A 144,179-nucleotide genomic window follows, 5' to 3' on the forward strand; every position below is an offset into this window, starting at 1 on the left:
TTTCAGAATGTTGCAAGCCAAAATGCAGATCAAAGGAACTCCATATTTTGTAAAAATATGAAGGTTCCAATAGTGGCTCCTACTTTGGAATGCATGCCTCTCACGAGCATGGCAAGAATTCAGATCTTTGGTAGAAGCAAACCAAGTGCATAATCCATTGGGCTCCTTAACCACTATATGCTTCATTATGAAAATCAGATTTCAAACTTCATTGGGTGGCCTTGGGCCACCAAAAATGAAGAAACAATGTTTACCTCTATCAAATATCTTATTCTCACCTGATTGTACCATATTTTATCTGAAAACATCATTGAGAACAACCTAGTCATAAACATTACCGTTGACATTTCTTGTCATTCTATTGTAATGAATATCTTTATTGACCCACACTTAGCAATCAGGCCTATATTGAAATTTTTCATCATGATATGGCATACATGTGTTATATCCATTATATGGGACACATATTTTGAATGTTACTCTCTCCATTATTTTCCTCATTATCACATTCCATTGAGATCTCTTTCAACAGGACTAAAAATTGGTAACATTCATAGTCCATCACACAATTGGTGTCATTAGGTCTATCCACATGATCTTGCGCATAATTATGGGTTCATCATGATCATCAGGTTGCAAACTAGACAAAGAACCCTCATGTGTATCAAAGGAGAAACCATCATACATAGTTTCACTTTGTAAGAAAAGTGTATCAAACTTGCAAGAATACAAATCTGAATTTTTTGACTCAGTCATTTCATTCCATACTTCAATAGCTTGCAAGTAAATTGTACCTATATCACCAACACCTACATCATGCATAAACACATACATATTTGGTTTGAAGATGTAATCAACTTTATCTTCCCATCCTTCATCCAAATCCATATGAATGATTTCAAGGATTGGTTCAAACAAACCTAAGTACATTTCACATTGCAACATTATTGCAAAGGATTTCATCAATGGGATTGGTTTCGAATTGACCAAACAATGTCCACTTAGTATCAATAATACATATATTTGTTGACAATATGAAGGAATTGATTATGTGTTGCATTGATGTTTTGTCATTGATGTCAACATCAGTTGTTATGGTTGGTTACCGACAGACAAATTTTGGTTACCGGTAGAAGAACTAGTGTTACCGACAGAACAGACTATCAGATGGATATTTGGATCAATGGAATATATTTGGTTTGATGTTTCTGGAGTATGTTTTGGTCAGTTGGTATTGACTTGATGATCGGGTGCTATCATACACTCTAGTAAGCCTATACCGGTAAGGGTTTAAGGTTTTATCGACAAAGCTTTTACTGAGAATATTTGACAGGATGCATAAGTGGTGTTGGTGCAACTTCTAGATGGAATTCAGGATGTTGAAGGTGATCCTTGATTATGCCTCGACTGATTGGAGATATTGCTTTGGCATGGTGAACCCAAATTAGGTCTAGTACCTATCTAGGTAATGGACCGGTATCATGTTAACGTGTTCTCTACACGTTACCGGGATGATTTATGGATTGGTTATTGTTGTTTTGGTCTAAAGCCAACATGGCATATCATTGTAATATGGATGTATGTAATTATCTTATCGTAATATCTTTTAGGTGGCCGACCTAATTCGTTTAGGCCTTAGGGTTTGTATAAATTGTTGTAAGATCTCATTGTAGATCATGGTTGTGGTCGTGGAATGAAATATCATATCCGAAGGAGATTTGGTCGATCATAGGTGATCCAATTCGGTTTATGTAAGAGGTCAAAGGCGTCCAGTATTGAGCTTAACTGGGACTGTAATCAGGCATGGTAGATGATATCATTGGCAATTCATTCTTCTGGATTGTTGTCCAATTATCTTGAGGTGGTTATAACCTGTCTGTAGTCAGTGAGACTCCTTTGTAATGAGCAGTACGCTCTAGGCAATGTGTCTTCCTGCATGTGCAGGCCCCTTATTGTATCACATACTTTCTGCAGAAGTATCATCTGATTGTGGGTAGGCTTCCCACCTTGGTTTTTCCCTTTAATGGGTTTTCCACATACAAATCATGGTGTTATGTGGTATGGTTGCATTGTGTTAATTCTCTGTTTCATTCTTAAGTTTTATTGCTTACCGGTATCTGTTTCTGCTATTCCGGTATTCAATGTTTATGTGCTCTGGTTAAAGGTTATAAAGTGGTTTGATTAATATAATCTGTTGACAACTAATTCACCCCCCTCTCTTAGTTGTCCACCGGTTATTCTAACAATTGGTATCAGAGCATTGGTTCTCTTTTGCAGAAGCTTAACTGCTTGAGGTAGATCCTATGGCAACTAATACTTCAAATCCACTGACAACTATTTTTAGAAGAGAAATCCCTAAGCTTGATGGAACAAACTAAATGGAGACTCATCTTAGATGTCTTGGCAAGGATATTTGCGAGATCACTGAGAAAGGATATACACCTTATGATTCGGCATCTGGCAATCCTGCTCCTGCGGACTTGGACAAGAATATTGAAAATGATTGCAGAGCAAGAGAAGCCCTCTTGTGTGCACTCACTGATCAGCAAATCATGGGATTGACTGATAAATCACCTGCAAAGGTTATGTGAGATAAATTGCAAACTCTGAATGAAGGTGACCCTACTGTCAAAATTGCTAAACTTGATGGTTACCAGGTAAGATGTGAGAACTTGAAGATGGAAGATAATGAAAGAATTGCTACATTTATGGAAAAAGTAAATGAGATTGTCATGGGAATTCAATGTTGTGGAGGATCTCTGAGTGAAGATGAAATAGTTTCTAAAGTTTTGGCACCCCTTCCGCCGACTTACAAAATGAAGGCTACTACAATTAATGAATTGAGAACAATGGCAAAAACTTAAGTTAACAGAGACATTCTGATTGGGAAATTATCTGCTTTTGAGCTTGAAGAATTTGGACATTCTGGAGCTGCAAAATCTGAACCTTCTTTTCATGCATCATCTTCTACCGGCAAAAGTGATTGGAAAGCCCTATATGCAAAATAATTGGAAGATATGAGGAAAGATGATGAAGAATTTGAACAACTTGAAGCCTTATTTGCTAGAAGAGTACCTAAAGGACCAGCAGGAAGTAAGTATGAAGGAAAAGCACCTTTTAAATGTTTTGCATGTAATAAGATTGGTCATTTTGCATCTAGATGTCCTGAAAGGAATGCAAGATTTGAAGAAAGAATTAAGAAATCATTTAAACCTAATCAAAACAGATATAGATTCAAGAAAAACAAACTATGCTACATAGCAGATGAGGAAGGAGTAAGTGATGACTCAGAGGATGGACTAACATGAGTCTCTGCTAGTGGATTCGGAAATGGAAAGGAATGGGTGTTCTATGCTTTAAAGAAAGATAAACCATAACCAGCTATCACGAATGAAGAAAAGGCCCTAGCAGCAAAAGTTGAAGACAAGGATGAATGGGTAATTGATAGTGGATGCTCGCATCATATGACTGGAGATAAAAGAAAAAATTTGTCCCTGCAAGAATACAATGGCAGTCAAGTCAGATTTGGGGATGACAAAACATGTATGATCAAAGGTAAAAGTATTATTTCTCTGGATGGCAAGCATAATACTGATAATGTCTAAAATGTAGAAGGTTTAAAGCATAATCTTTTAAGCATTGGTCAATTGGTGGATAAGGGATTCCAACTTCAGTTCAAAGATTGAAAATGCAAAATCATTAACAAAACTGGTTTGGAGATTGCAAATGGTACTCAGACTGGAGGTAATATCTTTCACTTGAACACTGGTAATAAGACATGTTTGATTGCTCATATTGATGAGAGTTGGCTATGGCATAAGAGGTTGTGTCATGTTAATTTTGATTGTATTGTTAAGATCAGTTCAACAAAGGCAATTAGAGATATACCTAAGATTATAAAGCCTCATAATCTGGTATTTAAGGAATGTCAATTGGGAAAGCAAGTTAGAACTTATTTTAAGAGCATACATGATAAATCTAATGATGTGCTTGATTTGATTCATACTGACTTGTGTGGTCCAGTAAGGACCAGAAGCTTTCAAGGTGATAGATACTTCATGCTGATAATTGATGATTATTCTAAAATGATGTGGGTGACTTTTCTAAGCGAGAAGTCTGAAGCTTTTGAGAAATTCAAGATCTTCAAAGCAAAGGTGGAAATAGAAACTTGATTGAAAATCAAATGTCTAAGATCAAATCAAGGCGGTGAGTTCACTTCTCGTGAATTTAATAGTTATTGTGAGACAAATGGAATTAGGAGATAGTTATCTGCACCCCCTGACTCCTCGGCAGAATGGAATAGTGGAAAGGAAGAATAAAACCATTTTGGATGCAATAAGAACCATGATGATGGAAGCCAAATTGCCTCACATCTACTGGAGAGAAGTAGTGAGTACAACAGTCTACACATTCAACAGAGTTCATATCAAAGGTGAAACTGGTAAGACTCCTTATGAATTATGGTTTGGACATACACCTATTGTCAAATATTTCAAAATTTTTGGAAGTAAATGTTATATCAAAAGGGATGATTCAATTGGGAAGTTTGATCCTAGATGTGATGAAGGGATATTTCATGGATATTCAATTCTGAGCAAAGCATATAGATGTTATAACAAAAGATTGCAGAAAATTGTGGAGAGCGCAAATGTGAAAGTGGATGAGAAATACAGAGATCAATCTATATCATATGACAGAGAACCGGCAGTGGAAATGATCATAACTGAACCGACAATGCCTCAACCGGCACAAGACATTGAGACAGTTACACCAATACAATCAAAAAATTCAACTATGACTGATGATCAAAACAGTGAACCTGAAGTTCAGAAGGCACCAAGGTATGTAAGGTTAAATCATTCTGAAGATCAAATCATTGGAGATAGGAACAAGGGATTTATGACAAGAAGAATATTGATAAATGAAGAGGTATGTCTTATTTCTCAAATTGAACCGGCATCTGTTATTGAAGCTTGTAAAGATAAACATTTGTTAAAGGCTATGGAAGATGAATTAGATCAGATAGAGAAAAATAATACTTGGACTTCAGTTCCCCAACCTAAAAATAAGAATGTTATTGGAACTAAATGAGTTTTTAGAAATAAACTAAATCAGGATGGTCAAGTTGTAAGAAACAAGGCTAGACTGGTTTGTAAAGGATATTCTCAAATGGAAGGAATTGATTATGGTGATACATTTGCACCAGTAGCTAGAATTGAAGTTGTTAGACTATTTCTTGCCTATGCAACATACAAGAACTATAAGGTCTATCAAATGGATGTTAAATGTGCATTTTTGAATGGTGAACTTGAGGAAGAAGTATACATTGAGCAGCCTGATGGATTTTCACTAACAAATGACAAAGATATGGTTTGCAGGTTAAGGAAAGCATTATATGGTTTGAAACAAGCTCCTAGAGCTTGGTATGCAAGGTTGGATAAATGTCTTTTGAAGCTTGGTTTTACTAAAGGCAGTGCTGACAGTAATTTATATTACAAAATCATTGATGATGATATTCTGATTATTGAAGTATTTGTTGATGATATCATTTTTGGAGGTGAAGATAAATTGTGCATGGAATTCTCTAATAACATGAAGAATGAATTTGAAATGTCTATGATTGGTGAGATGAGATTCTTCTTAGGTTTGCAGATTACTCAAACTAACCAAGGCATTTTTATCTGTCAAACTAAGTATCTAAGGGAATTGTTGAAGAAGTTTGGTATGGATAATTCCAAACCGGTAAGTACTCCTATGGTGACAAGTGAGAAATTATCTATCAAAAACACATCTGCACCGGTAAATTCGACAAGGTATAAGTCTATGATTGGTGGCTTGTTATATCTAACTCAGACTAGACCGGATATTATGAATGCAGTAAGTATTGTTTCAAGATATCAAAGTAATCCTAAAGAAAATCATGAATGTGTGGTAAAGAGGATATTCTAGTACTTGCAAGAAACAACAAAATATGGCTTATGGTATTCTAGAGATGATAACTTCACTTTATGTGCATATACAGATTCAGATTTGGCAGGAGACAAATGACAGGAAGAACACTTCTGGTGGAGCTTTCTTTCTTGGAAAGAAATTGGTTTCATGGATCAGCAAAAAACAGTCATGCATTTCTTTATCTACTGCAGAAGTTGAATATGTTGCAGCAGCAACTAATTGCACTCAAGTCTTGTGGATGAAGCAATTGTTGAAGGATATCAAGGTAAATTGTAGTGAGTTGGTAGTTATCTATTGTGATAATTCTGCAGCTATTCGCATGTCTAAGAATCTGGTATTTCACTCTAAGACTAAGCACATTTCAATAAAATATAACTTTTTGAAGGAAAAGGTGGAAGAAAAGGAAGTCAAATTGGCTTATGTGAACACTAAAGAGCAAATTGCAGATGCATTCACTAAACCGTTGTCTAAGGAATCATTTGAATATTTGAGAGACAAGTTAGGGGTATCTACCCCTCCGGCAGAAACTTAACCGGTGGAGCAGTGCATCAATCCAGTATGCATCATCAACTTTATCATTTGCTCTGGGTTGATGTAGTGGTTCTACTACTCAAGGGGAGTAATCAACTTTGAGATTCGTAGGATTTTGATGTCTATGTCATATCTTTGGCATTGATGTCAAAGGGGGAGAGTTATATGTGAAAAATTCAGATCAGTTTTAGATTGGACTGCACTCCTCAGGGGGAATTGTTGGGCTTTTTTTAGTTTTTCAGTCTTATATCTTCTATGAGAAATGTTTGGCATTTATTGGCACTTAGATGTTTTCTTTTTCACATCTAGTGTTGCCATCAATGCCAAAGGGGGAGATTGTTGGCAATATGAAGGAATTGATTATGTGTTGCATTGATGTTTTGTCATTGATGTCAACACTAGCTATTATGGTTGGTTACCGACAGGTAGATTTTGGTTACTAGTAGAAGAACTAGTGTTACCGGAAGAAGGGACTATCATTTGGATATTTGGATCGATGGAATATGTTTGGTTTGATGTTTCTAGAGAATGTTTTGGTCAGTTGGTATTGACTTGATGATCAGATGCTATCATACACTCTAGTAAGCCTATACCGGTAATGGTTTAACGTTTTACCGACAAATCTTTTACCGAGAATGTTTGGCAGGATGCATAAGTGGTGTTGGTGCGGCTTCTAGATGAAATTCAGGATGCAGAAGGTGATCCTTGATCTTGCCTTGACTGATTGGAGACATCGCTTTGGCGTGGTGGACCCAAATTAGGTCTGGTGCCTATCTAGGTTATGGACCGGTATCATGTTAACGTGTTCTCTACACGTTACCGAGATTATTTATGGATTGGTTATTGTTGTTTTGGTCTAAAGCTGACATGGCATATCATTGTAATATGGATGTATGTAATGATCTTATTGTAATATCTTTTAGGTGGCCGACCTAATTGGTTTAGGCCTTAGGGTTTGTATAAATTGTTGTAAGAACTCATTGTAGATCATGGTCGTGGTCGTGGAATGAAATATCATATGTGAAGGAGATTTGGTCGATCATAGGTGATCGAATTAGGTTTATGTAAGAGGTCAAAGGCCTCCGGTATTGAGCTTAACCAAGACTGTAATCAATTATGATAGATGCTATCACTGGAAGATCATTCTTCTAGATTGTTGTCCATTTATCTTAAGGTGGTTATAACCTCTCTATAGTCAGTAAGACTCCTTTGTAATGAGCAGTATGCTCTAGGCAGTGTGGCTTCCTGCATGTGCAGGCCCCTTATTGTATCACATATTTTTTGCAAAAGTATCATCTGACTGTGGTAGGCTTCCCACCGTGGTTTTTTCCTTTACCGAGTTTTCCACGTACAAATCATGGTGTTATATGGTATGGTTGCATTGTGTTAATTCTTTGTTTCATTCTTAAGTTTTATTGCTTACCGATAACTGTTTCTGCTATTCCGGTATTCAATTTTTATGTGCTTCGGTTAAAGGTAATAAAGTGGTTTGATTAATATAATATGTTGATAACTAATTCACCCCCCCCCCTCCCCCCCTCTCTCAATTGTCCACTGGTTATTCTAACAATATTTTCAAATTCAAGATTGTGATTCTCTTCCATGTCATTGAAAACCAGAAACTCAATATCTATTATCTGATTTTTTCACAGTCATACATGAAAATTTATGTCTTGAAGGTCTATCACAATCACTGAAATTGTCCACTGATATTGATATTCATTCCTGGTCTACATTATGAGCACAATACACATATGAACCAACCTTAAATGAACATGCATTGTCAACAATTTCCACATCAATATCACTTCTAGATGTGGTAAATAAGTTCATCTCTAACTCGTTCAAGCTATTTTGAGAAACGAGGTCACAATCAACATATTCAACTTCATAAGAATGAGAAGTATGAAGAGTCTCCACACTGTCATAGTCATCACTGGTGAGACTATCAATAATATGTAAATGATTAGCATATTCACATGTTGCAAGTGACTCTATATTTGCCTCATATAAGCCATTGTGGATGACAAGGCAACAAGTAGTGTGATTTAGATCATCAAGTGAATGCACACAAACTGGATTAATATCATTCTAATCATTTTCACAAGGCAAGCTTTGATGCATTTTTATGTCCTCATAGGCATATACCTTTGGTGCATATGACATATCAATTGGATTTTGACTCTTGACACATTCAACCAACTCAATCCAATTAGGAACCTGAGAAAAAACAACTTCTTTCAAGCCATTAAGCCACACTTGAACCTGGTTCATATATTGCCACAAATAAATCAATGCAAACAACTTGTTTAAGTTTGAAAAATTTAGGGATCTACGTATATGTATTTTAAACCCTTGAAAACAAAGCAAAACCTGACTCTCATTTTAGTCTTCTAATGTCAAACAAGGGTTTAACATACACCATGGGGTCAATAATGCTTTCACTTTGCTGATAAAAAGCTCGGGGCTCAATATGACTTGCATTTATGAATGGTATCTTATTAGGTATAGTAGGCTTATGTTCCCTTGAGATGTCATTTTTAGGTGTATACATACTAGGTGGTTGCCCATATGCATAATTTTGGATAGGTGCATGAGGTATAGCTGTAGTCTGAAACATTTTTTTTAAATACTCAAAACTAGAACTTGGACTAGGGTTTGATCCATGTATCTAGACTTGAGATTCATCGATAGGATGGTGTAACTTTAAAAAATCTTTGAGCTTAGAATAATTTAATTTTTATGTTGATTTTTGGTGTTTTTTGCTAAAAATTTAATGTTTTAAAATATTTCAAAATTAGAATAAGAGTTTGCAACATTAAATGATAATCCATTTTGGATTCCTCAACCATTGATCTGCAGCATTTGGTATCAAATTTGGTTAGTTTCATAGGTTGGAAGAGAACATGGCACATGGAGGATGAGGTACAAGAAGAACGCGAGGAGAAGAAAATCCAACAATTATGGAGATGTTGAGAGGAATCATTGCAAGGCTAAAAGCCATAGAGATATCCCAACAAAGAGGAGCTTCTATTGAAGAGGTTATGAAGAGGAAGAGGAGACACCAGAAGTTGTAGAACTAGGACAAGAAGATGCACAAGAGGATAGATTCCTAGTCAAATCTAGGAAGTAAACCAAGGATGGATCCACCAGCTATAGTGGGAGTTTGCACCCAGTGGAGCTCATTGATTGCACTGCATATATGGATAAGTATTTTAATTAAGAGTCCATTGAAGACAAAAAGAAGATGAAATATGCTTGCACAATATTGAAGGGTCATGCATCCCTATGGTAAAAATAATTGCAGATTGATAGATAAAGAAAAGGAAATGAAAATATTAAATCATGGGACAAGATGGTAACTAGGTTGAAGACAAAATTCTTGCCCATAGACCATCACATCAATTTATATAAAAAAAAATTGAAGTAGAAAGATTTGAGTGTTATGGAATAATTCCATAGAAGAAACTATAGGTTAGGTATTCATGTTGGACATGTTGAAGACGATGAGAGGCGAGTAGGAAGGTATGTGAATGGATTGCAAATCACAATCCAAGATGAGCTGAGAATGGCCATGATAAGAATAGTAGAAGCCTACCAATATGCCCTTAAAGATGAAGAAAAGTTGGCAAGAAGACAACAATGAAACTTTAGAGGAAATGGAAAACCCTCCCAAGGTAGAGGAAAAGCCACTAATAGAAGAGGACAACCATCAAAAGAAGAGGAGACAAGCTAGTCTCAAACAAATTACAATCCCAACACAAGGGGAACAGGTGAAACTTCAAGAGGAAGAGGAGAATATGTAAGAGGAAGGGGATTTTCAAGGGTTTGTTTTAATTGTAGGGAGATGGATCATAGGGCCTTTGAGTGCCCTCAAATACAAGAGGTTGGAGAGACAATGGTAGAAAATCATTCACCACAGAAGCTGAAAGTGAAAAGGAACTAGTGTATCTAGAAAATGGGGGGATTCTTATGTTAAAGAGAGTGGTTTTAAAACCAAAAAAGGAGCAACAAGAACCAACACAAATAAGAAGTTTGTTTAAGACCATTTGCAAATCAAAAGGACACCATAATTATGGACAACGATAGCATAGATAATTTAGTATCTCAAGAGATGGTGGAGAAGCTTAAGTTAAAAAAGATGAAACACCCAAATCCATACCGAGTCTCTCAGTTGCAAAAGGGACATCAACTTTTGTTGAATGAACAATGTTTAGTGAATTTTTAGATTGAAAATTATAAGGATAAAATCTTGTGTGATGTTATGCCCATGGATGCTTGTCATGTCCTTTTTGGGGAGTGCATGGTAATATAACCGACAAGATATGCACGATGGTGAATCCAACAAATATACAATCACAAAGGAAAAGAAAAAGTATGTTATGAATCCATTAAAATAGTAGAAAAAGGGAGCAGACAACGAAACCAAGGTATGCATGATCATTAAAAAACATTTTTTTTTAAAATAAAAGAAGAAATGTGTTATTTACTTTCCACGCCACAACAAGTTGGGATAACAAATGAAGAACAAGAAATACCTAAGTCAATGAAATCTTTCAAGAATATAGTGACATTCTAATGATTGACCTCCTAGATGGATTGCCACCAATGAGGAGTGCAATCCATTGTATGGATTTGATACCTTAGAGCAAGTTTACCAAAAAAGGTAGCATATAGAATGAGCCCCTAAGAGAATGAAGAGATAAACAAACAAGTGCAGGGATTATTGGATAAAGCTTTGATAAGAGAAAGTTTAAGTCCATGCATAGTACCAACAATTTTGTCACCCAAGAAGGATGGAGAATGGCATATGTGCACACATTCTAGAGCTATCAACAAAATAACAATCAAGTATAGGTTCCCATTGCCATGTATGGATGACTTGATGAATTGCTTAAGTGGAGCAAAATACTTCACCAAAATTGACCTAAAGAGTGGATATCTCAAATAATGATTAGAGAAGGGGGTGAATGGAAGACCACATTCAAGACAAAGAAGGGGTCATATGAGTGGTTTGTTATGTCATTTGGTCTCACAAATGCTCAAAGCACATTCATGAGGTTGATGAATGAGGTTCTTAAATCATTTTTTGGTAAGTTTATAATTGTTTATTTAAATGACATGTTGACTTTTAGCAAACCAAGGGAGGAACATCTAAAATATGTGAGAGTTGTTTTACAAAGATTAAGGGAAGAGAAGTTGATGGTTAACCTTAAGAAATACATCTTTATGAAAGAGAAGCTTGTATATTTAAGATTTGTGATTTCAAAAGAAAGCTTACAGATGGATCCTAAAAAGGTTAAAGCAATCCTAGATTGGTTGTAATGTCCCTGTCCTAATTTGCCCTAGAATCACAAATGCAACAAATTAGGGTTAGGCTTATCTTACCAAGTAGAATATCTCTTTGAACAACATAATTTTTGGATTGGATTTGAATCCTGCAATAACATAGGAAATATATGTAATATATATGCATATTTAATCATTAGAGTTAAATAAGATCGCATTGCATTAAAATACTATCAATAGTATCATTATACATGAATATTAGGTTTTGGGAGGAAGAGACATGATAAGTCCGTCCGAAGCCATTTCTACACTAAAGCCAAGAGTGGATGTCTGCCAGAGTCCCCTTTGCTTGCTTAGCAACTTATACCTTCTTTACCCATCAATGTCTCTTCTTCCTAAAAACAAGTGCCATCTTGTGGAGTTGGGTGGAGATCGTGAGGGGGTTCCTTGGCTCTTGTATGTAAGTGACCTCTTGTCCTAGGAGCCATTATGGTCAACTCTAGGATATCCTACTTATGTAGCTCTCTATCACCTACCTCTTACACCTCAAGCCCTTCCTACAAGATAGAGTTTCACACAAGTGATTTACAGACATAAATATTCAATAACCTAACCTATGCCCTTGGTTAGAGATGTGAACATAAATACTTTTACTTTACCAATTGTCATCTATCATATATTATAAAAAACATTTCAAACATGGAGAACAAGTTTTGAACCTAAATAGTTCAAGTTCAAGATGATATAACCATTGGAAACATGCTAAACACTAAATGAGTAATGTGACTTCAACCTCCTCTACAATAGTTTAGTAAAAAAAAAAATTCTCAGCATTAGGTATAATTGATGCCAAAAGGCATTCTACAATAACAACAAAGGGAGGCGTGTAATACCCTGTGTTGAGTTAACAAAAACTCTTACATTTTACCTTGAATTTGACAACTATTTACATATCAAAGTATCAATATTAATTATACAAACAATATTTTCAAAATAAACACCACATAAAAATAGAGATCATCAAAATTATAAGTTTTATATAGGTGTAAAAATATGAAATAAAAATAAAAATTATTCAAAAGCTTAAATTTTAAATATAATAAATTAGATGTAAACAATCAAATTTTAAACATTATAATAAAAAATTGTAGATACAAGAAAAATTAAATGTGATTGAAAATTTTTAAAATAATAAAAAAAAAATTATTATAAATAAAATAATTCTAATGGATATCAGATAAATAAAATAATTGTAATGGATATCTCTATCCACATTTCTTTAGTATTACCTATACTAGTTTTAGTATCCACTACAAGTAATCCTAATAGACTTAAATGAGCCTTTGAAATAACACACTGCAACACACATTCTTTACTAACATCAGCTGCAAACACGCCCAAACATGAATTTACTTGTTCAACATGGATCTAGTAAGGTTAATTCAGCTAGTAAAAAATTTCTACTATCAACCACAATAATTAAATGATACGTGCACAAAAATAGTTTGAATCTCCATCTCTAAATTGTGGATCATCTAATTGAAGCTTTTACTTAGAAATTTGTGTAATATTTCCATGAATGGCAGCACCATTGCAAGCCATGATGGTAATTTTTCACAAGATCATCCCACCCACATTTCTAAATTTGAAATGAAATAAAAAAATTGTATGAGGGGTTTTAACACATAAAATAGAAGCACTACTCGGCCATGAAAGCAATGTGGTTATGTATCTGGTTATTGTTCTAAATAAATATTATTTACAACCGCAACATAGTGTTTTTAGGTAAGTTGTGTTAGCGGCTTCAAATCACATGTGAACATGCAAAATACTAATTTTGGTATCAAAAGAGAAGAGTACCGAAAGCAACTTTCCTAGCCATGCAGTGCCATGTCCATTTTTGGGTGATTGCTAATACACAATTTCAACCTTGAGCAGATGTTGCCTGATTGCCACTAGGGAACGAATTAGCCACCGCATTGTTATCCGAATTTGAAACGTCTGCATCATTTCCATGTTGTACGAACTCAGTAGGTGACATGTGCCTTCCGTGGCAGGCACACACAATTCTAACTTGATTTTTATTATACCTATACATCACACCAGAAATGGTCTTTCCGTTTGAACCTATTCCAGTCGTAGATACCCACGGCAAGTCAGGTGAATTACCAGTACCACCAAATTTCAGTCCTGGAGCTATCCCTGGCCTTAAATTCCAAACTTCTTGAGAAAGACCATCTGCCATTGGAAGATGGTTGGTGTGATCCTTAGACCAAGCAACTCCATGCTTTCCATCATCATCTACAGCCTTTGAAGATAAGGATGTCCCTCTATCTGAACATGTTCTTTCAGATTGTCTTTCATTTTTCATTAATGGATTTGCTGACTCTGGCTTTTGGTTGTCCGGGAGTGTTCTTTCACCAGTTGCTGATATTACACCTAAAGAAACCTGAGATGCCTGACTTGCAGCTATAAGAAAAAGAAAAAAAACGAGAGTTAAGAGGAATGACTTTTGACCAAGGGATATGTGGTCAAGGAAGAGGTCACTAACAAAATTTTCCTGTATATAGATTAACCAGTGAAGGAGTTCCAACATATTAAGTTGCTCCAGCCAAAATGCTTAGGAAAATGCAATCATCAAAATCAATTATGATATCTACTCTTTTGTAATAAATGTTAAATGTATGCAAAAAAAAGTACAGGTGTCTTTTGTGCAAATTGAAACTTAAAACATTGATGCCAACTAGAATCATGAAAACTAAATAAGTGCTATTCTTTTTTAAGACAGTGCAATCAAATGGCGGAGAAAAATTATTAATTTATTAGACAAGTACAGATTTTGAAATAAAAAATTAAAAACAAATAACTACATTATGCTAGTCATACGGTTGCATATCACAAAGTTTGTCAAGAAAGATCAGCAGAGATTAGAAGATGCTGGAATCCAGGTGGAGATAAGACAAAAAATATCAAATTTTAGAAACATTTGCTCATTATATTATGCTCTTACAAGAACAGTGCAAAAAGGAGATTTGTCGTCATGCACTTAGGCAACATATTGTCATATTTATGTTTTTAGCCTTTAGTCCTTAGTCTTGGTGTTATTATTCAAATAATATCTAGTCTACCTAGGATTAATGAAGGGTTAAGTCATGGAATTTGTAGGTTTCCTTATCCCTTAAGATATAATGAGGGAAAACCTAAAAAGTGTCTATCTTTCAATTTCATTTTGTTAATGCAAAACAGAGAGCCACATTTGGATTTTCACTGAATTCAGCAATTAGTGTTGATTATGGTTGGAAAAGGAAATAGACAGCTTTTGCCAATGAATTGGCAGGTAGCTTTCCGGTGCATTAACCAAAATCCTAAAAACAGCTATAGACAAGGCCATTGAAAAAGAAAATACTGACGTACCAAGGAAACCATCAGCAACAAGAATGAAAGGAAAGGGGAAAAAAGAGAAACACAAGTGAAGGGAATGAACACCATGGAATCTCTCCCCTAGGAGAGTTTGGCAGCAATTATGGTGGGCAAATGGTCCTGAAGATCACCCACTCAAAGATGCACTAATGGCCACTCAGGTAAACAATGTAATACAAGTTCCTCGTTGTCATGTTCCCGTATCAGTTGTCAACAGCTTCATCGATTTTCTTGCCTTTGGAAGCAATAGCAGTTGATATGTTAATATTTAATTAATATTAATAAGTGTTTAATCAATTATGGTATTTAATTGTGTTTAACCAATGATAATATTTAATTATTTATTTAAATGGTTGTAATGCCTCATCGGTTAAATAATTTATAACTAGCATTAATATTATTGATAAGGGGAAGAGATGCGTTTGGTCTACGGGCACAGACCTTGCTAACCGACAGACATGTCTCTACTGACCCATGCAACCCTTGGAATAGTCATAACTCATAACTATACACAGGCAGAGAGAGGGTATAAAGGACATCTTCCATCACAGAATCGAGGCATGGAAGATCCCAGAAGTTAGTAATATAGAACTGCGCTCAGTTAAGGAAATTGTATTGCATCTTAGGCAATCGAATTTGTTAACAGCAGTTTGACGGTATTGCTAGTATCATCTCTGACAGCAGACAGGTATGCTGTGTCTAATTTATTAATATCCTCTTATAATTATGTTACAATAAGTCCATTTGAGAATAAGCATATACATGGTTATAAAGTAATCAATTTCATCTGATTTTTCCATTTCATAGTTAATATATGATAGTAATAGGAAATCAGTTATATAAATTAGTTATGGCTAATTCCATTTATGTATGAATATATGTTCATAGTACAGTGAGATATTAATATATTCATAGCCCTAAGCACTTAACCAGTTCTAATTCTTCTTCCCCTAAGGAAAGGCGTGGTCTTGTTAGGGAGAGGCGGAGTAAATCCATCCCTAGAGCCCCAAGGATGAATGGATGGTGTTCCTGAAATCTGGGCTTCATTATGAAGGTGGTGTCATTGCACCCTAGGCAAGTAAATCCCCATCCAGGGTTGAGGATTAGAAAAGGGAACTAAGAATTAGGGCTTGAATATATTATGAATAAATATGATTATTTAGTTTAATTAATTAATTTAAGGCATAATAATGCAAAGTGATGTATGTTAGTCATTGGGAATTGCCAGCCTCCTAGAAGGGACATTATACTCATTTTAATTTTCAAGAATTTGAATTGTAGCTAATAAGCATGGCAGCTAACTAAATTAGAAAAGAGCAAAAATCTATCATGCAATATATGGACTCTGTAGTGACCATTAGATATACACCCCAGGATTTTCACTGCGCATTTGGGATCTGTTGTACTTGTGACCTATTTCACACATCGCCCCATCGCAGATGGGGACCCCCCTGTTTTTTATTTTTAGGGTTTTGTCCTAGCTCTGTAGTTTCATAAATCCATTTTCTCTAAGAGTTTTGAGTTAGAGTTTTGAAGTCATCCCGAGTCAAATAGAGAAATCATGCTCAGAATCATGATTGAACGTTGTCAAAGTGCTTAGAAGGTTTAAAGGACGAGGATCGCAATTGCTTGGGGTCATTTCTAACAACTTTCTATTTTTAGGAATTTCTGTTTTTTTGCTTTTTTTTAAATTTAGAAAGTTTTGTTTTTGGCACTTTGGGCACAAATCCGGGAAGCAACTTTTTTGTCTTGCTTTTTTGCTTTTTTGCTTTTTTCTGCTTTTTCGAAAGTAGGATTAGGGTTTTGTTCCTCAGGTCATTATCACTACCCATGTTGTTAGAATTGAAAATTTTGGTCTCTAAGTGTAAAAAGCAGGGTAAAAACCCCAATTAGGGTTTTGTTCCAGAAGATCACTCCTTAAGCCATATGATTAGAGTCCATGTCCTCAGAATTGAAAAATTAGGTCTCCAAGTGCAAAAAGCAAGGTGGAAACCCTAATTAGGGTTTTGTTCTAGATAATCCAGCATGGACATAGTAGGTTATAACAGTAGCATGGAAGATCAAAATTCATGTAATGAAGGTAAAATTCGCTCAAAGCAAAGACATGACTGAGGACACATGAAGTCTGCCAAGGTTAAGAAGAGATGTCAGAGGCAATGCAAAGTGGAAGCATGTCCAAGCTTTTCCTTGAACTCTGCTCATGCTACATGGAAGATGGCAGCACATTGTCAAACCCCGCCATGTCTAAGGAGTCTCTAAGTCCGCCAAGTATGAAGCAAAGATGGCAAGAACAGCCTAAACTCCGCCTTGGCAAAAGAGCTTTCAACTCCACCTTGAAGGTAAAGAGCACATGGCAAAGGAACCTCAAAAATCCGACTTAGTCAAGGGAAAGTTGGCAAACAATTGGCAAACTCCTACCTTCAGTTAAGAAACTCATGGCGAGAGTCAAGCAAACTCCTACATATGGTTAAGGTTAAGGTTAAGCCAAGCAAACATGGCTTGTCATCTTCAAGTTCGCTTAGACAAGAAGAGTGGCAAGAGGGAGGTGAAGTCCGCCTAGCAAAGGAATTAAGCAATGTCAAGACACCATCAACCTCCGCCCTCTTCTTGACATGTCAAGACACCTTCAAACCCCGCCCAAGGCACAATAAAGCATAGTCTTGATAAAGCAAAGATGGCGTGAGAATTGCCGAGTTGGCATAGACATGTTGAAATAAAGCAAGCAGCGTCCAAACACATGTTTAAGACACATCAAACTCCACCCAAGTTGGAAAGAAAGAAATAAAGCTAAAGCAAAGAGTTTGGAATGGCAAAGAGCTTTCCAAGTCCGCCAAGATTAAAGCAAGATGACTGTCTAAACACCTTCAAACTCCGCCATGAAGACATAAGGAAGGGAAAGGATATAGAAGCAAGACAAGCAAAAGAAGAAAAGCAATGTCCTAATCATCTTCAAGTCAGCCTAGGCACATGGAAACATGGCCAAAGACATATGAAGTCCACCTTGGCTTACTAACCTCCAAATTCGCCATGTGGAAAAGCAAAACAAAGTTAGCAAAAGGCATAAGAGGTAAAAGCAAAATAAAGGGATGTGTCCAATGGCATGAAGTTAGTGTGGCATAAAGCACTTGGAGTTTGTCAAGAAAAAGACGAAAAGCAAGACAAGGCAAAGCATTGTCTTAAAGCAATCAAAGTTTGCCAAAGAAGAAAGCAAGAAGTAAAGAATGGCAAAGAGCTTTCAAAGTCCATCAAGACATGGAAAAGAAAGATTAAAACACTTAACATGTCCAATATGGAATAAAGTAAAGCTAAAGAAAGTTGGCTAAAGATCTTCCAAGTCCGACCCAGACAAGGAGAAAGGTTGGTAAAACATGATCAAAGTCCGTCCTCTCTAGCAAGACATTGACAATGAAAACATGAAAAGTTCGGCTAAGGAAATTAAAATTTCCCAGGGTAGATTGTCCAAGCAACTTGAAAGTTTGATCAAATACAGGTTGGTGAAATGAATTACACCAAGATGGATAGACACTGACCAAGTTACCCTAGGCATAAATGGAATATGTAAAGATGCCTAGTCCAGACATGAAAAATCGCCCAAGACTTGGAGATTAGACATGACAATGATCAACTTGCCATGGCGAAAGACAAAAATTGGCTAAAGGAAAAATAATTTTGACAAAAAATTGCACATGAAATCAAGGGTCAATCAACGAACGGGTTGGAAAATAAACTTGACACATCAAATATTTTTAATATTTTCCAACACTTGGAATTTGGAAGAAAGATCTAGAAGATTCCTTGCTTTTTTGGAATTTTGAGAGAGAAATAAAACTTTCCATTTTGGAAAGATTTAAAACATAAAAAACACAAAAAAAATTTAAAAAAATAACAAAAGAACAAAAAAACACAAAGATGAAGCTTCTAAGTTTAAAATCCTTAAACTATATTTATTTTCAACTAGTCACTTTCAAAATTCATTATTCAGGTTGGAAATTTGGAGAACATTTGAGAAGAAGTTTTCTCTCAGATTTTGTGCAAAATTAATTTTGAACACAAGAACAAAGTGTTTTTTTCTGATTTTAAGACAAAATCATCAAAATTGAAGGTGAACTTCAGTCAAAAAGATCAATTTTGAATACCCAAAATTTGAGTTTGACTGAATTCTTCTATTATTTTGTCTTATTTCTCTCAAAATTCATCAATTTCTAGACCAAATTCTTCACTTTTAGTCTTCTTTTTCGCAGAAATCTAGCTTTATGACAAGCTGAAAATGAAATTTTCAAGTAAAAGGGTCTGAAAATCAGAATTAAAATCAGCAAGTTGTTTTGAAAATAATATTGAATTTTCATGTGTTTTGCAGGTTAATGACCACCAAAGGAGCACCTTCCAGAAAAGTACCAATAAAGTTTGCCAGTAAAGGAGTGCAGCCAGAACAAAGATCAAATCTAAATGGAAGAATATCACAGACATTGACCTTGGACATGTGGGCTTAGAAGAATTTAAAAAGAGAATGTACGGGCATGATGGATACCTACTGACACCCATTGCTCGCCGGATGATGAGAAATGGCATCGTCCGTCCAGGCAGTTGGATTTCCACCAGCTAAAGAATGTGTTGAGCTGATAGTTGAATGTGCTATACACTACAACGCACAATCAAGAGAGATCATTGCACCTGATAGAAGGGTTTTAGCTAATCTTTCAGAGTTAACCATTCAAGAGACATTTGGAATTCCAAACTACAATAAAATCAAGAGAGATCATTGCACCTGATAGTTGAATGTGCTATACACATTCAACGCACAATCAAGAGAGATCATTGCACCTGATGGAAGGGTTTTAGCTAATCTTTCAGAGTTAACCATTCAAGAGACATTTGGAATTCCAAACTAAAATAAAATCTCCTACAAGACCAAAGAAGATACCAAAAAGATTTATGATAACCAGTCTAAACTCTGTGCGGCAAATATTAACAAGTCATGGTTGGAAAAGAAAAGACCCCAAGGGAAAGTGCCAGAGAATCTGTTGCGCCCATACTTCAAAGAGTAATATGGTGATATCATCCTACTACTGAATATTGTAATGGGCGGCCCTCAACGAGCACCATTCGAGACATGGATGTACTATTTCATTGATGAAATTACCTTGGGAGTCAAGATGTTCGATTGGTGCCGCATAATCAGCAACAATCTTCATGAACAGTTGATAAATTTGGAGAAGACAGTCATTCTACATGAACTCCTACATCATCTACTCATTGGTCAGAAATTTTAGATATTCCAGACTCGTCTGCAAAGACGTAGTTGGCAATGGAGAAAATGAATTCAAGTCTTATGACTGTTATCCGCAACTGCAGCTTAAGGAGAAGACCCATTTCAAGCGAGTCGATGATGCATTCCTCATGTACATCACAAGGACATTACAAGGAGGAACTCACCTAAGGTTATCTCATGGAGCCAAAACTTTAATCAGCAAGTATGGATCATGGTTTATCCAGTTTCCAAAATTTACATACATAAGAGTTCAAGGTTTTGAAGATCGTTCTTACCGACTTCCGATCTATCCAACCAACAGGATGGTCCTACTTGAAGTTCTCAGACAACTAGAAACATATCAGAGCTTCAAAGGAATAAGGCAGAAGGCAGCTATATCCTTTCCATTCTTTATTGGAAATATGGAGGAGTCTTGTCCAATAGCACAGGCAGCTGAAAGAGGCAGGCTAGAAATGCAGTGGTATCCCTTTACATTCTACCGATCCAAAGCTAACTATGATCCTCACAACAATATTGGATTAGTGAATGGAGAAAGATTCAGACATAGAGTGGACATAGAGGATTTTTCGGCAAATGCTGCAAATGAATTTGACATCGAGAAAAGGTTATCGCCTAGACTGCCAGTAAGCTTGATCAGAATGATTGAACCTTTCCTTGTGCTGAATCAGCTGGAAGATGAAGTAGAATATACTCAACCTAGATTTGATGAGCATGCACCTCTTTCTCCTATCAAATGGTCAGAACTAGAGCATGCAAACTTGACCACCTTGATGCAGCCAGTTATGAAATATTCCATGTGGTGGGTTGATCAGTAGAGTCATAGATTAAGACGGAGAAATATAACCTTGACTTATGACCTAATGGGTGAAGCAGAGGAATGTTCTTCAAATGCAAAGGCATCTCAAAGTGTCAAGCCAATTGAAAGTGCTAAAAAGAAAGGGAAGGCAGTTGTGAATGAAGGACCTGCTCAGAAGAAACAAAGGCTAGAACCATCTCGTTCTGCCGCATCAGCAAACACAAATGACATATTGGCCATTGATGAGTCATTGGCAGAGATGGAAATTCCTTCCCCAATGTTGTTATATGGAGCCTAATCAAACTCGGAGGTTAAATTTTATCTACTTCTATCGACGTGGTTCCCCCCTATATTTTTTACGAGGGTTTGGGGGCAACGCCCCCAAGATGGGGTCAAGGGGCAACGCCCCTTGCAAGGTCCAAGGGTAGCACCCCGCGAAGCCAAAAAGACTTTTATTATTTATAAAGGCATCGGGTGTTATTTTTCTATTAGCTGACATGTTGTAACCCTAATTTTGTAACCAACATAAGTCTTGATAAAAAGGCTAAGGGTTAGGGTTTTCTGTAGAGAAATTTGTAGCATTTTGCAGCGGTATTGAGTTGCAAGGGATTGCTGGTTGTAATAGGTTCAATTTACTGAATAATAATATTGGATTCTCTGTTTGGTGGACGTAGCCGAAGTTTGGATGAACCACGTTAAAATTGTCTCCTCTGTTATTATTTCTGTGTTTTTCATTCCTTTGTTTAATCTTTATTTGCATATAATTGATATTTTCTTAATGCGATTCCTAACACCTAGTTCATGGAGAAAACGTAGAGTCAATCCATCAAGAAGATGAGCAGCCTCTATCTCCTACCGGCACAGAAGTATTGGAGTCAAACAATGAAATGGATGTTGAGGAAGGTGAATTTCAAGAAGGAATGATTTCCGCCCTTTGAGGTATCACATGTGAAGAAGGCAATCAGGAAGTGGAAGGCATTGAGCAGCCCACTGTTCTTGATTGGTTTAAGGAAAGATTCAAGAGGATGATATGGCAGATTTCTTGGCCAGATTAGAACAAGTTACCACAAAGAAGCCAACCAAAAGGTTTTCCACCATCCAAAGAGATGAAGCCGGCTGTAGGACAGTGCAAATTGTTGTGCCAAAAGTGGACAAGGCAAAGGGAGATATTGATCCTCATGAATATGCAGTCACTACAATCAGTTTAGGACCAACTACCAAGAAGCAAGAAATTGAAGACTTGGATAATTCAGTTGCTTCCATGAAGACAAGACTAGACGAGGAAGTAGAAAAGAAGGAATATAAGAAAGAAGTTGAGCGCTTAAGGGATTATATTCAACATTTGACTAAGTCGCTTGATCAAGCAAATCCAGAAGCTCCTCCACTCTTGAATTCACAGGAAACAATCAGAAATTCTGAGGAAAAAGTAGTGACGGCCAGGGAAACTAAAGAATGGATGGAAAGCACAAGGAAAGAGGCAGCCGCATTTGTGGAAAGGTTAGCATTAACATATGGACAAACCTCCTCTTTACTCTCCAGGATTGCAAGCAAGGCAGAAGCATGGGTTGATCTCAAGAATATTCAAGACAAAATTGTCTCATGCATTAGAGAATTGAAAGGAGTTTCGAAGCAAGAACTAATTGATGGAAATATAATTGAAGCGGGAGCTACATATGACTTCAACAGTTGGCACTGGACATTGGTTGCGTGCAGTGAAGTCTTGGAGAAAGTGAAGGTAGATGCTGACAGAGCTGAGGAGCAGATAAAAGAAATTTAAGACAAGGTTTACCTTGTAGCTGCAGAGGTACTTGAAAAGGAAACTATCCGAGAGAAGGATATGAAGTTAGAAAATCTAAAGACTGAGACACGAGATCTTCACAACTGGACCAGTCCTAAAGCAGAATCTAGCTAAGGCATCAAACCTCATGTCCATCAGAGATGCTTTCCAAAAACAGGAATTAGATTGGGAAATCATTTTGTTGTATGTGCAGATGATTTGGAAGGATTAGAATTCAAAGTCAGTGTACTCCCACATGTCACGATGGAAGAGGTTGATCAGATTGTGTCCAAGTTCACTGAACTTTCTGCCTCTCAACAGGAGAAGGGGGTGCAATCCTAAAAGATAGCACCTTGTGCCACTTGTCTCACATGCACTGGATATTGATTTTATTTTGGGAAACCCTAATTAGGGTTAGGTTGTCTTAATCTCGACCATTGATCTTAGATTGATCTCGAGCCATTCATTTGATTTCAGAAACTCTATATAAACTCATTCTCTCATTTCATTTTAGTGTGGAGAGATTTATGAAATTGTTGCGTAGAGCTACTTGAATAATAAAAAGTTCATTATCAATATTGTTTTGAACTCTTATTGTTATCAAGCGGTTGCATGGTTGCATATTTTCTTCAACAATTAGAATAGATTTGCTTTGAGTAATTTGCTTTGAAGTTGTTAGATGAATGAAAGATTGATAGTTTAGATTGGTGAAACTTTGCTCATACTTTCTTTGGATGGATGATTTTCATTCAATGTGTAAAGTTAGCCCAAGCTTTTGATGTGGATGCTTAACTTCGACTTTATGTAATATTGTTCAATTGTTGGTAATATTCATAAGTGTGAAAATCTTGAGCACAGCCTTAGAAGATTGCACATGCTTTGCGTAGTTGTCCTAAGTGTGGCGAAACAAAGTGTCGTTTATTGGTTTCACCCAATCTACACCGTCTCTTGAGTTCTTAGTAGTAGTTAGAATTCCTAAACTCTTATCCTTTTTATCTTTTTTTTTAAATCCAAAAACCGAAAATCCAAAAACAAAGAGCATTTATTGATAAATTCGCCTAAGTCCAACTTGTGAATGATACTAGTTGTCAAGCATAAGTCCCCCTTGTATTTCAACACACACTACCCAAGAAGCTATCCACATAAAGTCGCTCGTTCGCACATATAGACCTTGGAGTCGCCTTGTGGTCTTTCTCGCAATCTTGGCACAAGTAGTGATTTTGTTCAGGAGAGGATAGAGTATCCTTGGATATTTTATTCTAATGTTCAGTATATGATAAAACGTACATCAACAGGATCCCATACTCAAGAATTTCAGTATCAAAATGTACAGCACATGATAGTCAAAGCCAAAAAGAAGAGGCCATCCAAATACTCTATGGAGACAACCTCCCAAAATAGGAACAAACAAACATCTAGAGTAAGGGAAATAGAGGCCTTTGAAGGGATTATCTAACAAATGATCAAGAGAAATGCATCCTAGATTTTATTAAAAGCAATGGTGCTACAAGAGCTTTGGACATTGTTGTTTGGATGATTGAATACATGGTTGGGATTAACAAGGGAATAATTTATAACTGGACAAATATATTATTAGTACGAATTCAAGAGTTCTTATATTTGAAACACAAAACCTTCTTTCTATATGATAGTATGCAATTGCATTATTTTTGGATGCAAGTTTAAATAAATACCATCAATTATAATTGGCAAATTTCAACCATATACAAAGTATGATCCTTCCTAGCCATCTATCTTTACATGGAAATCTTTGGGTTTACAGGATACGACAATAAAAGGAGAGGAAACCAAGACCACTACACCAAAGAGAAAATAACATAAGCAGATCATCTTTTGAAGATGAACCCACGGAGGAAGGTGATAGCAAAGAAGATGAGGAGGTTGGAATTTTAGAATTGACTACATCTCTCTCTAGCACCACAAATATAGAACTCCCTTTAGTCATCACACCAATCGAGCTATCAAAGGAGGCATCAAAACACATAGATGAGTGGTTGACTTTACTTGGGGCTCCCACTGAGGTCAATGAATATCCTCCCTTAAGCCCTATACAGGAAATGGGACAGGAAATAGAACAAAAATATCAAATACTCCATACTATTCAGCCAGTGAAGTCTCCAACCATTGCATAAAGGAAGTCCTCAACAGGTGCAAGAGAAATCATATTTGCATGGGGGTTCACAATTGCAGGAGGAATCACAGTTGCATAAGGGTTCACAATTAAAGGAGTCTCATAGCCCAACCCATAGTACTGATGGGGAAATCACAATTCAGCTATCCAAACCAAACTCTAGGAAGCCACTTGGAGCCATCCAGTGATACATACAAGATTTAGAGCCAATGGCACACACCATGAGCGAGGTTACTAATATTGCAAGAAAGTTGGACAGCATTCACTCTCCCTTGGTTCTACAGGAGGTGCAAAGGATTCAACACTTCTTTGAGGGAAGAGAGACATGAAGAGTTCACCAAAATCTCTCTCATGGATGGCTACCATAGAGGTAACTAAAATGCAACATTAATGGAATCCTACACCAATAAACCCTTTGGTGGTTCAAATGGTAATGTGTGAGGCAATATATTCTATAGATTCTAAATTTCATTATTTGTACCTCATGCTACAAAGTGAAATAGCAACACAACACATTGCTGTAGCACGAATTGATGATTTGTGAGTAATTTCCCCCCCCAAAAAAAAGAGAAGAACTAGATGATCAAAATCTGAGGTCTCAAGCACAGCTTGCACAACAGATTCAGCTTGCAGTCTTGGAAAAGGTGGTGAGCAAGGAAAAGGAACTTGCTCAAAAATACCAAGATATTGCCGATAAGGACAAACAAATGGCTAATAAAGACAGGGAAATTGTTGAATCAATACTTGCTAACGAGAAAGTAAAAACTCAGCTCATGGAAGCTGTATAAATTGTCAAAACTTCTCAAGAAAGGGAATTCCTAGCAACTCACCATTCCATGCAAAGAACAAAGGAGGTCTACAAATTGCGCACAACAACTACTCAACACTCAACTCCTCCATCTTCAATTTCTACACAACTTAGGATGTCTTCTCACACAACCATTTTTTTCTAAGTAATGATGGTTTAGTCTACTTTTTGTCATCTAGAAGAATTTTCTTTTGGGGGGCAATATATAGATATCTAAAACATATATTAGTTATATCTCCAATTAGTCGAAAAGTAATAATAATGATTCATTGGTTGATTGAAGTAGTTTTGGATAGTTGTGGATGGATGGAATTCCTTGCCAACCATCAGCAAGTTTATACTGTTCTATAGTCAAAAAAGAGACCGTGTCATTGGAAAATCATCCCCTTCCCCATTTTTGCATAAGAGCATTGAAGCCTTGAATGAAATAAGAACAATTGTTGTATATTTTCAATTACTATGTTATCCAAAAACAATCGTGTATGTATAATTCAATTTATTATGCTTTAGTAATTACATATTCATAGAGCAAGTAAACAATGAGTCACAAAAGAAGCAACCACCAATGTTCCAAAGAGGAGAATCTATGTTGGTGTAGAGTGTGTCGATTAGAAGACCAATGTAGATCCTCACTAGGAGTGGTTGGAGAGAAATAGCTACAAATTAAGTTGGGTCATCACAAGATAGAAATGCACAACTCAAAGTGAAGGTGATGCTAGTAGAAGATTGTGCAAAGACAATGAACCTTATGTAGCAATGTGAGTTGTATCCAGATGTTGTACAAATGTTTAGATAGACTCAACAAGAGCTTGTTGCCAAGCTTGGCATTGCATAGGAAGATCCTAACATGGGATATGCAATCCTATGATTATTATGCCAAGGTGGCATTTTGCTACAAGTCAAGCTTTTGGTTGAAAACTTGGCCATAAGGGGTTGCAAGGACACAATGCTAACAACAAGGAACCCCACCAAGTCATGTGCACAAATGATTCCAACTATGATATGAAGATTCTTTTAACACTTGAAATGAATGGCTTTGTAATGCATGATGTTATTAAGAGCATAGGCATCAAAGTTTAGCATCTTGTCTAAGAAGGGTTGGATAGACATGGGCCAATTGACATTTCTACGTGTTGTATATAGCCAACAACACATGGGTTTACTCCATGAGTTAGAGATTGATATGAAGGAGGTCATCTTTTGGGTGGATTTTGGGGTAATTGTGATGGCGAAGGTTGGGCACAATCCTACATTACCTTGTCCCTTTTACTTCCGAGCAAGAGCATATATGCACTTCAAACAACACGTGATGAGCTTTGAAATGGTTGTAAGAGAGTATCTATTCCCCAAGAGAGTATGTGGAATAAGTCCACACTGAAGACATCATTGTGTGGTATAGCAAGTCAAAAACAAATTTTGGAATAAGCCTACGCATGATGACATTATTGTGTAGAATAAGCCTACGCATGATGACATTATTGTGTGGTATAGCAAGTCAAAAACAAATTCTGATATATGGTTGGAGTGGTGGCTATGGTGAAACTATGGATTTATAAGTGAAACCTATGGCACTATGTGCAATGCCTTGAAGCATCCAAGTCCCAAGCTAGAACTTTCCTAAGTAGCGTTCCCTTGAGCACACTAAACAAGTTGGGTGTGCATGTAGTCACATATCACCACTTCCCAACATGTTTCTAAAGTATCCAAGGGTTAAGCAACTTGAAGGAATTGTTTAGAAGTGGGTTCCAATTCGTTGAGTTCCTAAAATGCATTGCATGTTCAAATATTACACATTGCCCCACTTTCAAGAGGACCCTATTCCTCATAGATAATGTGCTTTAATGGAGACAACTTTCCTAGCTAAAGAGCATGTCAACTTTATTAGCTATACACTACAAGATATTCAAAGTTCAAACACACCAATGGATGGCACATCAAGTAACTATTCTTAACTAGAAGGCCTTCAAAGAGGTTTTCTATTGTAGAGTATCAAAACCTTACGCACCCTAAGAACTACTAGAGTACACAAGAGAAACCTCTACACATTCACATGTTTTCACATGTGGAGGCATATGGGAGTCACCTATAGAGAATAGTAAACCTAATATTTGGATGCACAAGCTTATGCAAACCTTAATGATCCTTGCACATCATGGTATACTGAGAAGGAGGCACACAAGGAGTTAACAACTTGGGATAAAATATGTACAAGTTTTTCAACACACATTTGGGTTTCATGAACCGATGCTTGGTCTCAATTAAGCTTTAAGCAGCCTCCACATAGCACTTATCACTACTCAATCAATTGTTTGCTACATGTTTGGTGCACACGACTTGGAGGCCAAGTCCATCAATTCTGCCAAGAGAGATGCTATAATATATATGTATAGAAAGGTGCATCATGAAAGGTTCACAAGAGGAAAGATAGGCAAAGATGGACACGCTTTATAGCATTTTTAAACTTCAAAAAGAGAATGCCAAATACAAGATTAAACTAGGGCCAACAATGTATACTTTGACAAACACTTGAAGACAATCTAGGTTAATATTGGCACAAAGGATGCACCTAAGGTGGCAAGCATAGGAGACTTATAGACAAAGAAGCAACTTGAATAGGTAATTGAAATGTTGCCTAAATATGTAGACTAATTGGGCATTTGGACATCAAGGGATTGCATCTATCACTAGAAACGATGCAAATCAGATTAAAACCTAGCTCAAAGCTAGTCATATATTTTAAATCAAAATCTACACATCAAGGTAACGGAGGAGATCAATACAATGTTTGAACTAGGAATAATCTTCCAAATAAATGAAAATGTAATGTCCCCTTTTGTAAATGCCCTAGTTTTTTGCCCAAAAACCAAAAGTTTCATTCAACTAAGAGATGTGCTATGGTTAAAAGAATAATTTTATCAATTAGATCTTGATTGAGACCCCTTAACCACGTTTGATATACGATTGAACATTCCTAACAGGGATAGAAGCATTATCTTAATCATCATTGTAGTTTACATAATGTGTATGTTGATTCCTTTTAGGCTTTCCCAATGCCTCATCCACACTATGAAGCCCATGGATGATCATACAAGGTGCCTTGAGCCTATCCCTCAAGTTCAGGGGTACGGAAGTATATCCATCATTCATCCTCCTAAATTAATTTGAATGGACCACCTGACTACTTGCTTTCCTTATCTGCTCACATCTCCCCTCCATAATGGGACGGTAGATTGGGTGAAATCTTGTAAAGGAACCTTATCATAATTAATTAATTAATTAATCATATATAAATATGAGGGACATAACATAATAAAGATTATATATACATCATGCCCATCTCTTTGTGATTAACAATGACTGCTAACTATTCTTAATGTCTCTCCAATTAGACTTGTCTTTTATATCTCATTGTCTTTTTATTCTCTATTGTTCGATTGATGATCCTTGATGCCAACTTGGATCTGCCTTATATATATAGTAACAATAGAATTATATAAATATATATTAAGAATAATATGTTAATATGTTAATTACATCCATTTCTATATGGATGACAAAATAGAAAATCGGTACGATCACGATCCATGCATCATGCATCAAATCCAAACACTCGTATAATGCACAGGGACTGAATCCTGAATATCATTTATTATTCAGATTTCTACTTGATCTCCTTTCTCTTCCCCTCCTCAAATGAACCTTCTTCCCTTTATATCTCCCAATGTGAAGTAGAGGTCACACCTCTTCATCATGTATGCCCTTTGGTAAGAGACACAACCTTTCACAATTAGCACCCTTTTGAAAGAGCACAACCCTTCATAATTTCTGCCATTTGAAAGAGCCACTTCCTTATCTACTTCCCAGTCCTTTTCTTCTTCTATTAATCTTTCCTTGATCTACATGCTCCCTTCCTTCTTCCTTTCTTTATCTCCCCTTTCAAATGAGGTTCTCTTCTCCCTTTTATATCTCATGTTTGAGGGAGTCACAACTTTTCATTTCATGTCTTTTGACCATTCATTAACTTAATTATATTTAATTGTATTCTTTTATATTTTTATTTTTTTTATTCTTTTGTATTTTAGTTTTATTATTATTATTTATTATTAAAATCTATTTCAAAGTGGGGACATTACAGTCTGCCCCACCCAAGATTGCTTGTTCTCAAGCAATCATCATGGAGTGTTCAAAATGATTTCCAATATGAGATGGCTTTGGAAACACACATGGAATAAACATGCTGGAAACATATCAGGTATGAACCCAAACACAGAGCATACACATCGATATATGCAAACACAAAAAATACACACGAATACATGTATTATTAAATTCCTTCCCATTGAATAGAATGATTCCTTGATTCATCTTTACCCTATATTATGGCAAGATCAAAACTATGATACCATTTGTAATGTCCCCTATTGGGACTTTACTTGATTTGCCCTAGAATTCCTACCTAGGGTATGGATGGTGCTCGAAAATGGAAATTTGACTTAGTTTCTTGATTTAGAAACTGCAATCAGATTAGTTATCAAAAGATAAATAGATAATCCAACAAGTTACAAATAGAACTCTATTCATCATCCAAATAATCATAAGTACATGTGGGTTTCCTTTGAGGCTTTACCAAATGACTCATCCACGCTATGAAGCCCACGCGAGATCATTCAAGGTGCCTTGAGCCTTATCCATTAAGTTCAGGGGGGATGGAAGTACATCCATCATTTGGCCTCCTAACTTAACTCAAATGGACCACCTAGCTACTTGCTTTCCTTATATGCCCACATCTCCCATCCATAACAAGACGACAGATTGGAAGAAAGCTTGTAAAGGAACCTTATCATAATTAACTATATATATAGTAGAAATAATAACATTATGAGGGACACAACATAATAAAGATTATATATACATCATGCCCAGCTCTTTGTGATTAACAAAGATTGCTAACTATTCTTAATATCTCTCCAATTAGATTTGTCTTTTATCTCTGTCTTTTTATTCTCTGTTGTTCAATTGATGATCCTTGATGCCAACCTGGATCTGCCTTGCATATATAGTAATGATAGAAATATATAAATATATATTAACAATAATATGTTAATTACATCCATTTCTATATGGATGACAAAATAGCAAATCAGTAAGATCAAGATCCATGCATTATGCATCAAACCCAAACACTAATATAATGCACAGGGCCTGTACGCTGAATATCATTTATTTGTTCAGATTTCTACTTGATCTCCTTTCTCTTTCCCTCGTAAAATGAACCTTCTTCCCTTTATATCTCCCAATGTGAGGGAGAGGTCACACCTCCTTATCATGTATGCCTTTTGGCAAGAGACACAACCTTTCACAATTAGCACCCTTTTGAAAGAGTGCAACCCTTCACAATTTCTGCCATTTGAAAGAGCCACTTCCTTATCTAACTTCCCATTCCTTTTCTTCTTCCATTAATCTTTCCTTGATCTACATGCTCCCTTCCTTCTCCCTTTCTCCATCTCCCCACTCAAACGAGGTTCTATTCTCCCTTTCATATCTCATGTTTGAGGGAGTCACAACTTTTCATTTCATGTCTTTTGACCATTCATTAACCTAAATAAAATTTAATTATATTCTTTTATATTTTTATTTTATTTTTATTTTCATTCTTTTGTATTTAAATTTTATTATTAAATTCTATTTCAAAGTGGGGACATTCCAAAGTATGAATGGGTGAGCCCCATGATCATATCTACTCAAAATGGTGGTAGAATCATGGTCTATGTTGACTACCATGCATTGAATGAGGCCAGAATAGTCGACTCATTCTCTAACTTGATCATAAAGGAAATTTTGGAAGGAGTTGTTGGCAAGGAGATCTAGACTTTCACAATCAGTTCTTTGGATACCATCAAGTGCAAATTGCAAAGGAAGTCTTTGCCACAAAATGAGGAAGCTTTAAATATAATGTTTTGCCATTTTGCATCAAGAGTGTGCCTCTTGATTTCTCACAAATAGTGAAAGTGCTTTCAAAGAGTTTATCCATGATTTCTTGCATAAGATTGTATTTCGAATGGTAATGCATCATGTTCATTCCGTGCATCTTATGTTTAAAAGGTGTCATGAGTTGAGCATTGCACTTAACCTAAAGAAATGTACTTTTATGGGTCTCTTCGGCAAGTTGCTAGGTCATATTATTTGCAAAAACAAGATAGTGGTGGATGCAACAAAGGTAGAAGTAATCTTGCAAATTATAAGTGCCAGAAATGTAATGCGAGGTGCATAGGTTTTCGGGGCATATAGGGTATTACTGAAAATTTATAAGAATTATGTGCACATTCCCATGCCATTGGAGGACATTGAGGAAAAATGAGCCTTTTTTTTGGATATCAAAACACTAACAAGCCTTTGAATCATTAAAACAATGACAAGCCATTGTTTCAATCCTACAATTGACCAAATGGAATGTCATTCTACCTGCCTATAGATGTGTCCAATATTACTAACTGTGTAGTATTCGTGCAACCTAGAGAAGGGAATATTGAGCATCCAATCTACTTTTCCAATCACTAGTAATAGAGAAGAACTACACCACAACTGAGCATGAAGCAATAGCAATAGCTTACACACTACAAAACTTCAAACAATGTTTGCTTGCCATGTCATTTGTCTATTTCAACGATCTCCAAGCTCTCATGTATTGTGTGGGTCTATAGATGGTTAATTTTGTTTCAGGAATTTGACTTCAATAAAGTAAATGCACCTAAAAGAACAAATTTATGAACCCTAAGTTAACAATGTTGTACATGATGTTGTCTTCTGGTTTAGACTGTGTGCAAGTTTTTTCTATCAATGTTTTGGATCACACAATCTAAACCAAAAGACAACATCAAGCAAATTATGAATTGTGGAGATCTTATATCATTAAAAGTTGTACATATCAAAGTTTGAAAATTCGGACTCAAACTCGACTTAGCAGCCCAAAATTTTGACTCAGGCTTGGGACTCAACACTGACTCAACAAAAAACTTGGCAAAAAAGAAACTATAGAATTACACTAAAAAAAGAGATTAGTTGACAACTTTAAATTCATTTGTGTGATTCCACTCCCAGACCCCCTCATTGTAATCAAATTTCTTATATGACAAGAGATCCCAATAACTAGTGGGGGTTTGGGAGTGGAGACCCTAATGGGTTTGAGGGGTAGCAATGATAAGTTGCACAAGGTGTTAGATGTGAGAAAAATACAACAATAGAGGGAATGCAGGGGGAAAAAAATGGATGATTGAAAAGATGAAGCAGAAATGAAAAAAAAAAATGCATTAGTAGGGCAAAATTTATGACTTTTTTTTTAATTGTTTTTCCCACTTCTTTTGGCCCGACGCCCTTTTATTCCTGCCCAAATGCTTGTTCTTGATTCTCCTTCCCTTTCTATTTCGCTGTTCAGACGTGAAATGGACAAGTTAGAGCCAAAAAATGAAAAAAAAAAAAAGTTTACTTTTTGTTGTTTAATGCACTAGACAAACTTGAGAGTCCGACCCTAGGACTCACAAGTCCAAGCCTAGGACTTGACGAGTCCTTGTACGAGCTCAGCCAAGTACTCACTAGGACTTGACTTGCAAGTCCTTGGTGAGTCAACTCGGCAAGCTCCTGGACTCACAAGTCAAGTAAGTCCTACCCAAGTACTCGTCGTGTTTTCAAACAATGGTACATATAAAGCAAACTACAACCTAGCTATTCACTTGCTTTTCTTGCATTAATCTACTTGAAATCTAATCATAAACTGAAATTTTAAAATAAATAATAACAGTGAACTCTCAACTATAAGATTTTTATGCTCAAAAAGGATTAAATGCTTGAGTTGGGAATCGAAACTAGTAAATAAAAGAGAAATAAGAAAATCCATCCCTAAGATATTTGTAGGCTTGAATTGAAAGAAGAATCGCAAAGGAGAGATCTAGAACTAAAACCCTAGAATGTTCCAACTTGCTTACATTAATTGAGACACCTTTGTTTATCATAGACACTTTTAAAGGTCACATGCATTGGCTAAGGGCACTCTTGATGGTCACTGACACTTTTGTAGGTCACCAATGCCGGCTTTGGGCACTCCTATCCATCACAAACACTTTTCAAGGCACCAACACTAGCAGAGGGCACTCCTATTGGTCACAAACACTTCTGAAAAAATGTTATTGTCTATGTTAGTCACTGTTGCTGCCCAAACATAGTATCTACATCTATTGCACAAATCTGATATTTGTATGACCTATTCACCTCTATGTTTTGACTCCTCTTCTCTCTATGCCACCTCTACAAGTGTCTAATTTCTTTCTATTCAGACTTGAAGCTATAGGGGAAGAGAGAAAATGGGTTAGATTGTATCAAAGATTGAGTGTTATTCATCAACCCCAACAAAGCCTTAGGAAAATTCTTAAATGTGTGATGCCCTAGTGTGGTGAGAGAGAGTGGTGTGTGCAGATTTGGATACTAGAGACTGAAAACTCTAGGAGATATATACCAAGCGTGGTATGCATAGATGAAATAGAAAGATCGATAGGTTATGGGAAACAAAAACTAATTTAAGGAAGGATTTGGAAAGCTTGTATTGAGATTTGTGAGAGGAGGAGAAATATGAAAGGAGATGGGAAACCTATCAAGCCATTGTGGAAGGATTTGGGATAGTGATGGATGGATAGAAAAAGGAGCAAGGAAGAATACACTAAAGAGATAGAGAATTCAACAATGAAAGGCTTGGAGGACGTGCAAGAATTACCTTCTATAAATTTATTTACCATGGCGGCTTCAAAACGTTGTTGCTTAAGGTTTAGATATCCATTGGAAAATGTATTAGGACAGACATAGGCTTAGGTTAGAAGCATCGCCTAAATTTTCGAAGTTCTTTAATTTACTTGAACACCAACATTTTTCAATCTGTAACTTTTGAGGTAAGTTGTGTGTGTGTGTGTGTGTGTGTGTGTGTGTGGAGCTAAATACATTTGATAGCATGATACTACATCATTGATCAATGCCAAAAGCCAAAATGGTAGTGATAAAGAAAAATATTAAATATTAAATGCCAATTGATAGTTCAGAATTTCAATATCATGTCATATGTCATATGCCATATAATATATCATATATGTCTAGGGTCACAATTCAAATGAAAATCATTAAAATTACAAAATTGACAATCAAAAATGATAATTGTCTTCAATCTTCATCAATCATTAAAAAGATCTAGAACAAGATAATCATTTGCTTCAGGTTCAACATCATTTGAACCACAAGTAAATGCAATGCCACTCCCACTAGGTGCATCATGTGTAAGTGTCTCATCATCATCATCTAGAGTGACTCTAGCACACTCTGGAAAAGATGCATCCAAGTTGGTACACTCAAGGGCTATGTCCCAAATGCTTCGTTGACCCTTGCAGTATTCTTGCTTATGTGATAGAAGACACAAATTGGAATGAACATAAACCCAAGTCTTCTACTTTTTCTACAGCCAACCATTTACACTTCACTAAGTTAATAAAGGAGCATGAACTCCAATTCCATTCAATGGAAAAACTTGCAACCTATTAAAATTGGAGAGAAAACCAACACAACACAAAAAAATGCAAAATAACTTAAAGAATGGTAAGTACTAAAGTATACTATACAAATGTTAAAATATAAAAAAAATTGTGATAGAATCTCGATTGCAAGAGGTTGGAGTAACAAATAATCTTGCCCATGGAGATACCACCACGTACAAGCATAAACATTGGATTGGTCTTGAAGAGCACAAATTTTATGATCTCGTCCTGAGATGAACAAGACAAAATCTTTCCTCACATTTTCCACCACTTCTAGATCTGAGAAGAGTCTTTTGAACGCCCATTTGTACCCATTAGCAACTTCACTTTCTCTGTATGGTGGAGTTCTCCTTAGCAAAGCAACTATTTGTGAGCTATAGTATTTGGGAGATAATGCATATGCAAGGAGGTGCAATGGTGTGTTCATCTTGTTCCAACTATGATCAATGATTGTTTCCACATTTCAGAAAATTGTTTCTTTGGGGTCATTCTCTTTTTGTGCTATTATGCCCTTTACTTTCCCTATCATGGAGTCCATGCCATCATAGATTTCCCCCAAACATGGTTAACTGTATCAACAAACCTGAGCATACTCATGATAGGCTCAATGAAATTCAAGACATATTCCACACGAGCCCACCAATCATCATTCAAGACCAATGATTGGCCTTCTAGGCCCTCTTTGCATTTGATTGCTTCAAAATACTCCATTGGTTGCTTCCAAATACTCCATTGGTTGCTAATAACCATGGCACCAATGCCTCTCGCACCTTCACAAGTCGTCTCAAAACAATTGTGTGTGAACAAATTGGGGTTTAGCAACCTAGGATCATGTAAAAAATAAGTCAATAACACACCAAAAAATATTATATACATATTAAACATGACATAAATAAAATTTAAAAAATAATTAATTAATTAATTAAATGGAATTTACCTTCAACAATTCCATCCTCAAGAAAAGGAAGTCTTGACAATGCCTTGTGATATATGGTGGTTTGTCACAAACATTTGAATCTCCTCACCCTCTTAGTATATATCTTTCACCCACTCTATCTGAGTGCCAATTGCTTGCATCACTAAATTAAGGGAGTGTAGGATGCATGGTGTTAAAAAAATGTGTTCATATCTTTCCTCAACCAAAGCACCCGCAGCCTTGCAATTTTTGGCATTGCCTATAATGATTTGGACAACATTTTCAAAACCCACCATCTCTATGGACTCGATGAGGATTTTAGAAATGAATTTTGCATCTTTGATTTGCCCCTCACAATCAACTACCTTCAAAAACATTGCCCCTTTAGGAGACACTATAATAAAATTTATTAGGATAGTTTTTGCAATTTTTCCATCCATCAAAAACAATAGAATCTCAAGTTTCAATCCAAGAATCCCTAATTGGTTTGAGTGATATCTGTACAAAAAAATAATATCTCTTGCCAATAAGGTGGTATGCACCTTTTTCTACCCAAGAACTATGAAACCAGAAGGTACACTATTGATCGCCACCACCATTTTCTTCCAATATGGTGATCTCACCAAGTTGAAAGGAAGACCATTGGCATAAATGCAACATGCAACTTTTTCCTCTACAATGTCTCTTGTGTCATTTTGAAATGCCTTGTCCAATGGGCCTCTTTTGAAGGAAGGAGTGGTATCTTTTACTTGGATAGAGGGTATCTCCAAAGAAGGATGTCGAGAAGCCATTATTGATTGAGAATATATAGGTAAAATCATTGATTTTTTCTTTGCTAAAGAATGAGATCTTAGTTTTTCTCTTTGGACTGCAGCATCAGCTTGTTCTTGTTCTCTAATGTATGCCATAATTTTTTCATTCGACAACCCCTTTTCATCTAGCCCTTCACATATTCTAATCCTTTTCCCGCTTATACCACAAAAGTGAAGTTTCACTCAATAATGCGAGCTCTTAAAGTTGGTTTTATACTCATCACAATTCCAAAAGAATCTTCCACATCCTAGAAGTTGTTCAAACATCGTAGTATATTTCCATAGAGGAGATACTCTATCAATTTTTAAAAAATTGTTTGCATCCACACCCACTGAAGTTGAACTAGTAGACATTCTTGCAATCTGATTTTGTTGTTATATGAAATTATAAAATTTTAAATTACAAAAATGAAAAAAATAAATGCAGGCCTACAATATGTACAAATTGACGAAAGTTCAAAATAAAGATCAAAAAACATTATAACAAATAGTGATACTTGTTTCTTTTTTTCTAATAGAAATTATAAAAAAAAAAATTGAAAAAATTTATCAAAAACTTGGAAAATTTTGTTAAAGACTAAAGAAAAGGTTTAAATTCTTGCCTTAGATGATTAAATCTCCTTTGTACAAGATATCTTTCCTCCTTTGGCACTTCCAAATTGATCAGCTTCGAAAAACTAGCTGCCCTTCAAAATGCCAAAATGAGAAATGTTTGGGCGAAATATTGCTTTTAGGGGTGCTTTAGGGTTTTGCATGCAAAAAAAAAGTTAAAAATTGTGTTTTCTAATTACTTTTAGGCGCTATTTGTGTTTGGTTACCCACAAGTATGCTTGGGTACACACCAAACGCCCCGGGTTTGTTGTGGGTACACACAACAAACTAGGGGCATCCAAGGTGCACCCTAGGCATACCTGAACTAGTATGTATCAAGTGCATGCATGAGACGCTTTAAGGGTGTACCTGGTAACCTAGGTTTTAGGGGGTTAGAACACTTATATTTAGTTGCAAATAAGTCCAATAAAAGAAAGACTCAAAAACTAGTGAATGGGTCCTGCAATTCACCTAAGCGAGTGAAGAACGCTATATTGAGTGTAAAAATGTAAGCCGAAGATAGAAAAGCAGGAATTATTGTGCTTTGAGCATAAATAAACGTGAAACAACTCACAACACATGGATTTTAGCCTGAAAATTTTCCAATGTAAAGTAAAACCAATTTAGGTAGTGGTAATGTGCCTTGCTACTCTCCTTTATCACTTTGCAAAGAGATTATTACAGGAAATGGGAAATCTTGTCTGCTACTTCTCATAATTTCTGCTACAAGAACAGAATATACAATAATTTGCAACTTCACCATCGATGACTTACTGCTCTTATACAAGCCTTATTTATAGTTTCCCAAAGCACAGTTGAGTAATTCCAGGGCCCTTAGTGAAGATCAACAGGCACTAGATGTTGAACTGATGCCTGTAAGGTTTGAATTCTAAGTTTGATGTTGGTATAGCTCTAGACACTAGCACACCTGCACGTCATCTGTGCTTGGTATAGTCTGCAGTATTGTCAAATGGTTGCTCTCTGTTCCTGTTTTCCATTTTTAATATTTTTGCCAGATTCTTTTGGATCAGGTTTTATATTCATAAGGTTTTTCAAACCCTATTATACCAAGTGTCTACACAGCAGTAGATAACTATGTTCATTTCTGAAATAACGACAGCAATAATTACTGGTATCCCTTGGCAACGAGCCTAACTGCTATTCAATAATGGCAGCTGGAAATCTTAACAGCTACTTCCTGTTCAAGGTGTATAATCCATTTATAAAATTCCAGGGAAGAATAATAAAAAATTTGCAGGTCTGACACTTAAGAAGGTAAAAAACACATTAATTTAGTGTGATATAACCAGTTATGTATCACCAAGAATATCACAACATATTAGTGAAAACTTCAGTCAAAGTCGAAGTCAACAATGTTTTTAAAAACTTCTGATATTTTCAAGAAAGAGTTAGGAAACCTTCTGAAAAAGATATATCCAGTAGGTGTTCCTCTGGTAGTATAGAGAGGGCGCTACGTTTATACACACAATTTGAGAGTTCAGATATGAATCAACAGAACTGGCATCTAAATCCAAAGCAAGAGGCTTATCCTTAATGAAAAACTATATCACATATTTATCCAATTATGGAGGATTACAAGCTGGTCAATTGTTTGACTTCTTTCCTTTAAATTTATAATCTGTCATTTTCTGGCAACAAAATTGAAAATTGCCTTTGCTGGGACACCTAGCATCAAGCAAGGATAATTTAGTTTGTCATTGTCATTGGATAAATAATGCTGTGATGAAGCCAATGGTCAATAATGATCAAACCCTTACATGCTCCTAGATGATTGCCCGTTTGCAAAAAATGAACATATGTAGAATATTTGATATAGGATTAGTACAGAGGTAGAGCTCAATTATAAGTTGAGTTCAATATAGTATACAAGCTAAAACTTAATACAAATGGCTCATTGAAGAGGTAAAGATTGAACCAAAGCTGTTTAAGCAAATTAGGACTTTTGAGAGACATTTTAAATCTGAATTTTTGCTCAAGGAAAATGCTTGTGTTTTAAATCTGCAATAATTACTGGTATCCCTTGGCAACGAGCCTAACTGCTATTCAATAATGGCAGCTGGAAATCTTAACAGCTACTTACTGCTCAAGGTGTATAATCCATTTATAAAATTCCAGGGAAGAATAATAAAAATTTTGCAGGTCTGACACTTAAGAAGGTAAAAAACACACTAATTTAGTGTGATATAACCAGTTATGTATCACCAAAAATATCGCAATATATTAGTGAAAACTTCAGTCAAAGTCGAAGTCAACAATGTTTTTAAAAACTTCTGATATTTTCAAGAAAGAGTTAGGAAACCTTCTGAAAAAGATATATCCAGTAGGTGTTCCTCTGGTAGTATAGAGAGGGCGCTACGTTTATAGAGAGTTCCCAAACTCGCCGCGAGTCAGGCGAGTTCGCCGAGTTGGCGAGTCGAGCCAAGCTCGGCGAGTTTTGTTGACTCGGGACTCGGACTCGGCGAGTTTTGACCAAAACTCGCCTGACTCGCGAGTTAGGCGAGTTATGGCAAAACTCGCCGAGTCCAGGCTCCAAGACTCGGCCACGACAGGTCAATGTTTTCACTTGTTTGACAAGTCAGTTTCTCCGCCAGGATTCATATATGGAATATAACATTTAAGTATAAGTGACATTTCCTTATGTCTTTTCTCTTTCTTATACTTTAAGTTATATTCCATATATATTGTCAGGATGTTTGAGAGTGGTTTCGGACCTCCATGAGTTATAATGCAAAATCTAGTTTTTGGAGGATCCTTCAAATTTCCAGACTTAGTCAAATTTCAGGCCATTTCAGGATCAGGATGACATTCCAGACTTTTAAGGCAAGTTCACTCTGACCTTGATGTAAGGGACAAGACCTAGGAGGACACTACGCATTCAACCAAGGTTTGATTTAGCAACTTGAAGCGTGACCAAATAGTACACAAAAACCCTAGGAATGATCTAAATAACCCCTAATCACTCAACTGACCTAACCTCCTTCACTCCACCTTGAGGAGATCCACCTGATTTGATGACCTTTGAGAAACTCAATCCCTTCAATGCAAAGGCTAATACACTAAAACGACCAACAACAAAACTAAAAGAGCTAACCCTAGAAAGGAAAAAGTGGGGGTCTTCATTTGCAATGGGGCAATGTGTGAGTACCTCACAATAGGGATGTTTCTTAAAATTTTGAAAAAAGGGGGTGAGTTGGGGACATTTCCTACTTGTCCCCACATCCCAAAAACCCCCCCATGGGGCACAAGGTTATTTTTGGCAAGGGACATGTCTCTGAGGAGCATATTTTCAAACCCTTTTGACCTCACAATTCTCTCTTCCATCCAACATATATATAGCCTAAAAACTAAGAGGTCCAAGAAAGACCAAGGTCAACTATAGTCCCAAGGTAAAACCTAAGTTCAACAAGCACACTATTTAATGCTAGCATACACAAGCACTCCTTACAGTTTCCAAGTGAAGATGTTCATGATGTCTCATGTTGGTGCTCCCAAAATTTCAATTTGGCCAAAGAAAATACTAAACAGAAGCCCCAAACAAGTAGATACTCTACCAACATGCCTTTCATGGCATAACAAGCTAGCACACATTATAATTGGGCTTTATTCAATAATGGGTGCATGAAACAAGTTTTAAATTGTTAAAAATCTCTTGATTTCGAGGGTTTTTTTATTTTGCCGAGTCATTGCCGAGTCGTTGCCGAGTCATAGCCGAGTCACGAGTCGAGTCAGCCTTGCCGAGTCCGAGCCGAGTCCGAGTCTGGGAACTTTGGAACTTTATACACACAATTTGAGAGTTCAGATATGAATCAACAGAACTGGCATCTAAATCCAAAGCAAGAGGCTTATCCTTAATGAAAAACTATATCACATATTTATCCAATTATGGAGGATTACAAGCTGGTCAATTGTTTGACTTCTTTCCTTTAAATTTATAATCTGTCATTTTCTGGCAACAAAATTGAAAATTGCCTTTGCTGGGACACCTAGCATCAAGCAAGGATGATTTAGTTTGTCATTGTCATTGGATAAATAATGCTGTGATGAAGCCAATGGTCAATAATGATCAAACCCTTACATGCTCCTAGATGATTGCCCGTTTGCAAAAAAATGAACATATGTAGAATATTTGATATAGGATTACTACAGAGGTAGAGCTCAATTATAAGTTGAGTTCAATATAGTATACAAGCTAAAACTTAATACAAATGGCTCCTTGAAGAGGTAAAGATTGAACCAAAGCTGTTTAAGCAAATTAGGACTTTTGAGAGACATTTTAAATCTGCATTTTTGCTCAAGGAAAATGCTTGTGTTTAACAATGTACAGGAAACAAGATACATACAAACCTGTGGAATCAATCACTCGGTCCTCTGGTTTAGACAAATGTTTTGGACAGAAAAAGACATTTATTTTTATGCAAGACAGGCCAGCTCTGCAACAATGCAAGCACAAATATTGTTTATTACATATTCTTATTAGAATATTAAAATAATGTTAATTTTGTTATTAATGCTCAATAGTGTATATTCTATTTTAGTAAGATCTTCTACGATCTTCTCAGCAGTTTCTTATTAGAAAATTGCTATTCTTGTAAATACTCTTGTATTATTTATGAGCGTCTTGCTCATTCTGTAAATCAATCAATTCTTTGAAATCCATTGCGTGTCTCGCACTGTTTTATGGTATCAGAGCCTTGGTTATTTTCGAAATAATTTTTCAATTAAAAATTCGTCATGAATTTTTAACAGATTTTTTTGAAAAATTTATTTGTTTATTCGAAATTGCTACTTTGGCAGTTCGTTTTGGCTGCAGCTACTAGGGTTTTCTGGCTATTTTCTGCCCTCTCCGGCGACCCGTCTCTCCTGCATTTCGCGCAACCACGCGACGCGTTTTTTTCCCACCCGCAGATTTTTTTTTCTGCCATTTTTGGACGGAAATCTGCATTTTGGGCTAGGGTTTTGACCCTCCAGATTCAGTCAAAATAAATTTCTGAGCACAGATTCGTGGTGGGTTTTTCGAGATCTCAACTGGGTCGTCGTCAGAATTTTTTGGGTGCTTTGATTTTTGTGCCTCGATTTTCGAGCTAGCAGATCCAAATTCCGACAACAGATTCTTTTTGGGTTTTTTGCAAGGATTTCTGGGTTGTCTTCAAATTTTTCTAGGTCAGCCGGAATTTTTTTCTTGAAATTCATGCCCGCCGTACTTCATTTTTTGAAGTTTGTACATGTACCTGCATCTGCCTATGTTTCTACATTGGGATTCAATTTTTTTGAATTCCGTGCCAACACCTCTTCTCAATTTTTTTGTTTTCCGTGCATTGGGAAACATGCAAGATGGCGTCATCGACCAACTTGATGTTGGAAGGCAGTCAAGTTTTGTGCACTTAGCATCTTCTTAGTACCTCATTTTTTGTGCCTCGAAAAGCATGAAAATTCAAAATGGTTTATGGGCATCAATGTTTGTTTCGGTTTTTAATATTTTTTTACCTAAAAAAAATTCTGATGGATTTTAATAATTTTTCCCTTGAAAAAATCTGTGGGTTTTAATAATTTTGTCCTAAAAAATTATCTGTGTTTTTAAATATTTTTTGTCCCTATAAAAAAAATTCATGAGGGTTTATGATTTTTTCCTCAAAAATTGTACTTTGTTGCAGTTTGTTTTTAGTCGCCCCTGGAGTTGTTGTGCGAACATCTGCACTAGTCTCTTGTTTGCAGTCTATTTTTGGGCATCTTGCTCATCTGCAATAGTTTGGAGGGTTTGCCGATTTTTTCCTCAAAATCGTGATAGTTGTTCTTGGTGTGTCTCTGGTTACAGCGTATGTTGACCATTTTCGAATATAGGCGTCTTGACCAGCTTGTTTTGGGAAAAGAGCTCAGTCCTGGTACACCTGGTGCAGATCAAGATAAGTTTGATGAACGCAATCGGGAGGCAGTTATGCTTCTCAAACTCTTCGTGACTAATGATCAGTTACCGCAGATTCCTTCCAGCAAGACAGCTTCCGACATCTAGAAGCATCTGAAGGAATTGCACGAGACATCCGACAAGAGCCGAGCATTCTTTCTGAAGAATCAGCTGTTCTCCATCATGATGGACGAACGCATGTCCTTACAAGAACACCTCACGAGGATCAAGGACATTCGAGATCAGCTCGAAGCTATTGGTCGGACTATGGAGGAAGAAGACATGGTAGTAATCACTCTGAAAAGTCTTTCGAAATCGTATGAACACTTCATTGAGACCCTCAATATTACTTCAACTAATGTTGACCTGAAGTTTTCATAATTGTGCACCAAACTTCTGCAGCAGGATCGCTGGAAACAACAGTTTGGTAGTAGTACTATGTCAACCTCCTCGGAAAATGCCTTTACAGCCAAATCCTTTCACAAGGATAAAGGCAAATTTCAGTCCTCTCAGCCTTTTCAGCCGAAAGGCTCTTCTCAGACACAGGATGATGCTAAGAAGAAGAATGTGCAGTGCAATTACTGTCACAAGTACGGCCACATGAAGAAAGATTGCCATCAGAGGCTGGCTTCTGAACAAAAGAAGCAAGGAGGGTCACACCAGAAGGCGCATGTTGCTGAACATTCCGAGCAGAAGGAGTCTGCCTTTTATGCCTTTATGGCTAAGAGGTCTTCAGATCATGCCAGGTCTTTTGCTTGGTACATCGACTCTGGTGCCTCACGTCACTTTTCTCATCAGCGTGATTGGTTTACAGACTTCTCATCTTTCAGTGGTTCCGTTGTATTCGGCGGAGGTGAGGAGTATACAGTTGTTGGCAGAGGCACTGTTCAGATACAGTCTATTGGCAGGAATCTCATCTTCCTGAATGTGTACTATGTTCCTGGTATGGAACTTAATCTGCTCTCTGTCAGTCGGATTATGAGGAATTCCCTCAGCTAGATGTGGTGTTCAGTGCTCACAAGTGTTCCATCATTGATCGAGAGACTCGTCTTACTGTTGTTGTTGGTCTAGAGGATCATGGCCTATACAGGCTTCTTGACACTAGTGATTCTCCTGAAGTGGCTCTGGCAGCTCGTGTTTCCCCTCTCAGAACTTTGTGGCATCAAAGATATGGACATCACAACATTCAGGATCTCTCTCAGCTATCTCGGGAGGGACTTGTTTCAGGGTTACCTGATATTCAGACTCAGCATCTTGGAGTATGTGGCGCCTGTCAAGCTGGCAAACAACATCGGACTTCATTCACACATGGAGAGTCTTGGCGCGCATCTAAGGTACTTCAATTACTTCATGCTGATATTTGTGGTCCTATGAATACATCTTCTGTTACTGGTTGCAAATACTTTTTGCTTATTGTAGATGATTTTAGTAGAAAGATGTGGGTGTACTTTCTTAAACACAAATCAGATGTATTTAGTATCTTTCAGAAGTTTAAGTCCTTAGTTGAAAAAGAGTCTGGATGTAGCATCGTTACTCTTAGGACAGATAACGGGGGGGAATTTTGTTCTTCTGCATTCTCCAACTTCTGTGATACCCATGGCATCAAACGCCAGTTGACTATACCCTACACTCCTCGGCAGAACAATGTTGTCGAGCGTCGCAATTGTACGATTGTTGAGATGGCTCGCTCAATGTTACAACACGGGAGTGTTCCGAATAAGTATTGGGCTGAAGCAATGTTTACTGCTATCTACCTCCTTAACCGTTCCCCTACTCAGGTTGTTAAGGGGAAGACTCCAGAAGAGGTTTGGTCTGGTCGGAAGCCTAAGATCAGCCACCTAAAGGATTTTGGCTTTGTTGCCTATGTTTGGATTCCAGATGCTAAGCGCTCCAAGTTGGATTCCAAAAGTCAGAAACTCATGATGACAGGATACAGTGATCACCATAAGGCCTACAAACTGATAGATATAGACACTGAACGTCTTATCTTCAATCGTGATGTTGTATTTGATGAAGACGGAGGATTCTTTCAGTCCCCTTTGTCTGAGCAGTGTTCTGAGGATCAGCCTCACAGTGTTCTTCTTCCATTAGGTTTGCTTGATGGGCGGGATGATGCAGAATCCATTTTCGATGATGCACTACCTGAGTTCCCTCCAGAGAATAATCCTCCTCTTGCAGCTCCTGTTACTGATCCTGAGCCTCTTCCAGCTCCTCCAAATGTTAGCACTTCTACTCTCCGGCCTAAATGGTGGGCCAAGACCATTGGTGATCTCAAGGATACTGAGCTCATTGAGGGTAGAACCTCCCGTAATAAGAGCAAACAACAGCATACAGTCAATTTTGCTCTCATGGCTAACATACACAGTGTTTTTGAGCCTCAGACATATTCAGAGGCTAAAGGTATACCTGAGTGGGAACAGGCTATGGAAGCTGAGTTCCAGAGTCTTCAGAAGAATCACACTTGGGCCCTTTCTGATCTTCCTTCAGGGAAGAAGCCCATTAGTTGCAAATGGGTGTACAAAGTAAAATACAAAGCTGATGGAACCCTAGACAAGTATAAGGCTCGTCTTGTTGCTCGTGGGTTCTCACAGAAAGAAGGCATTGACTATGAGGAGACTTTTGCTCCTATAGCCAAAATGAGTACCATACGGCTCGTTCTTGCCTTCGCAGCCCAGTTCAGTTGGAAAGTCCATCAGATGGACGTCAAGAGTGCTTTTCTGAATGGTGACTTACAGGAAGAAGTCTACATGATGCAACCCTTAGGATTCAAGGTTGTTGGTCAAGAACAGAAGGTCTGTAGACTAGTCAAAGAACTCTATGGTCTGAAACAAGCTCCTCGGGTTTGGTACATGAAAATTGATAAGTACCTGACAGATCATGGTTTTCAGTGGAGTCCATCTGATGCAAACCTGTATATCAAGCATACTAGTAATGATGTTCTGTTTGTGGTTGTCTATGTGGATGACTTAATCATTACTGGCAGTTCAGCACATTTGATCACTGAGATCAAACAGGATTTGTGCCGCACCTTTGATATGACAGATTTGGGACTTCTACATTACTGCTTAGGAGTTGAAGTCTGGCAGACTGAGAACAGTATCTTTCTCTCTCAGTCCAAGTATGCCAGAAGTCTTGTGGACAGGTTCAGAATGCAGGATTGCAAACCTGCCTCTACTCCTATGGAACTCGGGCTCAAACTTTCAGCTCAGTCATCTTCACCAGTTGTGGATGAATCTTTGTTCAGGCAACTAGTGGGCAGCCTCATCTATCTTACTGCCACTAGACCTGACATCAGTTTTGCAGTGAGCTACATTTCACACTTCATGACAGCTCTCAAGGCTGATCATTGGATAGCAGCAAAGCGTGTGCTGCGTTATGTGAGTGGCACTCCTAATTATGGACTTCTGTACACTCGGAGTTCTGATCCTACACTCAATGGTTACACAGATTCTGACTGGGCAAGTTCGGTTGATGACCGTAAATCTACATCAAGGTATGTGTTTAGTTTGGGATCTGGTGCTGTCACATGGACTAGTAAGAAGCAGCAAGTAGTGGCTCTCTCCTCGACAGAAGCAAAGTATCAGGGAGCAGTAAAGGCATCTTGTGAGGTGGTTTGGCTTCGACGAATGCTTGCGGATATGCATGTCTCCCAGGCAGATCCAACTCCCTTGTTCTGTGATAATCAGGGAGTGCTCAAACTCGCCAAGAATCCAGTCTTCCATGAAAGAAACAAGCAAGTGGAAACTCATTGTCACTATATTTGACAGCTGGTTGAAGACGGATCTATCCAGTTGCTGCATGTTCCTACCTCGGAGCAGCCAGCAGACATCTTCACCAAGCCCCTTGGTCCTGATAAATTTGTAAAATTCAAGGGGTCTATAGGTGTAGTTAATAGATTGAGTATTAAGGGAGGGTATTAGAATATTAAAATAATGTTAATTTTGTTATTAATGCTCAATAGTCTATATTCTATTTTAGTAAGATCTTCTACGATCTTCTCAGCAGTTTCTTATTAGAAACTTGCTATTCTTGTAAATACTCTTGTATTATTTATGAGCGTCTTGCTCATTCTGTAAATCAATCAATTCTTTGAAATCCATTGCGTGTCTCGCACTGTTTTAATTCTTATAGTGTGCTAGTTATTGCCATAGTCACCAAAAGAATGGAATCTATCAGAATGAGGACAGCACCCCTTTATGACTATAGAAAACATCACTAGAAACAGTAATACAATCCTTTCAATAACCGTATAAAATTATGATATTGAAATTGAAAATGCTTCCTGAAGTTGGAGACACCAACCACAGGAAAATGTTGTTTCCAAACAATGTTCTTTGTCTATTTCAACATCTCCTTTTTCAAGGACTATTGAAAATTAGAATGTCAGACTATCCAGGGTATTCTTCAGTGATATCCAATCAATGTAATGCTATACCATCAATCTTAATAAATGAACACAAACCAGGATTAAGTGAAGAGCCATAGCAATCAAATGGATAAAAACTTTGATGGTAACTATAGGAATAAGGTGAAAGAGGTTACAGGTAAAGCATTATTACTAAGAGCTTGTGGTTGTTTTGTGATAGCTGTCATGAGATTTATAGGGGTAAACACTTTTGACCCAGAGCTATGAACCGGTAAGGTCACAAACAGGGGACCTCATCTCCAATTAAACATTCAACAATAGCACCCCAACGGTGTTTGAACCCTGATGGCAAGAACAACACTACCACAACTTAACCATCACAACATGCCAATGCTGGCTATGAGATTTATATGACTTACTCGGATACTCATTGACTAATTTTTTATTGACTATTTTTTTTAATTTTTTAGGACTTTCCCCAAGATTATGTATTAAGATTCCACCCACATCTTTCTGCTGAAATTTATGCAGAACCCTTCATTGTTGCATGTGATGTCCATATTTGCAAGATAGGTTAACATGTAGCACATAACTGTATGAAAAAGAAACTACTAACATAAGACCCTGCTAGATTTAGCAGAGATATACCCAAATGCTAGACTGGAAAGAGATCTTATGAAGTAACAAATTAATTTTTCGTTTCTTTGAGACCTAGCTGCTTTCATCATATTGGCACAGTGGCACACATTCTTAGAAGTCCATTAACTGTGCTTGTCATCATATGAGTAAAATTTCACTCCATTTGTACAAAGTGTACATTCACTACACAAAAATTTCTCTCCTTTATTATTTGATAATATTTCTGCAGCATTCTCCAAGTTGTTTCCAGGAGCGTTGCCATTTCCCTTAAATAATGTAAGGTTGTGTTATCATGAACACGTTTGCAAATTATATATGTTTTTCCCCAAACATTACTCAAAGTTAAACTGCAATAGGTGAGGATCGTGAGGAAGTACTAAGTTGACTAAGAAGATCAAGAATATGGTGAAAATATTTGCATTTTTGTGTCATCCAGACAATTTGATGATCATAATATTGCAATATATTCCAATATGTCTTTTCTCAGCAGGATTCCCAATATTTTATTGAAAATATCGTTGACCACAACTTTGACTGAAATTTTCACCAATATATCACGAAATTATTGGTGATGTATAACTGGTAATATCACAATAAATTGGTGTTTTTCAATATATATAAGAGTCAGACCTGCAACTTTTCAATCATTCTCTGGAACTTTTATAAATGAGTTTTAAACCTTGAACAGGTAGCTGTTAAGATTTCCAGCTGTGATTATTGAATCTTAGTTAGGTTTCTTGCTGTAATGTGCCCTTTTGTAAATGCCCTATTTTTTGCCCTAAAATCACAAATTCAGTGGATAAGGAATGAGTTATATTTATGAATGCACAATCGCTCACTTTAAACCTTGCCTAAGATCCTGCAAACAAGTTGGTTAATCATAAATAATTATCAACATATATAACATTATTGGAGAAACTCACTTCCCTAGCTAATTATATGATATGCATGTGGATTCCTTTAAGGCTTTACCCAACAACCCATTCTCATTATGAAGCCCATTGGCATATCATACAAGGCACCTCAAGCCGTTCCATCTGTTGGATATTTTGTCATTGATGTCAAAGGATGATGATCAAGGTTGTCCAACAAATATTTGTTTGAGCTACTTGGCTGCTTGGTTGAGCTGCCTGGTTGCTTGGTTGCTAGCTTGAATTTCTTGAGCTACTTGCCTACTTGCTTGAGCTACTTGCCTGTCTGGTTGAGCTATCTGGTTGTCAGTTTGAGCTGGCCGCCTGTCTATGTCAGCTGCTTGCTTGCCTTTTGTAATGCCATGTCACCATTTTTTTTGCCTTTCTTCAGAATTTTTAAATATGGTGACTTCTTTAGAATTTCAAGGTTTTTGAAAGGTTCAGAAATCAAAACTTAGTGGTTTTATTTAAAACGATTTAATTATCCATTCTTCTCATGTTTGGTGCTATTATAAGTTTTGACAGAAGGAAAGAAAAATATGTCTATTGGACCAAATATTTGTTCTCCCCTTGATATAGTTGCATATTCCAATTGAGAATATTAAGATTGAAATGGAAGCCTTCAAAAATATATTCGTGTGAACTGAAGAAGCTTTTTGGAGCTAAATGCAGGTATTATAATATTTAATCGATTCACTATTGTCATTGTGGTGCGCATATAATACCAGCAATGGTCCTAGTGCTGATTGGAGAGAGTTGCTGAGTTAGGAGCATACAAGACTCCTTTCTAGCATTTTTTTATGTGGGGAGACTTATTTACTGCAACGGCTTTGTTCCATCTGTTGATGTCGTTTTTCATATTTTCCAAGCATGATGGAATCATTTTTTAAAGAAGACCATCGAACATGGTGGAGCCATTTTCTTGGTGATGTGTCGATGATGGTTGGTGTTGCGTATGAAAAATATCATGCATATTTTTTTCCTGCTGACAGTCCTTACATCTGGCGTGAGTATCCTCTTCCTTGTTGCTGAGGTTGAAAACAGCAGTCCGATCATTATTTGTGGTTGTTTTTTTTGGCTATCTCAATTGTAGTTAGTGTGGGAGAACTTCTGAGTAAAAGTTTTGGGTGCTGAAAGTTTGATATTCATTGGAAATACATCTTGAGCAATGTAACTGATTTTGTACGTATTTGTTTGGACAATTGGCTTTCAAATTTCAGTGGCAAGAATTCTGGTATTTGTATATTTTGATAAAAGAAGCGATGTTGCTGAAAGTCGGTCTGTGGACATCCTTGCATCATTTCTAGCGAGCATATCTTTAGGAGGTTGAGAATATATTTTTGGTCAACTATGAAGACAGAGAATATTAAATGGGTCTCTTTTACTCATTCCCTTGATCGATAATTATGAAGGATAAGTGGATAACTAAGCAGAGCTTATGATATGATGGATTGTATTTTCGTGGTAGAGTGATCTTTGGTGAATGGTGTCATTTTTCTATTGTTAGCTGAGTGAAACATTGATTGGTCTGAGCTTGAAATGAGGATGACAGTGCAAGAAGGGTCAAGGATGTATTTTGTGATACTGGGAAGCTGCATTTAAGACAGAAGAAGAGTGTGATAGTGTTGGAGGTCACAGAGATGAACATTGGTGTATGTTGCTTGAGCTGGTGATTTGAGTGTTAATGGTTTGATGAGAACTTATTAGAATTGCTTCAAGTTTGTGTACTTTTTAGTTGGTGCTCAAACTGAGGTTGGTGCCTTAGCTGATTGGAGTTGGTGCTCACTCTTGTATTCTAGGTTGGTGCCCATTTTGTTAATGAAAGCTTTTGTGTGTCATGGTTTTTTACCCGAAAGGATTTTCCACGTGAAACTTTGTGTTCTTATGTTCACGTATTCTTTATAAAGTTTATAGTTTGGGGTTGCATGATTTAAAAGTTTAAAATATTGATTCACCCGCATCCCTCCTCCCCCTCTCAGTATTTTCTGTGTGCTCTTCAATTGGTATTAGAGCAAGATACCTTCAGAAATAGAGCTTAAAATCTTGGAGGTTGATCTTGATAGCACACATGAGTGCTCTTGAAGGTCTTGCTACAAATAGAGCACCCTTATTCAATGGCTCCAACTATGCATTGTGGACTGTGTGAATGAGAGCTTATCTTGTGTATCTTAGTTTTGATGTTCGGAATAGCGTTGTGTCTGGTTACACAATTCCTTCAGTTCCTCCAAAGGATGGTGATGGGGAGTTTGAATACAATGCAAAAGCCATGAATGCAATAATATGTGGTCTACCAGAGATAGAATTTATAAAAGTCATGCATTGTGATACAGTTCATGACATTTGGAAGAAACTTCAAAAAACATATGAAGGAGATAACCAAGTTAAGAAAGCTAAACTTTAGACTCATAGGATGCAGTTTGAAAGTCTCAAGGTGCTGGAAGAAGAGAATGTTGCTGCTTATTTTCTGCGAGTTGATGAAGTTGTAAACTCTCTTAAGGGCCTAGGTGAAAAAGTTGAAGATAATATTGTAGTTCACAAAATCTTAAGGTCTTTACCTTTGAGATTTGATGCAAAAGTTTCAGCAATTGAAGAGATGGCTGATCTTAACAAGATAACTGTTGATAAGTTTCATGGAATTTTAACAGCCTATGAGATGAGAACAAACTCTAATTCTTCATCCAAAAGGGAGGCAGCCTTCAAATCTTCGGAGAAAGGAAAAGAAAAAGAATATGTATCTAGTGATAGTTCTGATGGTGAATCTGATTTTGAAGAGGCACACTTCATAAGAAAGTTAAATAAGGGTTCTGGTAAATATAAGGGCAAGTTACCTTTCAAGTGTTTCAACTATGGCAAGGTAGGACATTTTGCAGCCAAATGTCCATATGAGAAAAGTGAGGACAGCAGCTACGAAAAGAAGTCTAAGTTCAACAAAAAGAAATACAAGGTAAAGTAAAAGAAGACTCGGAATTTCAAAAGGAGTTTCTATTCTATGGAGGAAAGTTATTCGTCAGATCATAGTGATAAGGAGTCCTTCAATGATGAGATTCTATTCATGGCCCTAGAAGAAACAATCACTGAAAATCAAGAAGAAGAAGACTATTTTGATGAAGAAGAGGAAGAAGTTGATCTTGAACAAGAGCTGATAAGTGCTCTAAATGAAATCAATAAACTAAGAAAGAAAAATCAGAACTTGAAGTGGCTGTTACAAGAAGAGAATGAAGAAAAAACTAAGAAATTTCAAGCCTTAGAGGATGCAAAAAAATTGATAGTAGATTTGAAGATTCAGATTGAAGAAGCAAGGAAAATTGAAGAAGAAATCAAAAGTCCGCTTAAGCTGAAAGAAGAAAACTATGAGAGACTTGAAGCCGAAAATGTTTCACTCAGAAAGTTAAATAAATCTTCAACACTACTGAATCATGAGAAGATAAATTAGAAAAGTTATGTCTTTGGATGACATCTTAGGTTCACAAAAACAATCTACTGATAAAGGTGGAGTTGGCCTTGAAGAGGATCAAAGTTTCAAGTCTACAAATGAAGAACAGCAGAAGAACAATGATAACAGCGCAAAGGATTCACTTTCAAAAGTTAGAAATATTGCTTTAAAAAGGCTCCATATCTCAAAGACGAACACATATGACTAGGCTTAACAATTCTTTCTTTTCTGGTTATTGTTATACTTGCAATTATTTTGGACACATGGCAATCAATTGTAGAGTGTTTGCAAGAAATGATTTCAGACTTATGAATAGGAACTCTTTTGCCCCTTTGAGGAATTACAATGTTATATGTTATAAATGTAATAACTTTGGTCACACTACAAAAGCTTGCAAAAGTGGTAGGGCAGATTTCTCTAATCAGAACCAGAAGGTCGAGAAAAAGGACAAAGCAAAGGAGGCTACTAACTTTTGGAGAAAGATGAAGAAAGAAGTTTTAGTAGAATCCTTGATTGTACAAACAACCCCTCTTGCACAAAATCAAAAAGATAATTGGTATGTTGACAGTAGCTGCTCTAGACATATGGCTGGAGATAAGAGTAAGTTCTTGACTCTCAAGAAAACAAATGGAGGCAACGTGAGATTTGGTGGTAACTCATCAGCAAGAGTAGCGGGTAAAGGCACACTTTGTTAAATGATGGTGAGACAAAACTTTAAAATGTTTTATATGTAGAAGGCCTGAAACACAATTTGTTAAGTGTAAGTCAGTTATGTGATCAAGGACATAGCTTGGTTTTTTATTCTGATTGTTGTGATATCAGTAAAAATGGTAAACATATTGCTGATGCAAGTAGGGCAGCTAACAATTTGTACATTCTTGATGATATTAAGAGTAAGAAATGTTGTTTAAGTCAGCTGGATGAAACATGGCTATGGCACAGAAAGTTGGGTCACATGAACTTTGATAGTCTTATTCGGATGAGTAGAAAGGAAGTTGTCAGAGATATGCCATAGCTTAACAAACCTTCAGACACCGTGTGTAAAGAGTGTCAACTTGGAAAACAAACAAGGAAGAGCTTCAAGTCAAAGGAGTATTCAAGCACAAAACCTCTTGAGCTGATTCACATTGATTTGTGTGGACCTACAAGAACCACAAGTTTGCAAGGTGAGAAGTATTTTATGCTCTTAATTGATGATTTTTCACGTATGCCTTGGGTTAAATTTTTTAAGAAGTCAGAGGCACTTGAAAAGTTTAAAGCTTTTAAAGCCTTAGTTGAAAATGAGAAGGTTTGGAAATTAAATGTTTACGTTCAGACAATAGAGGAGAGTTCACATCCAATGAATTCATAAACTTTTGTGAAAACATGGTATAAAGAGACAGTTTTCAGCTGCTAGGACACCTCAACAAAATGGTGTTGTTGAGAGGAAGAATACATCAGTCCAAGAAATAGCCGGTAGCATGATGAATAAATTTAAGGTGAATGTTTATTTTTGGAGAGAGGTAGTCCACATTGTTGTTTATATTCAGAATAGAGGGCTAATTAGAGAAAAACGTAACAAAACAACATACAAACTGTGGAAAGGTAAGGCAGCCTCAATTAAGTATTTTTGAGTTTTTGGTAGTCCTTTTGATCCCAAGGCTGATGAAGGTATCTTCTTAGGATATTCTTCCAAAAGTAAAGCTTATCGATGTTTTAACAAAAGATTACACAAGATTGTTGAAAGTGCTAATGTAAAAGTTCATGAAAACACTAACACATGTGATAAGTTACAAAATGGTGATGATAGCCCTCAAGGAGATGAAGGAGAAAATGCTATTCAAAAATCTTCCTCTAATGTACAAGTTGGGACAACAAATGAAAATTCTGAAAATACAACTGAAAATGTTCAACATGAGGTAGCAGATGCACATCCTAATGATGCACCTTCAAATATTCAGATTGGGACAGCAAATGCATCTACTGAAAATAGACCTCCAATGGATGGAAGTAAGACCACACACAAAACATCTATAAAGACTTCATTTGAATGTGTTCAAAAGAATCATCCTATTAATCAGATTTTGCAAGATAACAAATCTAGAGCTACAAGAAGAAATGTAAATTACTTTGAAAATGAAGACATCTCTTTGTTGTCCATGTTTGAGCCTAAGAATTTTGAGGCAGCTGAAGACAAACACTACGTAGCAGCCATGAAAGAGGAGCTTGAACTTATTCAAAAGACTGAAACTTGGGAGCTTGTCCCAAGGCCCAAAGTCAAGAATGTAGTAGGTACAAAGTGGGTCTACAGAAACAAATTGAATGAAGATGGCCAAGTAGTGAGAAACAAGGCAAGACTGGTGTGCAAAGGTTATGCATAGGTAGAATGTATTGACTTTGATGGAACCTTTGCTCTTGTTGCACGTTTAGAAGCAATTAGAATGTTTTTAGCTTTTGCTTCTTTCAAGGTTTTAAGATTTTTCAAATGGATGTTAAATCTGTCTTTTTCAATGGTAATTTGAATGAAAAGGTATACATAGAACTATTAGAATAATATCTTTCTCTCTGTGTTATTAATGGTCATTTAAGTTGTTTCTAATTTTGCCTCTAGTTAATGATTGTTTATTTTAGAAACATCATCTTTGTAACTCTATTTAAAGGAGCTTGGTCTCCTTGATTAATTGAACAACATCGATTCTTTGCAATCCATATGCTTTTGCATCTGTATTATGGTATCAGAGCAGAAAGAAAAATTTTGTTTTTTCTAAAAATTTTCGAATGAAATTTTTCATCACTAAAAAAACAAATCTAGGGCCTGTGATTTTTCACAATTCAAAATTCAAATTTTATTTTTCTAAAGGGTTTTCTTTCAGGCGGTTTTTTCTATTGTTCTTCCTGTTTTCTGTGGCGGATTTCTTTTTAACCAGACCTTCGTCCCGTGACGCCATTAATCCTCTACGCGTGACGCGATTTTTTCCACCTACAAATTTTTTTCTGATTGCAGATTCTTGGTGGGTTTTTCGAGAGCTAAAATGTGTTGTTTTCAGAATTTGTGGGTGCATCGTTTTCCATGCCTCAAATTTCGTGCCAGCAGATTTCAATTCTGATTTCAGGTTCTTTCTAGGTTTTTCGCAAGGATTTCTGGGTTGTCTTCAGATTTTTTTGGTTCAGCCGTAAAATTTTCTCGAAATCTGTGACAATCGTACTTCATTTGTTTTTTTAAGTTTGTACCTGTATCTGCCTCTATTTTCTGCATTGGACTTTGTGCCTGGACTTGTCTCAGTGCATTGAACCTCATACCTCAAGTTTTGTGCAATTAGCATCTTCTCAGTACCTCGTTTTTCAGGCCTCGAAAAGCGTGAAGATGACTTATGGGCATCGATGTTTGTTTCGATTTTTAATATTTTTTTACCTGAAAAAAATTCGGATGGGTTTTAATATTTTTTTCCCTTAAAAAAGTCTCTGGGTTTTTAAATATTTTTTGTCCCTGTAAAAAAAAATCATGGGAGGGTTATGATTTTTTCCTCAAAAAATGTACTTTGTTGCAGTCTGTTTTTAGTTGCACCTGGAGTTGTTGTGCGAACATCTGCACTAGTCTCTTGTTTGCAGTCTATTTTCGGGCATCTTGCTCATCTGCAATAGTTTGGAGGGTTTGCCGATTTTTTCCTCAAAATCGTGACAACTGTTCTTGGTGTGTCTCTAGTTACAGGGAGGAACAATTCTCCAACATCAGGTTGGACGGTTGGTGTTGTTTTGGGTATCTCCAGAAGTTCTGCAGTTTCTGGGAGGGTTGGCGGCAGACTCTCTCAAGTGGCAGAGTTAGTGGCAAGCTCTTATCTTTTGTTGCAACGTGTTCTGAGAAGAAGGGGGCAACCTTCTCTATTATTTCTCTTGGTAGTTAGAACAATGACCATTAAGGGAGGGTATTAGAATAATATCTTTCTCTTTGTGTTATTAATGGTCATTTAAGTTGTTCCTAATTTCGCCTCTAGTTAATGATTGTTTCTTTTAGAAACATCATCTTTGTAACTCTATTTAAAGGAGCTTTGTCTCCTTGATTAATTGAACAACATCGATTCTTTGAAATCCATATGCTTTTGCATCTGTATTAAGAACAGCCTGATGGGTTTATACTATCAAAAAATCAAAACTATGTTTGTAAACTGAAAAAGGCTCTTTATGGCCTCAAACAAGCTCTGCGTACTTGGTATGACAAACTTGATAGTTACCTACAGCAGTAGAGATTCAAAAGAGGGATAGTGGACAGCAATCTGTTTGTTAAAGGAGGTAATCACAAACTGATAGTTGTAGTTTATGTTGATGATTTAATTTTTGGTAGTGATTGTGAAGAGATATGTCAAGTTTTTGCTACCAATATGAAGGAGTTTGAAATGTCCATGTTGGATGAGCTATCTTTCTTCCTTGGCTTACAAAATCATCAATCGGAGAAAGGTATTTGAATTTCTCAAGTAAAGTATATTAGAGAAATGCTAAAAAAGGTTTAAAATGGAGGATTGTAATCCTGTAAGCACTCCTATGGTGACAAGTTGTAAACATAGTAAAGATGATGAGTCTAAAGATGCTAATCAAACATTTTACAGGTCCATGATAGGAAGTTTATTATATGTTATAGCTACTAGACCTAACATTATGCAAGTAAAAAATATTTCAAGGAGATATGGTCACAGTACATCTCCGTAAGGAAAGGTATCCCTAAGCGACTTATAACAAATTAAAACCTAATAGGCTAGTGATGTCTTCCCGCTCAAAACCCTCGACCTCTTTGCAAGTGCCTCCTCTGGGTGCCTCCGCTTCGGTGGGGGGTACTAATGTTTCCAACGGCTCTAATAGAACGGCCCATGCTGGTGATGATGTGCTCGATGTGCCTCCATTGATGTCTGCTTGTTGTGTTGACTCGCCCGCCTGTGTTTCGAGTGCAGATTGCTCAGCTTTTGGGGTCTCTAGAGGATCTTATGCGGATCCTCTAGCTTTTGGAAGGGGTAAGGGATCTACTCATGTTGAGACTAAGCCTTTTCTTGTTTGTCGGTCTATTGCTATTAATCTGGAAGAAGAGACGATTGAAGAGATTGATCAGGTTGCCTCTGATCTTTCTTCTACTATAGTTATATGTCGGTTTAAGGGTTTTTGGCCCAGTCTCCCGGGACTCCATGAATGGATCTCTAAGCATTGGGAACCCCTCATTTCGGATTCAGTTCAAATTTTCCCTTTGGCAAAGGGTTTTTTTATTGCCAAGTTTGATAAAGTGATGGATAGAAAGATTATTCTATGTGATCACTTTTGTTGGGAGAATCATTTCCCTTTGATGATTAAACCCTGGCATGAGGATTTTAATCCCTCATCTGAATCCTTTTGTAAAATGTTGATTTGGGTTAGACTCCCCAACCTCCCACTTCATCTTTGGGTGGACCAACTCCTTGAGGAAGTGGGTGAGGCTTTGGGAGATTTTCTTATGATGAATGTGGAATCCTCTGATATCCTTCATTCCACCTATGCTCGTATTTTGGTAGATATTGATGCTTCTAAGGGGCTACCAGTAGAGATCAAACTTTGAACACCCAAGGGTTTCTGGATTCAACCTTTGGATTATGAAAGGATTCCCTTCAAATGTAGAAGATGCTTCAAGACTGGGCATGTCACGACTAAATGTGATTTAGAGAAAGTTAAAGTGAAGAAGCCCTCTTCATGGTGGAAAGGTGCCTCTTCTCAACATTATACGGTATTCAAGAGCTCTTTTCATACGATTGGGCAGGATCTTCCCATCAATGGCTCTAAATTGCATGTGGTGGCTTCTGCTGGATCTGTCCCCTTGGTCCCTGGGACGGGATCTGATACTCCTTCAATGGATGTTGTTGATGGTGTTGTCCCTTCTGCTGACGTTTCAAATGGTGTTCCTACTTTGATTCCTTCTAAGCCATCTGGTGGCCCTGATATTTTACAGATTGTTGGTTCTGCCCCTGCAGCTGGGTGTGATAGGATTCTGGATGGTACGTCTATTGGTGTTGCCCCTATACCTGTTTCTGTTTCTAGTTCTGTTTCGGCTTCCGATGCATCTGTTGGAGTTGTCCCTTTGTCTATTTCTTCTTCCAGGGATGTGCATGGCCCTGGATCTGTTGGTCCTGTTGGCTCTTCGATGTTTGTTGGCTCCTCCTTGGGCACTGGGTTTCCTGCGTTGGATTCGCTGGAGTGGCAAGTTGAGGCTGCTAAGGTTGAAGAAGGCTGGATTTCAGTTAAAAGCAAACATTCCAAAAGGTCTTTGCCCTCTTTTGACATGACCCTTAGATCCCAAAAGAAGGGATCCAAAGGGAAATCCTAATGTTGGTTGTTTGCTCCAGGTTGGGGGGGCTGTTGTTAAAACCCCTTTGGGCAGCTGCTTTTTTACTGCTTGTGTGTTTCTCGTTTTGGATATTGGACTGCTTGCAGATTTCCCATGCATATGCTTTTATTTGTCAGGCAGCTTTTCTTTTTGGAGGGGTCATTCTTTTTGATCCCCTTTCTTGGCTTTGTTTCGTCTCGTCTTAACTCTGTTTCATTTAGTGGTTATTCTTGAATATCTTTAGATGTGGGTTTCAGATTCCCCCAAATTAACCTGCTTTGTATAGGGTTTCGGTTCAAAACCTACTTTCCCTTATTCAAAAACATTATGCAAGTTGTTGGTTATGTTGCTAGATTTCAGGCTACTCCCAAGGACACTCATGTTCATGCAGTTAAAAGGATCTTTAAGCATTTTAAAGGTACTATGGATTATGGGTTATGGTATCCCAAAGGTAATGATTTTACACTCATAACTTATATAGATGCAGATTGGGGTGGTTCAATTGATGACAGAAAGAGCACAAGTGGAGGTGCATTCTTTCTAGGTGGATGTCTTGTTTCATGGTTAAGTAAAAAAGCAAGCTTCTACTTCTTTGTCTATAGCTGAAACGGAGTACATTGCAAAAGTGTCTTCTTGTACACAAGTTTTATGGATGAACCAAATGTTAAAGGATGTTAAGGTAGAGTATGATCATCCTATATCTATCATTTGTGACAACACGAGTGCTATTAACATTTCTAAAAATCCAACTATGCACTCTAGGACTAAGCATATTCCTATCAAGTATCATTTTCTGAGAGAACAAGTAATCAACAAGTTAAGCTAGAATATGTTTCTACTAAAGATCAGATTGCAGATTTCTTCACTAAGCCTTTGCCAAGGGATACTTTTGAATGCTTGAGGAAGAAGTTGGGAGTGATTTTACTCCATTTTTTAGGTGTCGTTCTACTCAGGAGGATTTTTCATTGTCACAATCTTTCAACCCCAATTCAATTTTGTAGGTTGGTTTCAATCATTGATGTCAAAGGGGGAGTGGTAAGTCAAGGGGAGCAGCTTTATGTTAGAGAAGTTTTTTCTTTCAATTTGGTTTCAAATGCAGTTGCTATCAATGACAAATGGGGGAATTGTTGGATATTTTGTCATTAATGTCAAAGGATGATGATCAAGGTTGTCTAGCAATTATTTGTTTTAGCTACTTGGCTGCTTGGTTGAGCTGCTAGGTTGCTAGGTTGAACTGCTTGGTTGCTAGCTTGTGTTGCTTGAGCAACTTGCCTACTTGGTTGAGCTACTTGCCCATCTGGTTGAGCTACTTGCCTGTCTAGTTGAGCTATCTGGTTGTCAATTTGAGTTGGCTGCCTATCTATGTCAGCTGCTTGCTTGCCTTTTTGTAATGCCATGTCACCGTTGTGTTTACCTACCTTCAGAATTTTTAAATATGGCAACTTCTTTAGAATTTCAATGTTTTGGAAAGGTTCAGAAATTAAAACTTAGCGGTTTTATTTGGAAGGATTCATTTATCCATTCTTCTCTTGTTTGGTGCTATTATAAGTTTTGCCAGAAGGAAAGAAAAATGTCTATTGGACCAAATATTTGTTTCCCTTGATATAGTTACATATTGCAATTGAGAATAATAAGATTGAAACAGAAGCCTTCGGAAATATATTTGTGTGAATCAGAAAAGGGTTTTGGAGATAAAAGTAGACATTATAATATTTAATCGATTCACTATTGTCATTGTGGTGCGCATATAATACCGACAATGGTCCTAGCACTGATTGGAGAAAGACGCTGAGTCGGGAACATACAAGACTCCTTTGCAGCAATTTTTATGTGAGGAGAGCCTTCATTATTGCAACGGCTTTGTTCCATCTGTCAGTGTCATTTTTCGTATTTGCCAAGCATGATGGAATCATTTCTAAAAAAAGACTATCGAACATGGTGGAGCCGTTTTCTTGGTGATGTGTCGATGATGATTGGTGCTACATATGAAAGATATCGTGCGTTTTTTTCCCTACTGACATTCCTTACATCTTGTGTGAGTATCCTCTTCCTTGGTGCTGAGGTTGAAAACGACAATCGGATCATTATTTGTGGTTTTTGTTTTGGCTATCTCAATTGTAGTTAGCGTTGGAGAACTTTTAATGTCCCCAATTAGGAGGCTATCAATTCCCAAGGGGAGACATATATTATTACCTAGTATATTACATTAATTCAAAATAGATAATTAAAGTTGTCCATAATTCATTTTAATATTGTCATTCCTCCAATCTTAATTCCTAATCCTTTCACATTCTTAATCCTAGAAGAGGCATTGGCTTGTCTAGCGCACTATGGCACTATTGTGACCTTTTCACACATCACCCCATTGCTAACGGGGACCCCCTCTTTTCCTACTTTATGCGTTGTTAGGTTAGGGTTTTGGCTGCTTAGTGGGCAATTTTGTGTTTCTCGTGTCCGACTCTCGGAGTTCTGATCATACCTAGTGTTGTTTAGGGTTTTGAGATTATAGGATCAAGCACGTAAATTGAGATTTTAATGATCCTAGTTTTGTCTAAGTGTTGACCCTTTTGGAGCGTTAATGTGTTTTTAAATGTCCTCGTCGGTGATTTTAAGTGCTAAGGTGTTTTCAAACTTTTTGGGGTTGTTTTCTCTCTCCTAGAGAATTATTCAGATTGATTTCACACTTTGTTCCGATGGATTCCCTTGTGTTACGCTCCAAGTTCTTATGAATTTGCCCAAGTCCAATTGAGTTTTATTAAGTTTCGAGGTTTTTAAGTTGATTCTGAGTGGAAAAATCATCATTTTCCGGAGTAAAATCCATATTCCAAGGGTTGAAAGGTCAAAATTCCATACTAGAGGTGCTTTTCCCCTCATATTCCTGACTACCCACGGTTTTCCCCTCTCAGAATCCAGACTGGACATGGATTTCCCCTGAAATCCATACTTGCCTCGTTTTTCCACCACTGTGAATCCATACTAGGGTCGTTTTTCCCCTGGAAGCATTTAAATTTGACTAAGTGTCAGGATTTATCCTAACTACCCATGATTTTCCACCAGGGAGGTATGGATAGGTTGTGGATAACATTTGCATTCATTCCACACCCGGGTCGATTTTCCACCAGGTCTTTGTGACAAGTTTTGAGGATTTTTGTCCGGATTTTCATCCAAACTCGCAGCGATTTTCCACTGAGAATGCATTTGAAGATTTTTGAGTTCGGATTTTCATCCAGACTGAGGTCGTTTTTCCACCAGAGGGGTATTTTTGGGTGATGACTTAATTTTAAGTGGAGTTTTTCACTCCACACTCATATCAATTTTCCCCTAGCCCCATTTTGTGCACATTTGATGATTTTTGAGTCCAGATTTTCATCCAAACTGGGATCGATTTTCCCCTAAGGGGATATTTGATATTTTTTAAAGTGATTTTGTGAGGATTTTTAAATCCTTACTAGAATCGATTTTCCCCAATTGGCCCATTTTGGATTTAAATTGAAATATTTTAATAAATGAGCCCCATTTAATTGTTTTTTAATAAAAGGCAATGATTATTTAAAAGATGAAAGCAATTTACAAATGATTTGCAATGAGCATTTAATGTTTTCAACCTTCTAGAAGCAAATTAATTTCACCCAAGCAAGTATAAGAACAAGTGTTTTATCCCACATTGCTTGTGTGGTGAAAATTGGTGATGAAAGTAAGTTTAAAGGGAGGAGTCCAACATTATTTTATTATTAAGTTTGTCAGGTGGATTCCATGCAAGGGCGATTTTCTCCATAGTTGGCGATTTTGGAGCAAGTGTTCAAGTGAAGTGTTAGATTGAAGACTTATTTCTTCCTCCATTCCAGCCAGTTGGACAGTCCACTCCATTGCTGCCATTGAAGCTTATTGACTCCATTGCTCCAGATTTTCAAATTTTGGGGAGTTAGCGATTTTTTCTATTTGGCAACTTTGATCATTTTAAAGGGCTCCCTGCCATTGAAGCTTATTGACTCCATTGCTCCAGATTTTCAAATTTTGGAGAGTTAGCGATTTTTTCTATTTGGCAACTTTGATCATTTTAAAGGGCTCCTACGTCTAAGTTGGCAATTTTCCTTGGGGCTATTGTTTTTACTGCTGTTTTCAGACTGGTTTGCTGCCATTGAAGACCACCCCCCCCCCCCCAATGCCACGATTTTGGTGAAGTTCGCCATTTTTGGTGAAAATCGCGATTTTGGTGTAAGGCGATTTTTTGTGTTTGGGGTTTCATCTCCAAACAAAGGTGATTTTCCTTGATATCAACTGGTTGTTTTCTGTCCTCAGACCATTGTTGGTAGGTTGGAGGGTGCATTGAAGATCATTTTCAGACTTGTGGAAGATGGCGCCATAGCTGGGAAAGTTCGATTTTTATTTGGCAAGTGTTTGGAGCATATTTTGGTGGATTCCATGCATGTTTGATTGGCTGTACATTCATCTTCAGACTTAACTTTTATTGCCCAGCCAGCTGCAACTTCAGCGATTTGCATTTGGAGACATTTTGGAGGCATTTTGGGATCATTTTCAGACCATTGGAGGGCTGTCTCAGGTCTGCAACTGTGCTATTGGCTGCTTGTCCTCAGAAATTTATCTTTTACCAGCCATACCTATGCCCCCAAGATTGATTATTTTCATCATCAAGACTGATTTTTTTCAAGTTTGTGCATATTTTTGAATGATTGCAACATGTTTTGAGAGGTTAATTCATTTAGTTGCAGGTTGTCTTCAGATTTGTGACCTCCATTGGTGACTGCGGAAGGTGTCTTCAGACATAAATTTTGTGAAAACACAACCTTTCACACCTTTCCCTAGTCACTCTTGATCCAGTATACTCCTTTGCACTATGATTTGCACGAAATTTCGAAGTATAAGGAGGTGTTGATTTCATGAGCGTTTCATACCCTAGTCTTGTCACATTTTGTGTTTAAAAATGTCAAGATCTACCTAGAGTGTGGACTGTTTTCCTGACTTCATACCCTAATTAGCCTAAAATAGTTAAGAAGTCAGGAATTCTATTAAGAATATTATATTTTCCCTAAGTTCTAACTTCAAGCTTCGTACAAGTGCGATGTCGAAGTCCGGATTTAAGGAAAGAAGAGAACAGCAGAAGATACTGGAGACTGGATTCTATTCAGAATCCAAGATGTCATCCAAATGGAAAGAGATTACGGACACAAACATGCATTTCCTGAGCCTGAACCTGATGCGACAACGGATGTTTGGAGACAGAAATCAAATTCCTTCCCCAATGTATGTAAACATTATGAAGAGTGGTATTTTTCAAGCCGCTGGATTTCCACAGTCCATACAATGCAGTGAGCTTATCCTGGAGTGTGCACGATGTTATGATCCTTGCTCGCAAATGATCAAGACTCCTAAGGGCGTTGTTATTGCCTACCTTGCTGAGGACGCGATTGCTGAGGTGTTTGGAATTCCACGTGGAGCAGATATGAAGAATGCAACTAAGGATGAATATGAAGAGCGTACACGAAGAAGATGGATGCATGTAAGAATATAATAAACAAAGAGTGGATGATCGAGCCTAGGCTTCATCATTCCAAGGCTCCCAAGACACTCATGTGCACAAACTTCAAAGAGGAATATAGTGACTTAGTATTCCTGCTTAACAAAATGATGGGGACGCTGCAGGGTGCAATATTCGATGGATGGATGTTCTACTTCATCCAGGATTGTCTTAGAGGGACATTGATAAATTGGTCTAGAATCATAAGTGACAATTTGGACTTTCGCCGTGACTTCCTACTTGGTATACTTGCTTGCACAGTTTGTTTCATACAAAGGATTGATATGCAGAGGTGAAGTCGGGAATGGGCAAGGACAATTCAGGAGTCATGAGTGTTATCCCGAGCTGAACATGTATAGAATTGAAGACTATAAGAGAGTGAATGATGTATTCACTATGTACAACACACGGATGCTACAAGGCAGAATCTACAAGAGGTCCAAGGAGGCAACAGAGCTAATAGATAAATATGGATCGTGGTATATTCAGTTTCCCACTTTCACGTACCTTAGGATTCATGGGTTTCAATCTGAACTCTACAAGTTTCCTAGGTATCCTTTCGAGTCTTCGACAGAATGATCTTGTTGGAAGTGGTGAGACAGCTTCTAGAGTTTGATTCCATTCAGAGAGAGAAACATAGGACAGGCATGACATTCCCTATTTCAATTGGGAAGACATTGGAGGTTTGCCAGTCTGCCTTAGCCGCCAGCACTGCGAGTGAAGAGCTTGCATTCTATCAATTTGCAACCTTCAGGAAAAGAGAAAGATTCGATCCTGATAAGAAAGTTGGAAGTATCAGGGGAGAGAAGTTCATCCACAAGGTAGACATAGAAGATTATTGGGCCAACCTGATGGACGAGCAGGCAGTGAAGAGACAAATGTGGTTCAGAATGTCAATGGATTTCATGAGGAAGTGTGGATTTTTCCTCATTCTTGATCAGGTGTTAGATGACAGGGATCATACGCATCCACAGTATGAGAATGAAATGAAGAAGGCAATCTTATTGCCTAATTGGTCAGAATCAGAAGAGATTGATCCGAATGTATTGATGAGAGAGGTCTTAAGTTTCTCCCGCACATGGGTAGATATTCAGATGAATAAGTTAGTTGATATGGGTGTTTCCTTCACTTATGAAAAGATGAAGCCGGAAGAGTCTACTTCCGAAGATGATCAGAGGACTATCAGTGATGTCAGGATTCATGCAGATAAAGAGAGTCAAGCTCCCAAGAGAAGGAAAAACACGCTAGGAGGAGTCAAGGCCAAAGGGAAGAAGATTGAGGAGGTCAAGAAGAAGAAACAAAAGATTATCATTCCTTCACCTATCATTCCTCCACCACCTCTAAGTGTCTCATCAATTAAGGAAACTGAAATAACAAAACAGAATAAGGAAACCCAGCAATGTTCCAACACAATGATACTACCAGAGAATATTCAGGAGTTACATGCAACAGCGACATCTGCTCCACCAAATGAGAATGATGATCAGTCGGGATCCTCTACTATCCTTTTGGAATTTAGTTTGGGAAATGAGATATATGATTTGACCAAGAGTAATCCTGATGATGATGATGATGTTATCTCGGCATTGAGAGGACTTGATCGAGATATGTGTCTCGATGATGGTATGGGAATGGCCGCTATTCCTGATTGGCTGATGAGAAGTATGGAAAAGAGTAAGAAAATGATAGAGGTAAAGCCTATTGATAACATTGATGATTATCTAGCTAGGAGCAATAAGGAGAAAGAACCCAAGAGAGTTGAGATTTTGTCGCACATAGCTAGAGATGAGACAGGAATGCGGATTGCACAGGTGGTTGTTCCTATTGGAGGTGTGACGGCGGACATTGCTACTCCTATGGGTTCCCAGATTACTTCAGTTGCCCTTGGCCGTACATCAAGAGAGAAAGAGTTTCAAGAAGTTGGTGATAACCTTAAGGCGATCAGTGCAAGGTTAGATAGAGAAATTGAAGAGAAGGAGAAGTACAGAGAAGAGAACATCAGACTTAGAGAGTATATTGCGGGGATAAGGCGTGAGAATCCCACCCTTATTTCCCCTATTGTGGTTGATCATGGACTACATTCACACTATGAGGCAACGAGAGATACACTCTCGGAGGTGGAAAAGTAGATTGAGAGTGCAAGAAAATAGGCAGATGATTTCCTTACTTGGTTTGTCCAGGCATATGATTGGACAACAGGGCTCGTGTTTAGAATCCAGTATTTGGAGGGAGTTTGGGAAGAATTTCGACCTATTCAGGAGAAGACTATTTCACGCCTCAAAGCTTTGAAGAAGATTCCTAAGTCCACTTTGATCAGCGAGAGCATTGTGCACAGTGGAGAGAGATACAATTTCCATGGTTGGTATTGTTCATTGGCCGTAAAGAGATAAACTTAAGAAAACGCCTAGTTGAGTAGTTCGGAGATGGAAGGATTGATTCAGGACATTCAGATGAAGATCCTTGCCTCAATTGAGGAGTTATTGGGTGTTGATGTTAGTGATGCTAGTGCTTTACAATTAGCCCAATTAAGAGACAAGATGAAACTTATGTATTTTTGTCAGTTGGACTCTTTGAAGAAGAGCCAGATAGATGATTTGGTCTCTTTGTTGATTCATGTTCATAGTTCGCAGAAGCTCATGCCAGATTGGAAGAACACTTTGGACGCTTGCTCGGATTCACTGGACGTGATTGATTTGCAGCAAGATACCTTGCCTAGCATTTCTATCGAGGGATTAGATTCTATATTGGCTAGATTCTTGGAGTATGCTAGGAGAGAGAGAGAGAGAGATGCAGGGAGGAATCTTCTAGAAGATTCCCTATTTGATGACTAGGTATCTTTTTATTGGGCCATATGTTGGTGGCACCATTTTTTATGTAAACCCTAATAAAGGCAATTCTAGGGTTTTGTTGGCATGATCTTGGTCGTTGATCTTGTATCAATCTTGGCCATCCATTTTTGTAAGAGACTATTTATACCTCCTTGTCTCCCATTTGAAAGGGAGAGTTTTTGTAGAATTGTTGGTATATGTTGCAGCTATTTGAATCTAAATCATTGTTCAATTTGTTGGTGATTTTGCTCTTCAAATGTTGTCTTTGCATTCATGGTTTCTCAATTCCTCCAAGTTAGATTAGAATTTTAGATTAGAATTTATTTTCATGTTTGTTAGATTGAGTGAAAGATTTGTTGAATATAATTGTGTGGAATCCTTAATCCATACCACTAGCCTCTTGCCGTTGGTAAGTGCGCCTTGTGTGGTCGACTGGAAATTTGAGTAAGCTTAACTTCAACTATTATATGTCCCTTGACAAGCATCAACTTGGATGGCATCAACGTTTGATGGTGATAGTCTGAAAATCCTTGAGTATACCTTAGACGATTGCACTAAGCTTGTGTCAATACCTATTTGCAAGATCTTGCCTAGTTTGATTCCACTAAACTTGTTCATCATTTTCTACATTCCTAGGCCTAGAATAGATTTCCTAAACCCTATTCCTTTTGCCCATTTTTTAGTAAGAATTAAGTCCAGAACTACATTGCTAAATCCTAAGTTGTCTGCATACCTATTCCGAATATTTCACAATCAAACAAGATAATCCTAACATTTGTGTAAGTCCCCAAGTGAACACAGCAATTCACATCGACCATTGAGTTACCCACTCGTCAAGACTTGACATGTAGAAACCTTGGAATCATTTTAGTTGATCTTACCCTTAGTATCTAAGGGTGATTTTGTTCAAGAGAGGGTAAATTACTTTGGTATTTTATTCTGAAATGTTATGTGCATAAAACACACATCAACAGGCACCACCTCCCTAATTCAGCCAAGACGTCAGGAACATCATCCTTGGGGCCCTTATATCTTGCAGTGGATTTACTTTGCCTCTCCCTAACAGCACCCGTCGCCCTTAGGGAATAGAATTAGAATTGATTAAGTACTTAGACTGAATATATTTGTCTTTCAATTATTATGAATGTATATAAAATTAAGTATGATGGTCATTCATATTGCAGTCTATATTAATATTACTATTAAATTTTGCATAAGAACATTATCGGACTTCATATATTAAGCATACATATTAGGTACATCCCCATGCATACCACCAAGAACAAGGATGTTACTGCCTGTAACTTAATAACAGTTTTCATCTGATCTGATCTGATCGATGGTGTTACCTTGGATGCTTTTGATTCCTTTCCTTTATATCTCTCGATGTGAGGGAAAGGTCACACCCCTTCATCATGTATGCCCTTTGGCAAGAGACACACCCTTTCACCATTAGCACCCTTTGAAAGAGTGTAACTATTTATTATTTCTGCCCTTTGAAAGGGACACAACCTTTCACAATCAGATATGCACTTCTTATTTAAATCAGATCTGCAATTTTGATTCCCAAATTATCTCCCCTTCAAATGAGTTCTCCTCTCCCTTTTATACCTCGCATTTGGGGGAGTCGCAACTTATCATTTCACGCCTTTTGACCATTCATTAACTTTAATCAAATTTCAATTATACTTAATTATATTCTTTTATATTTTTATTTTTTATTTTTTATTTTTTCTTTTAATTTTATTATTATTATTTATTATTAAATTATATTTTGAAGTGGGGACATTACAGAACTTCTGAGTAAAATTTATGGGCAGTGAAATATTGATATTCGTTGAAAAGACATCTTGAGCTATGTAACTGATTCTGGACGTATTTGTTTGGACTACTGGCTTACAAATTTCAGTGGCAGGAATTCTAGTATGTGTGCTCTGATAAAAGAAGCGATGCTGCTGAAAGTCGGTTTGTGGACATCCTCGTATCATTTCTAGTGAGCATATCTTCCAGAGGTTGGAAATATATTTTTGGTCAACCATGAAGACAGAATATTAAATGGGTCTCTTTTATGGATTTCCTTGATTGATGGGTATGAAGGATCACTAGGCAGAGCTTATGATATGATGGATTGTATTTTCGTGGTAGAGTGATCTTTGGTGAATGGTGTCATTTTCCTCCTGTTAGCTGAGTGAAGGATTGATTGGTATGGCTTGAAATGAGGATGACAATGCAAGAAGAAGGGTCGAGGATGTATTTTGTCATACTGGGAAGCTGCGTTTAAGTCTGAAGAAGAGTGTGATAGTGCTAGAGGTCATAGAGATGAACATTGGTGTATGTTGCTTGAGTTGGTGATTCGAGTGTTAATGGTTTGATGAGAACTTGTCAGAATTGCTTCAGGTTTCGGTGTATTTTTTAGTTGGTGCTCAAACTGAGGTTGGTGCCTTAGCTGATTGGAGTTGGTGTTCTCTATGAGTTGGTGCTCTCTGTAAGTTGGTGCTCATTCTTGTATTCTGAGTTGTGCCCATTTAGTTAATTAAATCTATTGTGTAGTGGTTTTTTACCTGAAAGGGTATTCCACGTGAAACTTTGTGTTCTTGTGTTCATGTATTCTTTATAAAGTTTATAGTTTGGGGTTGCATGGTTTAAAATTTTAAAATAATGATTCACCCACCCCTTTCAATTATTTTCTGTGTGCTCTTCACCATCAAGCCTAGGAGCATGGAATGACACCCTCTATTCAGCCTCCTAGCCCCACTTCGGGATTCTCTAGTTGAATGGATCCCTAGCTACAAAGAACCTAAATAAGAGATTGTCATACAACTTATTTTCCTAACCTGACCCTGCGATAATACCAAGAGCAATTTAAATCATGGCATAAACAATTAAGGGTTGATACCATTGTGATTAAGGAATGATCAAACTAAGACAACAAATTTATTACTAATGCTGCGATCCCCATGAAGCAGTGATCTCGAGACAACGTAATAAGCAATCAAGATAATTAAAGATTGAAATGAAAAGGTTCAATCAAAGGAACAAATAATTAATTAGCAGAGGCGCATAACTCTTCACAAGAGTCGTCTCTCATCAACGGGGCAATAAGATATACAGGGAGAAACCTATGAAGCAAGAGGGGAGAGCATGAAGCAAATCGAATCACACAGAAAAGGATCGAACATCAGCACATCAGAAAAACATCAATCACAAAAGCAGATCGAATCCTCCAGCACATAGAGACTAAAACAATAGCATCAAACATTGGATCAGTCAAGTTACAACTAGTCAATCAAATAACAGCATTTGAGAGATTTCAGTATAACCCTTACAATCCAATATTCTTCGTATAAATAATACTCACATATATTTGTCAATCCATTATATATATATATATATATATATATATTCCATTATGTGTGTGTGTGTGAGTGTTGAGAACATGGTTATACTGAGAGAGGCAGGGGGAATGGAGTGAATTAGTTAACATCAAACTTTTACTTTTTTAACTTAATAACAAAAGCACATAGCATAATCCCAAAGCATATTCTTCATATAAACATTCACATGAAATCTAACTACCATATAACACAAGATAAATATACATGGAAACCCTTATGAGAGAAAACCACGGTAAAATAGCTTCGTTGTATATAGAAAACTTCCTTTACAAATTTGTAGGTATCAACCCACTAGAGGCACCAACCCCTCTTTCAAATTTCCACCTTACTAATGTTGCTTAACCAACAGATGATGGATCAACATATTCTTCAATCTATGCTATCAATCTTCTTTTCAACTAGTTCTCCTAATCTGCTATGTAATGACTATAAGACTGTCACAAAAACTCTCTTCTCAATCTGCAATAGTTCCTTCATAAATCTGCTACAATCTCTTTCTCAACTTGATGATGTACTGCTTGTTGATTGTAACTAGGTAGGATGCGGATTCCAATTGCCTTAAGGCAACATTGGAATCCGCCAAGGGCTGGGCCCTTCTCTCCCCTCTCACACGCCACACTAAAGGGAAACGTGTTCCCCCTAATAGGGCCGACCCTATAACTAAAAGACACACGCCACTCTACGGGAAACGTGTTCCCTCTAATAGGGCCGACCCTATAAACCAAAAGTCATAAAATAAATAAAAGGGATCAGCTCCAAGCCAACCTCAAATAGGTTGTCTCGACTCATATAAATGAACAACCACTTGACCTCATTAACACAATTATATCTTTCCTCTCATCATGCGAATTAGCTCTCAAGTTGAAGTGAAAATAGTCAGGTGTCTGCTGTGCATGAATGTGAACTACATCTGCTGCCCTTAGGTGTGAATATCTACAGTGAAAGGTGCAAACTGCTGTCAAGAGTAAGGCGTCTAAAGTGCAGATCAGGTTACTGGTTAATGAAGACAAAAGTGCAGATCTGAGGTGCAGACCTGATACTGTTTAGTCATCTACATCAGCTCTAAAGTGTGGCCATTTCAGACCTCCTAAAGAGATAAGTGTTGTAATCAGAATATTGTATAATTCATAATCAGATCTGAGGATCTCTTCTTGCTGGGTTTTTCCTCCTAGGAGATTTTCCCAGGGTAATATTGTCTTGTCTCATTTTCATCTGTTTGTTTGTTTGCCTTCTGTCATTCACTAAGTTGAAAACCCTAACAACAAACATCTATTTTCTGAGTTTATTGTCAATCTGAAAGTAAAACTAACACTGCTGCTCTATATTACCCTTAAATCTGCCACAAATCAGACTACAATCTCCTCATAAGTCTGCATAAAATACTTCACTATCTTCTCATATAATCTGCCACTAAACACTTCACTATAAATCTGAGATGAAATTCTTTACTAATCTGCAGTCTATCTCCTTATTAAAGACTCCTGGTGCATATGTTTTTTGTCCTTGAAAACCACGCATCACCCACTCTCTACTAGTTGCTTTATCAAAACGATTCCGTTCATATATCTGCCATAGATCAGACTACAATCCCCTCATAAGTCTGTCATAAAATACTTCACTATCTTTTCATATGATCTGCCATAAAACTCTTCACTATAGTATAAATCTGAGATAAATTTCTTTATTAATCTGCAGTCCATCTCCTTATTAATGACTCCTGGTGCATATGTTTATTGTCCTTGAAAACCACACATCACCCACTCTCTACTAGCTGCTTTATCAAATCGATTCCGTTCATGTATCTTCTATTTCTTAGAGACATGGCCTTTAGAGTAGATATCCCTTAGATGAGACGTCTTTTCAAATCAAATTATATTTAGTTCTTCCTCCTAATCACACCTTTCCATCAACCAAATATCACACCTTTTAATTTCTGAATTGAGTTTTTGGTCAACACAAATTAATCTTAATCTTATTCTTTAATCGCATCTTTTCATTAATGCTTCTTCATAATCTTTAATCGTATGTGTTCTTGGTATCTCATAATATATGTCTGGAATACATATCACTGCATACCTTGCATCAACGTGTATATATTCGCTGAATACAAGTCTGTGTGTTTATATTGCTTTGACTTGGACAATTGATATAGTTTCTTATTAGATGAACCTCTCTAGACGTGTAGATGAATTGCTGCAGATTAATCACTATACGTGGATTAATTATCATTTTCTTTGAGAAGTTTAGACTTTCTTTTATGTATCAAGATCTTGGCACCAAACATAGGGGTCGGCTAGCATATAAGATAGTTTAAATCACTGACTTGCTTTGTATCGCCACCTTTGCCTTGTAACAAATCGCCATTATAACATAACATGGACTTTCAATGATCATTGGATATAATGTTTCTTTCCCATAACATGCAATCACTGCATGAACATCTTCATTGAATTCATTGCTTTCATTAACATCTTTGACCCCTTAATGAAGTTGCTGCTCTGATGCTAATTGCTGCTTTTATTAAACAATGCTAATGCTAGTCACTGCTTTCATGCTTTCATTCTGTGCATTACCAAGTAGAGAATTGGCTTTTGCTATCATGAAGTCGGCTTTCTTGTCTTATAAAGTCAGGCATATTTCTTTAATTTACTTCAAGTCGGTTTTAGAATATGTTCGAATCTCCAATAATCATAACACCACTACAGCTGTAGCTGCAATAATCTCTTTCTTTATTCTTCATGCTCATCGCTGTCACTTTAATTTTGCTATCCTTGAAATTTTCTTACATCATCGCTATTCAAATTAGATTGCCACTATATATGAAGTCCCCAATATATAAACTTGTAATCACAGATCACCATGTGGTTGATTGTAGTTTGTATACATCCAGATGTTGCTTCTTATTTCTCCATGATAAAGTTGCTTCATATTTAGCACCTTGCTGTCATGAAGTCATCGTTTTTCTTTAAAGGAAGCTCACCATTCTGAAACAACCTGCTTATGTTATTAGACTTTCTTGGACTTGTTGTCTTCTTGGGTCGCTTAGTTACCTGGCTGGTCAACATATTAATCATATTTGCTCTTTGACAAAATCTGAAACATATTGGCTGGTCATCGGTTTGTTCTGCTCTTGACCATCATAATTTCATTTTTATTACCTATGTTTGATCACTGCCAGCCATAATGCATTGCAGTTCATATTACTATTAAAGTTGCCTTGTTTAACATCTGATGACATCTCATAGATGACATTCTTCTTCTTATACGTCAATGACACACAATTAAACAATCTTGTTCGTTTGTTTTCACATCAATAATAAACTTCTTGACATCAATGACAACACTTCTAACTATCTCAACTGATTGTCTTTGACATCAATGAAAATATTTCCAACTCTGTTTTGATTGTGTATTAAGCTCTTTGATATAAATCACAGCTATCCAATTCCTTAACAATTAATGACATTCGTAAGTAGGCCGTCCTAGAAGGACCATAGCAGCCTAAGACAGGAGGGCACTTACAGAGTCAAGGAACCCCACTATGACCTCCCCCCAAACCCACAAGATGGCAACTGTCTTTTGAAAGATGAGACATGAATGGGGAAAGCGAGTACAAGCTGACAAGCAAGCAAGAGGGTTGTGGTAGACATCCACTCTTGGGCTTGGTGTAGAAATGGCTTTGGGCATACCCATCATGTTTCTTCCTCCAAACCCTAATATGCTTGTGTAATATTATTGATAATCTATGAATCTGATGTAATTGCCTAACCCTAATGATTAAACATATATATGTGTATATTTGCATATGTTGTTCATGTTATGATTGCAAGGTTCAAATCCAAGATCGCACCATTAAAGAAATTTATTTGGTAAGACATAACCCTAACCTTAATTTGTTGCAATTGTGATTTTTCTAGGGCAAATTAGGAAGGGGGCATTACAATTGGTACTAGAGCACCGTTCCTGCCAGCCTAAGGGACAGAAAATAGTTGATGCAAGCCAGCCAAAGGGCCCAAGGAGCTTTAGAAAGCGAAAGAAAGAAACTCGCATCCACCATGAACAATGAAATGAGGACTTTCACTGAACAAACCAACCAAACTCTTATAGAAAAATATGAAAAAATCAAAAGGACAACCTAACCACTCCTACAGGCTATTCAAAACATGAGTAACAATCCAAACCCTAATATGCTTGTGTAGTATTATTGAAAATCTATAAATATGATGTAATTGCCTAACCCTAATGGTTAAACATAAAAAAGTGTATATTTGCATATTTTGTTCATGTTGTGATTGCAGGGTTCAAATCCAAGATCGCATCATTAAAGAGATTTATTTGGTAAGATGTAACCCTAACCCTAATTTGTTGCAATTGTGATTTTTCTAGGGCAAATTAGGAAGGGGACATTACTAATATATGCAAACACAGTGCATACACACAAATATGTGTACTGTTAGATTCCTTCTCATTGACTAGAATGATTCATTGATTCATCTTTACCTTCAACATGGAAGGATCAGAACTCTGATACCATTTGTAATTTCCCCCTTCGTAAATGCCCTAGTTTTTGCCCTCAAATCACAAATTCAAAGGATAAGGAATGAATTATATTAATGAATGCCCAATTGCTCACTTTAAACCTTGCTTAAGATCTTGCAAACAGGTTAGTTATTCATAAAAAATTATCATCATATATAACATTATAGGAGAAACTCACTTCACTAGCTAATTATATATATGCACACGAATTCCTTTGAGGCTTTACCCAACAACCCATACTCATTATGGAGCCCCTTGGGAGATCATACAAGGCACCTCAAGTTGTTCGATCAAGCCCAGGAGCACGGAATGACACCCACCATTTTGCCTCCCAACCCCACTTGGGGTGTCCCTACCTGAATGGATCCCTAGCTACTTGCATCCCCCCATATGTACATTCTCCCCTCCATAATGGGACAGCCGATTGGACGAAAGCTTTAGAGGAATCTTTATGATAATTAGCTATGTACAATATATATATACTAACAATAAAAGTAGGGATGATAACATTAGTAGTAATAGTGTTATATTAATTATTTATTCATTCAAGCATTATTATATGATGAGTGAATCATGATAAAGATTGTGTAATATCATACCCAACGCTTTGATTAACAAAGTCTGCTGACTACTCTTGATATTTCTGCAATTAGATCTGTCTTCTATATTTGATTGTCTTTATATTTCTGCTGTTCGATGGTTTTTCCTTGCTCTCCTTTATATCCTCAAGCCTCCATGAAGAGAGGCATCTCTTCAAAATGTGGCAACCCTTTAAAAGGACATCACTTTTAGTTTATAATCTTTCTTTTAACTAATTGCTGTCTTTGTTGTTATTTATTTATTCATTCATTAACATCACTGCTCATTATCCTATTTGTGTTTATTATTAATAGACACTACTTTATCGCTGCCTTGACTAATAATAGAATTGCAGCCTGTAGAAGTGTGACATGGTGTTTCTAGGATTTTGGTGCCATATTATTTCTTCCAAGGAAAGAAGCGATCAAAGTAATCTTGTGAGTTTTAGGTATGCATTGCCATCTCATTATTAGTCAATGCAGTCCCTAAGTCTTCCTAAATCTGATGTAACATCTTATTGTTTGGTGCCGTTATAAGGGAACCAAATCTGACACTATTCTGACATCCTCTGTGGGTTGTCTGCTCAAGGTATGGACTTATAATCACATCACCATAAGGAGAAATGAAATTAGTTTTAATGTTCTCATGAAATATTTCATTAGTGAACAATTTATGACAAGCTGAAGCATTTGCTTGCTGCAAAGAAATACAAGCTGGTGGGTCCCAGATGCTGTTTCAGGAAAAATACAATTTTATTATTGATTTTCTGTTAAAAGAAAAATTTAACCAAACAAGTCACAAGGCCCTTTATCCTCAGTTTGACGGGGCATGGCAGTTGCCAAGGGACAACGGCAAATATCGCTGTCATTATTTCAAAAATGAATGTAGTTATCTACAGTTGTGAAGATACTTGGTATAATCAGGTTTGAAAAACTTCATGAATATAGAAGACTGTTTTTATTGTGATTAGAGATTATCAATGTTGTCATTGATAACAGAGAACACTGCTGTCATTGTTTATGATTCATGAGCATAGCCATTACTAGACAAAACTGTTTGAAAAACTTTGTGAATATAGAACATGACAGTTTTTATTGTGACTAGAGATTATCAATGTTGCCTTTGATAACAGAGAACACTGCTGTCATTGTTTATGATTCATGCGCACAGCCGTTACTAGACAAAACTGTCAAATGATTATGCTATCCTTTGACTTGTCATATTATTGCATCACAGAAGTTAATACTGCTGTTTCTACATATCAATGGATATTCTTGTTACTACTTCATTTGAAGACCTGGTTGTAATCTTGAGGTAATTCTTTGGGAATTTTCATTGTTACATATCTGCTGTTTTATTGATATTAGGGGTAAAGGTTAGTTAGGGCCCCTTTTTCAAATGGGGCTCAAAAGCACCCTGTCCTGAAAACATAACTTGCACAAAACAGGTTCCCATGAGCAGTGGAAAGCCAGCTGCAGCAACCATCACAAACAGCACAAAGACAGTAAAGAAGTTTGGCTATAAGACATAAACTTCAGCCATTTTATAGCATTCAATTTGCTCCTGAGAAAGCCCAGATGTTCCTTCATGATCTCACTATCCACACTGATCATATCTTATTTAGAGTTATTTGCATTGGACCATGTTCTTTTGCTATGTCTTTCACCAGTCATCTGACGTTTCCTCTTGAGCATATAGTCATGTAGCATGTTCATGCTAGCTGCAGGGTTCTTGATTGTGATTCTGCTAATCTGCATTACATTCTCCAAGGATGATAAGGGTTTCTCCTGCAGTCTCCCCATCAACACCATTCTCTGCTTAAGGTCCATGATCTAAGTGAGCATAAGGCTACAGATTTTGAAGTTCTCCCACTCCAAAAATTTGATGTGGATCTTGGCTTCAGGTTCCTCGCATCTAATAAAATTGTAGGGAGGTGATTCTTCCTTCTAGTCTTTCATTTTCATTCTTGAACCATCTTAAGAAATTCTAGTGCATGTCAAAATTGTCCTCAAGGTTTCTAATTTTAATCTCCAAGCCTTCATAATTCCAACAAGTAGAATTATCCTTCTTATCTTGGACGAGATTGTCTTGTTTAGTTTCCTCCAAGATAGCATCGACAACTTTAACTTCAGAGAAGGTAGAGCACTCCTTGGGCTACACATCATCCATAAGGGACTTGCCTTTAGATTTAGCATCATTAACACTTGGGTTGGAAGTTCAACATAAGTAGAAATTGAGCAGTCACTAGAGGTGGCAGGATTCCCAGGACCAAAATTCAAGGGATTGATAGCAGAGACTTTCATTTGACCATTGAGGCCACCAGGATAGGATTAGTGCAAGGATTGGAAGAAATAGAGTTAGGTCTCAAAGAAGCCTTGTTGGGCTTGTCATGCTTAATGATCTGGACCCATTTTGTAGTTTTGAGTGAGGTGCCTCTAGCTTTTTTGAATTCAACCGGCCTGTATATAAGGCTTTGATGGAGGGGAAGATCAGTATTCCCAACTAAGACATCCTGAACAGACTGTTCAAGGGACATAAGAATATAAAAAGGAAAATTGATTAACCATTTATGATTAAGCAAAGGGAAGTGGTATAAGAAAATGCAGTTGTAATGGCCTAAGGTAAAATATTTTATCAATGTAATACTTACCTCATTCCATGCTTTATAAAAAGGCCTCACAAAGATAACCGGCCTAGAATTTCACAAGTCTCTCCCTACCTCAAAGGAAAGCATCCACATGTTCTTTGTTTTTGGATTTACTGACCTTGTGGATTTTCAATCCTTTCATGGCTAGGCCAGTGGCTGCAACAATGCCAACAATGCCTTCTTCTATCACCTTGAAGCTGATCCCCCTCACCGAAATCACCCTAGCTTTCAAACAAACTCATATGAAACCACAGGATCGTACCTGTTAATCTATTCCAGGAAGGAAGTCAGTCCACCTCTATGTAAGATCTTCCAAATGGTAATATTCCTCCTAATCTCATCCCAAGATGAAGATTTAATACAGTGCCAGTCACCACGCATAGAAAGTAACCTAAGGAAAATGTCCTTGCTGTCTTGAAAGCCTAGGAAGGATGAAGGAGAAGAATTCCTCTAGAACTCTGGCATTTCAGAAGATAAATATAGTGATTATGAAAATATGAAGTGAAGGAATACATGTGATTAACCCATAGCAGGAAAAAGATATGTCCAAGTGCCTAGTAATCATAGCATATCTAGTAAGATAGCCACTTTGACCTTTTCCTTGTGGAAGTTATTCAGGCTACATAATGAACGGAAATAATGGGTTTAATGATATTCATCCTTTTCTTTGATTATGCCTTCCCTGACTTCAACTGGAAGGGAAAGCAATTCTTTCCAACATTTAAATCTTCTACCTTCACCCCATAGTTGGTACACATGTTAATGACGTTATTTCCTTCTCTATAGGTATTGTTGATGTGTTTCTTAAGCACATGCGAACACAAAATAAAATACCATAAGTATCTTATCCTCTCTTGAACAAAGTTATTCGAATGCTGAAGATTTGCCTAAGGATCAATCAAAATAACTCCAAGGTTCTTATATGTAGGGTCTCTACATGTGGATAAGCTTTGTTGGTGTGATGTGATTATGCTGGATTCACAAGGGGACTTACATCCGATTGTTTGAATGCTTGATTAGTTGGAACTTGAGTCCTAACTACTCACTAAGAGAATAAAGAAATAACAAAAGGTGTAGGGTTTAGAGAATCTAATCTAAGACCTAGAATGTAAGAAGATAGATGAACGACTAGGTGGAGTCCTACTGGGCTAGGCCTCACCATCAAACTAAACAATTTGACACCAGCTCAGTGCATTCTTCTAAGGAACGCTTTGAATATGTTCAAATCGTTACACCATCAAACACTGATCACCATTAAAGTTAATGTATGAACAATGGATGCATAACAATTCGAGATTAAGCTCATTCAATGCCAATTGACCACGCAGGGCGCACTTACAATTAGTAAGAGGCTAGTGGTATGGACTAGACGGATTCCACACGAGTGCATTCAACAATTTTCTCTATTCAATCTAATTATCTACCATCAAATTTGAAGATCCAACAAGAAACCATGCATATTGCAAGAAACAACACATTTCACCTTAACTTCAATGCAAAATGAGGTTTATTTACAATTTTGGGCAACAATCTCTTGCCTTATCCTATTCTATTCTAATTGCTATTCTATTTGCTATTCTATTCTACTTACTATTAGCTATTAACTATTAACCCCCTATTAACCTTTACAAATGAAGAGCCAGAGCTTTATATAGAGAGCTCTTTACATTTCAATGGCTCTGATTGATTTACAATCAATGGCTAGGATTACAAGATGAAAACCCTAATTAGGGTTTGTTACAACAAACGTCCCTTAGCCAATGAGAAAATTACATTCAATGCATGAGAATAAATAGGAAACAGGGGTAGGTACATCGGAGTTTGTGCCTTCGTGCATAAGCGTGATACATCGAATCTAGACACTCTAATGTGGAGCTTTCTGACTGGAGGAATAGCGACTGGGATGCCACCTTATCTTGCATTTGTGCTTGGTCAAGGAACGTCATATCTCTTTCGATACTCAATGTGGTGATAATGAGAAGCTAACTTTGATTAACTCTTCTGAATCTATTTGCTTCTTCAACGTTCCCTTGCACTGACCTTGGTTGATCCTCTTTCGTCTTTGATGTACTTGATGAATGATGTACCTCTCCTTGACTCTTTTGTGCTTGATGAGGCCTCTTCTTAATTTTGCATAATAGTGATAGGAAGTCATGGTCAAGTCACTCCTTTTCTGGTAGCTCATATTGCCTTGAAATGTTTGTATGATCCTTCCTCTGACATTTTGTGATCTCTTAATGTGGTAGAATGAGGACCCTGAGGATAGCTTGCTCTATTGCTTGCAATTCCTTGAACACTTGAAGTCTTTAACACTTTAGTCTTCTTCTTTGCACTTAAGGTGTCCTTGATGATGATGAGGTTTGAAGAAGTCATCCTTGTCCTGGCTTGATCTTCCTCCAACTTGATTTTGTTGATCTGCAAAACAAACAAAAATGGTGTTAAGTACACATGATATATTCATTCTAACATAGTATTTCTCACTTCAAACCATCAACAATAAGGCAGTAGGATCAATTTCGCTCTGGACACTTTGGAAGGTACAAGAGCGAATTAGGAGTTGTTTCAAGTTTTCTCACTTTTCAAATGAAAGCAATCTCAAATTCATAGTTCTTGGGATTGTTCGAACACCAGAATCACCTTTAAGAAGACCTTCAACACAAATTCATTAGATAAACCCTCTCTCCCAAGGAATTTTGCTCTGGACTCTTTGGAAGGGTCAGGAGCGAATTTGGCATTTTGCTCAATTTACCTCACATTTCTCATGATCTTGTCTTAGATTTGTCCTTTGAATCCTTCTCACATCAAAATCATGTTAATTTGCCTTCAAATCTACTCAAAGGGGGATTCATTCAATTGTTTGAGGTGATGAATTAGCTTTTTCAAGAATTTCGCCTTGGTACCTTTGGAAGGTACATGTCCCTCTAAGAATTTCACTCTGGACCCTTTGGAAGGGTTAGAAGCGAATTTTGCATTTTTGCACAAATTCTTCACACTTTGTGACCACAACTCACTCAAATGCATGTCTAAGGATGCCTCTAAGTTCAATCAACCCCAATCAATGCTAGGCTTGATGTAAATTGGGAGCAAAAGGAGGTTTCAAGAGAATTCGCTCTGTCTGGACCCTTTGGAACAGTCAGGAGCGAAATAGCTATTTGCACTCAAACTCTCATCATTTCCTTCGACTTTGCTCTTAGACTTAGCTTTTGGGTCCTTCCTCCATCTCAATCAAGTCCATTTACCCTCAAAGCGATGTCCACTCAATGCTTTTGGTGAGAAATTAGGCCTTTCTAAGGATTTCACTCTGGACCCTTTGGAAGGATCAGGAGCGAAATTTTGCTTTTGTTTTGGCTTAAATTCCTCATCCAATATTGTTGCAACTCATTCGAAGGGCATGGAGCGATCATTCTTCATTCAGTCAAGGCTTGGAAGCAAGGGTTATAGTCCAAGTTAGGACCAAGAGAGGTTCTTAGGAGAATTCGCTCTGGACCCTTTGGAAGGGTCAGGAGCGAAATTCTTCTTTAAGCTCAAATTTCAAACTCCTCCATGATCCAAGTGCATGCAATTCGCTTTCAAGGCATCAATACATTAATCCTCTCTCAATCATGCCATAGGAACAAAGACTTTGACCTAAACAAGGGGCAAATATATGTTTTAGGAGAATTCACTCTTGTACCTTTGGAAGGATCAGGAGCGAAATTCTTCTTTAAGCTCAAACTCTTACTCTTTTCAAGGTTCAAAGGCATTCTACTAGATCTCAATTCACTTTCAAGTCATCAACATTCTTCCAATCGCCATGGGGCAAGACTTATAGTCTAAACTTAGGCATAAAAGAGGATTTTTAAGGAATTCACTCCTATCCCTTTGGAAGGGTGCTCAAATTCAAGACTTTCTCTCCAAATCTCCAAGTCCAAATATGTCCAAGGCATCTCCAAGGGTGAATTCAAGCTAATTTCTCCCAATTAATCATTCCAGAGTGAGATTTCATCCAAATTAGGAGGGCAAAGGGAGTTTAGGAGGAATTAGCCCTAGACCCTTTGGAAGGGTCAAGAGCGAATTTGGCCTTTTAGCACAAATTTATCTTCATCTTGTCCATCTTTCAAGTCAAGACTTGATCACTAGGCATTTTCTAAGGGTAAATAGGTCGGTTCCATGCCAATCAAAGCCTAGGAGTAAAAGAGCTTCATCAAACTAAGTGAAGAAATCTTTAACTCCCTCCATTCTCTCCTTCACAATTGCACTTGATCTTTGCTTCATCATCCTAATCAAGACTTAACCCTAAAACTAGACCAAGGCCAGACCTAAAGAGGGCTTTCAAAGAGACCCTGACCTGGGCCACCCATTGGTTCATCTCAACCTAACGAGAGTATTCTATTCAAATAAGCATTCTGGCAACTTTATTGCAAAGATCAATAGCCAAGAACCTAAAAGACTAAGCCAAGAAAACTAACCCTAGAAAGCAAAAAGTAGGGGTCCCCATCTGCAATGGGGCGATGTGTGAATACGTCACAACAGGTATGTGACATAATGACCTTCCTAACAATTTTCCAAAGAATCAAATGTTCCAAGGTGGATAGGATATTGTCTTCAAACGACTAGTGATAAAGAGGGAATCTCAGTTGAGGAATATTGAATTCATTAGCAATCATGATTCCCCAAAATGCAGCCATTGCTTCAGCAACTTGATTAGTTTGACATCCAAGACTCCCAGCAAAGGCAGCAACAAAGTGACCAATGCCGTTCCTTAAGATTCCACCACCACTGGCAGGTCCAGGAGTACCCTTAGAAGCTCCACCGCAGTTAAGTTTTATCCATCTAGAGTCTGGGCATTTCCATTTAACACCTTCTCTCTTCTCCCTCCTTGAGTTGGTGGCAATGGAAGTGATAGAGGATCCCCAATTCCTAGCAATTTTGAGTTCAATCTCAAAAGATGGGACTTTAGTCTCCTTGAGTTTGGAAACTGAAACATTTTCCAGAATGGAGAAACAATTTTTTTGATACTCTGATTCTTGGTTCTTGAACTTGTCTTTGAAAATTTTGGCATTCCTTTCCAGCCATATTCCCTAGGAAAAATGTGGAAGCACTTGTGAACAAAATTATTTTACGAGAGGGTAGTGAAAGGGGTTGACCAGCAGAGAGAAAGGTTAAGAATAGAGCCAGGCATATCCCAACTGAGTTCAAACATACTTATGAGCTTATTGAGACTTTGACTAGCAGAGGTGCAATGAATGAATAGGTGCACCGCAGATTCAGCAACTTGCTCACAAAGGCAACACCTGCTGGGAATCATAAAACCTCTCTTCATTAAGTTATCCACATTTACGATCTTGTTTTGACAGGTTGCCCACCAAAAGAAGTTGAGCTTTAGTAGAAGAGATTGGTTCCAAATAGGTGCCATTTGAAAACATCTGTGGGAAAGGCAATCAAAGGGTTGTACCCTGAAGTAACACTGTAGTTCCCAGAAGAAGAGGCCATCCACACCATCTGTCCTCCCTTTCAAATCGAATAATGTGGAACCCTTTGGCTCTTGATCAGGTCTTTAACAGCCAGCCAATCTGACTGACTACAGTGGAAGGAGAAATCCTTCCAAATCTTGCCAATCCTACTATCTTTTGTCCAGTAATCAGCCACTTAAAGACCAACATGATTAATTAAGTCTGGCTTGATTGAGGAACAAGCATCATAATCATTGGGTTAGGTTCTTTCTAGCCAAATGTCATCCCAAATATTAGCTTCTCTAACATTTATTATTAGAACTTATTAGTATTGTGATTGCAAACAGTAGTATTCTATTACTATTATGATCTGTATCATTCTTGATCAGTAATGTGTTCAGTAGCATCATTAATAATACTGTGATCAATTAATTTGGAAATCATCACTGCTGCAACATTATAAGAAATATTGCTGATCAAAATGATTAATATGAAACATTGTTGTTAAGACAGGACATTGCTGTCCTGACATGCCAGGCACAATTGTTGCCACTGCTGTTAACTTAAAACTTAAAGGTATTTTAAGGGGTTAGAGAGACTTTTGTTATCAATTGTCATTACCATTTTCTGTGTAGATTAGTCTCTTGGACTTTATGGTCAAGGAGAATGCTAGGGATAAAAGCTATTACCGTATTATTTATCTTAGTTGTGTTTTATAATTTAATGCATGAAAGGTTCATTATCGTTCTGGCAGAGTCATTTATTAACATTGTTAAAGAGACTTTATGTTACAATTATGATGATTATCGGTAATCAATGATCTCAAAATTAATGAGAAATACCCATATTTCAATATTCCTAGGGCACATCCAATTTACTTTCACTCTCTCACTCTCTATGCAATTAGGATGGCTTTATATGTTAAAAAAACATCAATTATTTCTCGTTTTTTCATTTTTTCTTTTTTAATTTTTATTTATGCATTTTTTGTGTTCCCAATTATATTCCAAGGAATTGAAAATATCTTTATCTTTTGGCATGCCGTCATAAACATAGAAATCAAAAGAAAAACACAAGTGACAGAAATGACTGCAGCTACAAAAAAAAAGCATGTGATTCATGCCAGTCCTCAAATACATACAATAACATTGAAAGTTCAAGATCATATTATTAAAAATAGATATTACTGTTCACCTTGAGAAATCTTCGACTCATCATCTGCATGCTCTGAAGACTTCCTTGTGCCTCCAATGGTTTTTGATCCAAACATAAGAGGTTGATGAGAATGTGAAACTGACACCCAAGATGGTGATGTTTCAAGGGCTGGAAGTTGGTATGGTGAATAATTAGGAGGTAGCTGAACACCAGTGGAATTCACAGGATGAACAGTAGATCTATCTGGTCCATTTACTGTTGGTGGTGCAAATTGCATAAGGTATGGCAATGAGAACCCAGCTGAAAATGCAACACTGGGATTATTAGCCACCTGAAAGGAATGAGAGTAAGGTGCATGCCCCACATTAAAGGATGGAAGAGAGTAAGGAAGTGGTGTGCTTGCTATGGCAACAGGTGGCATAAATGATGTACTGTTATGTTCTTTATTTATGTCACTTCCAATTACCATGGTCCTTGTAATAGGCATTTGATTTTCATTTTTATCTGAAACTTCACTTACTGAAGGCATGGGTTGTTTCATGTTGTACTTTACGATAGGAGATACTGTCCTCAACATAGAAGCCTCTACTTCAGAATCTGCAGTGTCTTCATTCTCAGATGAGGAAGCATCCTGTGTGTTTGCAGAAATGGGAGAACTTTTCAATTGAGAAGGAATTCCTGATTTGGACTTACAATGTGGATCATCCCTATCATCTTCTTTATCACCTTTAGTCTGTTGCTTCTGTTCCTCGACAGTCATTTTCCGCTTTTTCCTTGCCTCCTGCCACTTTTCTTCAGCTGACTCTCTTGTGATTTCCGGTTCCTGTACTTCCTGTTGCTGGTTAAATATTGTCATTCTATCTTGCTTATCTCTTTTAGCTTTCTCTGTGTCTGCAGATGATTTTTGTCCCTGTATAGAAGTTTCCCCTGTGAACCATGGCTCTCTAAAACCTGGAAACTGGACTTGATTCGCATGCATTTCTGTTGAATTCTCAGTTTCTTTTGCCGTAGCCTTTCCAAGATTCATCCAAAAACTCTCTTGTACTGGAGGAACTGGCTCATTTGATTGCTTAACTGCATTATCCTCTTTGGCAGTGTTAGCACAAAGGTCAACTTTTACAAATGTATCTCCACTATTTTTTCCACTTTTTACTTGGTCGCCAGCTCCCTGTTCTGAATAGATCTCCTTCACAGCATCTTTAACCTTTGTTTTACAGCCAAACCCTCCACAAGATAGACCCAAGCTGAGCTCAAGACCACTATCATCATCCATATTTTCCGAAGAACCCATCTGATTGCACTCTCTACTGTCTCCCATTGCTTCTGCACTTTGACTTTTTATGAGTTGCTCAATTTACAAGATAATGATTCATCAGGTGAATCTATCTGCAAAAATAAAATGTGGTAAATTTGTCGGTTTTCAACATCAAAACATGAATGCCAAGATCATCACCAAAACAACCAGCTAATTGAAATCCATGAAAACCACATGCCATATGTTTTTCATCCTGCTATCCTTGCTTTTCTGAATACTGTTTACCGTATTCTCCCTACTAACATATAACTATACAATCCATAGATAAAAGATTACAGAATACAGTACATTTGGAGTTCAAAGCACCCCTAGAGCTTATGCATATGTAGAATCCAAAAGGACCACATGTCCAAGACATTGAATATTCTGGCAAATATTTTGAACTTTGAAATAGAAGAGAGTGGAATGAGAGTCTCACAAATGGGAAATGAGGATCACCCTACACTTGGGCTTTTCATACATTGAGTCGTCAAACAACATAATTCATGTGTTGGATGAATTAGCTTGTAAGATATGCTATTAAAAATGGATGTATCTATAAAATCATGAGTGAGACGAAGAGCATCAAATAGTTGGTTGACAATGACTTGTACTTTGATAGATTTTTGAGTAAAATTTTAGATCAAAATTAGTAAGGATGTAATGTCCCTAACCACAATATTAGCTCTCTAGGAAATTTTCCAAAGCGAAACATTATTCCTAGCACTTTCTAATCACAGAGATCCCAATGTAGTCAAGATGAGAGCATAAAATAACCAGGATGTGAATCTTAGCCAACTAATCTCACTTCTAGCAGCAAGCCTTCCAGAATAATGCATGTAACTACCAAACCGAATAATGATGTGTAAATCTTGGCGACTAAGTCATCCAACCTCTTTTACGATGCCAATGCAAATATTAATAAGGAATTTGACGGTAACCTTCCATAATCCAATTCCAATATCAATTCAAAAAATGAGCTAGTGGCGATGGCTTCCAAACATACAAAACTTAAACCAGCTATAAATTTTATTATTCTAGCAATAAACCACATAGAAATTTACATGAGGAAATACTAATTATTATGGTGGAGAAATTACAAATAAATCCTTAAGGTTCAGCTTGAAATCAAAGAATATGTAACTTCTAGAATACATTTTCAATGGCAATGTTACCAATTGAAAAACAAGACTGAGCAGCTGAAATGAGATAGAAAATCACCAAAACTATATTCTTATATATAGAACTTACATAGTTTAGTGACCAGTTGGATTATTGCCATTTGGCATGGTCTGAGCTGTATGCTAGCTGAGATTAAATAGTAAATGTGGTGACAAAAAAAATTCAGCAATAACAGTCCAGAAATTGCAGTGAGCAATGAACCAAATGTTACTCCCAGAAAATGATAGAATGGCAAGATAGAAAACAAATGTAGCGAACTGAAAGAATTCCCAAATGACAAAATCACCAGGACAGACCATACAGTTGCTTAGTCAAGATTTCCAAGTAAATACAACAACATATATGTAATGGTGCAATGCATACCCAAGAAGAATTCAGCAGCTTAAATAATATTTAGCATTGCTATTCATTGATTTGGCTTCCCAAATTAATAATTAACATGCTGCACCTCCCAAGAAACTTATGGCAAACCTTATTTCTTGCTATCCACTTAAACATGCATGGTGCATATCCCACAAGATTCCCAAACTGCTGTGCTAATTCATGCAGACTCTTATTTCTGTACGGCAGCCTAGTGGGATGCTAAATCATCTTAAATTGACTCGGCAAACTATGGGTTATAGCTGTGATCCATCATAAAAGTTAAACCAGCAACATCAAAATATGCAATTCTATCCAAACTTGCAATACCAGATTACTCATGGCATGGCAACAGTACACAACTTGTACGGAAAAATACTACTTAACATTGACTAAAGGGAATGGCATGAATTAAGGCATTTGATGCCTCCTTGTAATAACAGAAAAGGTACAGCACAAAAACAAAAAAAGCATTAATATCTGAAATATAAAATATGCAAACTCAACATTGTAATGAGATTGAACCTTCAGCACTATTACTACAATATAATGAAATAGGCAGCACCCCAATACAAAACTGATACTAATCCTTCCTTACAGTGAAATATGAAACATTCAACACAAAACCACAAATCTGAAAATAGCTCAAGCCTCAACCAAAATCTGAATACACAACACACAAACCAAAAGAATATGGAAACCTTCTCAATCAGTGCCAATGTGATCCCGGAGTAAACCTGCCATCATAGACATGAGGGTTTTCGTTCTCAGCCTACCTAAAAAACAAAAAGTTTTTGTCCTCCACTCACCTTCACACCAAGGGTTTTCATCCTTGGGAGCAAATATATGAACACAAGGTCCAAAATAATTAGAAAAATCAAACTAACAAAATATTTAGAATGATCTTTTTCCTAGCCAATCTGCTCCTTTAATAATCCTTAATTTACTAATTAAGCCTCCTAGAAGTTTCTAGAATTCTGAACTTCCTTTTCTTTTTAATTTAAAATTTCAACTGGCTCCTTTCTCCTATAGACACTTTTTATCATACAAAAACAATTTATAATATCACTTCTAGGTATGTCATTCTAATAATAAAACATAAGTCATCCTTTTTGCAATGTTATAACATAAAGTTATTCAGACAACTTAAGTTATATTATAAATTATTTCCTTAGCTCAAAAAGGGAGCATGACAAAGGATCATAAACGACTGCACACAACACGAAAAATGAGATTTTTCTAGCATTACTTCAAGTAGTCAGCTTTAACAATAAAATGAGTCTCAAAATGTATCATACAATAACTTAACTTTTGCAAATCATATACCACTATTAGACAAAGCTTCTCTAGAGGAGTATAACATGTCTCATGGTCTAGCAAGGTATGACTAATGTAGCAGATGGCATGCTCTTTACCATTTGCATCATGTTGCACTATTAGTCCACCAACAGCTATATTAGTCGCAGAAACATATAATAATAGAGGTTTTGTAATGTCCCCACTTTGAAATAGAATTTAATAATAAATGATAAAAATAAAATTAAAATATAAAATAATATAATTAAATATGATTAATTAAAAATTAATTAAGTTAATGAAAAGTCAAAAGACATGAAAGGAAAAGTTGTGACTCCCTCAACAATGAGATATAAAAGGGAGAAGAAAATCTCATTTAAGAGGGGGGATAATTTGGAAATGAGAAGTGCAGATCTGATTTAAATAATAAGTGCAGATCTGATTATGAAATGTTGTGTCCCTTTCAAAGGGTAGAAATAATGAAGAGTTGCACTCTTTCAAAAGGTGCTAATGGTGAAAGGGTATGTATCTTGCCAAAGGGCATACATGATGAAGAGGTGTGACCTCTCCCTCAAATTGAGAGATATAAAGGGGAGGAATTATTAGGAGAGTATATTCAAAACGCTGAGGGATATTATCCGCCCTGCAACAGGGTGAAGTACGCACTATAACAGGGTGCAAACGTCAATTGGGCATAGTTATTCGAATAAGAGATAGTCCTCATATCTTCACTGCATGATCATATAGGAATAGCAATTATTTCATGACTATTAAAGACAATCATTATATCAGATTTCATTGACAATAATTCAATCAGACTTTTGCACCGTTAATAATTTCATTACTTCTATTAAAATATACATTGTATGAATGAATAGGGAAAGGCCTGTGTAAAACCATCGGGCGTCTATCCCAAGATGGGTAGAGATCAGCAACCCATGTAAGACCTTAAGAGTGTCATCCCAAAATTAGGCTTGGGCTTGGATCCAAAAACCCTGAGGGAGTCGTCACGCTGAGGTATCAAAGCGTCCTATTCAAGATCATACTATTAAAATATACATTGTATGAATGAATAGGGAAAGGCCTGTGTAAAACCATCGGGCGTCTATCCCAAGATGGGTAGAGATCAGCGACCTATGTAAGTCCTTGAGGGTGTCGTCCCAAAATTAGGCCTGGGCTTGGATCCAAAAACCCTGAGGGAAGTCGTCACTCTGAGGTATCAAAGAATCCTATTCAGAAGCGTAATCTTTTCCGAACTTACATTGGTAATAAGGTTTAAAAATTGAACCCCACTTTGAGGTTAATTTCTGTTTTACCTTTCTATTGTTTGAGAATCTAGAATTTATGATGTCTTAATTGGTTAAACTTACTTGGGGACATTACAGGTTTCCCATGAATGATAGGCATCATGATGAGGCAAAGCAACAAGTATTCTTTAATTTTGTCAAAATCTTTTTAACAATCCTCATTCTGTTCAAACTTGATATCTTTCCTAAGTAGTCATGTAAAAGACAATGTGCAGTCAACAAAGTGTGCAATAGATTGACTTGTAGATTGAATATGACCTTGTAAGCTTCATAATTGACTAATGTTTTTAGGTGGCATATTAACAATAGCATCAATCTTTTTAGCATCTACCTCAATGCCATGTCATGAGACAATGAATCTCAAAATTCTAACTCCATCAACACCAAAGACACACTTCTTTGGATAAAGTCTTACTCGGTACTACCACAGATGTTCAAAAACAAACCTTAGGTCATGGATATGATAAGCTTTCATCTTGATAATCCAAGTATATCATCAACATAATCTTCTATAATATTATGCATGATATCATGGAAGATTAAATGCATTGCCCTTTGGTAAGTAGTTCCAATGTTTATAAAGCCAAAGAGTATAACAACATAACAAAAGATGTCACCAACAACTTTGGCTCTAGTGCCAAGGAATGAGGAGTTCCATACCACAAAGGCTCCTTGGCCATAGATACGCTTTGAGATAGGGGTCACACTTATCGCAATGCATGGATAAAAGCCCACCCCTATGTTTCACAATAAGAGCAACTTGCAATAAAATCAAGTTAAACCATATTAAGGAATGAAGCCCACCTCTAGTATTATATTCTACCTTTAATTTTCCACAAAATATAAGCTGGAAAAAGAGAAGCTTAGTACTACATGCACAATAAATTAGGACTTTATGATCCCAATGTTGGCCAACATCACAGCCAAATAACTTGGAACACATGGTCAAACCTTCGAACTAGATCTATAAGGGTTCTCAAACAGCTTGATAGACGCATGCTATCAGCTCAACCTTCATTTCCTTTTGCCAATGGAGCCCTAGTATGAGATGTCACTTTTGAACCAGATTTTGCATTAAATGGCAACTTGTTAAACCCAATGTGGGGAAAACATATTTTTTCTCAACATGTCATTGCTAACTCAGAAGCCAACTCTTGTGCATATGCATGTCCTTGTTTTGAATTTGGAACCAAATACTTGGCATGGGACTAGCTAAAAAAAGTGGTGGAATGATGCTATCAAGCACACCTACATTTTACACATCTATGGTTGCTAGCTAGTGTTGTGACATTTTCACACATCGCCCCATTGCAAATGGGGACCCTCCACTTTTCATTTTTTAGAGTCGTTTTAGGTTTACTTGTCCTAGCTTGGCAATGGTCATAGTCTTTAGCCTTTGTGTATGAGAAGGTTTAGTTGGAGCCCAGAATCCATGGTAGAGTGTTAGGATTGAGTTTGAGGACAAATTGCTAGGGGTTGTAAGAAATTGTCAAATGTAGTCATATTGCGAAGTTGTCAAGAGTGATGAAAAAGAAAGTGAAATTTTAAAGCAATAAAATTGGAATTTCCTTGTGAGATTTGAATTTCCACTCCTGGAGATTAAGTGTTGAATGGAATATAAAGGAAAGGAAAATTTCCTAGTTTCCTCCTAGGGTCAGCTTTCCACCCTTTGAAATTGAGCAAATTATCAAGTGTAATTGAAGAAAAGGAAGTGCAAGTGGAATCTTCCTCCTAAGGGTCGAATTTCCACTCTAAGTGAAAATTTGCAAATGAAAAATGAAGAAGAGTAAACTTCCTAGTTTCCTCCTAGAGGTAGATTTTCCACCCTCTAGATAAATTGATAAATGATGCAAGAGAAATCAAACAGGGAAGGATAAAAAACCAAGAACTTCCTAGTTTCCTCCTACCTATCAATTTTCCACTCTTGGGAGATGAATCGAGGTAACTTAATTAAATGGAAGGTCAAGAGGGAAGAATGGAAATTTCCTAGTTTCCTCCTACCATTCGAATTTCCACTCTTGGAGGTAAAAGTTGAACAAAGTTTTAAAGCATGAAAATATAAAAAAATTCCTCCTCATGGTCGAATTTCCACTTTTTTTTGGCCAAGTTTACAAAACAAAGGAAACTTGCCTATCGTTTTTCCACTCCTTGACAAATCGGAAATCTAAACTTCCTCATGCATATACACCACATACATATGGAGATACTTCCCCACATCAAGGCAAGCTATCCAAGCACATCATGAACAAAGGGAGGATCTAGCATAGATATCACAGAGTCTATATCAAAATCATGAAGTTGAATTTCTTCACAAGAATAAAGATTCCAAAACATGATGATGGAAAGGCGTGTTGGTGTTGGAAATAAGCCACACCCGGACCGACGATGGACTGGTCCAAGAGGGGCCAGTAGCTCAGTGGTAGAGCACTCCACCAGCGTATGTAAGGTCCTAGGTTAAAGTCCTAGCTGGTCCATCTCTCAACATGGTATCAGAGCCAGGTCCAGGCTAGGAGCCCCAAGCACACGAGAGGTGTGGCATAAGGGGGGGTGTTGGTGTTGGAAATAAGCCACACCTGGACCGACGATGGACTAGTCCAAGAGGGGCAAGTAGCTCAGTGGTAGAGCACTCCAACAACGTATGGAAGGTCCTAGGTTCAAGTCCTAGCTGGTCCATGTCTCAACAAGGTGAAATGTGATAAAGGAATGAAAGATAGTTTCAGAGGAGTTAATCAAAGTTAGATACTTGATCACACGAAGATGATACAATTTGGGAATATGATCCATCTTCACCATGTTGGGCTTGGATAATGTTGAGTATCAAGAGATATTGCCCCATCACAATCACCTTGGGATGATCTACATGTCGTGCATGATGAGTTGGCATCCAGTCATCATCAAGCCAATCAAGTTCTTCTAAATCAGCACATCCAGATACATTAAACCTGACCCATGCAAGGGTGGAGCAAGTGACACATGGTGCTTCATCAAATATTATTTTATGTACCTAACATCAATTCCTATTGGTTGGAATTCAAAGGAGGACATGCGTCCATTGTAATGGTAATTATTTCATTGGTCGAATGGAGTTTGTTGTAATAAACCCTAATCAAGGTTTTATTGTAAGATCTTGGTCATTGATTTGAGAATCAATCTGAGCCTTCAAAATGTAATGAGGCCTCTATATAAGGCTTTGCCTTCTCATTTGTAAAGGTTCATAGTTCATTAGTTAATAGTTGGTAGAAGTAGAAGTAGCATAGAAGGAGGAAAGAAGGGCTTGCTGCCAAGACTTGTTAATACATGATTGTCATTGAAGAGTGGTGGATTTCAATGTGTTGTTTCTACATGATGCATGGTTTTTTGTTACTTCTCAAGAATAATTAGAGTTCATTGATCATGGTGGACGTTTATGAAGATATTGTGATGAATTCCTTGGTTCATACTTTTTGTAGTTTGTTGATTGTAAGTTGCAGTGTAAAGTTAGCCTGAGCCTAATCATTGTGCTAAGTTCGATTGTGGATACTTATTTAAGTTGCGCCAGGATTGGGTATTTGGGTGATGTATTCGCAATGTGAAGATCTTCCATTTCCATAGAAGATTGCATCAAGTTTGTGTGGTTGTTGTCATCACGACGAAGCAAGCTTAGTTTGAGGGAATTTGTCTAAGTATCATCATTGTTCTTAGGAGTAGATTAAATCTCTTAAGCCTTATCTCTTGTCTTTATTTTCCAAGCAAGATAGTATAGAGTCTATGTTCCAGCAGAGTTCAAGCAAAACGTAAGTCCCCTTGTGATTCTAGCAAAATCACATCATATACACTGAGTCTATCCCAAGCATTAAGTTGCATTAATCGCATTGTAAACCTTGGAGTCATCTCATTTGATCACGTTGTATAAAATATGAGGTTTCTATAGAATACTTGGTATTTTATTTTGAGTTTGAGGTGTCATAAAAAACGCATAAACAACTAGCACTTTTTTGCTATAATTCATACAAGACGACCATTTTTGCCTACTCTTCAATTGGGAGTTGACAAACTTTGTCAACATAAGTAAATTGTTGATCATCATTTTGGCATAGAGCTCTAATCAAGGCACATCTTCACTAGCTTAAGATTGAAGATAAAGTCTCACAAGAATTCTTTCAATCCTTATAGGTTTGTCTGCTCATCAAAAAATTAGATGCATCAAAGAAGGTCAACAACTCATCACTGAGCTTCCTAACATTCTTCAAGCTTTTTTTGTCATTATCAAAGGATCTTCCAAGCTTGAGACCCTTCGCTTGAACAAGATCTTGCTCTTCAACAATGCATTAGTGTGGTCTTGTGTTGGCTTTCTATTTTGCAACAAGCTATGTGTACCAACTTGTCACCTAGAAAGATCTCCATAGAGCTTCCTAACAGTGCACCATTATCGACAAATCTTCTAGCCTCAAGATGTTAATGGTTGTAGTTGCAGGAGACTTCATTTTATCTGCAATGGTTGTATTACTGTCTTCATTATTCGTCCTTATTGTATTAAGTCGGTTCCTTATTTGCTTCAATATAGTTGTTTATGTAACAGGTTCTTTGTTTACCATCACTAACCTAGGTGCTAGCTGGAAAAGCGTTCTTTTTCTTTCTCTTCGTATCTTATCCGTTGAGAGGTTCAGTTTTTCTTTGCCTTTGTGTCTCAGTTGACATTGGTTTATGAAACGTATTACAATGTAACTGTCACTTTTTGGGTATCGTACATGTGAAGTGTTGGCTCTTAGTCTACCTTCGCGATATTCATATTCGGGTCTTGCTTTGTCATTATGGAGTATTGCGGATTGTATTTGGGAGGTGTGTGAAGTTCAAAAGAAAGGTTATAATTATTCACATGCAGGGGTGATCATCGGCATGTGTGAAGATTTTTGTTTTTTATCTTCTTCAGCAACTCTATTTGCTAGCAGATTTGTAGAAGCCTTCAGTTTTCTGAGATATTATCGGCTTCTTCTCTTGTTTGTTAAGTGCTATCAATCATGATTAGATGATTGATTGTTAAGGTTGAGAGCTCTGTATTTAAATTTGTGCCTTCAATAAATTTTGATTTTTGGTGTGGCTGGGTTTTTCACCTTCAAGTGGAGGATTTTCCCGAGATAAAATTTTTGTGTATCTTGTTCTTATAAGATTTCTAGTTTCAGATTTTGAGATTTATCTTTCTGGTTCAATTTTAACATGGTATCAGAGCGGGTCTAAAGAAAAGATCCAGAACCAGAATGTTTAGTTTTGAAATATTATTTGCTTTATCCTAGCTTGTTTATTTCAAGGTTCAACAATGGTGAATGGACTCAAAGTTGAAGACAGGTTGGATGGTGCAGCTAATTATACTTCATGGAAGTTCAAAGTCCTCATTGTGCTTGAAGAGAATAATCTTCTCAACTTCGTGAAGTTTGTTGTAGATGAACCTTCTGATGATTCTGAGAAAGCACAATGGAGAAAGAATAACTTCATGGCAAGAAAGATACAGATTGATTTTGTTAAGGATCATCTGGTACCTGTTATATCCAAGTTGGATTCAGCCAAAGAGATGTTCGAGTGTCTTCAAAGTTTGTACGAATTCAACAATACTAGTAGAGCTCTAGCATTGAGATGTCAACTCCATATCAAAATCGCTAGAGGTGAATCTATTGTTTCTTTCTTTATGAAGATTACAAAATTGAAGGATCAACTCAATGGTATTGGAGATTCTATTGAGGATAAAGATCTGGTTATGCTGGCCATGAATGGCCTTCCTCACTCTTGGGAATCCTTCATTCAAGATATTAGTGGAAGAAATGAATCACCCAAGTTTGATCGATTGAGAGCTGATTGCATTCAAGAGGAATGCAGATTGGAGGCAAAAGGATTTGGACGTAAATCTCATCATGAAGAAGATCATGTTCTTCCTGTCCATACTTCTAAAAGAAAAGGAAGGAAAGGAAACTTCAAAAGGAACAGAGAGAGGAATTTTGATTCAGCTCCTGAATCTAAGAAAAGAAAGGATCTCTCTAGGGTACAATGCTTCAGATGTGACAAGTTTGGTCACTTTGCTAGAGAATGTCCTTCGAGACCCAAGCATCAAGCTGCTGCAACAAATGTTGAAAATGTTTCTCCTCATAGAGAGTCTAGTGAAAATTACGAGGGGTTCTTATTTATTTCTGCTCTCTCCAGTAATATTCCTATTGACGGCAATACATGGCTTATTGATAGTGGAGCCTCCCGCCATATTATAGGTTATCGTGAGCATCTCTCTAATCTGAAAGGAAAAGACTCTCACTTACAAGCTATCATTGGTGATGATGCTTCCTATTCTATGAAGGGTGTTGGTTCCACTTCATTTCATTTAGATTCAAGTGTTCCTCTTCACTTGAGTGATGTTCTGTTTGTTCCTGGAATTAAGAGGAATCTGATTTCCATTTCAGCATTGGAAGATAAAGGTTATAATGTTGCATTTGCTGATGGAAAAGTCTTTGCATGGAAGAAGAACACAAGCTTTATAACAGCCTATGAGATTGGTGTATGCCATGACAACCTTTATAGACTTTCAGCTCATCCTATTCAAGTTTTTGCACATAATTCAATAAGTACAAGTGAACTGTGGCACAAAAGATTTGCTCATCTAAATTTCAAAACCTTGTACCTTGTCTTCCATGGAGAAGGTGGTAGTTGGCCTTCCTAAGCTGAATCAAGATCATGAGGGCGTCTACAAAGGATGTGCTCTAGGTAAGAACATTAAACATCCATTTCATAGTAGTGGAAGTAGAGCTAAAGATGTCCTAGAGCTGATTCATTCCGATTTGTGTGGTCCTATGTCGGTTGCTTCATTAAGTGGCTTTTGGTATTATGTTACTTTCATTGATGACTTATCTCATAAGTCATGGATTTATTTTCTAAAATCTAAAAAAGTCTGATGAAGTGCTATCCAAATTTAAAGAATTTAAAGTTCTTGTTGAAAATCTGTTTGATAAGAGGATCAAAGTTTTAAGATTTGACAATGGGGGGGAATATACTTCTGGTTTGTTTCAAAAAGATTGTATTGAAGCTGGGATTGAGAGGGAGTTTTGTGTCACTTATAATCCTCAACAAAATGGAATTGCTGAAAGAAAGAACAGGTCTATTGTTGAGGCAGTGAAGGCCATGATCCACGATCAAGGTCTTCAAATATTTCTTTGGGCAGAAGCTTGCAGGACAGTTGTTTATGTTCAAAATCGTAGTCCACATCAAATTCTAGATAATATGACACCTGAAGAAGCTTTCACAGATTCTAAACTAGATATTAGTCATCTCAAAATTTTTGGATGTCCAATGTATATTCATGTTCCAAAAGATAAGAGAACTAAGTTAGAACCTTCAGGAAAGAAAGGCATTTTTGTTGGTTATAGTGAATCATCAAAAGCATACAGAATTTACATTCCATGTCAAAAGCAGATGAAATCAGCAGAGATGTCTCTTTTGAAGAAGATGTAGCTTGCAAAAAGTCTAAAGAATCTAATATGGAAATTGATAGAAAAGATTTTGTGCCTTCTCAAAATATGGATATGGTTGTCCCGGATTCCCCTTCAAAGATTCAGAGGGAGACTACAGAGTTAGAAGATTTTGTTGATCCTGTTGATCCTATAGATACTACTACTGGTTCAAGTAATGCTTCAGCTGATAAGAAGAGACCTTTGTGGGTCAGGCATACTATGCAAGAGGCTGAAAAATATGCATCCCCACGTGGCACCTTCAGGAAAAGTAAAAGACCTCATAAGTTTGCAGGATATGGTGCTTTGATGAGTCATATTATAGCATTTGAGCCTTCAAGTTTTGAGGAGGCTTCAAAACAGCAAGTATGGAAGGATGCCATGATGGAGGAGTACCAATCCATAATCAAGAATGATGTGTGGGACATAGTTCCTAGGCCCAAAAGTAAATCTATTGTTTCTTCTAAGTGGCTGTTCAAAATTAAACATGCAGCTGATGGGAGTATTGAAAAATATAAAGCTAGATCCGTAGCTAGAGGTTTTTCTCAAAAGGAAGGTATAGACTATGAGGAGACCTTTGCTCCTATAGCTCGGTACACTTCTATCTGAACTATCATTGCTATTGCAGCAGTTAAAGGGTGGAAATTACATCTGGTGGATGTAAAGACAGCATTCTTGAATGGTGTAATTGAAGAAGAAGTTTTTATTGAGCAGCCAGATGGTTTTGTGATTCATGAAAAAGAATCACATGTATGCAAGTTGAAAAAGGCATTGTATGGCCTTAAGCAAGCTCTGCGTGCATGGTATGAAAGAATTGATCATTATTTGTTGAGCTTGGGTTTTCTCAAAAATGATGCAGATTCAAATATCTACTTCAAAGTAATTGATGATAAAGCCTTAATTCTAGTTCTATATGTTGATGATTTATTTCTTACTGGAGAGGATGATCTCATTGCTAGATGTAAGAAAGAGTTAACTTCTGAATTCGAGATGAAAGATCTTGGTTTGATGCATTATTTTCTTGGTTTAGAAGTGTGGCAAAGATCAAATGAAGTCATATTGAGTCAAGGGAAATATGCCATTGATATTTTGAAAAAATTTGGTATGTTAGATTGCAAGTCTATTGTAACTCCCATGGAAGCAAATCTATAAAAGTTACATGAGGTTGCAGCTAGTTCAGATTTAGTTGATCCTTCTATGTATAGGCAATTGATTGGATCATTAATGTATTTAGTCAATACAAGGCCTGACATATGTTATGTTGTTAACACTCTCAATCAGTTCATGTGTGAGCCTAGACAGATTCATTTTGTTGCAGCTAAACATATATTGAGATATGTGCGTGGTATAGTGGGATATGGTCTGAAATATACTTCTTGTGAAGGTCTAAAATTGCAAGGTTTTTCTGATTCAGACTGGGCAAGATGTGTACCTGACAGGTAGAGCACTTCCAGTTGTTGTTTCAACTTAGGTTCAGCTATGATTTCTTGGTGCAGCAGGAAACAATCATGTGTGGCCCAAAGTACAGCAAAAGCTTAATATGTTGCAGCTACTATAGCAGCTCGAGAAGCAGTGTGGCTTCGAAAGCTTCTTGCAGGACTGTTTGGACAGCCTTTGGAACCTACAGTGATTCTTTGTGATAACCAAAGTTGTGTGAAGCTTTCGGTTAATCATGTTTTCCATGATAGAACCAAGCATGTGGAAATAAAATATCATTAATTGGGAGATGTGGTTCAAAGGAAAGCAGTGGAGCTCAAGTACATTTGCACAGAAGAGCAAACAGCGGACATTCTCACCAAGCCACTTCCTAGACTGAAGTTTTGTTAATTTTGAGACAAGCTTGGTATTGTAGAGAATGATGCTCTTGCTGAGAGAGAATCTCGGCTTCAATGAATCTTTTACATGTTGTTAATGAGTTCTTCTTTGTGAGGGAGAAGTTCAAGGTGCAATCCCTTGTAATGCATTTTTCTCTGTGACGAAGAAATTTGAGGTGAAAGCCCTTGAGGCTCTTTCCACTTATGGGGGTAGCCATAGTGGATGTCATGTTGAGAGACTCCATGACAACATCACGTTGAGTGACTTCGTGACGAGAGCTTGTGTTATTTCACTCATGGGAGTAGCCATGGTGAACATCATGTTGAGTGAATCCATGATGCCTATCACGTTGAGAGAATCTGTGATTAAATTTTGTTGTTTTCATATTGTGCTTGTCATGTTGAGAGACTCCATGACTTGAATATCTGTAAATGATATCTCCTTTGCTAAGAGGGAGTGTTAATGGTTGTAGCTGCAGGAGACTTCATTTTATTTGCAATGGTTGTATTACTGTCTTCATTATTCGTCCTTATTGCATTTTGTCGGTTCCTTATTTGCTTCAATATAGTTGTTTATGTAACGGGTTCTTTGTTTACCGTCACCAACCTGGTTGCTAGCTGGAAAAGCGTTCTTTTTATTTCTCTTCGTATCTTATCCATTGAGAGGTTCAGTTTTTCTTTGTCTTTGTGGCTCGGTTGATATTGATTTATGAAACGTATTACAATGTAACTGCCACTTTTGGGTATTGTACACGTGAAGTGTTGGCTCTTAGTCTACCTCCCCGATATTCATATTCGGGTCTTGCTTTGTCATTATGGAGTATTGCGGATTGTATTTGGGAGACATGTGAAGTTCAAAAGAAAGGTTATAATTATTCATATGCAGGGGTGATCATCGGCATGTGTGAAGATTTTAGTTTTTTATCTTCTTCAGCAACTCTATTTGATAGCAGATTTGTAGAAGCCTTCAGTTTTCTAAGATATTATCGGCTTCTTCTCTTGTTTGTTAAGTGTTATCAATCATGATTAGATGATTGATTGTTAAGCTTGAGAGATCTGTATTTAAATTTGTGCCTTCTATAAAATTTGATTTTTGGTGTGGCTGGGTTTTTCACCCTTAGGTGGAGGGTTTTCCAAGGATTAAAAAAATTTGTATCTTGTTCTTATAAGATTTCTAGTTTCAGATTTTGAGATTTATCTTTTTGGTTCAATTTTAACACAAGACCCTTCACCTGAACAAGATCTTGCTCTTCAACAATGCATTAGTGTAGTTCTATGTCATCTCTCTACTTTGCAACAAGTGATGTGTGACCAACCCTCTTGCCCAAAAAGATCTTCGTGGAGTAGTCCTCCATATGGCCAACAACAAATCCCCAAAATGTGATGATTTTCCATGCAAACTTTGTAAGCCCTTATGGAATACTATTGGCCATGATATTTTTCATGTTTACCAAAAAGATTTTCATACTAATTCTCTAGGTGATGCTATCAACAAAAGAAATATCAAATTCACACTGTAGTTTGGGGAACCAGAAGATATAGCAATTGTAAAATCCCTACCAATTCCTTCACCAATTTTTTTGCACTTTTTCCTTCCAATATTTAATATATGAGCATTATGTCAAACAGTCCCCATATTATTTATGATGTGCATTTTATAATACCCAATTGATTTGGTTTATAATGCAATATTCTCACATAATCATTTGGCATTCTTTAACAGACTATAAATAGATACACTAATTCATAATAGCGACACTTTCATTCCATAAAATGCTGAAACATGGATAGGTTAAAGAGAATTAATATATTTATGTTTCTGACCTCAAGAATAGCAAGATTTGTTCTTTTTGAAGAGATACACATTCATTTATTGTCAACATCCCACCAAAGCACTAACAACAAATTAACTCAAGTCTGCGCTAAAGATGATATAGCTCCAAATTCCACTAGCCAAGGATTATAGAGGTTTAGCAACCCTCCATGACTTCCTATGAACAGTTCACACTACTTGATGCATCCAATGCCTAGTCAAACGAAATCCAAGTCCTTGCAGTCTAGTGGCATTTAGACAACTCTCCAAACACTTGAAATGACTGGTCAAGGCATATTGACTGCTCCCATAGTCTCATGCCAATCATCCAATAACTATTCATTGCGATGTAATACGACCCACACCTAGCAATGAGATTTCCAATGCCAACCAATGCAAATCCTCACACCCACATAACTTGCAAATTTATCTCCTTATTCACATGACCTGAAATAATGGCAGTCAGAAGAGAGTAAACTAAACAAACCAAATCAACCAACAAAAACATGCTTATTTGCCCCTAAAATCTCCAACGCCCTCCAACTGATAGGAGTTGGCAGTGATCCATTCCTCACATGCCACCCATCAAGGTTTAACTTTAGCGAATAGAACTCCAACGCCCAAGAATGTCCCTCAATGCTCATGGCCAAACGAAGTTAATGGCAGCTACAAACATCTGAAATTACCCAAATCCTTCACCTATCTTAGAATATTAAAGGCGTCTAGCCAAGATGATATAAATCAACCCCAATACCACTAAAAGTTCATCGCCTAGCAAGGTGAGATGTGAATCCCACACTAAATACTCACTTAAAGGTTTTCTTCAAAAATGCCTTCAATATCTTCAGCTAAAAACCCCTAACCTAAGTCACAAGGTTCGAATTCGAATTCGAATTCAACAGCCATGAAATTCGAATGAAATTCGACAAGGGAAAAATTTGAAAAAAAATTCGGATAAAATTTGCCTTCTATAATTTTGTTTATTTTTAAATATATGTATACTTCTAATAAATTATCAGAATAGCGACCCTTGATGGAGAAAATCCGAGGGCGACCCAGCAGTTGCAGACACCCATGACCCAATAGATACAAAGCATATACAAAGAATACCCACGACCAGCTGAGTTGTGTTTAGAGGTGGATAGCAGTGCTTTATAGAGGAAATTCGATTAAATTCGATTTTTTTTATAGAAGTTTGAAATTCGATTAAATTCGAACCTCATCCATGAAAATCGCCGTATCCTGTGACTTAGCCCCTAACAATCCCTACAATATTATGATAATTTGTCTTGCTTACAAAACTTCATAAACTAAATCCCTAATCGTTAAATCCAAGTATGAAACTTGATTCCACCTACAAATCCTCTAGATAGGATCTTTCACCATTGAATCCAATCTTCGTCATAGGCTTTTCATCCTAGGTTGTGCTTAAACAAACATGTTCAATCTCCACAATCGTGGCATTCAGAAAATATCAAATAACCAAAATGAATCAAATGGGGACCCTTCAGCCATTTTTATAACATTATGGGGGAACTTTCCCAAAATTAAAACATTAATATCACTTTAAAATTAAATGAACCTTTTTAAGCTGCTTAGTATAAGACTAATCTTCATTTGAACGTTGTTTATATTGTTGCTTTAGATTTTGCCCTTCTTGAACTTTAGGCTGTGATTCTATTCTACATGCTTTTTCTTTTGTAAATGCAGTGTTAAATACTTTTTAATAAAGAAATGGAATAGACACTTCTTAAAAAATGGTTTTATAAAGATAATGTATCTCGATTTTATGGTTTTATAAATGCATGACTACTAAGTATTTTTTTTATTCTTGAGAAAAACAGTTTTGTTTTTTTGGGGTTTTTTTTTTAATTGGCAAATATATGATTGTCCAACCAATGCTAGTATCCAAGTATTTGTGAGGATTGCCATGCGTTGTGAGGATCGATGAAGATATTGCAGTACACAAGCTACTTCCATTTTGGAAAATGAATAAAGCTAACCTTTTGAAGAAAGGAAAGTATTGGATTGGTAAAAGAAAGGCCAGGCGCTAGGTTTTCTCCATCATGAGATAATTATAAGTGTTTCAGGCTTCTCTCTTTTTCTTCGGCCAATCTTTCTTCTTTCCTGATGACAGGCTCCATGTGTGAATTCAAAGCATTGAAGACAAAGGATGTGATTTCAGTGAAAGGAACAATTTTTTTGGAAAATAAATAAAAGTCAACCTTTTAAATTAGTTTTCCATGTACAAGAAATGTGCAAATAGACTACAAAAGGTCAATACTGCGCTGTAAATAATCATAATTCAAGCAGGCGTATGCACCAAAAATCCTTAATATGTTCCTGAACTGAAATCACTTAAATTAAAAAGACAGGATATAGGAATCATAACTCCCTCCGAATACAATTGAACAAAAATAAGCATAAATTCCAAATCTACTCAGCTGAAAGGCGTTTACGTAACACACGGATAGAAGAGAAAGTGGATTATATTAACGACAAAGGCAAAGCCGATCCAGGAGAAAGAAAGCCCTTACATCTCAAAAGTTAAGCTCGCATTCTGCAAAATGTAGAAACCCCTCAGTATCCCGCAAAATAGAGGAACACGAGAAAATAAAGTTTTCAGAAGTTCCAATCTTAGACCGCAGCGGCCCGGTGAATCTCTGCCCTGCTTCCTTTCCCTATTTATACGTAACTACAATTGCGAGTTTCCATGGTTGTCCCCGCTGGCGCTTAGATGAATGCTGGGCCTCCGGTAAACGCAGTTATGTGACCCTCTGCCCGAAGCCACACACCCCCAAGTTTCGTGTGCGTTTAACGTTATTGCACTCCAGCTACTTCTTTCAGCGTTCTTTCCCGTCTTGTCGTCATCATTCATACTTTAATGCTATCTCCCCAAACTCTTGCCCTATATTTTTGGACAAATATAACAAGGATCATTCCGCTGGTGAAATACCATACGTCCGAATTTCTAAGTAACTAGCAATTGCACCTTGGTGTGCAATGGGTACACTGAAGAGGTATGGAAGGTCAATTAAGCAAGATTTTGGTTCATTTGTGCAATACACGAGATCAACTAAAAAGACCTTTGAATTAAGAAGATAATTAGGCTACATTACTAATAGGTTCAACTGAAAAGACCTTTGGAATAGGAAGAGGGAGAGAGAGGAAGGGGGAGATAGGGAGAGATAGGAAAAGAAAAAAAGGTGGACATATGGGGGGGGTAGTATAAGGAGATAAAATAGGGGATAGAGAATCAAGAAGATAATTAGGCTCCATTACTAACATGCTCATGTTATGTTTTCAATAAGGAGAGAGGGGGAGAAATGGAGGGAGAAATAGGGAGAGATATGAATTAAAAAAAGGTAGAGATATGTGTGTGTGTGTGAGAGAGAGAGAGAGAGAGAAAGAGAGAGAGGTATAAGGAGATAAAGACAAGGGATAGAGATATAGAGGAAGATGGATATGGAGATGGATATGGAGAGAAGGAGAGACAAAGAAAGAAAGATGGATAGATAGAGATGGAATCGATAAATATAGAGAGAGGGGCAGATAAGGAGACATATACATAGATAGGTAGATAGAGGGAGAGAAATAGGGGTAGCGAGATGGAGAGATAATGAGATAAAGATAGCGAGAGATGAAATAAGAAATATGGAGAGATAAAGAGGGAAAGAGAGATAGATATAGATGTCTAAGAAGAAGGAGAGGGAAAAAGGGAGAGGGAGAGAGATGGATGGATAAAGAGAGGGATACATGTCTAGAGTAGAGGGGGAGAGAGGAAGATAGAGGTAGAGATGAAGATAAGAGAGATGATATAGAGAGATACATAGGAAGAGGGAGAGGACATATAGGGATATATATGGTGAGATAAGTGATAGAGAGGAGGAGAGGGAGAGATAGATATACATATAAATAGAGAGAAGTAGAGATGGATAAATAGAGAGAAGTAGAGATAGATAAAAAGAGATGGATCGGAGATATAGAGAGAGGGAGAAAATAGGAAGAGAGAGAGGGGTGAGAGAGATGAGATGATAAAGACAAATAATGAGAGAGATACTAGGAGATACAAATAGAAAAGTAGAAATAGGGAGTGTGTTTGTGAGTGTAAGTGATAGAAATATATAGAGATAGCGATATGGGAGGTGACACAAGGTGTGTGTGTGTGTGTGGGTTTGGGGGGGGGGGAGATGTGGAGATGGAGATAGAGAGGGAGGGAGAGATAGAGACAGATGGAGAGAAATATAGAAAGGATAGAGAAGTAGAGAGATATAGAAATAGGGAATGATATAGAGAGATGGAGAGATAGAGTGAAACAAAACATTGAAATTCGAAAAAAATTATGTTTGCAATAGGGAGAGAGGGAGAGATAGGGATAAAAATTGGGAGAGATAGATGGGTGAAGAGAGAGTAAACATAAATATTATTTGTGGTTGGTTATTTGTAGTGGAAAAAGTTGGTGAGAGAGCTTTTATATTATATCTATAATAATCTATATAATTATATACTATAATGAATAAATGTGTATATATATGCACGTATTAAATTTTGATATAATATATTAATATCTCTTTGTCTACTATAATATATAAACATAATTATATTAATATATTTATAACTAATTATATTACAATTATATATTAAAATATAGACTATAATTATTCAATTTTATATTATAAATTATTAAATTAAATATTATTTATATATTTATAATATTTTAAATATTATCAAATAGATATTTATAATTATAAAGATATATAATTGTTTATTTTATCTATACTATATATTAATTATATAGTTTATAAGAAATATGTAAATATTAAAAACCTTAATTCATTTAAGATATATAAAATCTAATAAAATAATTCATTTATTAATATATTTATAAATAATCGTATTACAATTATATATTAAAATATAGACTATAATTGTTCAATTTTATATTATAAATTATTAAATTAAATATTATTTATATATTTATAATATTTTAAATATTATCTAATAGATATTTATAATTATATAATTTTTTATTTTATCTATACTATATATTAATTATATAATTTATAAGAAATATATAATTATTAAAAACCTTAATTCATTTAAGATATATAAAATCTAATAAAATAATTAAATAGTTTAAAAAATGATTTATTAATAGTTTAATAAACAGACCAAAATAACATCAATAAACAATCAAATAAAAAACAATGCAATGACAGTATGAAAATATGAAAAATATGAAAAATCTCTTGTTTGAAAAGTAAGATGAATAATGAATCTATCTCATTTTTCAAGCACAAAGTTCAATGTTAAGTACTCAGACAAGCTATTTCCACTTTGTGCGTATATGGAAAAGGCAAGGTATATAAGAAATGAAATTCGAGAACAAAAAAAAAATAACGAAAAAAACTGACTTTCTCTAAACACATGTGCGTGGGACCGTTTCTTTAATTCGGACCACCAACTACAACTATTTCCTCGAGCCGGGAAAAAATGTGTTGTCTGTGAGGAAACGGTTGTCAAGTCAGGATGAAAATAAAACTTATTGGACAATGATACCAAAAAGTTCTAAATATAGACAATGTATTTGGTCATACATGCAGTCAGAATAAAACCAACGAAGGAAATTGTCTGAATCGTCTTGCAACTCCTGAAACACACTATAGACCATTGATTTGCAAAAGTTAGCCGGTGCACTCCATAGTAGGAGACGCCTTTGGTGTAATAACCATGAATTAAGTAATTAGTGATTATTCTAATTTTATTTTATTTTAAACTATGCCTGGTAAACTTTTTAGCGTGACCGGTGACGCTGGCACGACACACCCTCTGGCTCCAAGTGAACGCTTTTGACCTGGAGCTATGAACCAGTGAGGCCACAAATGGGGGACCTCATCCCCACACTTCACTTGTTCAAATTTACGAGCACAATGACCCAGTGAAGGCACAAGACCTTGCAAGCACAGTGGCCCAGCAGGGATTTGAACCTTGGTGGCCGCTTCACCAACGAAGTGTTTTAACCGCGACACTACATGTCCAAAGACTAATTATTTTGGTATAATGAGAATGATATTTTTTGTTAGAAAATATGGGATTCATTTCATAGTGTGATGGTTAAGTTGTGGTATTGTTGATAGTGCCATCAAGGTTTAAATCTTCCTGAGCACCTTAGGCCAAGTTAAAAAAATTAGTGATCAATCAAAAAAAGATTTATAAAAATAAAATTGCATTCAAAAAAAAATTAGAACATTAAAATTTTATTTTTATGTTTGTTTATTATAGTTTTTTTATCATTAAATGGTAGTTAAGGGGTTGCATCTTATATTGAATATAAGATGAATTTTACATGCATGATTTTTGTCTGACAAAGCCCATAAACGAGAGTTGTGCCGAAAATCCCAAAGTGCACCTAAATTCATTACTACTCCATTAACCACATTGGAGAGATAAGCTACAGTCAACTAAAAATAGTGACTACAAACTAACAATAATCACTTGTATCAACACTCATAAAATGCAAACACCACAACTTCTAATACATAAGCTCCATATGCATTGAATCAACCCAATGAAAGGGGTGCCTTAGATTTGTACAATCCTTCAAAATCTTTACCTTTTAATGTTGATCATAAAGTCATTTGATGCTTAAATTTTGAAGGAGTTGATCTTTTTCTTTTAACTTATGTCTAGTCTTGATCTATTTGGGAAGCCTCAATACTCATAGCATGTAGGGAGGCCAGAGGCTCTTGGATGTTCTCCTAATTAGTTGATATTGTGAACATAGAGACAACAAAGTTACCTTCAACGAGTTTGATTGTAGTAGTTTCCACTAAAGCATGATCCAATGAATCCAAAGTTGGAGAGGGTAAATTCTTTGTGGGATTTGTTGAGCCTGGATCTTAAGACAAAACCTCACCATTCCATGGGCTAGGATGAATCATATAGTATTGAGGCTCAACCCCAATCCACCAAGTGGGCACGTTACTTGAATCTAGATTATCCCACTCATGTGTTGTCATCTTCTGACATTAAGGTGTAAAGTGGTCTATTGAGAGGCATTTTCAACATCAAAAAGCAACCTTTTCATAGTCAATTGGTTGCATCTAGCACCAATCTCCCGCCTTCATTGAAATCTTTGCAGAGAGTCCCTTGGATAGGTTCGTTTTCACACATGTTCGTGCAGAAGCGGAGCTTTGGTAACTAACTATCTCATTTAAAAAGCAATTCAATATTTCCCTAATGCATTCCCAATGACGTGTAGACAATCCAATTCCCAAAACTAGAAGGGAAGGTAAGGTAAGTGTGTTGGAGTTTCCAATTGATTGCCCAAATATTCCTAAGAATTAGCCTATCTTCTATAAACAGATATCTAGATTAGTGGTCAACAAACAAGAATCAATCATAGAATGATTAATTTCTTCTACTCTTTACGCTCTATTAGACCTAGGTGAGTGTACCTCTACAATATTTAATGACTAAATGCAAATAGGAAAAAATATTGCATCAAAGCAAATAGTTCTCATAGGATCTAACTAGAACACATATAATTCACCCTTGAATTGGCTCTATTCATCGTTATTTATCTTTATAGTGCAAGTGATAATGAGAATTCTCCCTATTCCAAGATTTGCATATTGCCTCCATTGCTCTTCTCCTCTTTGTGGTATGATGGCTCTCAGATATTGTGCCGGTAACCTGCAAGTGACACAAAGATTCAAAGTTCATGATTCAGAGTAATTGTCAGGATTGAAAATGGAGATTGAATGCTCAATTTATAGATAATTGGTGAAGATTGATTGAAAGGTGGAACAGATTGATCAAGAGGTGTGAACTCGGGTGAGCTCAAATGCAAGTTGATAGTTGAATTGCTAATTGTAGGAGTGAAACTCGATAGATTGAATAGATTAATTGAGTCAACTGATTGAAAAAAAGATGACTAAAGGAAGAAAAAGAATGATTGGTGGAAATAAAGAGGATGACACGGAGAGCTTAATTTAGAAAAAGCTAACTGAAATATGGAAATAGAAGTTGAAGAGATAAATGATTTACTTAATTAATTGATTTAATTAATTAATTTAACATGTGCTTGCATTTAGATTTAGATTATTAATTTAATCTTTGCATGAGATATTATTCAAATAATTGAACTTATTAATTCAATTTAGTATTTGAATATATTTAGAACTTAACTTTGATTTTCAATTTGGTTTTTGAAATCATGCACATGTATTTGAATTTGGAAGAAATTAAAAGGATATGAAATTAGAATTTGGAGAACTAGACGAATCAATTAGTTAATTAAATAATTTAAAGAAACTATTTAATTATTTAGAAATAGAATTTAATTAAATAATAAAGATTATTTAATTTAAAGGATAAAATCACAATTAATTAAATAGTTAATATTTAATTAATATTTAGAAGAGGGTTGAATGATTAGTTGATTAGAGATAGAAATTGAATAATTAGTAATTTACTTAAATAATAAAGATTATTTAAATTGGGGAATTAACCATAATTAATTAAATAATAAATATTTAATTAATATTTAGAAAATAATTAAAATGATTAAATGATGATAGAATAGGAAAATAGAATAATTAATAAGATGAAGAAATATGAAATTAGAAGAAAGATTAATTAAATTAATTAAATAATAAAGATTTTTTAATCAATTAGAGGAATAATTAGTACATGATCAATGAGAATTTTTAGATGTCTACAACAACACTTTTCTCATGCTCCCGGTAGTGAATGTTATGCCAATGAAAGCCTCCTTTTGAACTTCCTTTTGGTTCTCCTTCAGAGTGGTTGGCCTGAGTCATGCCAATAGGTTCTTTCATTGTTTTGGCTAGTCGGGGTAACTTATGCCGCTAGCTCAAATTTGATAATTATGCTAATTAATCTCTTCTTCATATATTGTTTATACTTCCAATCCTCCATGGAAACTTCAAATGTGCTAATAAGTGACAGAGTCTATCACATAGGCCCAAAGAATATGCTTATAAGGACCCCAATACTGCCATGATGAAATTTCCTCATGTAGTCCCTATTCAGTGACAACCCTTAACATGCCCCAGTGGTACTTGTCCAATTTGAAAACAAGTTTCAGTAGGATCTTTCTAATGATGCAACATATCTCCTACACATGCAATCTAGCAATAAATGCTCTTATGATGAAAATATACATATAAAGCATCAAACAAATAGCATATAATATTTTGCAAAAATATGTGCTAATAGGATCCACCTAAAACCTGGGAGGATGTTGATTTGACATGTATAGTAGATTTTCCTGGTGGTTTTGGAGACAAGAAGTTCCATTTGTCTTTCCTAATATGATACCCTAGGCTTGACAACACTCATGTGGCAAGCTTGTGCAGTAGGAAAAGAGGGTGGAAACCTTGAAAAAAAGATTGAAGGATGGTCTAACTTGGCATAAGAAGGACCCTTGGACAAGTGTGGACCCTTGGAAAGTTTAATCCTTTAGTTCCTTTGTGACTGGTGAAGCTTTTGAGAGCTTGAACCCCAACACCGACTATAAGAGACTAAATAGGATCAGTAGGGCTTGACCATCCATACTAAAAAACTAGATGCAAAACTTTGGAATCTTGTAGAATGTCCAAAATGGTATTCGAATATCAAATTTATTCAGGGGGTTGTTTAGGTAGGTTGTGAGACAAATCAAGAAAAGTCCAAATGCAGGGCTAATTGCTTGTAGCCCTATTTCCTAGGTCCAAAAGAGTAAAAGATACAAAGGGATAGTAAACACCCATCTAAGGGGTCAAGATAAGTGAAAATACCATATAAAACATGTGTAAACACTCACATAGGTTAGATTCAACCTTTTGAGTAAAGATCTTGTTGCTTGGGGTTTGGGGTTGTTAGGTGTCCTTGGTAGAAGGGTTGAAACCTTAGGGGTAGGAGACTCCTTGTCAGTTGTGAGTTTTCCTAAATGAAGAGATCCTTAGGAAGGATCTAGGGAAAGCTCTAGAAACCTTGAGAAGGTTAAAGACATTGGTCCATTGGACGGTACCAACCGGAGACCCTTTTTTGAGTAAAAACCAAGAAAGTGATATAACATCCCAAACCCCCTGCATCAGAAGCTTGAAGGGTGACATGTATTTTATGTTGCTGATTGATGACTATTCAAGGATGATGTGGGTTACTTTCTTAAGGGAGAAGTTTGAAGTATTGTAGAAGTTCAAGATTTTCAAAACTATGGTTGAGACTGAGACTGGACTGAAATTGAAGTGTCTGAGATCTGACAGAGGTGGTGAATTTACTTTTGGTGAGTTTAATGCATTTTGTGAAGAGAATGGGGTGAAGAGACAATTATTTGCTCCGCAGACCCCTCAACAAAATGGTGTTGTGGAGAGGAAGAGTAGAACAGTTTAGGAAGCTGCTAGAACCATGATGATTGAAGGAAATGTTTTGCATATCTATTGGAGAGAAGTTGTGAGTACTACTATATACACTTTTAATCGGGTGCATATCAAAGGTGATACCTGTAAGACTCCTTATGAGTTATGGTTTGGTCATGTTATTATAGTTAGATATTTTAGAATTTTTGGTAGAAAATGCTATATCAAAAGAGATGAAGATCTAGGGAAGTTTGATGCTAGATGTGATGAAGAAATTTTTCTTAGTTATTCTACTAAGAGCAAGGCCTATCGGTTTTATAATAAGAGATTGAGAAAGATAGTTGAGAGTGCTAATGTGAAGGTTGATGAAGGCAATGAGAGAAATATTAGATGCTCTAGATATGATTCTGATGGTCGGGATGTTAGTGTAGATAAAGGAAAGCAAGTACATACCCAAAATCAAATTCACATTATTTTGGAAAAGCCTGAGAATGAAGGACAAGATACAAGTGCTAGTGCAGAAGAAAGAGGTCAAGAGTCTGAAAATCAGGAAAATCCTAAGACTCCCAGGTATGTAAGGTTGAATCATTCAGAGAATTAGATCATAGGTGATAAGAATAGAGGTATGATGTGTTGGAAATTGACACTCATTTGATAGGTTTCAATATGTTGTCATTGATGGCAACATGTTCTGGTTTTCATATTTTGGTTTGGTTGTTTATCGATAGACACTTCACCGGCACCGACACCAACATGTATCTTCACCAGTAGGAGGATTCTTTGGGTACCAAAATTGCAGGCCGACATGACTTCATTAGGATACCTGTATTGGAGGTCGACATCATTTGGGAGATCCGACAATCAACAATTGATTTTGATATTTATGTATATATGTAATTGAGTCGACATGTATATTTATTTTGTAATTATCTATGTAAGCCAACATAAGGCATGAAGGATTGTAAAGGTATATAGGTCAATTGATTAGATCATTTTGAAATATGTAAGAGATGAAGTAATGTAATATGAGTGAGAGAGATATATTTGTAATGCGGGGAAAGTTGGTTATGTAAGAGGTTATTCCGGTAAGGGTTTAGGGTATCAAAATCGGAACAAACAGAGCTTGAATTGGAACTCTATCAGGCATAGTAGATGCAATAAATGAGTTCAATTTTATGTTTTCATATTTAGAGTAACTGTAGTTAGTGAGACTCCTTTGTGGTGAGCAATGTTCTCTAGGCTGTAAGCCTTCCTGCATGTGCAGGCCCCCATATTTTATAATTACTTCATATGGCCAATGGATTGATACCGTGGGTCACAAATCCCACCGTGGTTTTTCCTGTTTGAGGTTTTCCACGTATAATTATATGTGTTATGGTATTCATTTGTGTGATTGGCTTATTGATTGATGTACTTTCAATCTTATATGTACTGGTTTACCGGTTGGTGAATGCATGCTTTAATAAGGTTAAAATTGATCATTTTGGTAGAACACTGATTCACCCCCCCTCTCAATGTTCTTGGATTCCAACAATTGGTATTAGAGCCTTGTGCCTCAGAGGAAGTTTAATAGCTTGAGGAAGATCCAAAATCCAAAATCCATGGATATTAGTTTGGAGAAGCAACTTGAGGTAGCACTTGAAGATTATGATGTTGAAAGGATGAAGAACTTGAAGTTACAAGATGAATTGAATTCTGCTCAGGAATTCATTCTTATCCTATAGGAGAGGTTGTCATCTATTCAAGCTAGGAGGAAGGAAATTTTGCAAAATTAGGATAATGAAGAGAAGGATGTCGTTAATGAAAGATGTCATAAGCTGAGTCAGGAGAACATGGTCATGAGGAATGAAATGCAAGCCCTAACTATGAGAATGTTAAAGGAGATTGAAGAGCGGAAGATGAATGATGAAAATCTTGGGAGATCTCTTAAAGATAGATCTGAAGAATGCATTTGGTTGGTTCATGAAAATGATTTAATGATAACTGATTTAGTGCAATCACAAAGTAATGAACAAGAACTTGAAAGACAAATGATAATTCTGAGAGATGACCCGACTATTGCAAGTGAGTACAAGGACAAATTCAAGGTTAGTTTAGCACAACCTAATGAATTATTGAAAACTCAAAGACAGAATGGAGATTCCAGTGGACTTGGATTTGAACAAGGTGAAAGCTCCAGTACTACAAATGAAGATCAAAATCAGAAGGCATCAGTAAGGCAACTTAATGCTTACAAATTTAATGGTAGATGCTTTGTTTGTGATAAATTTGGTCACATGGCTAGGCAATGTAGAAATAGAGCAAATCAAAACTATAATTTTGCTCCCAGTCAATGTTCTAAATGAAATAAGTAAGGTCATAAGACAAAAGATTGCAGAATGAATGTTAAATGTTATGCATGTGGAAAATTTGGACATATGGCTAATCAGTGCAGGTCAAGCAATTATACCAGTTTTAGCAAAGCAATTTAAAAGAACAATGTTACATGTTATGCATGCAACAAGGTTGGACATATAGCTAAGTTATGTAGAAGTAAAAATCCACTGGTTAACAATGATGGATCAAGTGATAAAGGAAAAGAGAAGGTCAATGAAATCCGGCAAGATCATATCAAGAAATGGGTCAGGAAGTCAGATGATCAATCAATAGATGGAAATGCTCCAGTTACTCAACCAATTGAGGAGGTTACTCCTGCATCGAAAGGAATCTCATCCGGTAACTGAGGCAGATGCCTTAGGGGTAGGCAAATTTCATGAAAATATTGCTTAAGCCCTGGGAAGAGGTTCTGGAAGATGTTCCAGACATTGGAAATTCTTATCCGGCATAGAGATGTTCGACCGAGGTTCGGTATCTTTCACCAAAATTCATTCATATCAATGACAGATTAGGGTTTCTTGGAGGTTAAAAGTTTGAATCCACTTCATTTATAATCACCTTGCATTCAAAGAAATTAAGAGTGATTTAGAGCGAGTCTAAGGTGATTCAGTGCGATCTGATATCTTCTTCAGCGTGCGATCAGAAGAGTTCTTTAGGGGTTCACTGACAACTATTTCTCAAGTACTTATCGATATTATCTTTCATCATGGAAGCGGGATCATCCTTTGCACCTACTTTTATTTCAAATCCTAATGTTGTTGAGGTTAAGGATCATCCTAGGCCGATTTTCAAATGATGTCCGCATATTGCCACCTTGGATGATTCGGTTGGCGCTTTTTCTCGTGTCCCGCAAGGAGTTGTATATGTGGAAGATGTCAGAGCATACATTCACTACCACATTGAGGATTTATGTACCAGCGATATTAAGAGCATGTATATGAGCGAGTTGATGGGAGACTCTGGAAAGATCAAGCCCGAGTACAAGCACATTGAGGATCTAGGGTTTACCGACATTATGGATATCCCTGAATTTGAGGATGAGATTGTCAGATATGTTTTGAGAAAAGTGCATGGATAATTCATCTGGTTAGACAGACCTTAAAAGATCTTGAAGGAGGCCATCAGGGCCATCACCGATTTGCCACAAATTGGTCAGCATTCGAAGAAGAAGATTTCTAATGATCAGGTTAACAAGCTCACCGACGCAACTTTAGACCGGCGATCGACGAGGGTTAGCATCATCACAGACAGAGACATCAGATTTGGTAGCACGATTATTGGATACAAGGTAACTCGATCCAATCATCTTAACTCTGTTTCTAGCTCCTGCATTTATGTCGCACATAAGACCATGAGAGAAAATGAGAAGTTAGATCTATGTGGATGGATGTTAGATGAGTTGTTAATTAACCTTGGGAAGATCAAAGGAGAGAAGAAGGGAACATTTCGGTATGGAAATCTCATTGTCTGCTTGATGCTATTTTTCATTAATGAAACTCTTGGTTTTAGGAAGAGACAATGGGCATTTGATATCCCGGTAGGAAGACAACTGAAACAATCTATTGCTTCTCTGGGTAGTCAACAAGATGATAAGGTTTGGGGTTACTTCAAAGCATTCCAGAATGATATGAATTCTAGAGAGAGGGTTCCAAAGGAAATTATTGAGAAATTCTCAACCAAGATATGCTTCATGGTTAACAAGGATGAAACCTTGATGGAAGAAGTCAAACCATAGAAGATATGGATTGAAGAGACGGGTTATGAAGTTGATGGACAAATTTTAGATGCTTATGCAAAGATGTTAATTGATGCACCTATTGATGAAGCTAAGAAATCCTTTGGTACAGTAAAACAGAAAAAGCAAGAGGTTGAAACTGAGTTTAACAGGAAGAAGAGGGAGAAACAATAGGGCAAGGCAAGCAAATTTGTTGAGCAAGTATCTTAGGACATCGAGGCATTAATGGATGTTGTTATAGAAAAAAGAAGGAAGAGGAAAGAGCCTAATTTTTTTTATTGAGCCCATTCCATCAGACTCGGGAACTAAAGATGACACACCCTTAGCATTCAAGAGGGTATTGAGGAAGAAAGGTGAAGAATCTAAGGAGGAAACAAGGAATCAACTGGTTAGGAAGGGTACAATCACGGTACTGACAAAGAAGAGAGCTCCAAAGGAAACACCTTTTGCTCGATCTGGTACTGGAAGAAGAAAGAAGATGGATGATGTACAGACCTAGCAATGGTATCCGATAATGTAACTATTATTCCACCCAAGACTTGTGCAGAATTGGTAGATGAAATTACTAAGGATGGTATGTTGAAAAATGTACAATTTTATTACGAGCATTTGGATAATGATGAACAAAGAGAAGTTAAGGAAGCAATTGTTTATATTTGCATATATATAAGAAAGCTTTGTTGGAAATTGAGAAGCAAATACCGACACAACTATATGACAATTTAGATGCTAGAAGATTATCAGCTATGGAGGAGGATAAGCAGATAAATATTCATGAGTTGTTAACTACATGTGGATCCATTACTCTAGAGGAGTTGGATAGGACACTTGAGGTTGCAGATAGAAAAATCTTTCACAACAAGCATAAGATGGTTAGTCTTATGTTAGGAAGGGTTAATGAGATAATCACTGAGACCCATAAGGCATGGGTTCAATTATTTGCTTCAAACCTTGGTTTTTACACTTCACCAAAGGCTAAAACAAATACTACAAACATCCTGGTTGAAGGGAAAGGAAAAGACAAAGGTATAATGGGTATTGTAGACACCCAAAATTGTCATGTCTAATTAAATAAATATCTTTATTTATTTAATTATTTTAAGCCTAATTCTTCTATTAATTAAATAAATCTTTATTTATTTAATTAATTCATTTATCCTCTTCTAGCCTTATTTCTCATTTAAATAAATACATTTATTTATTTAAATTATCCTTTTCCTAAATTAAATAAATATCTTATTTATTTAATTGATCTCACTTCTTTTATTAATTAAATGAATCTTTATTTATTTAATTAATTCATTAACCTTTTCTACTTATGACACATGTCATTCATCTCTTAATTCATACACTACCTACCCCTTTCATTATTTTATTATTTCTTTTACCTACCCTCTAATCATAGCCGGCCTCCTTTTACACCTCTCAATCTTATCCCTCCATTTCATATAGTGTCTTCTATATAAGGAGATGCTTCCTTCATTATCAATCCTAATCAATCATTCTAATCAATCTATGCACCCCCCCATTGACTACTTGACTACACTACGCTTTTGAACATAGGCAATCCTACTTGCAACCACATTCCGTTCTTTGTTGAGCTCTTGTGCACATAAAATCTGAGAGCAAAGATATCAAGCAAGATCAATGGAGATCCAAACCCTATTGGACATGTGATGGTATAATCTTTGTGATTTCATTTGATTTGCATTGTCTTAGGTAATCTTCATATGTTATGGTGGATCTTTGTTGTTGTTAGGCTAGGGTTTTGTGGTTGAATTCATTTAGCCTTTCAATATCGTTATTATTGTATCCATTTTCACCATAAACATTTTGGCACGCCCCGTGGGACATGGATTTTTGCTAGATCTGTGTTTTTTGCAGATTTTTCTAACCATATATTGTTGTTTTGTAAAACAATTTGGAGAATATTCTTGTGCAGCTAGGGTTTTGGACACAAAATCAAGATCTTGGAGAGATTTGATCATATCTCACAAACGGCTTGAAAATTTTGCACCAATTTTTTTTGCAGGTTGAAGAAAGTATTAGGAGCTCTCAATCCAAAATTGAGAATTTTTGGAGCACATTTTCATTTTCTATGAATTTTTTATGATTTTTCATAAAAAATTAATTTTGAGAGCAAATGAGAGAATTTTTTGGATTTTCTTACATTTTTGGAAATCTCTCATAATTATACACAGGATCTATTCTTTGTGATTTTAATTTTGATGCAAAATATTTCACTAAAAATCAGATCTTTAAAAATTAGGGTTTTTCCTTATTTTGATCCGATCTCACAAACGAATTTGAATTTTGGCATAAATTTTTTTGTGCAGTTCACGAAAAGTATCAAAAGGATTCAATAAATTTTTTAGATTTTTTGGATTACTTTTTCAATTTATATGAATTTTTTATGATTTTTCATAAAAAATTAATTTTGAGAGCAAATTAGCGAATTTTTTGGATTTTCTTACATTTTTGGAAATATCTCAGAATTATACAGAGGATATGTTCTTTGTGATTTTAAATTTGATGCAAAATCATTCCTCAAAAATCAGATCTTTGAAAATTAGGGTTTTGCATTATTTTACTCATATCTCACAAACTACTTAGATTTGTTGCAGAAATTTTTTTATGCAGGTTTGGAATACCATCAAGACTCTCCAGTAAAAATTTCATATTTTTTGGATCGATTTTGCATTTTATATGAATTTTTTATGATTTTTCATAAAAAATTAATTTTTGGAGCAAATTAGCAATTTTTTTGGATTTTCTTACATTTCTAGAAATCTCTTGAAATTTTACAGGTGGTCTTTTTTTATGATGAATCATATCTTTGAATTGGTCAACAAAACGCATTGTTGAAGGCCCCTATCTCACAAAGTCTTTTGGATCTAAAATTTACCTAACCTGTGTGCTTGCAGGAAGGGGTGATCATTTGAAACAATCCAAACTACTAATAAATCTTTGTTGCAGGTCCTTGGCAAGGGTTTTTGGATTTTTATTGTGTGCCTTGTTTTCATAGACTAGCAAACACTTCAATTGGTGCACTAAAATTGAATCATTGTCTTTTGTGTCTTGAGCAATAGGCTCTTTTTGTTTAATCTTTAGAGGGCCTGTCTTCCCGTGTGGTCATTAGGACTACTAGTGAGAAGAGAAAGACCCAAGTGGTAGCAAAAGAAAAGCCATCTTCTTACAAACCACTATAAATAACTGTAATCATGGTGAAAACTATGAATAACGTGTGTTGATTAGTTCATACCGACACTATGTCTCCCCATAAACCCGTTTGATCAAATTTATTTGATTAGTTGTAGGGCGTAACCCCTACTGGTTGGGAGCCTTCTGTATTTACATAGCTGAAAGTGTCACATGTATGGCCACACGAGCGGATGCCCTTACTAGCACCTTTTTGTTTTAGAAGCCCAAATCCTTCTAGTTGTTGGGGCAGGAGGTCGGACCTCTGGTAGCGGCCCACACACATACGGTTCTTAGTAGAGATACAAAGTTCGCCACGGGGAGTTTTCGTGGGGACTGATGCTTGGCTGATCCGATAAGTGAGTGCCGAGGGTGGAGCCAGTGAGGTCAAGCATCTAAGTATCCGCTCTGAATAGCGTAGCCTCGGGGGTAAAACCTCATGTGGGATCAACAACTATTGTCTTGGCCAGCCATAAGAATTGTGCTTGACTTATTTTAAACATTCAAAACATTCAAGACCAAACAACAAAACATTATATCTTTTGTGTCTTGAAGTGTATGCAAAACATTTTTACATCAAACAACACACTTTTCTTGGAGTCATTTTGAGTCTAAACACTTGCAAACATTGAGTCCTCATCAACATTGTGTCCTCTTGTCACGAAAAAACAGTCAAACATTCAGATTTGGTCACAACCAACAACTTCACAAATTGGAAAAATTTTACAGTCCAGCAAACAAGAGCAATCAGTTTCGGAATTCTTGAGCTTCCTAGGTTGTTTCTCTAGGTTTTCATCTAGCATTCAACTTGTCTTTGGGTCTCACAAAGTCCATCATTGCTTTACACCTTACATTACATTCACATTTGTCTAAACTTGAGTCAAAAGGTCACTTGCTTGTCCTCACTATACTTTGTCAACACACTACATACAACAACATTTTGCAAAGTGGTCCCTCATCAAGGTCTATCACCTTTGGGCCTCATTTGGTCTTACTTAGAGTCAAGGTCAACTTACCTCATCAAGAGAAACTATCCTCTCTTTGGAAGTCACACCTACTCTACTACATACATACTTGGTCTTACACTTTGGACATTGCAAGTACACCTCAGATTCATTTACATTCCATCCAACTCTTGGTCTTCCATACTTTTTCCATTTTTCATCTAGTCTCACACATCTCGGTCAATACCTAGTTCATGGTTGAAACCCGTCTTAAAAAATCTAGGAGAGAAACTAAAGAGGCTCAAGAGTCCGCAAACATGAGTTCTTATGAGTATGACAATGATATCTTTTTCAATTCTGATAATACTACATTACCTGACATGGATGCCTATAGAAACATTCCAAATGTTGAGAACATGGACACTACAAACAACAATGATACACACAATGATGATATGGACAACTTTTCAGTACATTCAATAGATGTGGAAGAATCCATTATGGATCCCCGTTTCAATCGATTGGTTGAGGAAATAATGAGGAGGGATAGACAATACTTTTTACAAATGATGGCACAAAGTGGAGCCAAGATACCTCATGATTTTGACATGTCTCAAATAATGGAAAATTGACCTTTGCAACAACCTCACTCCAACATGGATCAAAGGAGACCTAATAGTGGAGGCAATAGAGGACCACATATGGTGCCTGAATCACTATCATCTTTGTTTCAAAAACCAGAGGTCCCACATACACATGGTCAAGCATATGATACTCACCTTCACAGACCATTATGGAAGTCTTATGCAGAAAGATATGCTCAATCACATACCAATGCTAAGGATCAACCACCAAAGCAATTGGATATTCAAAGGCATGCTCAAAATTTGGACACAAGGAAACCCCATGTCAAATTTGGGGGCAACACATTAGAACATGACATGCCTGTAGAGTATGGTATACATGGACAAAATAGATATCTTGTTCCTCAACATGAATCTATACCAAGTGGTCCATATATGCAGCATCACTATAGACCTCCTCCGTATGAACATGTGTATGATCAATATCATCCATATATGCAACATGCTCCTCCTCCAATTGGTGCCTCAAGCATGGGGTATGGTCAAAGAAGTTGATCTCCACCTAAGAGCAATTTGGAGCAACAAATCAGGGACTTACAAAAGAAAATGGAGGACATAAATACACCAAAGCCAACATACACAATGAGAGACATATGTCCCTATCCATTTGACAAAAGCATTCCAATGCCTCCATTTCCTACACACTTTGTGATGCCTAAGTTTGATAAGTATAGAGGAAAAGGGGATCCTAAGGCACACATAAGATAGTTTTTCACAGCTTGCATTGAGGTAGCAACAGAAGAGACATATTTGATGAGATTATTCCCATAAAGCCTAGGTGATCAAGCTATGGAATGGTTCTCCCAACTCCCACCTGGTATTAAGTCATGGGGTGACTTAGCAGAGGCATTTATCCAACATTTCTCCTACAACATAGAGACAAACATATCAGTCACTACTTTGTGCAACACCAAGCAAAAAGATGGAGAGTCTTTTTCATCATTTTTACAAAGATGGAGGAATCTAGCTAGCAGATGCTCTTGTGAAATTCCACAAAAACAAATGGTAGAAATGTTCACCCAAAATGTTAACAAAGACATTGGTTATGACTTAAGGAAAGCTTGTTTGTCCACCTTCAAGGACATCATTGAAAAAGGCTTAGCGACAGAAAAGGTCCTAATTGAACAAGGAGTCATTAAGATATTCAAGGAAAACAAAGATGACTTTAAAGGAAAAGACAAGCCAAGATTTTAGAATAAAAACAAGAACACAATCAATGATGGTGTTGTTGATGCCAATACAGTGCGACCCAAATTCATTTTTTCTGGATCAAATCAGGTGAATACTCAAACAACTTCTAAATCACGAAGGAAGTACACTCCATTGGGAGAACCACTTGAGTCAGTTTTCAAAAAGCTAGTGGCAAACAAGGTAATCACTATTCCAGATTTTTCTCCATATGAACCAAAGGTTAAACCAAATTGGTGGAATGATGATGAATATTGTGAATTTCATAAGAGCAAGGGTCATAAGATAGGAAATTGCCATCGACTGAAGAACATCATATAAGATCTCATTGATAGAGGTGACATTGAGATTGAAGGGCACTCATCCAATCAAGAACATGAGATGTTTAAGGAACCATTCCCAAAGCATGACAAGGGAAAAGCTAAAGCCACAGATCACCAAACCAACTATACCAGAGCAACCTATAACTATGATTCAACTATCAATCACATTTCAATGGACAATTACGTCTCTACCATTATCATCAAGGATAAAAACCCTGAAAATTCTACCTGGAGACCCAAGATTGTCCTACAAGGTGTTGGATCTTCTTCCAAACCTACCTCTGAATGTCATGTTACAACCCGTCGAGGTAAAATCACTTTGCAAGGTGCTCCAACTAAGAACACCGCTTCCTCATCAACCAAACCTGAGTATGACCTTGTAGAACAATTAGGGAAGACACCCGCGCTCATCTCCATTCTTGAGCTCCTACGCATATCCCCCGCACATAAATCCATTCTTGACAAAATCTTGAGAGAAACTGTCGTTCCTACTAATCTGAACGTGGACCGATTTCAAGCCATGGTGGGATACCTTTCCATTCCACACTCCCTTACATTCACAGAAGCCGATGATGCCTCCGTAAGTCAGCCACATAATGCACCTTTACACATTGAAGCCTTCATACACAAACATAAAATCAAACGAGTCCCGATAGATGGAGGAGCAGGTCTAAACATTTGTACATTGAGCACTATTAAACAATTGGGATATTCAGACAAAGCTATAAATTCTACAAACAAAATTACTATCAAAGCATATGATGATGAAGAGCGTTCATCCAAGGGTACAGTCACCTTACCTCTTAGAGCTGGGCCAGTTACAAAGGATGTGGTTTGTCAAGTACTTGATCTTGATCTCACATACAACATATTGCTAGGACGTCCTTGGATTCATGAAATGAGCGCAGTCCCATCTACATATCATCGATGTATCAAGTTCCCTCACAATGGAGTTGAAGTGACTATCAAAGATGACCCAGATCCATTCATATATTGCAACAATATGCGACCTAGATCATAAATAACAATCCCAGTCAATCAAGAAGCTATTCCTTCATCAACATATGTGGATCCAGAATCCTTGAAAGCTTCTACATCAAAACAAGTAGAGATCAAAGAAAAGTTCAAGGTTAAAGACCTAGGATGTGGTGAGTATATATTTCATGTCGATCAACTCCCACTGTCTCCTAAGGTATTTAGTCGACAGGAACAATCTATAAGCAATTTGCAAAATCAAGGAATTGGGTGTGAACCACCTAGTGTTGTGGCTACTAAGTCTGAATGCAAATCTCCTCTAGTGGTGCAAGCATCTCATGATATCAATAGTCCTAAAAGTGGTTCCAACAAAGAATCTATTGAGCGTATCGCCAGCCCTCTTGATAACTCACATAGCTTTACCATATCATCCACTCATTCCATTTCCACTCCTCTCCTAGACTTGGATCAACAAGAATTACAAAAGCCCTTACTAATTGGGGATGAAAAATCAAGCTATGAACAAAAAAAATTTAAGTGTCAAAAATAAAGAAAAATCCCTCAGTCCAAATCAAAATCAAAAGCGATTGGATTTTGCAAAAATCAAAGCCAAGGATAAAAATCCTATGAAGCTAAAAGAACAAGAGTTGATCTCCCCTAATATCAAAATAACTGGGGGCAAAAGTTCTAAATTTCAAATCAAAAAGCATACTTGTTGATCCTAAGTCTCCATCATGCTATCCTACTTTCACTTCTTTTCACAATCATAAGCCTTCATCACTCATCCACTTGTTCCACGCATCCTTTCCCTTCTGGCGATACATCATGGACCTTTAATGGAGCTTCCTTGAAGGACTTTGTTATTAGGGATGCCCAAACTTCTTTAGGTGACACACATATGGGCCTACGTAGTCCACACGCTAGTAATTCTATCACAGTTCCTTTATCAAGGAAGATAGTCACTCAAGTTACACATCATTCAGTCAAGGAACATCACAACTACAATCACAAGGTCAAGCCTCGCACATTTGAGGTAGGTGATTCGGTTCTCAGAGAAAACCCCAAAAATCAGCAAGACAGAGAGAAGAAGGGCAAGTTCGAACCAAATTGGCTTGGTCCTTACATCATTGCAGCAGCATATGGATCTGGGGCATATCAGCTCTCAACTACAGAAGGTGAACCTTTGGAGGATCCTATCAACAACATGCACCTTCGCAGGTTCTACACATAGCTCTTTGGAATATCCTAATTCAAAAATACAAAAAAATAAAAAATTTCAAAAATACAAAAAAAAAAAAAAATTTCAAAAATACAAAAAAAATAAAAAAAATAAAAAATACAAAAAAAATTATAAAACAAAAAAAATCGTTACTTGGTGAAAACCTGGCAAACAGGCGCCTTGTGACACAAAAAACATTGAAAAATTGAAAAAAGTAAAGAAAAACATTTCGTCCAACGGTGAAAACCACTTTGGTGGCGCCCTGGGCAAGTACCATGGTGAAAACTGGGTCATCTGCGCCATGCGTAGAGACATTGCTCCTCCCTCCTTCAGGATTCACTTTCATCCTTTCACTTTGCACACACTCACAACCTATTCATTCATAATAAAATTACCCATTCCCATCATGGCTTGTTATTGATCTACCCAAGATTGGTTAGCCATTCATAACAAACCTTCATTTTCACTTCCCTTTCCATCCATAATAAATCAGATCCTATCTGTGGCTAAGGCAAATCCTACATCTAGTGATGGGTGCGGAACTGAGAACATCACATGTTTCGAGGAGTACAGTTTCTTCCACTTTTCTTCAGTCTATCCGCGCACAATCTGCAATAAAGCAGCATTTGCATCACAGATCCGCAATAAAGTTTCATCTCCTCCGCAATAAAGTATCAGTTTCACGGATTCAGTCAATTTCAGATGAGACACAGTAGCAACAATGGGCTTCAACAAATCAAATCTTTTAACAGACTCAGACAACATATGGTTCAGTGCTATCTATCCTTTCTGTGAAAATAAACATTGTGACCAAGAGACACTAAATTTGAGGACTACAGTGGATGTTGGTGTTGAGTCTTGGTTTTCTTTTGATTTTATCTTTTAGTGACATGTCTTTTAGCTTTTCCAGGATGTCTTTGACTAGAGATTCTATCTCCAGGATGTCTTTGACTAGGAAGGCGAGGATGGGGTATCGTCACCTATTTGTATTTGCTGTCTATGGATTGTCTCTTAGTAATGCTATGACTTGTCCAAGGATATGAGGACACTGTGAGTCTAGTATGAACTGGGGCATTCTTTGTTTGTGACTGTCTTATCTCCATGCAAACAGGTACAATGACTTTCTGGGTCAAACATATGCCTCGATTGTCATAACCTACTTGCCATAATAAAGCTCAATGATGATAACACACAAGAAGCTCTTTCACTTTCATATGTTCTATCTTTCATCCCCCTTTCTTGATTGACCTCCATAGTCCTTCTTGAGTCCGTATAGCCTGCTATCACATGACTGAGTATAATGACACACCAAAAACATTTACATTTCATGTAGTTGCACCTGGATTACCACATATCTCATTTCATACATACATATAGATATCACAATCACATCACATCCTATACACAACACATGTTAGCACATTTTACATTTGCATTATCATATTCATCTGCATTTCATACATTCACATTTGCATTGGCATAACATATTAAAATATAAAAGAACAAAAATATTGCATTTCATTATGTACATATTTGCATCCATATCATAACCATCACATAGAAACATACATCATGAAACATCTCATCACATATTTACGCATGCATATAGCTACCGCAAAGATGAATCATCTCATATATATAATCATAAGTGTCATGATACAATGATGTCAAAATCATATGGCTACAATCACCCGAAGGTGTCTACATCATCATACAAAATGGTACAAAATTGATACATAGGGAGCCCTCTACGGCTATGATGAACTCCCTCCCTCGGAGCTAGCTGGCCTCGATGGAGTCTGAGCCCTGAAAGGACCCACCCCATGATCATCTCTCATGTCCCCTCTGTCTCCTGAGCCTAGTTGTCTCATCCTCCTCCTCCCCGTTCCCGCAGCCACCCCTCGTGTCGCCCTATCCAGACAGAGGAACCCACTGATCACTCCTGCCAATACTACTGGTAGTGCTAATCCTGTCTATGTCATTGTGTCTCATGCCACGTGTCCAGCCCTCATCTCTAGTCCTGGATCCTGAAACACTTGTCTAAGGGCATCCCTGTCTCCATCTCGATCGTACGGAATCAGCTCCCCATCGATCGGTATCCACAGAATCCTGTATACATCCTCCAGGGTGACTGTCATCTCCCCCATCGGCAAATGAAAAGTGCAAGTCTCAGAGTGCCACCTCTCCACCAATGCAATTAGCAATCCCATGTTCACCCGAAACTCAGGCACATACAGAATATGTGTCAATCCCATAGCCTCAATCGCAGCTCGATCCTCGGCTGTCAACTCAGGTCGCAACCTCTGAGTCGATGGGAATCTCTTCCGTGACTCTAGCATAGGCAAATACTCCTGCAGTCACACAAATCAATCATCTAAATCCTAGCAGTACTCCTTGTTCATCACAAAGTACTATGTGTTTGGCACTCCCTGTTCATCACAAAGTGCTGCTCACATTTGCACTCACTGTTCATCACAAAGTGCTGCTCACATTTGCACTCACTATTCATCACAAAGTGCTGCTCATATTTTAGTACTCCCTGTTCATCACAAAGTACTATATCTTGGTACTCATTGTTCATCACAAAGTGCCTTGATCTATCTTATCCTAGGGCCTATGCTTGAGTGAATCCTCTTGAGTAGTTTCTTAATTGGCAACGTATGTTCTATCACAGAATTGTTAATCCTAGCCCTATTTGTTATCCTAGTCTTCCCTAGAGGACCTGCTTGAGTGTATCCTCTTAGCAGCTTATCCAATCGACAACATATGTTCATCACAGAACTGCCGATTTGACCTAGAAGACACAAATTCACATTTTTGGACACAAACGTGCTTTCATGACATAAATGCTCTTTTAGACCGCATAAACGCGCTTGGCACCAACGCAGATGTGCCTACACATTTTTGACATTTTTTGGACCCTATTCTAAGCGCATTTATTACTCTACCTAGCATGCATTAATGACAATAATAAATGCATCAAAGTACAAGGAGGTTTTGTGGTACTTACTAGCTCTCCTGCCTCTGCTGGCCTCTGAAATCGGCGAACGTGATCGAATCTGTGAGCCATTGCCATCACTGCTGACTGCTGCTGCTCTATCTCACTCTGCACTCTGATCTCTTGGATGTGTGGATGACAATGAGGATGTTTTCCCCTCGTGGTCTATCTTATAGATTGCCCTAGCCCTAGCCCTAGCCCTCATTTCTCGAGTCAGTCTTCATTATCCCGTGACTCTGTCACTCTATCTAGTCAATCCATTCTAGCCTTTCTTTCTTATCGAGAGATTGTCTGTGATCTTTCCAGACATTTTCATCCAATCTCTCAAGGGGGCGTATCATTCCCATCTTGGGGCAACTTTGTATCAGTTCATCTTATCTTCTTTGAAACAACGCGACAAACCGCATTGTCTCAAAGAGGGGCAAAATGTAGACACCCAAAATTGTCATGTCTAATTAAATAAATATCCTTATTTATTTAATTATTTTAAGCCTAATTCTTCTATTAATTAAATAAATCTTTATTTATTTAATTAATTCATTTATCCTCTTCTAGCCTTATTTCTCATTTAAATAAATACATTTATTTATTTAAATTATCCTTTTCCTAAATTAAATAAATATCTTATTTATTTAATTGATCTCACTTCTTCTATTAATTAAATGAATCTTTATTTATTTAATTAATTCATTAACCTTTTCTACTTATGACACATGTCATTCATCTCTTAATTCATACACTACCTACCCCTTTCATTATTTTATTATTTCTTTTACCTACCCTCTAATCATAGCCGGCCTCCTTTTACACCTCTCAATCTTATCCCTCCATTTCATATAGTGTCTTCTATATAAGGAGATGCTTCCTTCATTATCAATCCTAATCAATCATTCTAATCAATCTATGCACCCCCCCATTGACTACTTGACTACACTACGCTTTTGAACATAGGCGATCCTACTTGCAACCACATTCCGTTCTTTGTTGAGCTCTTGTGCACATAAAATCTGAGAGCAAAGATATCAAGCAAGATCAATGGAGATAGGAATAATGGAGATCCAAACCCTATTGGACATGTGATGGTATAATCTTTGTGATTTCATTTGATTTGCATTGTCTTAGGTAATCTTCATATGTTATGGTGGATCTTTGTTGTTGTTAGGCTAGGGTTTTGTGGTTGAATTCATTTAGCCTTTCAATGTCGTTATTATTGTATCCATTTTCACCATAAACAGGTACCTCATCTACAATTTTGAAGGATATTAAGATATTGGATATAGAGCCCTCGGTAGAATCTAATGTATAGGACACATATGTGATACCAAAAAATGTTGAGATACTGGCAGATTCAGAGAGTGTAAAGGTTACAAATGCCGAGGACAATAGTCCTCCGGATAAGAATGTACAAGTTAAGGTCACAGTTCATAAGGAGGAACCAATAGTAACTGATACTGCACCAAGTGGCGAAGCCACTAGTGCAAAAGAGGAAGTTATAAAAGTTAATAAACCATTAGAGGAGAAGAAAGAGAAATCCAACAGGGAACCGGTAGTGAGCACATCATTATTGTCAATTAAAACCTCATAGGTAGAACAAAAAAACATAACCAAGATGAGTTATACTGAGCTCATGATGATGGTTGCACAGAAGATGATGAAGGAAGGATCTGTGGACAAAGGAGTTATTGATCATTCTATCCCTATTTTGCATAGACTTGTCCCAAAATGCAAATTTGACAAAGGAGCAAGCCCATCTGGCAAGCTTCAAATAATCACAGAGGACATTTCTAAGGACTTTCAATCTTTACAACAGATATCAAATCGACAGGCATTGGAGAGGTTTACACAAGCCAAGAGAGAAACATTTGATTAGATGATGGAGTCGGAGAAGAAGAAGATTAATGATAAGCTGAAGTTGATTGATAATGCATTAAGGCAATGTACAAATATTTATAGAGTATGTTATAACACAGGTTTAATTACAACAGATTTAGATAAAAGGATTAAGGATACTCAGGAGAAGATTGTAGGTATAGTCAATTCTTTTGACGGTTCAAATTCTTTGACTACATCTATTGATGGTCAGATTTTGGTATTGGAAGCTCAAGTTTCAGCTCTTGAGAGGGATAAATATAAAATCATTAGGAGAGCTAAAGGTCTTACAGGATTGGTGAGTCCCCGGTTGGACTCATTAAGTGTACACAAGAAGGAGTGTATTGATATGGTTGGTAAGCCCACACCGACAGAACTTAAGGATAAAGAGTCATATGCTCACATGCTTAATGGAATTGTATCTATTTCCGACACATTCAAATCAGGTTGGGATACCTATCTAGAGCTTTTTGAGAAAGCCTATCCAAAAAAATTTCAAGTATATTCAACTTTGGTAAGGTATTTTGGGACATTCTTTGTAGAGTCTTTCATTCTTCATCCCGGTTTTTGGTATTTTTTTGGTATTGATGTCAAAGGGGGAGGTATAGGTGAAAAATTTATTCTTGACATCGGGAGGTATGGATTATTTTGTTCAGGTCATGATCATAGATGGAAATTTAGCTCAGGGGGAGCAGTCTCAGAGTGAAACCGACAAATGGAAACCATTATAATTTTTCACATGAGTGTTTCCATAAATGCCAAAGGGGGAGCTTGTTGGAAATTGATACTCATTTGACAGGCTTCAATATATTGTCATTGATGGCAACATGTTCTGGCTTTCATATTTTGGTTTGGTTGTTTACCGACAGACACTTCACCGACACCGACAAGTATCTTCACCGGTAGGAGGATTCTTTGGGTACCAGCATTGCAGGTCAACATGACTTCATTAGGATACTAGTATTGGAGGCCAACATCATTTGGGAGATTCGACAATCGGTAATTGATTTTGATATTTATGTATATATGTAATTATCTATGTAAGGCGACATACAACATGAAGGATTTTAAAGGTATATAGGTCAGTTGATTAGATTATTTTAAAATATGTAAGAGATAAAATAATGTAATATGAGTGAGAGATATATTTGTAATGCAAGGAATGTTGGTTATGTAAGAGGTTTTTCTAGTAAGGGTTTAGGGTATTCGAACCGAAACAGATAGAGCTTGAATCGGAACTCTATCAGGCATAGTAGATGTAGTAAATGAGTTTAGTTTTATGTTTTCTTATTCAGAGTACCTGTAGTCAATGAGACTCTTTTATGATGAGCAGTGTGCTCTAGGCTGTAAGCCTTCCTGCATGTGTAGGCCCCCATATTTTGTATTATCTCTTCATATGGCTAGTGGATTGATATTGTGGGTCAGAAATCCCACTATGGTTTTCCTCTTTGAGGTTTTCCACATATGATTTTTTGTGTTATGGTATACATTTGTGTGATTAACTTATTGATTGTTGTACTTATTTCAATCTTATATGTACCAGTTTACCAGTTGGTGAATGCATGTTTTAATAAGGTTAAAATTGATCATTCTAGTAGAATACTGATTCACCCCCCTCTCAATGTTCTTGGATTCCAACATGATGACTAGGAGAAGGATTGTTGAAGAGTGTTGCTTGATTTCTAAGATTAAAACTAAAGGTGTTGATGAAGCTTGCAAGGATTAAAATTGGGTTAAAGCAATGGAAGAAGAATTGAATCAAATGAAAAAGAATAATACATGGATTCTTGTTCCCAGACCTAAGGAAAAAAATGTAATTGGAACTAAATGGGTCTTCTGGAATAAGTTGGATGAAAAAGGTGAAGTTGTTAGGAATAAAGATAGACTTGTTTGTAAGGGTTATTCTTAGATGGAAGGTATTGATTTTGAGGAGACTTTTTCTCTGGCAGCTAGAATTGAAGCTTTTAGGTTATTTCTTTCTTATGCTTCTTACAAAGATTTCAACGTTTTTCAGATGGATGTCAAGTCAGCCTTTCTTAATGGTGAGCTGGAAGAAGAGGTCTATATTGAGCAATTGGATGGATTTCAGTTGATAGATGAGAAAGATATAGTTTACAGATTGAAGAAATAAATGTATGGATTGAAGCAAGCCCCAAGAGCTTGGTATGCTAGATTGGATAAGTATTTGATGAAGCTTGAATTTAATAAAGGTACTACAGACAGTAATTTGTACTTCAATATTGATCATGATAACATCTTAATTGTTGAGGTATTTGTTGATGACATTATTTTTGGTGGAAATGATGGTTTGTGCAAGAAGTTTGTTGATGATATGTAGAATGAGTTTGAGATGTCTATGATTGGTGAGATAAAATTCTTTTTGGGATTGCAAATTACTCAGTTCGATAAATGTATTTTTATATCATAGTCTAAGTATGTGAAGGAATTGTTGAATAAGTTTGGTTTGGATGATGCAAAACTAGTTGGTACACCTATGGTGACTGGATGTAAGTTGACAAAGGATGATGATTCTTCAAAACAAAATAAGACTAGATACAAATCTATGATTGGTGGTTTGTTATATTTGACTCAAACTAGACTAGATATTATAAATATTGTTTGTCTTGTTGCTAGATTTCAAGCTAATCCTAAGGAAACTCATGTTGTAGCTGTGAAAATAATTTTTAAATATTTGAAAGGGATAATTGATTCTGGTTTGTGGTATCCTAAAGATGATGACTTTACTTTGAGTGCTTATACTGATGTTGATTAGGCAGGTGATGTAGGTGAAGAAAAAAAGTACTAGTGGTGGTGCATTTTTCTTGGGTAAGAAGTTGGTTTCATGGATGAGTAAGAAGCAGAATGCAATTTCCTTATCTATTGCAGAAGATGAACACATTGTTGTCACTAGCACTTGTACTCATGTGATATGGATGAAGTATATGCCGAAGGATATCAGAGTTATTTTTGATGAGCGTATTTCTATATAGTGTGATAATTCAAGTGCTATCAATATTTCTAAGAATTTGATGTTGCATTCAAAGACCAAGTATATATCAATAAAATTTGATTTCTTAAGAGAGAAGGTGAATTATAAGGAAGTCAGATTAGAATATGTATCTACAAAGAAGCATGTTGTAGATATCTTCACGAAGGCTTTGTCTAAGGACACTTTTAAGTATCTTAGAGAGAAGCTAGGGGTGTGTTGTTCTCAAATTTTGATTCCCTTCTCTCCTCCTTGTTAGGAATACAATAAACTCTGTTTGCATATGAAGAGGACACCGAGAAAGAACAGAACTCCAGAAAAACATATAACAAGGTTTTAACAAAACCTTCTACACTTCGAACTTATCCAAAGTTCAGGTGGGTATACCTTCTGTGAAAACTTTCACACTTTTAAAATTTGAGATCCATAGTAAACCAATGCTAGAAACCTATGGACTTCATCACCTTAATAGAAGTGAAACATTAATAGAAAAGCTTATACTCATTTTCAGTATTGATCTCCAAGTGAAATAGAAAGAAAACCACAACTGGATACCAGTGCCTTATTCGGGCTATAGAGTCACCCAAATCAAATTAGAATTCCAAAACTGAACAACCTCATGCATTTCACCACCTCAGCCTTAGTTAACCCCATACATGCCTAACATATACCTGAGTTTTATCCTCTTAAAACTAAAACCATTCATCAAATTCAAGATGAGAAAACAATTGACTTACTGATAGAGGTATTTCATGCATATTTAATTCCCCTCCCTTAAAGAGAAAAGCTAGAAACATATCCATATGACTGCCTTACAATCCATGTTCAATCAAATAACCCTAGACTATTCAAATGAAACTAGCAAATTAATGAGTTCACACCAGAAGACAATACAAATTTAGGCCTAAAAAGTATTGATCTATATCTTTATATTCATTTTGAAAAATAATCTTACATGATTCAAAGTATTCTCGGTGATAGCTAGAAAAACCCAGATATATTTCTGCAGAGTTTCTTTACAAAAATTCTTGTGATCCTTTTTCTATTAGTCCTCATATCCATTTCTAACATTATGGATGCATACAAGCTTTGGACATTCCTAAGAATGATTAGTTACAACTGTAACTCCTTTCAAAGAAACAGTTACAAGTCCTCTTCGGTCTCAGCAGCCTTTTCGGTTTGTTGTTCCTCTGTAGCATCTTCTAACCGTTCTAGGATTCATTCTTCTTGCACCGCATATTTCTTGGTCCACTCTTGGAACACGTCATCAACAGGCCATGAGTAGCCAACAATCTTCTCCTTCAACTTAAGTAACCTTTTCCAAGAGTTTCTTACTTTCCCCACCTCTGATTCCAAAAAGTCGTAGTGTGACTTTATCTTTTCTATCTCTTCAATTGTTTTAACGAATAGAGATGTGTCATCTTTGTTGATGATTTCATTCACCCTTAAAGACAAATTATCTCCTAGCTCATCAAGCCATACCTATTTGTCCTTCAACTGATTTTGGTTAACAAAACCCCCAGGAAACAATTCAAATGTATGCTCAGTATATTCTTTCCTGTACAAGTTAGCTTTCCTCTCCACATTGGCTCTTCCTTCTGCTAACTTGGTCAGACCTTTTGCTAACTCACATGTGGATTTAATAATAGCATCAGATCCTACTTCATCATAGGATGCACACATAAGTTCTAAATCCACTTCTCTCGGTATCCACTTATTTAAAATAGGCTCTAAAATAGCCTTGCCCTCATTTAGCTCACACAAGGTGTCCAAAATTCTTTTCATATTAGTGTGCATAGTGGGGGCCTCTGCTGTATCAACAAAACTCAAAATGGTGGCCTTTACCTTCTCTTCATATTTACTTGCAAACAGGGCTTGAGCCTGTTTCAACTTTTCCAACTCATGTTGAATGGTCTCAACTGGTTGAAAACCAGAAGGCATAGGAGAAGGGGGAAATTCTATAATAGGACTGGTAGGTGGAGGTCTTGCTGGAGAAGATGAAATCATCAGTGTAGAGGACTCACCTCCTTGGTGTTGTCCTGCCAATTGACTCTAAAGTCTAGAAATAGTAGTATCCCTGTTTGCTACCTCCCTTTTGGCTTCATTATAAGCCTTTAGAATTGTTTCTAATTTCACTTGGAGATCTACTCTCTCCTTTTCTTCTTTCTCTGCCACTGCCACACTGAACTTTGCAGTTTCTAAAATGGTGCTGGCAGCTTCTACCACCCCTGTATCCTGGACTCTTTTTACTATCACACCTCCTAGGAAACTAGATCCTAAGGCATCCTTCCTTCTACTTTCATCCCTCTTTAGGGACCACATGACCAGAGCAGCATTATCTTTGTTGAATGTCACTCCCTCCATAGGCTTGGTTTCTTTTCTGATTGCTTCAAGTACCAATGCATATGCTATATCCCATTCAGGGAGGATTAAAACGCCAACCTTTGACACCATTTCTCTTCCAACTTTAGGAGTGATGGCTTTGAATTCAGCCATCATTTCTTGTTTAAATTCTTCCTCCACCAAGGTTGTATATTTGTGAGGCTGCTCACTCATTCTCTTTTCACATCTTGCCTTGAATTGTTCAATGTTTTGTTTCCATACAAACTGCATGAAGGCCCCTGTTGTGACAAAATTGTTGTCAGCTAGGAACTCTTCACTAGCTTGCTTGACAGCTAGGTCTAACTCTTTACCTTTGAACTCATCTTCAATTAAGTTCATCTTGGCACTAGGTGGCTCTTTTGGCATTCCCTCTTGTGTCTCTTCATAGGTAGGTGTAAGCAATCTCTTCAAGGCTTCCTAACTGCAACAATTGTTCTACTACTACCTGTTCATCTCCTATATGGATAGGGGATTGAGATGGAGAGTACAGAGGTCCACCTGTTTGCACTTCTTTCCCCACCCTTTGCCTTTTAGGGGATTCTTGGATGTCAATGACATCTTCAATTGTTCTCTTCCCTCTTGAAGTGGAGGGCTCACCTATAACTTGGCATCAATACACTATATTTTGACTTTTTATTCATCACATTATCACCGGGAGGGATGGCTTTAGCAAAGGCAGGCTTAGTTAGAACTAACTTAGCCTTATCAGGGTTATCTCTTATTATAGCCTCCCTATTTTCTTTTAGAGTTTGCATTAAATCTTCAAAGTAAAGAATTAAGAATTTGATCTTTTCCTCAAAGGGATTAGAGCTAGACAGAGGGTCATAACTACTATCAAATTGATGAATGAAATTCAAACCCTTTTTGTATGCCACCCACTTTTCTTTCCTCAATTATTGCTCATCCAAGCTAAACTCATTTCTAATTAGGTCCTCAGAGAAATCAAATTGGTGTGGCTTACCTTTGCATATTGCTCTCTTCCTGAACATACCGTTGAAAAAATCCTCAGGGTCAGCAAACTTGGTTACTACAGTAGACAACCTATATGGTTGGAAAAAGTCATCAAAGAATTTCCAACCACCTTTGGTGATCATGAATTTATGGGCCATAGTAACAGTTGGGAAAATAGTCCCTTTACCCCTATTTGTCAGCTCTGCCTCTTACACACCTACAATTTTCCTTAAGACCTCTGCAATTCCTATCTTCAATGGGACTTGATAAGGCAATAAAAATGGAGTGCCTCTGAAACCATAAACTCTGAAAACTATAGAAACAGGGTACAAATACATATCACCCCAATTATGAACAATCTTAATACCTTCAACAAACTCCTTAGGCCCGAGGAACTCCAAAAGAGCCTTTGGGATCCTAGGGTTTTGTGGGCATAAAAGAATCCTAAGCCTAGATGCAAAGCATCTATCGAACTTCAAGTAATTGGTATCCTCTCTATCCCAAGACTAAATTGTGCTCCACAGTTGCACATGCATCTCCTCACCTTCCTTTTCTTTGACCAAGTCCATTTCCTTAGCAAAATAATCAACTCATTTGAACAAAAATATGTGCATTAGAAGAGAATACCATCCAAAAGGTCTATCCACCTTACCATTTTTTATCCCTACCAGCCCTGCATGAATTGCATCAATGAGGTAAGGTGCATAATAAATGTTACTGCTAGAGAGGGGTTCAGAATCTGTGCCATCATTAGCATATAATGGGTTGGCATGGTCGTTTCAGCATCTTCCCCAAGGATTTGACATAGTGACCAATACATGCCTTTTGCCCTTAAAGTGAACAAATTCAGGGAGAAGGGTTCCATGGTGCTAGGGCCCACTACAGTTAACCCTCCTATTTTAACAAAAAACTCCTTCAAAGGGCCACTCCTAAGGTGATCTTTCTGCACATCATAAACCTGGGCCAATGTTTCAAAATCAATAGGCTCTAATAAATTTCATGCCTCACTGAGCTTGAAAACATTCCAGAATTCATCATCATTGATCTCTATCAAGGCTCCTCCATTGACATTCCTCACACATCTAGCAATAGGATCATAATTGTGTGCGATCTGGGTTAGCAAGTCTACATCCATAAAAACCCCAAGGACTATGAGTTTCCCCACGTCTAGTTCCCATATGCTATTCATTGGGGCGCTGGCATGTCTCTAACTGAATCCCACTTAAAAAATACCTAGCCCTTAAATCCCTATTTGTGAATCCCTTAACCATCTACCTTTGTCATACAAACCGTCTCCAATCCTTAGACGGGGGGCTTTAGGAACCAATTCTTTTATTTTGGTCACAACATTCGAGGACATGGTCAATTGTTCTAGGAAGTCATCACATATATTTCTATCTTGATAATTTACCTTCCCTGTGAAATCCCTTCTTGGTGCCATCTCATTAATGCAATTATGTCAATTAAGATTCAAACACAACTCTGATAAGGCAAGCACACAGTAAAGTACCAATTTTCAAACTGTAATTAGCAAGCAAGACACAAAAAACCTGTTACTCTCTAGAAGAAATTCGCTCTGCACCAGCTCCTCTGCAACAAACTCATCAAAATGGTGCCAATATTCAATTGATGTGGACCTTAATACGACAACTTGGCATTGAATTGAGACATTAATTCTGCATGCTTTGGCCATCAACTCATAATTGAATTCGCAAATCGAATTCAAAAAATGGGCTCCAACGGATCACAAGTTTTTTGAGTATTTCCCTGTTTCGTTGTTTTTCCATTTCGTGGAGTTTAAAACCCCCGCACCTTTCCTTCGTGAAGCAATGATGTTCGTTGGATCCTTGGAAACTTGCACTTCCTTTACTCCTTCCGATCCTTCTGTATTAGTAATGGGCCCCACCTTCTTTTCGCTACTTCGTAAACACTAAACCTTGCGCACTTTGATCGCGCGAAACAATGCTGGCCGTCCGATCAATTACCACTCACTCAATCTTTAATGCTTACAGTAACCACCAGTCTTTTCTACTAACCGTGCACCACCATCACTACTAGTGATCTTCGCTGCTTCGCGAAAGCTAACCACCCTGCATCTTTGGGCTGTGAAACAACGCCCATCGTTGGATCCACCTCGAGATGTACACCACTTAACACACACAAACATTCAAAGTGGGCCCTTGGCTTGGAAACCACTTGCTTTGTTTCATCACCGGTGAATGAATCTTATGTGTCAGTCAGCTATTCGCTCAAGAACTCCATCGGGCTCCATTCTAGGACCGCCATGTGCTCTATTTCACCATGGGTTTCAACACCATCGTCGGTTAAATCAAAGTGGGCCCTCAACAATCCTTTGGAGCCACGTGCATTGGACAAGCCATCATTTTCCTCAACCAAGCGACCCACATGTCTTGCCATGTCATTTCTCTATTTCGCGAATGATAAACTCCATTTGATTTGGGGCTGCGAATCCACGCGGGCCGTCCGATCAACTCCAAGTTGATCGGTCTTTGAAATCATGACTTACCTATCTTTCGGACCCACCAACCCTTTCGCTACTTCGCAGACTCTAAACCTTAGTCAACTCTTCTTCATGAAGCAACGACAATCGTTAGATCTTTGGAAATTCCTCACCTGTTAACCTTTTCGTGACCACCTTGCCCGAGCCCTCCACCTTTTCGCTACTTCGCGAAAGGTAAAACATGGACATCTTTCGACCGCGAATCTACGTGCACCGTTGGATCAACTCCACACTGATCATCCTTTAACCAAAGGAACTGCTTACCTCTGGGACCCGCCAACTATTTAGCTATTTCACAGAAGATAAATCACATGCATCTTGGGCTAGCGAAGCAACGCGAGCCGTTGGATCCAATACAAGATGCATTCCTTTTACCTAACGAACAATCCTTTGGCCGAGCCCACTTACCCTTTTTGCCACTTCGCGAATGCTAAACTGCAGGCATCTTCGCCCAATGAAACAACGCACACTGCATGATCAACCTTGACTTGCACGATTGTTAAGAAGCCCAACAAAGATTAAAACAAGACATAGGTAAAGGCGTAAAAATTGAAAATATTTAAAAGATTGCCTAGGGAAAACCTAAAGGGGGGGACACTTTCATGACAAAGCGACCCTTCCAATTAAGTGGAAAAAGTAATGCAAGAATAGAATGCAAGGGTTTTCAAAACATAGGAAGGGTTAAATTTTTTGAAAAACCTTAAACCCTCTTTGACCCAAAAAATACAGAGGCAACAAGGTTATGCCAAACACATCTTTGTAGAGTTTAGCCGATTATGGGACAAGAATACCCAATTTTCAAAAAATAGTGATAATAGGGTGATGTCCCCTCTTGATGAGAACTAAGATGCATGGATTTGCATCAATCTAGTGGACTTCACAGAGATATCTTGTGATCCAGATTGATGAGTGAGGCTTCTACTCAGAGGGAGTAGTCAGCGTTGTAGTTTACTTGTTCAGATTTGGTTGTTTGTCAAAGGGGGAGAGATTATTATTTGCATACGTGCCTTTTGCATTGATGTCAAAGGGGGAGAAGAGCATGTGAAAAATTGCCATCATGTGCATGATCTCAGGGGCAAATTGTTGAGAGTTATGTGGAGATTGTTGGTTGTTGATTTCTTTCTTTGCGTTGATTATTTTTTGCAATCATATGTTGTGATCAATGCCAAAAGGGGAGATTGTTGGATGTTGTTGAGAAGTTTGCTGGAATGATGTGTTGTCACGTCAACATATTCTTCTGTGTGTTCTAGTGTTGCAGTCAGATTGGATGAGTTAGTTTGGACAGTGTGTTGTAGATGATTTGTTGCAAATTAAAGGGTTTTGAGATAAGTATCTCTAGTTGATTCAATAGAAGTTTCAGAGGTCCGCATTGTGATTTTATCGAGTTGTGAGATCCGATATTATGGTTGGTTTTCAGATGTTTGTGTTGATCAGTGTTCTGGATTCTGCTCCACATTGCTCTGGAATTGCAATATCTTGGTTTTCAGATTTGGAAAAGTGTTTGGGACGTTCATATGTGTCCTCAATTAAGATGATTCATGATTTGGAGGTTCGCAAGTGAATCTTTTAGTTTGACAGTCAGATCAGTGAGTATTCTTGAGGTTTAGGATAATGATGATGAAAATTCTAGTAAGTGGTGATGTTGTGGTTGTTGTTGTGGTAGTTCATGTTGCTTGTGGATGTTTATAGATCGTTTTCTATCTGTGTTGATGTTCTGCATTGATCATTGTGCATGTTGTTGATCATTTTCTTGATCTGCTGGTGTTCTTCATGTTATGCAACATTCATGATGATTGTAGCATGTTGCAGATGTTCAAGGCTTAATTATTGGAGGTGTTTCATGTCCAAGGAGTTAATTTTGGTCTAGACTATGCCTTAGCTAATATTTTTTTGGTCCACATGATATGTTGTAGTATGTGAGGTTATTGCTTTGTAATATGTGATGAGCGTTGAGCCGACCTTGAAATATAAGTTAATGATTTGTATAAATATATGTAATAATCATGTGAGAGATTTATCCGTGTACATGAAAATTGATTTGATCTTTCAACAGAAGAGGAGAAGTGCAAAAGAGAAGAGTTTGTGTTATGTTCTTAACCAGAATTGTAATAAGGCATGAGGAGATGTTATTTCATCAGTTCATGATCTTCCAGATGTAATCTGAATATTTTTGTAAGGCACTGAGCCTTCCCAGGGTTGTAGCCCTTCTTGTTATTTGATTTGAGCATGAGCTCTAGGCAATGTTCTTGAATGCATGTGCAATCCCCATTGTAATATTTCATTTATTCCTAACAAGGTATTATCTCATTGTGGGTAGGTTCCCATCGTGGTTTTTCCCTTAATTAGGTTTTCCACGTCAAAAATCCTTGTGTTATGTGTGTTATTGATATGGTGTTGATTTTTTCTTTCACTGCTAATTATTAGATCTGAATTTGTGTTTGAGTTTAGTAAATTTTGTGAGAAAATTGATTCACCCCCCCTCTCACTTTGCTACATTGATGCCAAAATTCTAATGCTTTGTCCATTTCCCATAATATTCCACATCCTTCATTATCCAACATGTCTAATACCAACCTATCCACCGAAGCAACAATGAATAACCCAATCCAAAGTGTTTCATCTTTGAAACAACAACTTGCTTCCATGACCTAAACCAAATTCAATATTCCCACTTGTGACATTGCTATCCCACTTTCCAAAGAAATCATTCATATCATTGTCCCTGAATACATGGAAATCTCTCACATAGAGATATACATTGGAAAAAGAGATCCCTTGACACATATGAAAACATTCCATATTTTGTGTAGTGACTTCTCAAATGATCATGGACTGGTAGATAAATTGTTTTATAGGACATTTGGAGACAAGGACTTGCAATGGTTTTTTTCTTTGCCTCCTTATTCCATTTATTCTTTCCAAAAATTAGCTAATGCTTTCATTCAATTTTTTTAATGCAATATTGTTCCTCAAATTTCTTTAACTGATTTGATTCATTGTAAACAAAGTGCTAAGGAAAAAGTGACTGATTTTATTGGTAGATTTAAATATTTGCATGCTCAAATATCTTATCCTATGCCTGATATGGATGTTCAAAGAATTTTAATTTATAGTTTGAAAAATGACATTAGAGATAAATTATTGTTTTTTGAGTTTACTTCTTTCAACCAATTGTCTATAGTGCTTCATAATTATCAACTTTAAGTAAGCCAATTTGAGTCATTCACTTCAATTACTTTGGTTGATAAGAATGATGTTTATCAACAAGCTTTCCACAAGTTTCAAAAACCAAACAAAGGATTCATTAAGATCAATAATTTTTCAAACAATGTTGATGTGCAAGTGGCAACTACAACACCAAGTGTGGCTCCTTTGTCATCGATTTTTAATCATCTCGCAATTTTAGACCCCTTTATGAATATTTTCATAGTGTTATGTTGCAATTGATTAATGCTAATGTTTTTAAACTTCCTCCTATGAAACCACATGACCATTCCGAACTATTTCTGACTTCCCATGATCCCAAAGCCTTTTTCCAATATCATCGTCAATCTAGCCATGATACTGAGAAGTGCTATAGGTTGAAACATATTATCCAAGACCTCATCAATTCCAATACAATAACTATTCTAGGTGTTACTGAAAAAGAAAACAAATAAATTATACCTCCTAACCAAAATGTATAAATCTATACCAATCACTTTCCTTCTCATTCTACCAACTCTGTCGAGCCTACCAACTTATTTACTTCGTCTTCCACTAGTATTGATGTGCCTAGCAACCTTAATATCATGAATATGGATAATATGTGTGTTGAGGCCAACAATGTTGTGTGTTGGCATTACTGATAATGACAAAACTGGTTAATCCAGTGAACCGTTATATTAGTTGAGATTTGTCATTGATGACTAACACTGACCAGTGGAGTGGTGTATCTCAGTAGCAAAGGTGATGGCTTGAAAACAACATGGAAGAAGTATCATAGATAGATGATCAAGGTTCAATCGGTTCAAGGGAAGACAAAATAAGCCATCTAGTCTGTCATTCAAGAAGATTGATGTTAAGGTCAGATCTTCAATTTGGCTATTCTGATGACGATGTAGTCACAAAAGGTGCCTTAGGCAAGAAGGTTTGAGGTCCTATGCAAACCGGAACCTCATTGGAAAATAGGAAAAGAGGCTTTATGGAAGTACTACAAACTGGTAGCAAAGGATGAACCAGTAGCAAAGAGTGCAGTGGTATACCAGTAGGGTGGTGAAGCAGAAGGAAGATAGGTGGTCACCATAAATCTAGGAGTAGTGATCAGTAACAAAGTTGCGATGGAAAAAAGTGAGTTGGTTAGTTTGTGATAACACCAAGCTAAAGGTTAGTGAAGTCAACCTTAGTCATCATGTCGTTAAGCCATGATTTTTGTGGATTTTTTGGTTCACATTTAAAAGACAGAACACGACCCAAAGATTGGTGAAATTATGAGTTGCAGAGGCAGATAAGGATGAGTTGCTGGTGAGATTGATGGAGAGTGCGAGAAGACAGTGCGAGAAGATTTGGAAAGATTTGAATTTCAAATCTACCAAGTGTTACATTATAACTGATTGAGGAATCAGCGGCTATGTGTTGGCAAAATATGGTATAAAGGTTTTTGGCGAAAACTAAAAAGATAGATCGAAAAAAGTTTAAGAAGTGCAAATCTTGTGAGAGGCGATCCAATGTGCAGAGTGAAGAGTGAGGAAGTGCTAAGTGATTTAGCAGAGCAGAGTGTGTGTGTGAAGTAGATCGACAAAGTGTAGAGCTAAGGGTATGAGCAGAGAATCGGTGTAGTGTAGAGCAGACACAACCGGTGTAGACAGAGTATGATATTCATTGTGATTTGATCAAGCTATCAGTAGCTATTCTAGCATATCAACTTCCTGTTGCTTTCTAACCATTGCAACTCAAAATCCCTTAATCGAGTGGACTCTAATAGGTCCCGCTATTTAAATCCCTTAATCAGGTGTCATCTTGATTTATGATTTAAGTCCTTTAATCAGGCTACCTTTAACAGGGTAAAGGATTTAAAAGGCCTAGATTCAAATCCCTTAACTGGGTGGCACTTAACAGTGTCTTTGTAAATCTCCTAATAGGGATTGCTCCTTACAAGATGTGCTTTAGAAGAGTACAAATTTTGTGAGCATCAACTCACACCGTGGTTTTCTTCCATTTGGGTTTCCACGAGATAATTCTTGGTGTTATTGTGTATCTTTTCATGCATGCATGTTTTCTTGCGATAACTATTTGTATTGATGAATATTAAGTTAGTACAAAATTGAGTAAAAGGGTTTTAATTCTGTAAAACCGCTAGGTGACTGATTCACCCTCCCCCTCTCAGTCACCCGTAGGGATCGACAATTGGTATCAGAGCCCAGGTTCCT

The 144,179-nt window shown here is 36.9% G+C and overlaps 1 protein-coding gene across 2 annotated transcripts; it reads right to left on the reverse strand.

Moving 5' to 3' along the window:
* Nucleotides 1-13,482: 13,482 nt before the first annotated feature.
* Nucleotides 13,483-105,008, reverse strand: LOC131061509 (ninja-family protein 8). Of its 2 annotated transcripts, none has more exons than XM_057995227.2 (3): nt 104,636-105,008; nt 85,612-86,954; nt 13,483-14,241 (listed from the first exon to the last, which is right to left on the reverse strand). In XM_057995227.2, the coding sequence occupies exons 2-3, from the start codon at nt 86,888-86,890 to the stop codon at nt 13,697-13,699; spliced, it is 1,824 nt and encodes a 607-aa protein (XP_057851210.1). In that variant the 5' UTR covers nt 86,891-86,954; nt 104,636-105,008; the 3' UTR covers nt 13,483-13,696. The 2 variants fall into 2 exon arrangements, with proteins under 2 accessions (XP_057851210.1, XP_057851209.1); XM_057995226.2 differs by having other exon boundaries at nt 85,612-86,958.
* Between the last annotated feature and the right edge of the window lie 39,171 nt (nt 105,009-144,179).

This window comes from Cryptomeria japonica, chromosome 8 (genome assembly GCF_030272615.1).
Source record: "Cryptomeria japonica chromosome 8, Sugi_1.0, whole genome shotgun sequence".
NCBI classification, from domain to species: Eukaryota; Viridiplantae; Streptophyta; class Pinopsida; order Cupressales; family Cupressaceae; genus Cryptomeria; species Cryptomeria japonica.

Excerpts from the sequence above, each read along its gene's own strand:
- LOC131061509 (XM_057995227.2), bottom strand. The coding sequence starts at position 86,890 with ATGGGAGACAGTAGAGAGTGCAATCAGATGGGTTCTTCGGAAAATATG. Across the intron at positions 14,242-85,611 it reads TGAGTCGAAGATTTCTCAAG|CTGCAAGTCAGGCATCTCAG; the intron begins GTGAACAGTAAT and ends TTTTTCTTATAG.